Source organism: Panthera leo, chromosome D1, assembly GCF_018350215.1.
Source record: "Panthera leo isolate Ple1 chromosome D1, P.leo_Ple1_pat1.1, whole genome shotgun sequence".
Lineage (NCBI taxonomy): Eukaryota > Metazoa > Chordata > Mammalia > Carnivora > Felidae > Panthera > Panthera leo.
The window spans coordinates 89,324,818-89,468,996 of NC_056688.1; the positions used below are offsets into that span (position 1 = coordinate 89,324,818).

The 144,179-nt window shown below is 44.0% G+C and overlaps 1 protein-coding gene across 2 annotated transcripts; it reads left to right on the forward strand.

Moving 5' to 3' along the window:
- The first annotated feature begins 2,261 nt into the window (after positions 1-2,261).
- On the forward strand, positions 2,262-112,433 carry TRIM44 (tripartite motif containing 44). 2 transcript variants are annotated; one of them, XM_042904150.1, is made up of 5 exons: positions 2,262-3,151; positions 24,949-25,026; positions 47,205-47,444; positions 58,959-58,978; positions 107,803-112,433. In XM_042904150.1, exons 1-5 carry the CDS (start codon positions 2,483-2,485, stop codon positions 107,828-107,830), a joined length of 1,035 nt encoding a protein of 344 aa, XP_042760084.1. In that variant the 5' UTR covers positions 2,262-2,482; the 3' UTR covers positions 107,831-112,433. The 2 variants fall into 2 exon arrangements, with proteins under 2 accessions (XP_042760084.1, XP_042760085.1); XM_042904151.1 differs by lacking the exons at positions 47,205-47,444; positions 58,959-58,978; positions 107,803-112,433 and adding an exon at positions 29,786-30,016.
- The last annotated feature ends 31,746 nt before the right edge of the window (positions 112,434-144,179 follow it).

Sequence of the window (144,179 nt, forward strand, 5' to 3'; positions counted from 1 at the left end):
TTTTCTAAGCAAAAACATTAATATAACAAAGTTTCTATCTCTGGATGCTCCCAAAGATTCCTGGGGAATCAGACCATTCTGATTTCTGTGCTGAGGGGGACAGAAGGTCCATCTCATGGAGTCAACCACACCCCATTACCAGAACTTTATGAAGTCCCTTTTTAACAATTCCATCAACTTCTGCCTCTAAGATCCTCTTATCGCAGAGAGTTCAAAGAAAGATTGTGAAATGTTAGATACTGAACTGCACAGTATGATCTTTTAACTTTCCCTCAGATAAAGTTAAGAACAAACAACAACAATAATAATGACAACAAAAGACACACGTCCCTCTCCACCAAAGACCCTGGACACAGAAATGTTCTCTTAAGACATTAAAAAATTGTTTTCACTGAAAAAAATATTTTCTAGCTGCGATAACATTATGTTTGTATAGGCTGCTGTTTCTTTTAAGCCTGGGGTGGTGGAAATTAGCAAGCAGGAAACACTATGCACTAGGTATACTATTGCTGATATTTGAGTTGACATTTGTTGACTTTTTTTTTTTTTCAGAATGATGCATCAATCCCTGTTTCAAATGCAGGCACAGAAATAATTTCCAAAGAAATGAACTGGAGAAAGTAGAAATGTGTATGGAACTGGAATAAAACAAACCTTCCTTCTGATCCCCCCCTACCCCCACCAAAATTCTAAACAATTACTCTGAGGTTAAAAAAAAAAAAAAGATTTCAAAAACATAAGTCTTGGACAAAAGCTGCACACAAATGAAGCATACATTACATATGTGAAGACATTAAAAATGATTTTAAATGATTTTTACCTCACCCCATGCCCTGGCATTTTGTGAAACTCAAATGGAAATCCCAGCTCAAAATTATAGAAGTGAATCAACAGAAAACAAACACCATTCCATTCCCCTCCATTCTGTTCAACCATACCTCAGCCTCTCCCTGGATTAGATCAAAATGTCCTTTTCCTCTCCTACATACAAAACAAAAGCTCTTAGTCTTGGAGAGACTTAGATATGGGGTAGAGGTTTAAGGGGGGGGGGTGCTTATACTACCAGCATCTAGCCAATAATGCCTAGTGCGTTAAAAATATGGTTAAAACTTCCTTCAAATATGGGCAACTAAATAGAATTTGAGCCAATAATAATAGTTAAAATGTAGTGAATACTTCTACAAGGCAGGCACCTTTACATTTCATCCACAAAGGAGCCCCAGCAGGTAGAGATTACCATTATTTCCACTTTATGTATGTTTTTATAAAGCGAAACACAGAATGATCAATTAACTTCTTCATGATCACAAAGCCAATAAGTTGTAGTACTGAGAATTGGGAGCCCCCCGGCAGTGGATCTTCCAAAACTAGCTTTTAAAATGACACAAAAAGATCTGGTCCAATTCTTGGCACTTCAGAACCGGTTAATAAATAACAGTCCCTTTCATTTCTCTTGAATCCCAATCTGGATCTGGGCGGTCTCCTAACATAAAGCAAAATGACTGCACGTTGGAACTCTCACTGGACAAATCCTCTCTCCTCACTTGCTTCACCTGACATCTCAGCCAAACCCAAGGCAAGAAGCTCTCAGAAAAAAAAAAAAAAAAAAAAAAAGGCATTCAGGTTGCCACCCTAGAGATTCTGAGCCCCAGAGAAGCAGGAATGCAAATAGACTTTACAAATAGACAAAGTATAGTATTGCTGTGGATCGAAAGTGTCTGTTTGCCCAGCCTGACTCTGAAATTCCCTGAGCCTAAAAGAACAAACACAACCCTTCCGGGGGCCCTCATAAAATCCCAAGCGGTCAGGTTCGGTCTGGTAAACAACACTCAGTCCTAGCACCTGGCGGAACACGGGGCGGTGGGGACTGGGACGGGCGGCGACCAACTGGAAGGACAGAGACTGCAGTCAATACCCACTTACACCTGCCTAGCGGCCTTGAAAAGTCAGGTTGACACCTACAGGGAGGGACCCTGGGAGGCGGGGCCCGATTCCCGCCTCGGGAGTGAGCGGGAGACCTCCTCCATCCTCCCCCTCCATCCGGGGCTGCCGAGCTCCCCCCATAGAACGCGGAAAAGGGCCCTTGCCACTTTAAATGACTCAGGAAGTGAAAAGAGACCGCTGACAGGGAAAGGGAAAGCAGAACCGGGGCGGCGGGGCTGGCGGCGCGGCGATCTCGCCCCGGGCTGCGCGAGGCAGGAAGGCGCGCGGCGCGGGGGCCGACGGGGGCGCGGGGCCGCCGCGCCGGAAGTACCCGCGCCGCGGGAGGAAGCGCAGCGGGCGCCGAGCGGCGGAGCCGGCGGGAAGGCCCCTCGCTCCTACGCCTGGCGCGAGCGGGCGGCGGCGGCGCCGCGGCCCCAGGCCTGTCCCGAGACCCGGCGCGGCCAGTTCCTGGGACGGGACCCCTGCGGGGAGGAGGACGGGAGGAGGCCCCGCGGCGAGCTCGGAGGCCCAGCGGCCTGGGCCGCGTCACCGCAGCCACATGGCCTCCGGAGTGGGCGCGGCCTTCGAGGAGCTGCCGCACGACGGCACGTGTGACGAGTGCGAGCCAGACGAGGCCCCCGGGGCCGAGGAAGTGTGCCGAGAGTGCGCCTTCTGCTACTGCCACCGCCACGCCGAGGCGCACAGGCAGAAGTTCCCCAGCCACCACCTGGCCCAGTACGTCCACGGCGCCGCCCCGGCCTGGACCGCGGACGCCCCCGCGCAGGGCGACGCGAAGGAAGATGCCCAGGCCAAGGTGGAGAATGAGAGGGATGTAGAGAGCGAGGTGGGGGAGGAGAGCGAGTCCGAGGAAGACAGTGAATCCGAAGAAGAGAGCGAGACGGAGGAAGAGAGTGAGGATGAGAGCGATGAAGACAGTGAAGACGACAGTGAGGAAGAGATGGAGGATGAGCAAGAGAGCGAAGCAGAGGAAGACAACCAAGAAGGAGAATCTGAGGCCGAGGGAGAAACGGAGGCAGAAAGCGAATTTGACCCAGAAATAGAAATGGAAGCGGAGAGAGTGGCCAAGAGGAAGTGTCCGGACCATGGGCTCGATTTGAGCACCTATTGCCAGGAAGATAAGCAGCTTATCTGTGTCCTGTGTCCGGTCATTGGGACTCACCAGGGCCACCAGCTCTCCACCCTAGATGAAGCCTTCGAGGAACTAAGAGTAAGTATTGGGAGTTGAGAGCATAGGTCTAGAGGTCAGGACACCTGGGTGTCAACGTTTGCTTTCACCGTAACCCTAAAAAGCCAGTCTATGCAACTTGTTGGGAGCAGTGCTTATTCCCCCTTTTTGGTTGAACTCCTTTGAGAATCAGATGAAAGTTCTGGACTCTGACCCAAGGGAGATATATGTACACACAAAGCTTAGTGTACACTTTTCTCTGGAAAATTGCAAGCCACTGGTCCCTGGATCCCAGGTGAAGCATTCCTTGGGAGTTTTGACTCCGTGTAAGCCGGTTCCCACAACATCACCCTGTTGAGCATAGTGCCTTGACTTGGTAAGGCAGTCTCTTTGCCTGCTTGAAAACACGGGGAGCTGTGGTTTGGCCAGATGAGTCCAGGTAGTTCCTCTGTAGTGAGGAGACCGTCGGAGATGGTGGTATCCTATTAAGGTCATACGCACCCTGAGTTTCCTTTAGGTTCTTCATGTGTGATACTTATTTGGAAAGGAAGATGAGAGGTTGGAGGCAAACTTGGAATGCAAGTGGGAGTCCCTGTGTGCTCCGTCTTGATGGGAGGGCAGGGCCTTCTATTTTGGACCTTGCTAGTCCCCTGGACGTGTTTGGAAAGTAGTAGACATTAATCAATATTTGCTGGGCGAATGGATTTGCAAGTGATTTGCCTTTTATTTATATTGTGGTTATTTACAGCCAGTGAGAGAAATCGCTGGAGTTAACTAGGGAGGAAACCGAATGATCAAGTTATTAGTGAACGTTGTCATATTATGATGACTGGTTTCCTTAAGCAACCTTGCAATTGCAGGCAATGGAATAACAAATACTTGGTTAATGAGTATCTCTTCTATTGAGATTTTCCCTTTTTTATTGTAAAATATGCAGTGTGTGAAAACGTGCACAGTCTAACAAGTCATTATGGAGCAAATTCTGATGTGACCTCTATCCAGATTAAGACATAGAATATTAGTAGCAATATTGAAGCCCAGTGTCCTTTCCAATTATAACCAGTTCCCATTCCCAGTAACCATTATCCAACTTCTGAGGTGGTATTTCCTTGCTTATCTATCCATGCATCCATCCATCCATCCATCCATCCATCTGTCCACACATTCTTAAACTTACTTGAACTTGACACAATTGATATCATATCGTTATTGTGCATTCTTTTGAGTTATGCTTCATTTTTTCAACATTGTGTTTCTGAGATTTGTCCCGTGGGTGGCTGTGGTTTGTTCGTTTCCATTGTTGTGTAGAATTCCATTTTATGACTGTGCCACAAGTTACCTGTTCTGTCAGTGATGGAAATTTGACTTAGAAATTCTGGAGTTTCTGCCTATCATAAACAATGTTGGTATGGACATTGTTGTTCAAGTCTCCTGGTGCATATCTGCATATACTTAAATGGAATATAAACCTAGGAGTTAGATTGTCCGGTCACAGACTGTGCATATCTTAAATAATACCAGATGTTGCCAGTTATTTTCTAAAGTGGTTGTACCAATTTACATTGCCAGGAAGAGTATGTGAAAATTCCTGTTGTTCTGTATCTTTAGGACTTACTATTATAGAATTTAAAATTTTTGTCAATTTTGTGGATATGTGATAGTATCTTCTTGTGGTTTAAATTTGTATTCCTCGGGGCGCCTGGGTGGCTCAGTCGGTTAAGCATCCGACTTCGGCTCAGGTCATGATCTCACAGTTCGTGAGTTCGAGCCCCGCGTCGGGCTCTGTGCTGACAGCTCGGAGCCTGGAGCCTGCTTCACATTCTGTGTCTCCCTCTCTCTCTGCCCCTTCCCTGCTCATGCTCTGTCTCTCTCTGTCTCAAAAATAAATAAACATTAAAAAAAAATAATAAAAAAAATAAATTTGTATTCCTCTAGTTACTGAGGACTTTGTGTATCTTTTGTATTTCTCCTTTGGTGAAATACCCTTTCGGTTTTTTTGTTCATATTTCTATTAGGTTGTCTTTTTCTCATTAACTTATAGGCGTATTCATATATTTCTTTGACTTCTTTGTTGTTTATGTGGGTTGCAAATATCTTCTCTGTTTTTTAAATTATGTCTTGGGTAGAAATTCATTTTAATGTAGAATTTATCAATAATTGCTTTTATTGTTAGTGCTTTTGTGTTTTATTTCACTTAGTATTGATTTCTGTGTGGCGGAAGTAAGGACTCTATTTCATTTTTTCTCTATACAGGTAGCCAATTGCTCTAGCAACATTTATTGAAAAGTCTGCCTTTTCTACATGGATTTGCTATACTACCTGCCTATATGTGTGTGAATGTGTTTCTTGGGTCTTCTATTCTGTACCATTGATCTGTTAGTGTATCCCTGTGTGAAAAACATGTTTTCTTAGTTATCATAGCTTTGTAACAAGACTTAATATCTGGTAGAGCAAGTCCTTCCACTTTGTTCTTCTAGATGGGTATCTCAGCCAGTCTTGGCCTTTTATATTTCTTAGAATCAAAAGAAATCCAAAAAAGAATCAAAAGAATCCAAAAAAGCCTGCAGGACATTTTTTGTATTGCATTTAGTGTATAAAGCAATATATGAAGAATTAACATCATTACAAGATAAAGTCTTCTGGTATGTTTATTTTGGTCTAAATTGCTTCATGATAAAGTTTTATAGTTTTTTTTTTTCTGAAAGATCTTGTACCTCGTTGTGAAATTTATTCCTGGACACTTAAAACTTTATAGTATTGTAAAAAAATTAAATTTTTAAAAATGTTTATTTACTTCTGAGAGAGAGAGACAGAGCATGACAGGAGGAGGGGCAGACGCACGCACGCACGCACGCACACATAGAACAAAGCAGGCTCTAGGCTCCCGAGCTGTCAGCACAGAGCCCTACACGGGGCTGGAACTCACAAACTGTGAGATCCTGACCTGAGCCGAATTTGGATGCTTAACCAACTGAGGTGCCCCCAAAACTTGTTTTCTACTTGTATATAGGAGTATGATTAACTTTTATGTATTGATTTTTGTGTTAAAATGTCTGCTAAATTCTCTTAAATATTCTAATAATGTGTAGATTTATTCTACATACATGATCTTATTATTTGCAAAGAGAGAGACTTTTTGTTTCTTTCCAATCCTTATATGTGTTTTTTCTTGCCTATTGCTTCAGATAGGACTTCCAATATAATGTTGAATGTAAGTAATAGTGGATATTGTGGTCTTGTTCTAATTGATGAATAATTTACAACATTCACAAATAAGTGTGGTAATATATTTATATATTATATATATCACAGATATATTTCATCAGATTAAGAAATTTTCCTTTTTTTTTTTAATGTTTATTATTTGAGGAAGAGACAGAGAACAAGCAGGGGAGGGGCAGAGTGAGAGGGAGACACAGAATTGGAAGCAGGCTCCAGGCTCTGAGAGCCCGACGCGGGGCTCGAACCCACAGACTGCGAGATCATGACCTGAGCTGAAGTCGGCCGCCCAACCGACTGAGCTACCCATGTGCCCCAAGAAAGTTCCTTTTTAATCCTAGTTTAAAATTTTTTCTTAATATTGAATGGATACTGAATTTTGAATGGTTTTCTTGCATCTATTGGGATGTTCATGTGATTTTACTTTTTTACTATGTTGATGAGGTGAATTATATGAATTGATTTTTTCAATTAAATTTAAAAAAGTAATATGTTCACATGTCTCAAAAGTCTCTTGTTCACCCTTGTACCGTTCACGTGGTGCCCCCCCCCCCATGACTATTGGTAACCACTTCTATTAGTTTCTTGCTAAGTTTTCAAATGTTCTTGTATTTGTACACAAAAACACAGGGGTGTGCATATATATGGTCTTATTTCCATCCCTTCATGTCATTATTATTATATTTTACAATTAAAGCAACGTTGCATTTGTGGGAGAAACACAACTTGGTCATGATGAAATATCTTTATGTTTTTAAATTTGGCTAATTAATAATTTATCTGGATTTTTTCACATATTTATGGGAGAAATTAGCTTATAAATTTTTTTTTGTACTGTCCTTATGAGATTTTGCTATCAAAGTTATGTTGGCTTCACGAGTTGTCAGCACAGAGCCTGACACAGGGCTCAAATCCATGAACTGTCAGATCATGACCTGAGCTGAAGTCAGACACCTAACCAACTGAGCCACCCAAGATGCCCCCTTTCTATGGTATTTTTGATTATGGATTCAATTTCTTTAATGATAATAGGTCTGTACAAGTTGTCTGTTTTTCCTCAGGTCAGTTTTGAAAAGTTACATTTTACCATAAGTTTGTCCATTTTGTCTCACTTTTTAAATGTATTAATATAAATTTGTGAATCATATGCTCTTATTGTCTTTCTTCATATTGTAACTATTCTCTTTATTCCTTTGAGAACAGTGAATATGTTGGTCATAATCTGTTTTTGATTATTCTAGTATGTGAAGACTTTGTGGATCCAGTATGTGAACACTTTGATGGTGTTTTTCATGTTTATTTCCTTTTGTGCTTTGTTATGCCTGCATAGCTTCTCAATGCCTTTGAAAAATTATTTGTGGCGATTTCCCAAGCCTTGGCACGAAGCTGTATTCTTCGGCATGAAGCTATATTCTTCGAAAGAGGATTTGAATTTGCTTGTGCAAAGGCCTGAGGGTACAATTTATTTAGAACCCCCTTAAGCTAAATTAATTGCTTGAGATTTCCTGGACCAAATTTTTAGGAGGTACCTGCCCACGTTTACAACTTCTTAAAGATTCTACTTTCATCCATTCCCACAGCTCCTCACCCCCTTTTGTTCAGCTCCAAGGCAACACTCCCACAGTCCCCTTTGGAGGGTGAGATAGTGAAAGGTTTACTTCAGTTTGTCTTTACTCTAGGATTTTACTCTTTGGCAGTTGTGAAAGCATCTCAGGTCTGTGTGGATAGGGTCTCTTTTAAATGTCTTACTCTGGGGGAAACCTGGCTGGCTCAGTTGGTAGAGCATCTGACTCTTAATCTCAAGGTCATGAGTTTGAGCCCTACGTTGGTATAGAGATTACTTTAAAAAATAAAAATAAAAAAAAATCTCACTCTGAGCATGTCATCAACTTTGCTTTCTCTTACCTTCTCCTCACTTTGCACCCCCAGTCAAATGTACATCCCATTTTATTTCGGATCAGTGAATGTGCTCAGATCAAGAGCTGCTTCCCAGGGACACCTGGGTAGCTCAGTCAGTTAAGCATCGGACTCCTGGATTTGGCTCAGGTCATGATCTCATGGGTTCAAGCCCTGGGTCGGGCTCTGTGCTGGCAGCACAGAACCTGCTTGGAATTCTCTTTTTCCCCCTCTGTCTGTCTCTCCCCCACTCACACTGTCTCTGTGTCTTTCAAAATAAATAAAACAAAAAACAAGAGCTCCTTCCTGTACTCTTCTTATGTTAACGTTGGAGTATTGCTAACTAAACTATGGACATTATTACAGTTCCACCAGTTTTTCCTTTAATGACTTTTGTACCAGGATCCTGTGGTCACATTACATTTTTTGCTTTTGATGACCTTGATAGTTTTGAGGAGTGCTAGTCCGGTGTTTTGTGCAATGTCTCTTAGTTTGGATTTGTTTGATGTTTTTCACATGGTGAAACTGGAATTAATTGGGTTTTGGAGGATATAAATTATCTCTTTTGCTTTGCTTTTTTACTTAGTATGTCTGGGAAATAATAGATAAATCTGTTTATTTATTTACAGGTACATATACTCTGTTGTATATCATTTGTTAAATTCTTTTTTTAAAATATTTTTTAAATTTATTCTTGAGAGATAGAGAGAGACAGAGCATGAGCAGGGGAGGGGCAGAGAAAGGGGGAGACACAGAATCCGAAGCAGGCTTCAGGCTCTGAGCTGTCAGCACAGAGCCCGACGCGGGGCTTGAACTCACGAACAACGAGATCGCGACCTGAGCTGAAGCTGGACGTTTAACCGACTGAGCCACCCAGGCGCCCCCATTTGTTAAATTCTTAGTTTATAATGTATTTTTCAACTCTAGAATGCTTATTTGTTTATTTTTAAAAGATCTTGTAAAAGATCTTTTGGGGTCTGATTTTATGTCACATTTTCATAATTCTTCTCATGTCTCATGATTTTTCATCTAATACTAGATATTGTGTTTAAAAGAACTGGGGACAGTAGTATTTTCTTTTTTGTCCCTCAGAAGGGGTGTATGCTATTTATTCTACTAGGCAGCTAGGATGAAGGGCTAATTATTTTGATCCAGTAAATATTTGAGCTTGATCAGAGCTTAGTTACAGCTTTAGTTTCAGTTCACTCTGGTTTCAGATGTTTTGAGGCCAATGTACATTTGCTTATTGGAAGAGAGTAAGGCTCTTGGAATATTAAAAGTAGCATAGCATGGGGCACCTGGGTGGCTCAGTTGGTTAAGTGACCGACCAACTTCAGCTCAGGTCACGATCTCTCAGTTCCTGAGTTCCAGCCCCACATCAGGCTTTGTGCTGACAGCTCAGAGCCTGGAGCCTGTTTTGGATTCTATGTTTCCCTCTGTCTCTGCCCCCCCCCCCCCCCCCCCCCCCTCTCAAGAATAAAGATTAAAAAAAACTTTTTTTTTTTTTTTTTTTTTTTTTTTTTTTAAGTAGCACAGCATGGGGCGCCTGGGTGGCTCAGCCGGTTGAGCGTCTGACTTCGGCTCAGGTCATGATCTCACGGTCCGTGAGTTCAAGCCCCGTGTCGGGCTCTGTGCAGACAGCTAGGAGCCTGGAGCCTGCTTGAAATTCTGTGTCTCCCTCGCTTTCTGCCCCTCCCCCACTCATGCTCTGTCTCTGTCTCTCTCTCTCTCTCTCTCTCTTCATCTCCCTCTGTCAAAAATAAACATTAAAAAAATATTATAAAAGTAGCACTGCATGATGATGGTGAGAGAACAGGATCCATGTTCCACTGCATTCATTCATTCAGCGAGTATTTATGGAGTATAGGCCAAGGACAGGTGCTTTCTAAGTATTGGGGATATAGCAGTGAGCAGTGGAAAAAGCCCCTATATCTGTTGCAGCTAAGAAAATAGAGAAAAACAGATAAGCAAATATACATGTAATAAGTGTTGTAAAGAAAAATATAAAACAGTGCAGGATTAGAGAGGGACAGAAATTAGCTTTGCTGCTTGCTTTTTGACATTGGGCAAGCTGTTTGGCTACACTTCTGTATCTCTAAAATGGGTATAAAGTTATGAAATAAAGTAAAATAGGATTTGGGGGCACCTGGATGGCTCAGTCGGTTAAGCGTCTGACTTCAGCTCACATCATGATCTTGCAGTCTGTGAGCTCGAGCCCCGTGTGCTGACAGCTCAGAGCCTGGAGCCTGCTTGGGATTCTGTGTCTCCCTCTCTCTTTGCCCCTCCCCCGCTTACACTCTGTCTCTCTCTCAGAAATAAATAAACATTAAAACATTTTTAAAAATAAAATGATTTTGATGTGAATAAAATGGTTTAGCTTGTGATAAGACACTTTAACAATGCTTAACACATTGTAAGTTCTCAGCAAATGTTAGCTGCTATTTTTATTATTAATATAAGGAATGTAGTGAAATATACGTTCTGAGTTGAGAGGAGTTTGTATAATATATGTTTTGGTAGCTTCATGCCTAGCCAGGCTGTGAGTATCTGGTGTTGGTGGTAGAAGGCCAAATTGTTGCCAAGGGTTGCTGACACTTAGAGGAAAGCAAACTTAAGAATAGACAGAGAACCAAGGTGGTTGTCAAGCAAGAGGGGACTGAGGAGAGGTTATTGGAAGGCTAGGCCAAAAGAACTAAAGTGAAACACTTTGAAGGGACAAGATTAACACCTAGTCCCTGAAGTGATTTTTAAAGTCTTGCCTTTTCTCCTATGCTGTATTTATTTCCATTTGGATCCAGAGGATTCTGTCTTCAAAGAATTTTGTGGGTCCAAATTTGAATTGAACATGTGTTCCAGCTTTATCATAGAAATATAGTTACACAGCCCAAATTATGATCTCTCATCTGGGTCATAACCTCTCGTCCAGATACGCAGGTTTTTCTTACCATAATTTCTGGCCCTGAAAATGGGTCATTGGGTCTGACAAAGGAACTCGATCTGGCTTATGGATTTAGTCACATGAAAATTCTTATATTGTCAAGGGGATTTGCATTCATAGCTGCGTTAATGAATCATTTTTGTTAAAGAAGTGCAATTAGATATACTCAGAATTCTAGACCAGTAGTTTAAAAAATTGAACACAACTTACAGTAGGGGAAGTGTGCTTTATACTGTAACCTTGCTTAGACACACGCACATACACACTCCTTTAACTAATTCAAATGGAACATGTATGGCTTACCAGATATGATGTTTTCTGTTTTTGTTCTGTTCAAAAAAGGTCTGGATTCTCCCGCTAAGTTGATTGTATTGCACATTAATGGGTTATGTCCTGTGACTTGAACAGTACATGTCTAGCTCACTCGAGGATCACTGAGGAAAAGGTAAGTTATAAAATGGCTGAGACAAGTGGTGCAGAGTTCAGCAAGTGCTTATGAGCATCTGTAGAATTCTTAACATGGCTTTATTATGGATAGATCAAAGGATTTGAAGCCACACCCTCTGCCCTCGAGTGTGTCTTTAAGATGGGTATTTGGGGAGAAGAATGTTGGGTTAAGTGACATTGGGAACAACTGCAGAGAAGAGCTGGTGAAGGGGCACTAGTAGTGGAAGGTTAGAAGGATATACGCATATGCTCAGAACAGCTGTGGTTCTGGAAGGCCTGGAGTTGGAGGTAGGTCACTGCTACATCCTATAATGGTCCATGACTCCGGCTCTTCAGTCAGCTCATAAGAAGCAGCTCTGGTAGGGAGGCAGAAGCTTGAAGGTCTGCTGAAATGGACCTGTTTATATTATTTTTAATTCTCTGAAAGATTTGGGATATCTTTTTTTTAAATTTTTAATATTTTATTTATTTATTTATTTATTTATTTATACCTACGTTTATTTATTATTGAGAGACAGAGCATGAGCATGGGAGGGACAGAGAGAGAGGAGGAGACACAGAATCTGAAGCAGGCTTCAGGCTCCAAGCTGTTAGCACACAGCCTGATGCAGGGCTTGAACTCACAAACCCTGAAGTCATGACCTGGGCTGAAGCCAGATGCTTAACTGACTGAGCCACCCAGGTGCCTCTTGATGTTTATTTTTGAGAAAGAAAGAGAGTGCATGCACACGAGCGGGGGGGTGGGGGGAAGAGAGAGGGAGACAGAATCTGAAGCAGGCTCCAGGCTCTGAGCCGTCAGCACAAAGCCTGTCGTGGGGCTTGAACTCACAAATCACGAGATTATGACCTGAGCTGAAGTCAGATGCTTAACCGACTGAGCCACCCAGGCACCCTTGGGCTAACTTCTAATAAAACCATGAAGCATTAGCTGTGTAGTGGTTCAGTGTCTTATTTATTTGTTTAGAATAAGACAAACTAAGATTAAGGTAAAGAGAATGGCTTCCTACCAGTTCCACCCCAGTGGTTCGTTCTGTGAAAAGTTTGTGAGAGGCCTGTAGTTCTGGGATTCCCTATATGAGTCTGTCCTCCAAAATGTACTTTCTGACCCTGTAATAAGTCTTGGAGTTCTGCAGTGAAGAGGACTGACAGGGCCCCAGCTTTCATGGACTTTACTCTCTAGCTGGGGAGAAAGAGAGGTAATTTTGGATGGTAGTATGTAGTATGAAATCTTTGTCAAATCATAGTAGTCAAAGAGTGAGTGGCATGGCAGCAGAGGGTTATATTTTGATGAGGTAGTCATGGAAGGCATCTGTGGGCATATGACATTTGGGCAGAGACCTGAATTTATGAGATCTAGGGAAACTCTTCTGTTGTGTTACCAATTGAGTACTGCTTTTGCAAAGTTCAGTGATTCGTGGCAGATATGATTGCTTTGGTTCATATAAATTTTCATAAAGGGATAGTTGACTCTTGAAGTAAGAAGAATAACATTATTCTAGCAGTTGTAATGTTCTGTTAGCACAGAGAAAATATTACCCTGTGGAGGGAGTATGAGCTGATGGGGATCCCTTTTACAACACTTTATTAGGGGATTCAACATCCCCTAAGGCAGTGCTTCATTAAAGAGAGCCTGGAGGGCTTCTGCGGGGTTAAATGCAGGGAAAAAGCCATCTCAGTGTGTCCTGTTAAAGAAATGGACTTTTTGTGCATGAAAGAATGAAAATTATACCTTGTAATATAAAAATTAAAAAAATTCCGGGAGAAGAGTGGTTAAGGTAGAAGGAATGGTGAATGCAAAGGTTCTAAGGTAGAGGTGAACTTGGGGTATTGGAGGGACAACAAAAGGTCATTATGAAGTAGAGTGGAGTGAAAGAGGAGTAGAAGGTGAGGTCAACAAAGTAAACTGTGTTCCTTACCTCGGTGCCACGTTTCTGAATCATCTGTGGAGGTGATTGTTTAGAAAATACCTGGATTGGCTCTATCCCAGCCAGTGAAATCAAATCAAGATCTCTGGGAATGGTCAGGTATTTTGTAGAATGTCCTTTATTCGGATTTGTCTTGTGTTCGTCTCATGATTAGACTGGAGTTAGTAGTTTTGGGAAGGAAGACCGCAGAATTAAGGGTACACACTATCAAGATGACTTATCACTGTTGGTGTCTGGGAGACAGAATGGATTAATAGCTGGTAGTTATATAATAGGTGCCAGGCACTGTTCTAAGCTCTTTATATATATATTAAATTGATCCTTGTAACAACCCTGGAGGTACATTATTATCTCTATTTTAAAGAAAAGTGAAACTTAGTCATAGAGAGTTCATATAACTTGCTCAGAGTCCTACAATTGGAAAGTGAGCAAGCTTAGCCAGGAGTCTTAACAGCTGACTCTTCACAGAAAAGGTCCAGGCTTCTCCTTTTCTTTCTCCCAAGAATCCAGTGCCCTCTTTTTCTCTTCCCTGACCTTTCAATCAAAATAGAATGGGTTGGGGTGTTTGGGTGGCTCAGTTGGTTGAGTGTCTGACTTGATCTTGGCTCAGATCACGAGCTCATGGTTCGTGGGATCGAGCCCCGCGTCTGCACTTTCAGTGCAGAGCCTGCTTGGGATTCTCCCTCTCTTTCTCTCAAAATAAATAAACTTTACAAACAAAACCAGAAAACAAAATAGAGTGGGTTAATGGGCATTTTATATTTTTAGATTATTGCTTTTCAGGGTAAGGTTGCTGATGCAGTAGTCTTATAATTCTTAAACCCCTCTGAGAATTAAGGACTGTGTGCCTGTGGCACCAGCTTCTCTTAACTACAGCCTGTAGCATGGAAGTCGCCCTGCCTATTCACTGGTGCACCCACTTCTTCTCTTCCCTTGCGTCCGACCCAGGACTGAGAAGCCAGAGGTGGATCTGTGTCAGTGCTCATTGTGTCTTCTGCTTGAAATAACAGTTCAGCCTGAGATGACCAGCTCAGTTTCACATTCCTGTCCCTGTTGGTTATTTTAATATCCAGAGCCAGAGTCTAAACGTATGTGACAGGAAGAAGCACAGATGCTCACGGACCTCTCAGAAGAGGGGAAAGAATATATACAAGGAATAGGTGAAATGAAAGCTTCAGTCCTGATATGTGGGGTAGAGATGAGAATGGGGGAAGAAACAGAACTGTGGCCCTAGGAGACTTAAATCCCTTGTATGTGTGTTTTGTTTTGGGTGTGTGTGTGTGTGTGTGTGTGTGTGTATGTGTGTGTGTATCACTATGATCAGGATCAAGCCAACATGGCATCAAAGAAAAAAAATACCAATATTGATACCCTTTTTAGATGTCACAAAATAAATCAAGAATGAAAAAAACAAAATTCTTCAAATATGCTAAAGCTCTCTCCATAATGTAGGCCAAATAACCATATTCTTATTCAACATTTCATTATGTGCTAAACTTAGTTTAGATGTGTTTAGTTTTTGATCAGGTAGCAGGGTAACCCTTTAACTTCAGTAAAAGATTAAAGAAGACATTCATTTTAATGTGTACAAACTACAGCATATACTTAGCTTATTGTTAAAGACTGGTATTTTTAAGTTAATCTTATTTATCTGAGTAATTTTTGAGTCATTTTGGTGAGCTGTATGATGTATATTGAGAATAAAGACAAGTTTTTGACATTAGGAAGCTTATAGTCTAGTAGGAGAGATAGTCTTCATGTGCTTGTTTGTGTGTAAATGTTAGAGGAGAGGTACAAATAGTATGCTATGGGGGTTCAAAGAAAAGAGAAATTAACCTCATCTGTAAGCATGGAATTAGGAAAGATTTCTTGGCAGAAGTGGTATTCGAGGTGGAAAGGATGGATAGGATTTTACTAGGTAAATACAGACTAGATACTGTTAGGTACCCCTTCTCTATGTTCCCATAGCAACAGCCTATGCATATTTACTGTGGTATTAAATACCGTACTGTATCAGTGTTATATCTTTTCATGTCTAATGTGGGTTATAAACTCTTCTAGGGCCACTCTTCTATGTTATTTATCTTTGTGTTCCCAGTACCTAGCACAGTGCCTGTTGAGTAGTAGATGTACATATAATATTTGGTAAATATGTGATATGAAATATCTAGTCCTAGGGTGTCAATGAAAAACTGAAAGAGACAGTATTGCATGATTTAGTATATCAGTGTTTCCATTAATTCAGCTGCATCTAAAATAATGAAATAATTTGGAAGAATCCCAAATAATAGCAAAATCCAAAATAAAAGATAGATGTTTATTTCTCCCTGTGTCAAAGGGATGTGGATGTAAGCAGTCTAAGGCTAGTATGGAGAAACTGTGAAGTTATTAGGAATCTAGGTTGTTTCTAGCTCTGCTCTGCTACTTTTAGGGTGTAGTCATTGTCATGGACCAAGTTGACTGCTGGTGTTCCAGCCAGCACATCCAGGTTCCAGGATAGCAGGCACAGGAAGGTGAAGAAGGGAACGCCTCTCCATTTTAAGGAAACCCTCTAGAAGTTGTATACATTGCTGCTTATGTTTCACTGGCCAGAATTCAGTCCTGTGGCCTTATCTAGTTGCAGGGGAGATGTTTTCTCTAGGCTGTGTCCAGCTAAAAGCTGGGGTCTGTTACTAAGGGAAAATGGGACAATAAATATGAAGGGCCAAGCAGTCTTGCATCAGTTGGCTTTGCAGTCTGTGCTTTTGAGTACTTATTAGCTGTGTCGTGTTGGATAATTCAGCCTCTCTGAGTCTTGGTTTCCTCGTCTGTAACATGGGCTATTAATTGTTTCTCCTTATTGGGTTATAGTGAAAAATAAACAAAGATCATACATGTAGAGAGGCTAGCATAGTGCCTGGAATATAATAAGCCCTCAGCAATTGGTAGGTCTTATTCTTATTACCATTATAAAGCCATCTAAGGTTCTGTTCTGAGTTCAATTCCAGACCGATTAGTCTGGCAGCAGTAGAAGTTCTGGACACCAAGTTTCTTTGGGTGAAAAGTGTTCAGCCTCCTCTCCTTCTGCTCCTTCTGCCTGCTCTATTCTGGTGGCAAGATAGTCTGGTGAAAACCTTATCTTTGAGAAGAGGCTCCTGTATGTTTCAGTGTCCTGCTGGTGCCTTATGCACTAGCTAACCAAAACACAGCTGGTAGGTCTAATTTTAGGTTCACAAGTCTTGCTGGTTGTCCTCTTTAAATTCTGTTTTACTTTCTGAACTGTGGGAAATTTTTATAGAAGCAGAGGGGAGGCAGAGGCAATACACCCTTTACTTTCTGGTTAGAAAATAGCCTCCATTTTCTCTCCAGTAGGGGAGAGGTAGTGTAGGCACCCCTCTGCTCTCCTCTCTGTTCTTTGGGTCAGCCTGAACCCTGGTAGGGTATAACCTGTGTTGAGTGGTAGACTCTGACTTAACGTGCACGAAGAATGAAAATGCTAATCTTTGGCTGAGGTTATAAAACTAAGGAGGTCTAGAAACTCTTGTCTGCTGTTGAATTTTGAGGCTCTTTCTGGAGATGAGAATATAATAATAATAGTTACTGAGTGGTTTTAGGTCAGGTGCTTTTCATTCATTATTTCAGTTGATCTCGGTATAACTCCCACAATAAGTTATATTATGGTTCTCATTTTACAGATGAAAAAACTGATACTCAAAGAGCTTGAGCTTTGCAGAAGGTCACCTAGCTAATAAGTAGAAGGACTAGCATTTGAATCCAGGTCTGATACCAAAGTACATGTTCTTTCCACCACCTCCTGTTGCCTCTACTCCCACGTTTTAATTATTCCCACTTAGATTTAAACTTGAATGTTGTACCAGCACATTCTGATGTTTACCTTCTGTATGAAAGCATTTAATACTTTCTGAGTATTCTAAAACTGTTCTTTCTCTTCTATCTGAAGTTTTCCTCTTAGATATTTTACACAGTATTTTGATTAATAACAGATCATTTTGTCATTTTTTTTCCATTTATCACTTCTCGAGTCTGGTACTTGGTACTTACTAGTCCCTCAGTATGTTGTTATTCAATTAATAATAACAAACAACAGTAACTAAAACTTATTGAGAACTTAGTATGTGTTAAATTCCTTACTATAAGCTTCCCACGTTATCTTATTTAATTTTTATCACCGTTCTTTGAGGTAGAGTACTTATTGAGATGTTTTTATGTAGTGTTTAAAGTTAGTAGCGTGATGATTTTTTTCTTTGCTCTATTCGTTTAATCAGGTGTGGAGTATTTTTGGACAGCAGGGAATTTAACAGTAAGTAGTTCTAAGTCCCTGCTCTCATGGAGCTCGTATTGTATGAGCAAAACAGACATGAGGAAGTTCAACAGTAAATAGTATTTCAAATAATGATAAATACCGTGAATAAGAAACTAGGAGAAGGAGAGGAGACTGACCAGGATGGGGAATGAGAGGGAAGCTATTTAAGGATCTGAGGAGTTTTTCGAGGGTAGTGACTTGGGTAGAGTTAGAGCCAGTGATGGGAAGATCTGGAGGCATAGTGGTTCATGTGGAGGGAGTAGAATGTGAGGAGGCTCGAGGCCAGAATAAGCTTGCTGGAAGATAAAAAGGATGGCTGGAGAATAAATGAGTAAGGGTAGGGGATGAAGGAACAATAGTAACAGATAAGGTCTGATTACCTCGATGAGGTAGGCCATGATGAGGATTGAGTGCCATAGACTGTTTAAGAAAGGGTGTGAACAACATGGCCTGTGTTCTTACGGTTTCACCACCGTGTCTGTGTGGAGAACGGCCGGTAGGGTATCGAGAACGGGGGCGGTGTTACTGCTTGGCCCGAGGAGTAGTGTGGACCGTGAAGAGTAGTTGGAGGCGGCAGATGTTCTAGAGTTAGGTTTAGAAAGACTTGGTGGTGGGTTCCTTAGACCAAGAAATGATTTTGGATCTGAGCAACTGTATGAAGGTGGTCGCCCAACATAGGAGTGGACTTGGAGCTGGAAAATCAAGTCATGTTGAAGACAGTAAAGAATTTTTATGCATGGCGTGGTGATACAAAAACTCAGCTTCATTTCCTTTTGACAAGGCTTTGCTTTCTGATTTGACTCCTTAGGAGGACTTGTTGTATATTCTGTCTTTAGCCCTCTTCCACTGTTTTTCCCAAAAAACCTCTTTTTGTAAAAATAACAAAGTTGGGTTGATTTTTTTTTTTTTTTTTTTTTTTTTTTTAAAGCATGTTACCAACACAAAGCCAGTGGGATAGGAAAAAAACCAAAACAGCCAGCCAGTGTGCTTTCTGAACTCGGTATCTTCTGATTTTTTTGTAATGCAGAAGTCAATACTTAGGAACCAGTTGAGGATGTTTAAGTGATTAACATTTGCATTTCTACTGACAGATTGTTCTTTTGGTGTCCAGCTGGTTATTGGCATTAGACTAGACTAACTCCCATAAAACTACAGAGATACTTCTTGTCAAGAGACAAAAGTCAAGAGATACTTCTTGAGCTCTGATGCCGCTTTCACCTACCGTATTCCACCTTTGTTTCTGCCCTTACGCTTTTTCAAAGGACATTTACATTAGAATGAGCTACATTATTTTTTTATTTTGGAGGTGACTGGATGGACATGTGTTGATGAGGTGTTCTCAACCCCTGTGAAGAAAGACCTCCCAACTTTTGGTGTTCAAATACGAGGACCCTTAGAGGTAGAGAACTTTTCAGTGTTGCCTCCAGGGACAGCCACTTCAGATGTCTGCAGGACCAGGAAGGTAATGTAAATGAGAGAAGCCAATGAGGGTGACTATGGCAAACTGGAGAGAGCTTGCCTGGTAGAAGGCAGATAGCTGGTCCTTACTCAGCCGGTTGCTGCTGTATGAGAATGGAAGCCCAGTATAAATCAGGTCTTTTAGATTTTCCAAAGAAGCTAGAATTGTGTTTTGTCCTCGACAGAACACGATTCTAGCTTATCTCCTGATTTTTAAATGCTGGCAACTAATTTAAAATTCCCAGTATGCTATGTGGGACAACACTCTAAAAAGTAAAAAAAAAAAAAAAAAAAAAAAAAAAAATTCTGTAGGCTGCAGGCTACAAATTTGTAGATTCTGATTTGGTCCATTTTCTTTATTCACATATTGAGAAACAGAAACCCAAAGATATAAAATGACTTTCCCAGGCTCACACTGTGGTTAGTAGCAGAAGTAGGACTAGAACCTGGGTCTTCTTTCTTTGTGTGCAATTGTCTTTGCACTAGGAAAGTTAAACTTTTTTGGTGCTCTGAGGAAAACTAAGCCCCTTTCCCTAGAAAAGTGCAGTACATTCCAAATTTTGCATACAATTTTAGGGATTTCTAACTCCCTGGAATCGTTACATGAACACCAGGTAAAGAAACCTATTACCTGCTGATTCATATGTTTGCAGTATAAGGGGAACAGTGCCCTAGTATTTATTTAAGCAAACTCATGTAGAGAGGTACTTAAGCTGTAGGCCTATCCTCCCTCCCTCACTCCCACCTTTATGGATACTAAATCTTAAATAGACAATAGGAATACGTTTAGCTAAATGTACGACCCTTCCTACTACTATCTGTAATACCAGCACCTGCAGTCATTTCTTTCAGGTCTTTTACATACATACATAGCACCCATAAAAAGTAATAGTTTTGTTTGTTTTTAAATAAATGATAGGTATACTATGTTTCCTTTTGCAAGGTTTTTAAAAAAAAAAAATCATTATGTCTTGCCTTGAATCCAGGTATGTAGCAGAGTTCCTAGTTTCACCAAAGCCCCTCATCGCTTCGTATTATCAGTTTTTTAAGTTTATTTATTTATTTTGAGAGAGAGCAAGTGCACATGTAGAGAAGAAGCAGAGAGAAGAAAACAGACTCTCAAGCAGGCCCTGCGCCATCAGTGCAAAGCCCAATGTGGGCCTGACTCCTGAACCACGAGATCATGACCTGAGCTGAGCTCAAGAGTCTGACGCTTAACCCACTGAGCCACCCAGGCACCCCCAGAACTTTTTTTCAATGTGATGAATAAAAAATATGTTAATTGCAAGAAGTTTGAGCATCTTTTACATCTTTTCAGATGTTTATTAGCCATTCTACATTTCTGTTATGTTCTTATCCTATGTTTGGATTTCTCTGGGGCATATTTGACTTTTACTTGTTTATAGGAATCCCTTTTGTATTTTCTTAGGTATTCTTGACACCAATCTCTTCTGTTATATATATATCTCAATCTTTTTCATTTGAATCATTCTGATCCTGGTTTTGCTACTGACTAGCTTTGTGATTTGGGGGCATCATTTGGGTATTCATTTGACTTCCACAGAACCATTTTTTCACCATTGTAAAGTGAGAACATAGCACCTCTTAGTTACTGTGTCACTGTGAAATGCCATTGACAAAGTGTATGAGCCGTGTGATTTTTGGGTTCCTCATTTGATTTCCACGAGCCATTTTCTTGGCTGTGAAGTGCGAGTATACTAGTTTTTAAGTCTGTTGTGAAATGCCAATGAAAGAGCATATGAAAGTGCTTTGGAGAGTAAAGAACACCTTCCAGTGTAAGGCATTTTTCCTTTCTTTGGCTTTATTATGACTCACCCTTATGAGCTGACTTTTCTGAAGGATGTTACTCTCCACAGATTGATCAAACTCTAAGAGTCGGGTGTCACAACATAGCAATTGTCTCTTTGTGTTCTACATTCTTTCAGGGAAGGAGAGAGATGTGTAAACAAGATACGCTTACATTGAACTCCTGTGTTCTTGGAAGGTATTGGGTGGGATGGAGGTGGAGGAGAGCAGTATCAGGAGACTCTCACTTTGCCACTCAAAATGCCTGCTGCAGGAGTGACACAGTAGAATCTGGCCATTTATGGAACCAGATATCTACAGGGTTAGAATTAGCCTGGCTATTCTTACTGTTATGGTCCACTTCTCAAATAGAACACAGCTTCATAGGCAGTAGTTCTCTCCCCCCACAGTAGGGAAGTATGAGGGTATAGTTTCCTATCCTGGTTACCTTTTGCAAACAGATGATTAACTAAAACATACTACTCTATGCTTTGGGGACATGCAAATTCAAATGCCACCTCAGACCTAGATAACCCTGTGTTTCTACCCTACGTAGCATGCTGTAGAGGGCCCTTCCTTTCGCCATCCCCTTCGTGACTACTCTCCCAAGTATCCAGGACTCAAGAATTACCTGATGAAATATCTTGAATCTGTTTTTGAGGCCTGTAGAGCCTCTTTCTGAGTCTGTTCCTCCGAAGATGGATCAAGCCGTTAGATTCTACCCCTGAATGTGTATAACTAGATCCCAGATGTGGCCAAGGGTAACTCCTTGAGAGAGATGTTCCCAGAGCTTGGGTGCACTAGTTTTCACATCTGTGCACAAGGCTTTTTCAGGTGCAGGAAGGGGCTGGTGTGTGGGGAAAGAAACGAGGTGAATCTGGGGACAGGGTCTTCCACTTGGACTTTTGCCCCAGCCTTGCAGCTGTTGGGGGCAGGTCTGCCCAGAGGAGCCTCTCCCTTCTAACCATCTGCTTATTTTAATGGGGGGGGGGGAAGCCATTGGGGCATGTTTTCTTCACCACCCGTTTAGAGGCTGAGTATAGCTGGCTCAATATAGACCCCAGTTAATCTCTGAGAATAATTCTCAAAAAGAGTGGGGTGGGGGTGGAATGGGTGAATTTCCTGAAAGGAGAATATCTGTGCATCTTCCTCTGTCTCTCCCCTGGGTAGGCAGTGCTGCTGATGCTTGGTGAAGAGGAGGAAGGATTCTGCTGACACACTGTATTTTTATGAGAGAAGGCTAAGGGTTCCCTTATCTCTCCACACAAGGCACGTCTGCCTGCAAAGGGGCTGTCTGCTTCTTAGGGATTCCTTCGTCGTTCCATTTCTTTTCTGAATGTTTTAAGGCACAGTTTTGGTGCATTCCTTTCTGTTGTCTAGAGCCGGGGGGGAAGTCATAATATATCAGGGCTCTTGCTTAAGAGCTTAAATTGGGCGCTGGCAGCTGGGATGTGGGGGAAGAGAGCTTTCCAGGGACAAGTGACCTGCTTGTTCAGCCAATGAGAAGCAGGTTAGAGAAATGATATCACCAGACAGGCTTTATTGTTTGATCATCTCATAAAAGCAGGATTGTGTCTGGCGACTTAACCCTTTTTTAGGTATTTCGGTCTCACCCAACTCTCTGGTATGTGACCTCTGGATTCCTTTTCCCAACTGTCTGCTGTGAGACCACAGAGATTAAGGATTTAAATTGGTGATGAAATTTGGAGAGTTGTGAACCATCATTTTAAAACTACAAATTATTAAAATTTAGAACCACAGCTAGGATGGGAATGTCAACTACTCTGTGTTTAGAGAGCACATCTAAAGCAGATACCAGTCTAGTCGTATTACACCAGGCTTTTACTGGATAGACTTGGAAGAGAAAGAGAGTTAGAGGGGAAAAAACATTGAGCCTTTAGTCTATTTTAATCTACTTTAAGGGGTCTTACTAAGTATTGCCTGTTTTAGAGGAATTGGAATTGGTTCTGCAAATTTGGAAAATATCACTGATTCTGAGACCAATTTTGAGTAACAGATATTTGTAGTGTTTGTTTATATTGTACCTCTTTATTATCCTTTTCCCCATAAAAATGACCATCATTTTACTTCCTCATGCTTCCTTTTCTTCACTGGTAAAATGTGGGTGATGATCCTACCGTACCCCACAAAGGAGTTGAGATAAAATAAGCTAATTTATGTGATTTTAGAGTGTGCTACACATGTATTATAATTAGGTCATTCATTTTTTTCAGATTGCATATTCATTCATTTGTTCAGTAGACTTTTTCAAACCCTTCTTGATGCTGGGCATAGATGCAGCGATGGATGTAGTTCTTACCCTTAAGGAGTTTAAAACATTATGAGGCAGATAGACAACAATAATAAAAGTGTCTCATGTATCTGTTGCATTTACCATGTTCCAAGTCCTTTTCTAAGCACCTTAACGTATACTAGTTCATTTAATCTTGATATAACCCCATGAAGCAAGTATTGTTATTAGCTTCGTGTTATACAGGTAAAGAAATAGAAGTGTAGAGAGGCTAAGTTGCCTTGGGTCACACAGCCAGTGGTAGAGTTGGGACTTGAGTCCAGGCTGTGTGCCTGTAGAGTCCATTCACTGAGTCTGTGTTGACCAACACAGTACTTACTAGCTATCTATAGTTTTCGAGGACTTGAAATGTGGCTTGTCCAAATTGAATTGGGCTGCATTTGTGAAATACACACTAGATTTCAAAGACTTAGTATGAAAAATATGTATAAAATATCTCATGTTGAAATTACATGTTGCAGTGATAATATTTTGGGTATTCTGAGTTAAATATACTAGAATTAAGTTCACTTTATTTTTGTGGCTACTAGAACTCTTTTTTTTTTTTTTAACATTTATTTATTTTTGAGAGAGAGAGAGAGAGAGACAGCATGAGCAGGGGAGGGGCAGAGAGAGAGAGGGAGACACAGAATCTGAAGCAGGCTCCAGGCTCCAAGCTGTCAGCACAGAGCCTGACACGGGGCTCGAACTCACGAATTGCGAGATCATGACCTAGGCCGAAGTCTGAGCTTAACCAACTGAGCCACCCAGGCGCCCCTGTGGCTACTAGAACTCTTAAAATTACATATGTGGCTTGCATTTATGGCTTACATTACATTTCTCTTGGATTGTGTTACTCTAATCATTCTAATGAAATAACAATAATAACACATTTATTGAGCACTTACTAAGTGCCACATACTGAGCAAATACCTTTACACTGTTCTAGTGAAGTCTCAAAATAATGCTGCTTATTATCCCCATTTATAGAAGGGGAGAAGGTTTTGAGAAAGTAATTTATCTGAGGTTAGTCAACTAGTTAATGACAGACCCCAAATTTGAAACCTTACATGTCTGACTCAAAAGCCTGTACTCAACAGCACACTGTAATACCATTTGAAGTCTCGGGGCATTTTCTTTGTTTTTATTTTTACAAGAATATTTAATACTGTATACTTCTGTAATTGGCATGTAGAAGTTCAAAATAAAAACCACTAAGTCATAAAATGGACATCCCAGATCAAAATCTCTTTTCAGACCCTCAGCCCTCAGTGAGCACTGGCGCAGTTGAACCCTAAGATGAAGCAATGTGTCAGCCTGTACAAATTGCATTTAGTTTTCATTCCAGTAGTTCTCTCAGGTCAGTGGGCAATTTATGTCCCGACCCTCTTTGTCCAATAGAGGAAGAGGGACAGTGCAGCTTTCCTTAGTCGTTTAGTTCTCTTGGCTAATAAGAAGAAAAAATTGCTTTCCATTTCATTGTCCCATGAAATGCTATTTGTGTTTGAAAGAGCAACAAAACACTGTCTAATGACCCCTGACTTTTCTTTCTTCTAGAGCAAAGACTCTGGCGGACTGAAGGCGGCTATGATAGAGTTGGTGGAAAGGTTAAAGTTCAAGAGCTCAGATCCTAAAGTAAGTATTGTTTTGGAATTGATCTGGTATTGGTACTCCAAGTATTTCGTTCTCCTTGAGCTAAGTTCTAGGGATGTTAATGATCATCTATCTGAACGTCGCATCAAGATCTAATTGGGGCGCCTGGGTGGCGCAGTCGGTTAAGCGTCCGACTTCAGCCAGGTCACGATCTCACGGTCCGTGAGTTTGAGCCCCGCGTCAGGCTCTGGGCTGATGGCTCGGAGCCTGGAGCCTGTTTCCGATTCTGTGTCTCCCTCTCTCTCTGCCCCTCCCCCGTTCATGCTCTGTCTCTCTCTGTCCCAAAAATAAAATAAAAAACGTTGAAAAAAAAAAAAAAAAAAGATCTAATTAAGTCTGCCTATCAGAAGCATTGTTCTCATATGCCTAGAGATAAGTCATCTGTTTTTTCCCTTCTCTGTTTTATGACTTAAAACACATAATCATTAATTGTTTTCTCTGAACTGCAGACAAGTGCATTTTTAATCTTCCTTTAACAGGCCTTTGAGACTACTGTCCTTTGTGCCCATTTAATTCAGCCAAAGGCATCCGAGGTACTGATCAGCTTAATGCTGGGGACTGGAACAGGCTCCAGACTTTTCCAGTTGGTGTTCAGCACTCGCGTCTTGTCTCTCTGCCACTTACAGGAACCAGCTGCCACTGCGAATGCTTTTGTCCTCATGACCTCGAGTCTGGTCTGGGAAATGGTTTCAGCTTCCCAGCTTTCTTTGCAAGATGTTAGGAGCTGTAGGATTGATATTCTGGGAGATTCCATACCAGGGTGGGGGTGGACTGGGAACTGAACATGCCGGAGGGATTATGACTAACACAGCCTCCCTTCTCCTACCCGGAGACTTACTGTGGCACTACTTGGTATCGATGCCAGCTGGCTCTCCTGACAATCAGAGCCTCTCACAATTAAATAGGGAAAAGAGCACAATTTTGTTTCACGTTTTGTATCCCCTACCTTTTTTTTTTTATTTTTTTATTTTTTTTATTTAAAGTTCTTCATATGGTGAATAGACTAGCATTTTTTGAGTACCCACTGGGAGCCAGACACTGTGCTGGGAGCCTGACATTCCTTTTTTAAAAATTGTGGTACAATGTACATAATGAAACTTACCCCTTTAACCATTTTTAACTGTATGGTTCAGTCTCATTAAGTACATTCACATTGTTGTCCAACCATCACCACCACCACCGTCCATCTCCAGAACTTCTTCATCATTCCAAACTGAAACTCTCTGCCCATTAAACGCTTCTTATTCCCCCTGAATTAAATTCTTGTGATTTTTGCAACAACCTGGTAGAGTAGCTTATTATTCCCATTTTATTGATAAAGACACTGAGGCTTAGGGAGGTTAGGGCCATTTGCCCTGAATCTAGTATAATTTAAAGCTGCGATTGATACTGACTCCAGTAGCTGTGCTCTTTCTTTTATGTCATGCTGCAGACCAAGCCCTCCTTTCTATCTTCTAATCACATTGTGCCTCGATTTTCTAATTGGAAACACTATCAGGGCAGAGTCACAGACAATGACAGGCTTTTCAAAAGGTGGCTGTGGTCCTGAATCTGCAAAATAATTTTCTCTTCATATAGCATCGACAGTATTGGAACATTGGTAATATCTCTTATCTTCTGGTATAGTTAGGGTTCCAGAGATAGAGAGGATCTTGATAGAAAAATATCGGGGTGGCCTTCATCAATTTTCTTAGCTCAGAGTAGAAAGACCCCTGGTATGAGTAGTTTTCTTTAAGTGAAGATGAGCTAATTAATTATTAAAGATTACTGAAAGCTTTTTTTTTTTTTTTAACTGAGTTTCTCTGGTTTCTGGGGCAACGTCTATCCTGAAGGAGACAACTGTGTTTTCTGTTTCTGCCACACCCACATGCTTGTGGGCAGTGATGGAGCAAGAGGACGTGTACAGATTACATTGAGTGGCTTCTGTGCATGATGATAATACAAGTAAAGTGCTTTGGGGTCCTTTATGGATGCATATAGTGCTTCTAATGGGAAGCTTGCCAGAGGTGAAAAAATTGAGTGGTCCCATGGGAGCAACTCCTGGAAGCCTCAGGATTTTCCCATGATGCATCATAAGCTAAAGGATGTTTGTTAGGACCAGACTTGATCTTGGATATGTGCATACACACTCACCTCTCTTATCTTCTCTTTATCTTGTCCCAGATTATTTCCACCAATCTATTTTATTTTCAAGCCCCATTCCAGTTTCCCGTATACATATGCTATATGGACCCAGAGCTAGCTTGAAGAAGGACCACTGTAATTGCAGAATGAATGTCAGATCACTAAGGGGGGTGTGTGGGAAATGGGACACTATATATATCATTTTTGCAACAAATAAATAGTCGTCTTCCGAGAGAAGTTTTTAGTTTGTTCTGCTTTCCCTCAGAACTCCACCATATCTTTTTTAAGGTGGCCTATTTAAGAGGGACAGAATCTCTCAGGCTTTATGACCTGTCATTTCCTGGCACAGGAGCTTTTCATAGAAGCACTGATTTGAGTCATGGAGCACTGAGCACTATCTCTGCCTCACTTCCTCTAGAATTCCCTAAAGCATCACAAAGCTTCATTAGTCCAGACACTGAAATCTACAGGGGACTGAGTTAATTTTTACCTCTGAGTTTTGTCAGAGAGGAGTGGAAGATGACTAGATTAACCATTTTTTAAAATTATAAAATAATATATGCTTATAGATTAAAAAATACAGATATCCATAAAGGAAAAGTCAAGTGAATCTCCCCCAAGCTAACCACTACTAACAGTTTGGTGTGTAACCTTCTAGACAGTTTTTCCATGTGGAAATATACTTCTAAGATTTTTTTACAAGAAATACACTATACCTGTGGTTTTATTACACAGAATATCTTGGGTATACTTCTGTATCAATAATGTAGACTTAATTATTCTGAATGAGAAGCCTCATTTTGTCCTAAATATTTGTCCGATGCCCCTTTTTCTTTCAGACCAGTGGTTCTTAACCTTTAATGTTTTAAAAATCACCTGGAGGACTTATGAAATACAGAGTGCTGGGCCCACCCCCCATGGTTGCTGATTCAGTGGGTCTGTGGTGATTAGAGACTATGGTGGACCTTAGTGATTTTCCTTCCCTCTTGTTTTGATTTTTTTTCATTCCTTTCAGCAGATGGCCAGAAGAGCCCTTATAAATAAATCTAAGCGATTTCAACTTCAAAAAAAAAAATGAGATACATAAAACTTCAGACTTAGAAAACAAACAAATTGAGCTGAGGGGGCAGAGGAGAGGAGAGGGAGGTACACCGAGGCTGCCTGAGAGGACAGGATTCCTGTAAGGCACCATGTCCAGCAGAGAAACACCAAGGCCCGAAAGAGGGAGAAGAGTTCTGGTCAGGATTTAAGAGGGTGACGGAGGCTCATGCCATGGTACAGGAGTGGGCTGAGTTCTAAAACCAGAGGAACATCAGGGGACACCAAATTTCTAGCCACTAGGGGTGAGCCTGAGGACAGGAATCAGAGCCAGTGGCGGTTGGGAAGTAAGGCACAGAACCCGATTAAGTTGTGTGCATGCATGTTGCTATGGTGAGCCCTGTTTTAAGGGTGCATATCGCTGGGGATCTAGAACTTTGTTTACAATGGAAAGAGAATATTTTTAGTAACAAGCAATCTTTAGTTTGTTTCATTGGAAGTGGTCTTTTAAATTATAAGGCATCCTGATGTGTTTGATACGAACCAGTTTGCAAACAAATTTTTTTTCAGTCCTACTTTTCAGAAACATTTATTGCACAAAGCACGATTTTTATCTGTAGATTTCTTATATTTATGTTAGACTTCAGGGAAATTAAAAGATGTAGTTAATCGTGTGTGTGTGTGTGTGTGTGTGTGTGTGTGTCCGTGTGTCCGTGTGTCCGTGTGTCCGTCCGTGTGTTCTTGTGTCCTTGTGTCCTTGTGTCCGTGTCCATCCACACCTGGATTTTTAACAGCTTGAAAACATTTTGAGTTCTTCACAGCTCTCCTATGAAGTGACTATGCAATAATCTTTCATAGTCTACCCAGAAGAAACTAAAACTCAGAAAACACATTGATTCCTTTCCCTTTCTTCCCCCTGTCCAGCCTCTCAGAAAACATTGAACCAAAAGGATAACATGCTAAACTCAGTCCAACTAACCTCTTATTATGCAGTTAATAACAGCCACTCTATTAGTGGCTTTCTCTATTAGTATTGATTGCTTTTCTTTCCATCTAAGATGCGCTGTTCATTGTTTCCTATGTCTGGTGTGCTTGAAACAAGTAGTTAAAAACACAGTTGTGTCTCAAAAAATCATACTAATCTTTAAGAAGTTATTCTCAAAAAAGTGCCTTAAACTCAAGCCAAATGGCTCACATTCTTTCAGACTGGAGTGGGATTAAACATGGGAGCTAGCCATACTAAGACTGCCTAAAGCATAACAGGGGTTTTTTTTGTTTGTTTTTTTGTATTTTCTTCAGTTTCTAAAGGTGTTCGTACTAAAGTGTGAAACCAAAGAATTGTCTGGCCACGTGAAATTAAATATATCTGAGAATTGTCCTATTTTTAGTTAGCATTTACATAGCATTTTATAATTGCAAGAGAACTTTGCAGTCCATTTTAGTAGCTGATATCATTGAATGGAACAGAGCCCAGTCCTTCACTCTACTGTGCTAATCAGACTCTTGTTAAAATGGTAGGTTTGGCATGTACAAATAGAAATGGATGTAAGCAAAATCTAACTTGAATTCCCGTTGTTAGTGTCTTGTTATTTACCAGGGTCAAGCCAGGTCTCGGTGCTGGTCCTTGCCCTGCCCTAAGACAGAAGCATTCACTGGGACAGTGTTTATTCAGCCAACTGAAGCAGAGAATTGAGATGCCTCAGTTATCAAGATGATTCATTCAAAAGTGATTCTTTGGTTGGAAAGCAATTAGAATTACTGACCTATTTCTGCACTTTTCATAAAAAATAAAGGAAGTTGTAAGTAGTAATCTTGAAGTGTTTTGTTGTGTTTTTTATCTCTGTACCCTCAAGCCCTAGTCGGGTACCTGGCCATAGTAATAGATACACATTATCTATTACAACAACAGTATGAAAAGAAATACTATCCTTTGCCCTGTTCTATGGGTAAGCAATCTGAGACTTAGCGGGGTTAAATAGCTTGCTAGTAAGTGATGGGAGCAGGACTCCACATTGGGGTGCTTCCTGTTCTTACCCCACACACGGTTGTTGAACCCACGGATGAGTAAACGTAGATAGATGTGCTATCGTCCTTAGCAGTATGACTCTTCACTGACTATTTTTCCCTCACATTCTTCTTTTACCTGCCTTTACCGGGTCCTGCAGCCTACAGCCCCAGGGTCCGAGGACTGGAAGATGGCCTTTTCCAACAACAAGTACGGGGAGGTGGCAAAGGAGCCATGACAGCCCGGAGCATTTAGCCCTGACTAAATGAAGAACCCAGGCTGGTGTTTCAGCATTTGCCTGTTATTGATGTAGAACACCAAGTGGGAAAAATGCCTGTGCTTTCTCAGGTCCGATCTAGGCTCTGAGGCCTAGAATCCACTGAGAAACAAACGTGGCCCTTTTCTTCCTCTGTGGACACTTGAGTAGCAGAAAGAGGAGAAGCATGCTCTTTATCCTCCTTCACTGTCCCCCTGCCTTTATCAAAACAAAGCGAGACAGCTTCCCTTTTTCCCTGTCCGCCAGTTATCAAAATAATACATTCTCTCTGTAGAAAAACGTGGAAAACAGACAAGCATCAAAAAGAAAGGAAAAAGCCTTATGCTATTTGCATTGGTTTGTAAGCTTCGAGTGCCTCTTTTTTTGACTGCAGATTCTTGAGCCTCACCCAGAACGTCCAACTGGGTAGTTCTGAGACTGCTCTTGTGATACACAGCCGGCATGATTCTGGTGCACATGGTCACTTCTTCACACTTGAAGACACACCTAGGAGAAAACTGGTTGATGGTGTTGGTCTTTCAAATAGAAAATTAGTATTATTGTCTCTCTCTGTGTAGCTGTTATCCTGTGTGTATCTATGTGTATGTATTGGTGTGAGTGTGTATTTGTGGGTGTGTGTATGCATATATATATACACACGCACACATGCATACATAGTTTGTATCCTGCTTTTTTCATCTAACATCATCCCTTATAAACATTTTTATCATTTGAATCCACTTCAGTCTTTGAACTGGTACTTGGAAAACTAAAATCCTAAAGGCCAGTATGCCATTATTGCCAAAGGGAAGTTTTATCCAGTAAGGCATTTCTGTTTTCTTCCTAATAGCATAAGCAGATTCTGTTAATTTTTTTTTTCAGGCAGGCCAGTCACCGTGTAAGATTATTCAGGTACAGGGGAAACTGAGTTAATGCGAAGTCAGGTACGCAGGTGTGTAGTCAGCCCCAAGCTGAGCTTTTGACAGCATCTGTCTTCCCACTGGTCAGGGTATCTCACGTGATGTGACTAAACGAATAAACGTAGGGCTCAGTGGAAAGTCTGAGGCCATCTCCAGTCCCCCGCTTAACAGCTGAGGAAACTGAGGTGCCAGGACCCCCTGCCGGAGGTCACCCAGGCAGTGATAGCAGAGCCAGAGCTGGCTGGCAGTTTTTAGGACTACAGGGCTCTAGTTTTTCCAGTAGAGAGACGTTTTCAACTTGGCAAGGGTGTAGAAACATTGGAAATGGTACAGTCACTTTGGAAAACAGTCTGGCAGTTCCTCACAGGGGTAAACAGAGTTGCCATAGGACTTAACAAGCCCATTCTTGGATAGATACCCAAGGGGAATGGTAACAGGTGTCCACACCAACACTGCACACCAGTGGTCACAGCAGCATGATCATACCGTCTGGAATGTGGAGACCACCCAGCGGATGACCGTGTAACTATAACCTGGTATGTCCATACAGTGGGATACTGCCGGGCGATACACATAAATGAAGCACCCATTGCAAGCTGCAAAAAGGATAGCCCTCGAAAATGTGATGCTAAGTGAAAGAAGCCAATCCCCAGAGACCAGATAGTGTGTGATCCCGTATATATGACATGTCGAGAACAGGCAGATTTATAGAGGTGGGAAATAGACCCAGTGTTCCCTGGGGCTGAGGGAGATGGAGAAATGGTGTGGGGGTGACTGGTAAGGGCTGGGGGGTTTCTTTTCGGTGTGATGAAAATGTTCAAATTGATTGTGGGATGATTGCACAACTGTGTGAATGTACTAAAGACCACTGAATTGCATCTTTAAATTGGTGAGTTGTATGATTATGTGAGTTCTATCTCAATAAAGCTTCTGAGAGAGGAAGAAAGATTTCTGTCCCAGTCCCTTTTTTCAGCCCTTCACTTAAAAGCATCATCAGGGAATAGTCTGTCTTTCTCCCCAGACAAGGATGAGGGGCAGAAACCTGATGTCAGCCTCTGTCATGGGGAGGCAGTATTCTACAGTTAGTGGAAACTCAGGCTCTGGATGGGACCGCGGCTGGTCAGATTACCTCCAGTGTCGACTGCTTTTCCAGCCCAGGGCAGATCCTGTGCTTAATCTCTTCATTGCTCAGGTTTTTGTTTTGTTCAGCTGCAAAAGATGGGATAATAGTACATACTTCATAGGGTTGTTAGGAAGATTAAGTGAGATAATCCATTTAAAGTGCTTTGTACAATATCCTGTGAAGGAAGGCTACTGCTAGCTTTCTCCTAGTCCTGAGAACCACTGCTGCTTCCAGCGGAAGGCTATGGGTATGTGGGGGCCGTGTCCCAAGCCACAGTTGAGGAGGCCTTCTGATCCCTGTGGAGAAAAGTAAGCCACCTGTTAATACCTAACTAGATTCTATACTTTGATCAATTAACGCTTCCCAGGATTAGTGACACTTTGAAGGGCCACTGCTACCTCTTTTGAGCGATAATGGCATGTGGTTAAGTTGAGTTAAATCTCCCAAGTTGGAGCCCCTTGGTATTTCTGGCTGGCTGGTTGGCTCTAGGCCTCGCGTGGCCTCCTTGCCTGGCGTTAGTTCAGTGTAGCAACGTGGCCCGTTCAAGTTGAGGCACATATCTCTGCCTTGGGAGTTTACAGCCGTGTGTCCATATATTCCCAATAGAAATAAGAAATCAATGCATAGAAGCAGTTAGGTTTATTGTTGTGGAGCAGACTCGGTAGTTAGCAAAACTTCCTGGTGCCAAATTAAAAAAAAATAAATTAAGAGTCACAGAAGAAATTAAGTGTCACATTTAAGAAACACATTAGGAGATATGTCTCGACTTTAAACACCACTGAGATTCTTTTTCTCTTCCTACTTCCCCCTTCTCCTGCAGCTTTACCCTTTGGCCATCCTCTTTCTATTGGAGCACCAGAGCTCCTAATTGAAGTACCGTACAAATCAACTCTGGGCATTTAAAACTACGGTAGGCATGGTTTCTGAGCTGCCTGGTGGGCTAGAGCATTGTTCGAAAGCAAAGGGATTGAGCTTTAAATGGCTTAATAAAATTAATACACTGTGATGTCCTCTTCCCCCTGCTCCAGGTCCTGTCTGCACTGATGGGAGACCTGATAATATACTCTCTGCCAAAGCCTGAAGGACTTATTACGTGACCAGTGTGGAGAGGGGAGTGGGGCTGTCAGGGCTCCCCCAGAGCAGCCACACTTCATGTTGCCAGCGCAGGATTGTATTTGACATTTAATTTAGGAGGCTGGGTGCCTAGATATAAAACTTTATTGTGATAATAGCGATAAAAACCACCCAGACTTTTATGTAATGGCCTCGGCCTCCTTCTTTCTCCCTTCTTCCCCTTTTCCTGTTAGTTCTACCTCTCATTCAGCTAGGAAATAACACTCAGGTCTGCTCAAGTAAAAAAGATGTTTTCTTTGATCTCTTAAGGCTAAAGTTACAGAGTGCGACTCTCAGTCTACCTCAGGTCTGTATGTAGATGCTTGTGTGTATATATAAAATGTAAAATTTGAGAACCACATCTCTCCCCTGACTGCATTTAGCCAAACGGCAAAACCCGTCTGTGGCTGTGTAGAGAAGGTCAGTTAAACCCAGTGATTTAGATGATTACTAACCTTTGTTGAATAGCTTCTGTTTACCTCTGCGGCTGGTGAAATAAATTCTATGATAGATCCTTAATTCCTAACTCAACCTGATTAGCTAGACGGTATAATCCCCATTTTACAGAGGAGGAAACAAAGATTTAACAGGTTTAATGACTTATCCAAGGTTAATGATGCCAATAAATTGCCTTTTTATGATTGCTATGTGGAAATAGTAGTAGTTGTAGGAAGTTACTAACTTTTACTTACAGAAATGGGTTGGGAAGAGTATACCAATAGAGAGTTTGTTCAGACTTCCAGGGAAAAAAAACCTGTCGAGTATGACATGCTTTCTTTACTTCTGTGGCGTAAGGGCACAGACTTTGGAGTCAGATGACCTGAGTCCTTCTGGCACTTGTTACCTGTCCGTCTTGATTTGTCTGAGCCTTTAGCGTCACCCATAAGCTAGGACTAATCATATTACATTTTTATTACTGAGTACCCTGAAAATGGAAACTTTTGAGAAGGAGATAAGAAATAATGGAGGATGGTTAGAAACATGGCCTTGGGGGGGGGGCGGTGCCTGGGTGGCTCAGTCGGTTGGGTGTCCGACTTCAGCTCAGGTCATGATCTTACAGTTTGTGGGTTCGATCCCCGTGTCGGGCTCTGTGCTGACAGCTCAGAGCCTGCAGTCTGCTTCGGATTCTGTGTCTCCCTCTTTCTCTCTGCCCCTCCCCTGCTCATGCTCTGTCTGTCTGTCTCTAAAATAAATAAACATTAAAAAAAAAAAAAAAAAAAAAAGCATGGCCTTGGGGACCGAAAAAGTATTTTCGCAACTGTACTTAGTACCTTAGAACCCTGTGGTTCTTGGGTAAGCAGACTGTTAGCTGCTCCAGGGGTGTAATAGGGCTTCAGTCTGCAGAAGAGAGACAATATGGTAGAGGTAGGTTGTGAGATTGAGGCAGACTGTGCTTAGGAGCTGTGGGGCAGAATGTGACCTACCCTTTCCGCGTGCTGTGTTTTGCCCTGGTGTCACTGAAGTAGACTGTATCTGATCTTATCAAACTAGAAGAGACAAACGTTGCTCCTTGACAGCTGGCCTGTGAAACCAAGGCAAGGAGCCCCTGATTGACATCCTTACTCTTCCTGCCTAGGTTGTATGAGAAGGTCCCTCCTGTGTTCCTTTGGGAAATCTGAATCTGCTCTCCCAAGGGTGTACGTTCTCCTTCTGTAAGAAAACTAACTGGGGGCTCTTTGTCTGTGAGAGCTCAGTGGGTACCGTATAAAAGGCACACAATACACGTTCATGGTTACTGTCATCTGCACCTGCAGAATAGTTCTGCTGATGTTCCCGTGTGCCCGGAGAATACGAAGTTCTTTCTGTGTATTGTGTAGACTTCACAAAAAATATCTGTGAGAAAGATATTATTACCTCCGTTCTACAGACGAAACTTTCACCTTTCTGAGCTTCAGAAACACAGTTATTAGTCAGTACTGAAACCTGTTTCTCTACCACAACAGACTCCGTGAGGTTTGCCGTTTTGACATGTAGCAAAGGAGACCTGTTTTGCCCTTTCTCCGTGCCCTTTCCTCGGTGTTCTTGGTGGTGTGCCATTGTTTGGTTTTGATGGCCAACAAATAACTGTGGTTTTGCAAGGAGAATGCTCAAATAGGGAAGTGGAATAGAGGAGGAGGGCTAAGTCTTATTTTAAAATTGCTTTAATCTTCAGCAGGTAATATAGGCCTACTTAGTATATTCAAGTCTAAAAGGGTTGAAAACAGTATTTCTGTTTAGTTACCCCTGAAACTTTCAGTGTCAGTTCCCACCTCCCACCTCCTACAGGATAATTTCTGAGGCAAGAACTGTCTTTCTAGCTTATGCACAGGTTAAGATGGAAGAAAAGCAAGAGAACAAGGTAAACTGGGAGCTCTGACTCTTACTCCTGTTACAGGTCCTGGGTGTCTCTGGGGGACTCCTTTCACATTTCTGCGGGGGGGGAGGTCACTCACAATTATTTTTCTGCTCACTCAGGAAGAGTTGTGTTCAGAAGTTTGTGATTGCTTTCTTTATTGCCAGCCTGGGGTCAGGCAAGGAGAAAGGCCTCTAAAGAGCAAGCAGTAGACTGAGTGGACTCTCAGTGAGCCTAGCTTCCCGTTGAACTGTTCTCCGGTGCCTCCAGTTCAGCACCACTGGGTTTCAGTGACCCTGGGTTTCACATCAAGTTGTCATGGCAATAGAGTCATAGCAGCTGACAGCATGAACAGGCAGCCCTGGGAGGAGAGGATGCTTGGCGGTGATGCCACAACCATCGTGGCCAGATCTCCGTCTCTCACCGTAAGAGCTGCTCATCAGTCTGCTGTGACCATGTCTCTCTCAGATGACTAGGGGCACACAGTTGCTATCTGCTTCACAGCTGACTGGCAGATTCACTTCAGTTGTTTGTTAGGACCTTTCCAGTACAAAGCCTTTAGGCAGCACGGTCCTGAGCCTCTAATGCTGTGAGCGTATGTGCATGCGTGCGTGTACATGTATGTTCATATTTGCATTTGGGGGAGGGAAAACCATGAAGGAGGAGATTCAGAAGAAGCATACAACAGGTTCATATGCATGAAGCTGTTAAAGAAGAGAGTACTTAGGCTCAGGTACCAAAATTTACAGTCACAGGAAGAAGCACTCTAGCATAAAATGAAGGAAGGCTGGAGTATTCTGACTGGAATACGGGGTTCCTACCTGAATCGAAGGTACACGCCAACAAGGACTGCCTAGGACAAAGCAAAGTCTAAACACCAAGGAGGAGGGAAGGGAGGATCAGCCGGAATTTCTTTGGGGCTTGGGATTCTGGTTAGCAAGTTTGAGGTACGAGTGAGAGTGGGACTGAACTAAAGGGCCTGAGGGGGGTGGTGGCAGTTGGAGCTAAAGTGAAGAGTGTGGGTCTGGAGACCGGGTATAGGTATTTGGTGGAGAGTCGTGGAAGGGAATGCAAAGAAAGGGGTTTTCATAGATACAGGGCAGACTTCTTTAGCCACTGTGGTGGAGGAGAGGCAGATGTGGGATGGCTTCTCACATTTAGTCGGAATGTATTGACCACCGTTTTGTGCAAGAGCCTAAGCAAAGGTGTCATCGTTTCTCCTCTAGATACTAAGTCAAAAGACCTATTCTCTGGTGGAGAAAATAAAACTGAACTCCAGAGTTTAGAGCCTGGCTGATTTCCTAAACCCTGGTGTCATTAAGGGGGAAGGCGAGGAATAGGACAAGGTCTGAAGGGAGAATATGGAAGAATAATATTGTGGTTAAAAGGCAGATGTGTGGTCAAACTATGTGGGTTCAAACTCCAGGTCTGCCACTTACTCTATGTGAGTTTCTCACCCCCTCTGGACCTCAGTTTCTTCATTTGTAAAGTTGATGGAATAATAACTGCCACCACTTGGTATCGTCATTGTGATGACTAGTTGAAGGAAAACACGTGAAATGCTTCCATAGTACTTAATATCTGGCCACTCAGACCAGGCAGCAGGCAAATGTTGAGGAGGAGGAAGAGGCCTCAGTTGAGGCTTAATGGTTTGAGTAACAGAAAAGCACCCAGGTAGAGCCACACATCAAAAGCAATTGCGACACTAGAGGCCTGAAGAGAAAATCGAGGTTTGGGAGCCATCTGTGTGGAGGCAGTAGCTGAATTGCAAAAATGGGATGAAATGACTAAGGAGGAAGGTGTGGAGAGAAGGTGGTTTGACCCCAGAGGGTGTTTGACGATGTCTGGAGGTGGGGCGCGGCGCTACTGTCACCTCCTGCGAAGAGGCCGGGGTGTTGCTACGTATTTCACGAGGCACAGGACATTTCCTCTACACGAAGAGTTCTCAGCTCCGAGTGTCAATAATGCTGAGGTTGAAAAAACCCTGGTTAGAGGAGTTTCTCCATCATAGTCACCTAGAGAGAGAGGGTAGAACTGCAGGGAGGGAGCCGATATACAGAAAGCCCGAGAAGTCCAGGGTCACAGAAACCCTGGAAGGAAATTAAAGACTGAGGGACATCGGTGGTGTCTAAATGCTACAGACAGGTGACTAGCGAGGTTAAATGGAGTTGGTGACTAGTTGACTCTTTAGTGGTGTTCATGAGTGGGTTTTAGGTGCCTTTCTAAATAAGCTTGGTGGTTAAAGGTAGGAGAGAGGGTAATTGCTTGACAGGGCAGCAATTGTCAAGGGAAAAGTTTATTTTATTCTCTTCTTTACTTCTTGTTTTGTGTCCCATTCAGAATTTCTATAGCAGATTCCTAGTCTCCCAAAAGCCCCTCTAGTTTTGGCAACAAATGTGATTAGAGACAAATCCAAATTGGCGAAGCACTGCTCCAGGAATGTTAAATTGATGCAGTTATATCATTTTAGAGATAAAAGGGACACCGTTTGGCTTTTCACTCTTAGTAGCTCAGGAGCCTGGGGCCCTGAGAGATTCATCAGTGATTGCCCCAAGTCACCTGGTTGGTTGGTTCCAGAAGGCAGGACTGGCTCCCTCAGGGCCTCTGCCTTCTCATCCTGAGTGCTCTCCTCTGTGCAACTACTAGAGTTGCTCTCTCGTCGTCTGATACTGGTTCGCGGGGGCTCAGTTTCCTTTTCAGGCGCGTGGTGCTCTGTGGGGTGGCTGTCAGGGCAGTGACCTGGAACAGGGGCGACTGAGGCGAATCTTGGCTCCACAGCTTACCTGCTGCCTGACACTGGGCAGGTGACTTAATCACTGTGGGCTTCAGTTTCCCTTAACATAAAATGAAAACGTTATTACCTACCTGAAAGTTAGACTAGAAACACTTGTAACAGCACCTGGAACACTGACTACACGTGGTAGCTCTTAGTATTTTCATTGTCATTATTCATAAGGCCCTGTCTTTGTCATGGATTAAAGGATCCGAGAATGTCCAGTGATGGAATCAGGCCAAAGTTAGGCATACCTTCTCTTTCCACCCAGCGTGGCTTCTAACTCCATCTCCCGCTTTGTAATAAAAGCAGTATCATGAGGCTTAGTGCTCCTTGGTTATATGAGGTCCTGAAGCAGATGTCCCCCTGATGTATCGTTAGGATGTCCATTTCTCATTGATGAGCCCGATACTTCTCTAAAATATGTGGCTTCACACTTGGTTACTCATCGGATCAGTTAGTTAGATCTTTTTTAGAATTTTTCAAGACGCTGAAACCTACTCATCTGAGGAGCCTCGGGAGGACTGAAGCTCCCATGGAAGAACCTTCAAATGACGGGAGTAGCATGTGCTAAGTGCTTGACTATTGCGGAAGCCACTATTTTAATGGGCTTAAGTTGAAAAGGGCTTAAAAAAAACCCTTTGATTTCTTATAGAAAAGGGAGTCCGATTAGGAAGGAAGGGTCCGTTATTAACTGGGAAGGCAAAGAATGAAAATGTTGATGTGCCTGAGACGTAGAAGAACTTGAATTGGCCTGGCCCTTTGGATGCTCACTTCACCCCCCAGACCTTCTCTAGGCTCCATTTCAGTGGCTATTTAGTTTTGTTCTAATTGTTTAATTTTTTTTTAATAGACTTTTAAAGAGCAGTTTTAGATTCAAAATTGAGCAAAAAAAAAAGAAAAAAATAACCAAGTTCCCATATACCTTCTGCCTCCACACACTTAGCCTCTTCCACTCTCAATGTTTCACACCAGAGCGGTAGATAAATTTGTTACATTTGATGAATCTGTATTGACTTATCATTATCACCCCAAGTCCACAGTATACATTAGGGTTCACTTTTGGTGTTATATATCTGGGGGTTTGAATGAATGTATAGTAATATGTTATCTCCCATTATAGTATCATACAGAGTATTTTCACTGTCCTAAACATTCTCCATGTTCTGCATATTCATCTTTCCTTCTTCCCGGAATTCTGACATCCACTGATCTTTTTGCTGCCTCCATAGCCTTTTCCAGAATGTCATGTAGTTGGAATCATACAATGTGTAACCTTTTTACATTAAATTCTTTAATTCAGTAAGATGCATTTAAGGTTCCTCCATGTGTTTTCATGGCTTGATAGCTCATTTCTTTTTAACGTCGAATGGTATTCCATTGTGTGAATATATCAGTTTATTCATCGGTTCACCTACTTGAAGACATCTTGATTGCTTCCAAGGTTTGGCAGTTATGAAGAAAGCTACTGTAAATACCCCTCTGCAGGTTTTTGTGTGGACACAAATTTTCAGCTCCTTTGGTAAATACCAAGGAGCATCATTGCTGGATCATGTGGTAAAGGTATGTTCAGTTTTTAAGAAACCGCCAAACTCTCTTCTAAAAGTGGCTGCACCATTTGGCATTCTCATCAGCAACGAATGAGAGTTCCTCGTGCCCTACATCCTTGTCTGCATTTGGTGTTGTCAGTGTTCAGATTTTGGCTATTCTAGTAGGTGTGTAATGACACTTCATTGTTTTAACTTGAGTTTCCCTAATGACATGATGTTGAGCATCTTTCCTATGCTTATTTGCCATCTGTATATCTTCTCTGGTGAGGTGTCTGTTCGGGTTGTTGGCTCCTTTTTTAATTGGGTTGTTTGTTTTATTATTGTTGCATTTTAAGACTTCTTTGTATATTTTGATAACAGTGCTTTATCAGATGTGTCTTTTACAAATATTTCTCCCAGGGGGCGCCTGGGTGGCTCAGTCAGTTGGGCGTCTGACTTTGGCTCAGGTCATGATCTTACAGTCTGTGAGTTCAAGCCCCAAGTCAGGCTCTGTGCTGATAGCTCAGAGCCTGGAACCTGCTTCAGATTCTGCCTCCATCTCTGTCTGCCCCTCCCCTGCTCTCACTGTGTCTCTCTCTCTCAAAAAACAAAAAAACAAAAAAAAAAAAAACCCAAATACTTCTCCTAGTCTGTAGCTTATCTTCTCCTCCTTTTAACAGTGTCTTTCACAGAGTTTTTAATGAAATCCAGCTTGTCACATATTTATTTCATGGATAATGCCTTTGGAATTATATTTAAAAAGTCATCACCATGCCCAAGGCCATCTAGATTTTCTCCTGTGTTATCTTTCAGGAGTTCTATAGTTTTGCATTTTACATTTAGGTCTGTGATCCATTTTGAGTTAATTTTGGTGAAAGATGAAAGGCCTGTGGCTAGTTTAATTTTTTTTTTTTTTTTGCACATGGATGTCTAGTTGTTGTAGCACTATTTGTTGAAAAGACTCTTTTTCCATTGTATTGCCTGTGCTGCTTTGTTCAAGGGGTTTCTGTGGGTCTATTTCTAGGCTCTCTTTCGTGTTCTATTGATATATTTGTTTGTTCTTTTACCAGTTCCACACTGTCTTGATTACTGTAGCTTTATAGTAAGTCTTGAAGTCGGGTAGTATCCTCCAACTTTGTTCTTCTCCTTGGATATTATGTTGACTCTTCTGGGTCTTTTGCCTCTCCATATAAACTTTGGAATCATTTTATCAATATCTACAAAATAACTTGCTGGAATTTTTATTGGCATTGCATTGCACCTATGGATCAAGTTGGGAGAACCGACATCTGGCAATATTTATTGTTCCTATCCATGAATATGGATCTATTTAGTTCTCCTTTGATTTCTTTCATTAGAATTTTGTAGTTTTCCTCATACATATTTTATTAGGTTTACACTTAAGTATTTCATTTTGGGTTGCTATTGTAAATGGTATTGTGCTTTTATATTCAAACTTCATTTGTTCATTGCTGGTATATAAGAAAGTGATAGGCTTTTGTATATTAACTCTGTATCCAGCAACCTTGTTTTAATTCCTTATTAGTTCCAGGAGTTTTTTGGTCAGTTCTTTGATATTTTCTACATAGACAGCTATGTTATTTGTGAACAAAGACAGCTTTATTTGTACCTTCCCAATCTGTAAACCTTTTATTTCCTTTTTTGTCTTACTGCATTAGCTAGGACTTCCAATATGGTGTTGAAAAGGAGCTGTAAGAGGACACATCCTTGCTTTGTTCCTGATCTTAGTAGGAAAACTGTAGTTGCTCATTATTAAGTGTGACATTAGCTATAGATTTTTTGTAGGTGTTTTTTATGAAGTTAAGAACGTTTCCCTCTGTTCCTAGTTTGTTGAGAGTTTTTAAAATCATAAGTGGAACTTAGATTTTATCAAATGATTTTTCTGCATCTATTAATATAATCATGTGACTTTTCTCCTCTAGCCTGTTGACATGATAGATTATATGAACTGATTTTCAAATGTTGAAACAGCCTTGCATACCTGAGATAAATCCTGCTTGGTCATGGTGTGTAAGTTTTTTATAACATTGTTGGATTCAATTTGCTAACATCTTATTGAGGATTTTCTTTGAGCTTCATTTCTTTTTAAAAATTACTGTTCAAGAAAAGTGTCACACATTATTATAGGAAATTTGGACTGCAAGTGAAAAAAAAATACTCTTAATCCCATTGCTCTGAGGTAACCACTCTCCAACATTTTGGTGTATTTCTTATTGTCTTTTATAATAGAAATATTAATAACAGAAACAGTAAATATCATTATTACTTCATTGAGTGGATACTTGAAGTAACTAATTGATAAGTGAGGTAGAGATCCCATGGTGCTGTATTTACACAATGGGATAATGAAAGAAAGTAAGGATATACATGACTGCTTTTGTCTAGAGTCTTTTGATGAAGATAAGAAAAATGGTTTAAGGAAGAGATTAAATATTCACCTTAATTACCTTTTCTATACCCTCCTCAGTGCCCCATCGTAATATCCAGTCGATTCAGGCTTCTAACCAGGTTGTCAGGAAAATACTTGACCTCATCAGAATGTGAGTAATGGAATGTAGTTCATAGTTTGTGTCTGCTGTGTTTCTAGGCTGCTGGATAATTTTCCAAGCCTTAGGAATGAGCATTGGTTTTAGTCACAGATAGTGGCTATTCTTCTCATACACAAAAGACACTGAAAAAGGACTTTATCCTCCTCATTGATGAAGCTCTTCCCTCACCTGCCCTCACTGGAGCCTGATAGAGATTTGGACAGTGCTCTCATGCAACAAAATGCCAGAATAAATACTAGAGGCTATATAGAAGCCTGAACTTTGAGATTCCCAACATGAAAGTTTCCATGGACACTGGCATGCAGGGAAGGGCAGTGTGCTGGTGGGAGTGAAGACAGATTGCAGCATCTGAAAAAATTCCATTTCGTGCTTTTTTATTTTTCTATTTTAGAATTGTAGTCATTCAGAAAAGGAAAGGGGGAGTAAAAGTGGACTTCTTCACCTTTGGGGGAGGAATTTAGAGTCTTCACAAACCATTTCATACAGTTCACACTTTTTTAGGTCATTTTTGGAGTAGACCCTTTAAACTTACTTGCAGGAAATTTGTCTAGTAGAACAAGTATTTCTAACTCTTCAATCAGTATAGACTCTGATGCTTTTCTTTTGTGTAGCTTTCTTGCTCCTGACTGTGTTCCATCTTTCTCAGTTCCCGTCAGCAACACTTTTCTGGAACAAATCTTTCTTAAGCTATGATGCTTTCTAGCTAGTGTGCTTTTTCCCTTTTGAAAAAATAATCTGCCTATGATAGAAAAATAAACATTGGTTTCCTACAAGCCAGCTAGCTAGGAGTTGATGGCTTATAACCCATGTCAAGCATACTGAATGGTGTTGTTTTTAAGTACAAGCTCTTAATTCAAGGTTTTATGTGTTTAATTATGTATGTGTAAAGTGCCAGTCTGTATGCCTCTTGGGTCCAGCCTGGCTTGGAAATATTAACTATGAGAGCATATAGATGTACCATGGGATAAAACTTACCTCTTCAGATGTGCATCCTTTATCCCAAGATTCACTTGTGGGGAATAACATCTCAGTGGGGATAATATCAGTGCTGCCTGTTAACCAAGGAAACATCTCAATTAGGAAGAAATAAATTTGAAGGATCTGAAGCAGGCAGAAAGGGATCATTACAGGCGGTAATGTTGTCACACAGAATATACTGGGGTGGACCAAAGGAAGTTGATTTCTAAACTTGACTTTATTACTGCACTTCTGTGTGTGTGTATGTGTGTATGTATTGCCTATAAAATGAAGAGGTTGGACTCCACTCTAATGAGCTCAGATCTTCACTTGTTATAACTATTCACAAATAAGCCATCAAGTTTTTCAAATTACAATGCTGTGTTTAAGTAATTTTGGTAAAATTCTATGTTTAAATAATAACATAGTTTCTCACGCTAATGCAACGATAACAAAGATATATCAACTTGTGTGTAACCCATGGCTTTTAAGTTTCAACAGCTTAGGGGCCAGGTGACCAAAGGAAGCAAAATCCTTTTAGGGTTTCATTTGTGTAGAGGACCCAGGTACCTCAGGGGAGATTATGCTGGAGACCACTACCAGTGCCCTAGGAATTACTTTAAGGGGGAGGAGGAGATTTTTCTTTTAAGCAGAATAGTTCTATTTTGGGTTCTGTTATATTTTAGGGTTCTACATTAAGATTTTGTTCGGGGTAAGAGAAGTTTTGGGCTTTAAAAAAGTTTAACAATTACTAGTAGATCCTATAAAAAAAGGAATCTTTTACATTGCCAATTTCACCGTTCTGTGATACACCCACCCTTCTCTTCTCTGCATATGTGGAGTTTTCTTTTTTACTAACACTGTATGTAATACAGTTAGGAATATAAGACTATCACTCTCACCTTTGGGGAGCTATAGGATAGAGGCTGAAGAAGTTCCAAGAAACCCACTCAGAAATGATGTCAGTAGAGGTGCTGACAGGAGGAGTCTGCTGCTCTTGGAGAACTGTGAAGTTTGTAGCAGAATGGAGTTTTGATGGCAGGGAGGTGTAATAAAACTTGAAAAGGAATTTTGAAAGTTGTTTCACTCCTGCCATTGGTAGGAGTCCTTTCTCCTGACTACTCAACCTGTCACAAGCCAGGTACCCCGGGAGTCCCTTCTTTGGCCTCTGAATTTGAATGGATGCTATGGCCCAGAAATCTGTTCTTTTCATTTTGAAATAGGTTGGAGAATACCTATTTGTTAATTAGTAGGGAAAAGGATAAAGGTTTTATGGAGTAGGTTATTCTGCCTTCAATTCTTATTTGTGGATGGTCTGTATAAGATAAACTGTACAGAATAAATGTTGGAAAACCTATGTAAAGCAATGGGAAGTCGAGAATTTGACTTTTTTTTTTTTTTTAAACCCATGATTTAGTCACCTGCTGCAGTCTAGTCACACCTTTCCTGACTGATAGCAGCTTCTGACTCAAACCACATGTATATGTGAGGGCTAGTAAAATAGGTTGTGAGTCAGTTTTTATTGTGTTCTCATTTTTAGTCACTTGTAACTGTTGAGCGATTTTTTCAGGCACTCAGAAAAGTTCATCTCTTAGCTAAAACTTTCTAGGTTTAGTCTCCAAGAGAAGGTCTTAGATCTTAGAAGATGTAATTTATTTCAAGGTTACAGATTCATTCGTAAAAGATCATCATAAAGTAGAAAAGCCTTGAAATAAACACACTAAAAATAAAAAGATATTATATAAATAAACACAAATCACAGTTCTCAAATCTGATACAGAATTTGCAGGGACATTAATAACATTTAACACTCCCCCTCCCCTTTTCTTTAGCACGGGGAGAGAGTATAATGAATTCCTGAGGGCTCATGTCACTTAGTCACTTGATGTGTGAAAGGATATGGATACTGTCATACAGGCTTTATTTTGTCTTGGTGTTCTTATGGCAGTGTTACAAAAGCTGCTTAAAGTATCAGGCCTCCTTCACTTTTTAAGAGCTAATTAAAAATGGCCCCATCTTTCCTCTTCTTTAGACTTTCTCTTCTTCAGTCTACTTTTTAGGTTTTCCCAGTTTGACTTTTCCTTCCCAGAGACTATTACAGTGAACAGAGCACCACTGGGAACAAGAAGATTGGTGTCCCCTGCATCTTTTACAAGTCCCCTGCAGCTGCATCTGTCTCCTTATCTGTAAAAGAAAGTTGTCACGTAGGTGACAACTACTTTCTCTTTCAGCTCTAAAATTCTCTACTGGCCTTTCTTCTGTCCACTGCTCCACCTTTTCCCTATTCCCTACGTTAGCTATTCACCATGCATAGTGGTTTGAAAGTACTCCTCAGATAAACGTGGTCGTTGGGAAACAACAGTAAGTGTAGTTACTGGTAAGAGACAAGAGTTTAGAAGTTCTTGTTCTGGTAGTTTCTCACTTTGTTTACCTAATGCCCTAGCCACGTATAGCCTGCAGCCATATTTTATTTGGTTGGCTCGGTGGTTGCTGCAAAATAAATCTGTAATATAATTTTACTCATCAGAGGATAAAAATTTTAAGGCTTGACGTGATCTAATATTGGTGAAGGTGTAGAGAATGCTTACTTTCACACATTGTTGCGGGAATGAAATTGGTACATCTTTTTTTGGAGGGCAGTTTAGCTGTATCAGTCAGTATTTTTAGAGTACATATAAATTGATTCGGTGACTCCAAAAGTCTCTTAAAAAAACTCATATGCAAATACTAAGAGATCTATCCAAGGATGTTCATTATTGTGTTGTTTGTAATAGCAAAAGTTTGGAAATATCTTGTATTTCCACTAAGAAGGAAAATATTTAATGGGTATGTTTGACTTTTTATTTATATATGCAAGTATTCATATTGTATACATCCATATCATACAGACATTTAAAATAAAACAAATGAAGTTGATCTGTATGTACTGACATAATTTAAATAGAAAAGACACATAATGTATGTTCACTATGACCCATTTATATAAAAAGAACATAATTGTATATGTACATGTATATAACTGGATAGGAAATGGCTGGAAGGTTACATACCAGTAATTACCCTCCAGAGAGAAAAATGGTATTGAGATGGAGAGAGAGGAGTAAGTTCATTTTTTACAATTTACACTTACCTATTAAATTGTAAAAAGTAATATGTGTTATTGGTATAAAAATGAACAAAAGGAAAAGCAAAACGGGAAGGATACGGAATTACTTCATAAAGATTATAAAAAAGGCAAAAAGATTAGTAAGAAATTCATCGACAATCTCAGGCGAACATTGTTTAGGGGATATTCCTAAAACTTCAGGATCAGATAGGAAATGCTTTTGGCCAGGGCGGTCCAGCACTTACAGTAGCAACTCTGCCGTTCCATTTCTCTGTGTGTCCAACTCATTATTCTTACATGTCTGTGTTCTGCAGGTAACCCGGGACCAGATGAAGGTGTTTATACAGCAGGAGTTTAAGAAAGTTCAGAAAGTGATTGCTGATGAGGAGCAGAAGGCCCTTCATCTAGTGGACATCCAGGAAGCAATGGCTACCGCTCATGTGACTGAGATACTGGCAGACATCCAGTCCCACATGGATAGGTTGATGACTCAGATGGCCCAAGCCAAGGAACAACATGATACCTCTAATGAATCAGCTGAGCCAAAGGCGGAGGTAAAGGAGAATGCCTATAATTATTCGTAGCGGAAGTTGGAGGAAACGGACTGCCCTGTTTGTTAGCTCTGGAAATTCTCCTTTGTGGTCCCTAAACATGAGTGAATTGAAAGCTCAGATAGGGTGTAAGTGTTTAGATCGGTGTATAAACCAATATGGAAGTATTGGCTGCTAGGGCCTACACCCGGCAGCTGGAGCTGGCAAAATATTTGTCTACGATGACTTAAAGGAGCATAGTCGATAGGGCAAATACTAATCACAGTTAAGGAGGGAAGTGAGAAATAAGAGTCACAGAAGAAGGCAGTTGACAGATTCCCAGTTGTGAAATGAACCTCCAAATAAAGTCATCACAGGGATGACAACAAGGTGAATGAGAGTAAGTCAGGATGTAGGGCATAAAGCAGCCCAGAATGAAACGTTTTGGACTGATTTTGTGAGTAGTGGAAAGGAGCCTCAGCTTGGTTTTTATATGGAGCCAACTGCATAAATTGGGGGCATAACTGTTGGATTAAGAGAGGCATGTGGCACTGGATCAAGAAAGGTGTGAATGAGGGGCACCTGGGTGGCTCAGGAGAAGTAGGTTAAGCATCCCTACTTTGGCTCAGGTCATGATCTCGCAGTTCGTGAGTTTGAGCCCCGCGTTGGGCTGTGTGCTGACAGCTCGGAGCCTGGAGCCTGCTGGGATTCCACATCTCTCTCTCTCTCTCTCTCTCTGTCTCTCTCTCTCTCTCTCTCTCTCTCTCTCTCTCTCTGTCTCTCTGTCCCTCCCTGGCTTGTGCTCACTTGCTCTCACTCTCTCAAAAATAAATAATAAAAATTAAGAAAAAAAAAAGGTGTGAATGAAGGACACAAGGTATATGTTGAATCACTACAGATGTTAGTCACTGTATTCATTGTTATTTTGTAACAGGCAGAAAAGGTCTTAGGCATTTTACCAAACAACATATTCTGGCATTTAGAATATAATTGTAAAATAAAATTCAAGACAGCCATTTGAAAAAATATTATGGAATTTATATTTCAGCCACTGTTGAAAATTCTGGTCAAGCTTATGCCAGAAGGGTAGGCCCTTCTAGAAGAAAACCTAGGGCAGTCCTGTGGACTTTCCAGGACTGCTGCTGACTCACTGAGCTTACTGCTTAGCTAGCAGTCTTGCCTTGGCCCGGGACAGCCTCGCCACAGAAGACACCAGCCAACGGAAGAGCCAAGGTATAATCCAGGAGGCAGGTATTGTCTGAGCCTACCTGACAGAAAATGTAAGAGACTATTGGACAGTTATCTGCTTCACTCACCCAAGGTTCTTGATTAATTTTCATCCGTGTGTGAAAAGGATAAAATAGGTCTTGTTCTTTTCATTTTATCCTCCCCAGAATTAAGAAAGTGTGTGCCTAAGTAAGTTTCTAGCTAGGAAGAGAGCAGTTTATATTCATCATTTCACTTAATTCTTATATCAGCATCCATTATCTTTGTTTTACAGATGGGATATTGAGATACAGAGAACTGCAGAGATGCTGAGCCAGTATCATTTAGTTAGTAGAAAATGGAGCCAGGGTTCAGATTTAAGTCCATCTTGTCCCAGTTGCCTGTGTGTTTTCCCTACTGCATGCTGTATGCCAAGTGTCCCATTTGTTTATGTGGGGAAAATGAAGAGAATTAGTGTCCTAGACGGCTTTGCACTCCTAAGATCTTTTATAGTGTCGAGGTGCTCACTTTGTATCTTAAACAAAAAATTCAACCAGAGTTAACTCAAGGGATCAATGACCTAACTCTGTCCCAAATTCTCTGCAAATCGGACCCCCACATTTTTCTGTGTGTTGATTAGGTTGCTTTTTCAAAAGTAAAGATTTAATTTTTAGAGATCTCTCTTTTATTTTCATTTCAAATAATGAATTTAGTCCCTCCCCTGCATTAACTGCCCTCTAAGCATGTCAGCTGCTCAGCTGAGCTGTGCTTGTTAACTCTGATGGAATTACTCCTAGGGATGCAAAACCGACAAGGCCTAAGGACCAGGCTGTGGACAGAATAAGCTGTTAAAGACAAAAAGTAGCATTCAGCTGGCTAGGGCTTTTACAAAGAGCTGTTCTCATCTAATAGCCTCTTGTTCCAGCTAATCTGGTAACTTATTGATCAGAGCAAATCCCCAGTACCTCTCTTTCACTCAACAGAGGAATTCTTTTCTTCCTTTTGCATGTTCTAGATTTTTTTTTTTTAATCATCTGCATTTGGATTTCTTCCCTGAAACATTTTATTAGAAATTTTCGAACATATCGCAGAATTGAAAGGATTTTACAGATTACACCCTATACTTCCACCTAGATTCTACCATTAACATTTTTTAATTAACATTTTAATATACCTGAATCATGATATATACATAGCCATCTTTCCAGCCTTCCAATCTTCAATGCATCTTATTTTTTGATGCATTTAAAATCAAATTGCGGGGCGCCTGGGTGGCTCAGTCGGTTGAGCGTCCGACTTCGGCTCAGGTCACGATCTCACGGTTCGTGAGTTCGAGCCCCGCGTCGGGCTCTGGGCTGATGGCTCAGAGCCCGGAGCCTGCTTCTGATCCTGTGTCTCCCTCTCTCTCTGCCCCTCCCCCATTCATGCTCTGTCTCTCTCTGTCTCAAAAATAAATAAACATTAAAAAAATTTTTTTTAAATCAAATTGCAGCTTCTGATTCTGAACAAGATAGAGTAAACATATTTCACTTTATTCCACTAATCACAGCAAAAATTCCCGAACAAAATATTTAAATCACCTACCAGAAGACTCTTAAAAGCGTGGAGAAAAGATGGTCCTGACTCATGGCAGTGAGTTCTCTGGGATTTTTCTTGCTTCCGTATATCCTGGCCTGGGTGCCCTGCAAACTGGAAATCCTAGTGAGCACAGACAAAAAGAAAATCTCCAAGAAAAGCCTGCTCTCTTTAGTTAGAGGACTAGGAAAAAGGGCACTTCGGCTACAGAGAAAGCTTTTGACCATCTTACATATTCTGAAAACACACACCATGAATAATGCTGCACCCCTTCCCAGCCCCAGATGGCACTGCAGTAGTGGAGCCAGTGGAGTGAAAACCTATTTTTTATCCTCCCCTGATTTTCCCTGGAGCCTCTAGGTGAAAGACTGGCTTCTGTCATCACCCCTGCCTCTCTCAGTAGTCAGTGGTGCCCATCTCCCATGGAGCCTGTGGGTAGAACTCTTACTTAGCCCCCTGCCCTGCAGCATCTGGAAGGAAGTAGTATCCCTCCCCTATGGAGACTGTAGATGGAGTTCTAACTCCTCCCTCCCCACCCCTGCACTGACTAGACAATATACCTCCCTAACGGGGTCAGCACGTAGAACCTCATCTTCCACTCTTACCCGGTAGTAATGAATTGGTGCCCCTGCTTCAGCTAGCACTGTGCTGACTATAGCATGGAGTTTTGTCACGTAGTGGGGCAGACCAGAATAGCACTGCAGAATCTTTTAAACTAAATTGATGTTTGAACCATAGTCCACAGACCTGATCTAGGACATGTGTTCTGATTCTTCTTTTTTTTAAAAACCATAATTTATTTTTATTTTTATTTTTATTTTATTTTATTTATTTTTAAATTCAAGTATAGCTGATGTACAATGTTACATTAATGTAAGAGGACATATGTTTTGAATTTAAATAGGTTGACATCTTGCTAGAATAGAAGATTTAAATAGGAATCAGATTCTGAAATACTCAAATGTTCAGGATACAGTCCAAAATCACTCATTATACCAAGAACCAATAAATCTCAACTCTGAGAAAAGGCCACAACCAAGATGACACAGATTTTAGAATTATCAAAGGATTTTAAAGCCACTATTTAATGAAAATGACTCAGTGAGCAATAACACATGCTCTGGAAACAAATGAAAACTAAAAAATCTCAGCAAAGATATAAAAGATATAAAGAAGGACCAAATGAAAATTTTAGAACTGAAAAATACAGTAACTGACATAAAGCATTCACTGGATTGGCTCAGTAGCAAATTGGAGATAAGAAAGGAAAGAATTGATGAATTTGAAGATATAGATCCAATCTGAACAACCAAGAAAAAAGAAAAGTAACTAAAACTGAGTCTCAAGGACCTGTGGGACAATAAAAAAAGACCTAATATACACGTCACCCACGTCCAGGAGGTGAGCAAAAAGAATGTGGGGCTGAAAAAAAAATTGAAGAAATAATGGCTCAAAACTTTTAAAATTTGGTTGAAAGACATAAACCTAGAGATTTAAGAAGTTGAATGAACCCAGGCAAGATAAATCCAAGAAATTCATACCCAGACACATTAAAATCAAACTAACGAAGGACAAAAAAAATCTTGAAAGCAAAGTAGCTACAGAGAAATGACACATTAGCTATGGGGAACAATAATTTGAATGAATGTGGTGTATATAAGATATTTGTTCTGTATCTATCGAAGTGATTATATGGGTGTTTTAAATTATTTTATTGTAATGGCTGATTATATTGATTAATTTTATAATATTAAATCAACCTTGCATTTCTGAGATAAACTCCCTCTTGGCCATTATGTATTTATTATCTGGGTTCAATTAAAATTTTTATGTTTGTGTTCAATGAGGGATATTCATCTGTAGTTTGATATTTTTATAACATCGTCAGGCTTACCTATTAGGGTTAGCTGGCCTCAGAAAACAAGCTGAGAAGTATCCCCTCCTCATCTTCTGAAAGTTTGTGTGTGATTGATGTTATTTCTCCCTTAAATATTTGGTAGTGTTTACTAACAAGATCATCTACCCTGGAACTTCTTAATGTAAAGGTTTTTGATAACCAATTTAATTTCTTTAATATAGAGCTGTTTTGATTTCATGTTTATTTAAATTTAATTTGTGTTGTATTTAAGTTGTGTTGTGTTTATTTGTGCTGTAATTTTCACAGAATTTGTTGTTTTCATTTAAGTGGTAGTTTTTACTGTAAAGTTGTTCATAGTGTTTTCTTGTTATTTTTTTAACTACAGCATCTAGAATGATAACCTATCTTTCATTATTGATAACTTGTGATTTTTCTTTTTTTTTATTGAACAGTCTAATTGCTATTTTATTAATTTGGTTAGTGTTAAAGAACTTTTTGATTTGCTAATTTTATTCTTTCCTATTTTGTTTATATCTGTTTTTATTTCCTTTTTTTCTGCTTAGTTTGAGTTTACTTATTCTTTTTTCTAGCTTTATGAATCATTGATTTTACTACCTTTTAAAGTCAGTTTTCAGACCTGTACATTTCTCTCTAAGCACTGCTTTAGTTGAATCCTAAACTTTGGCTGTGTTCTATTTTCAGTATCATTCAGTTTGAAATATTTTTCATTTACCATGTGATATCTTTTCTTTACTCACTGATTATTTATAAGTGTCTTGTTTAGTTTCCAAATACTAGGGATTTTCCTACATGTCATACTGTTATTCATTCCTAACTTTTTCCATTGTGATGATCAGAGAACATGTTCTGAATGATTTCAAGTTTTTAAGATTTATTGAGACGTATTTTGTGGCCCAGCATATGGTCTATCTTGGTAAATACATATGTGCACCTGTTTTGTAGTTTGTGGTTGTAGTGTTCTATTAAATATCAATTAGTGTTCAAATAATTTATGTTTTTACTGATTTTTGTGTCCAGTTCTATCAACTGCTGAGAAGGGTTAAATTTCTAAGGATGATTAAGGAATTATTTATTTCTCTTTTTAACTCTATCAATTTCTTTAGATATTTTGGAGGTCTCTTCAAGCAAATACATGCTTATGATTGTTATGTCTTTCTGATGAACTGACCCTTTAATCATTATAAAAAGTCCCTCTTTTTCTCTGACAATACTCTTTGTATTCATGTGTATTTTATCTAACATTAGTAGAGCTGATCCAGTCTTCTACTTACTGTTATACATGGTATGTTTCTATCCATTTGTTTTTGGTCTATCTTTTGTTAAAAGTGTGTTTCTCTTAGGCAGCGTATGGCTGGGTCTTACTTATTCTTTCATCTTCCGGATAATCTCTGCCTTTTAATTGAAGTATGCAGCCCATTAACATTTAATGTTATTACTAACCTGGTTAAATTTAGGTCAGCCATGATTTGTTTTCTGTTTATCCCTTTATTTCTATTCCTCTTGTCTTTTCCTGTCTTCTTTTGGATTTTTGAATTCACTGTTAATTGAATTCCATTTTAATATATTTTTTGGGCTTTTAGCTCTGTTACTTTATTCTTATTTTGTAGTGGTTTCAGTGGGGATTATAACATATATTGTGATATACGTAATGTATGTTATATATATGTATAGATCCTTACATTTTCTGTCTACTTATAATTAATATAGTACCACTTCTTATAAAATGTAGATACCTTGAAACTATATAGGCCAATTCTCTTTTTATGTCCTTTATGTTATAGTTGTCATATGTAAAAAATCTACATTATAAACACTACAAGGCAGTTATAATTTTATATCAAACAGTCACATGCTTCTAAAGAAGTTAAGGAAAACAGGGGTTCCTCGGTGGCGCAATAGGTTGGGTGCCCAGCACTTGATTTCAGCTCAGGTCATGATTCCGGGATTATGGGATCAAGCCCCACGTTGGATTCTGCTCTGAGCCTGGAGCCTGCTTGGGATTCTGTCTCACTCTCCCTTTGCCCCTCTCCCCGACTTACACGTTCTCTCTTTCCCAAAATAAATAAAATTCTTTTTTTAAGTTAAGGACAATAAAATGATAATTTTGTATCTGTATATATCTAGTTTTTAAGCAGGTTTGTGATAATAGTTGTGTAACTGTGAATTTAAAATTATTGAATATACACTTAAAACAGGTAATTTTATGGTATGATAAATTATACCTCAATGAAGCTGTTAAAAACAAAAATTGTAAATATTCTACCTGCTCAAGTGCCATTTGCCTTTGATTTATGAAGATTATTTAAAAACCCGTCCATTAACACAGTGTGCCTGTTTTAAGAAATCTTCAGTAGGATCAATTTGATTAGGCCAAGTAGAATCACAGAGCTTCTGGTTGAGGAAGTCCAGAGATGACAAGGTTTTTTAGTGACATTTCTTTTTAAAAATGCATTTCTAGTAAATCTTTTTGGGTCCTCTTATAGAATATAGGGTACGGGAGGAATTTCAGTACCACTCCCATAGGTCTAATGGGAGGTGCTCTTTCCCCTCTTCAAATAACTAACTAAATAAAGTTGTTTCCTTCTTAATCACTATAGAATATTAAAAACTTATAGACAGAGCAGAAAGTAAATGCACTAAATTGGTAGTTATCATTGGGCATTTTTTTCCTTTTTTCTTCTTTTTTTGGTATATGTTTTTTCCCCCAGCTTTATTGAGATAAATAGACATATATGTAAGTTTCAGTTGTACGAGTGTCATGATTTAATACATACATATATTGCAAAATGGTTGTTACCACAATAAAGTTGGTTAACCTATTCATCCCCTCATGCTCTTTTTTCTTAACATTATATATTAAATTTCCTCATATTATTAGAAATTCTTCATAAGCATAATGTTTGAATCTCAATGATACAAACTTTACTTAATCTTAGGTTACTTCTGACTTCTGACTACCATTTATTACATTACAGGGCATAAGTCATAAGTAATTACTGAGTCAAAAGTATGGGCATTTTTTAGGCTTTTGTACCTATTTGTAAACTGTCCATAGAACAGTTACATCAGTGTAGATTTTCATCATCAGTTTTGACAGTCTCTCGTTTTTTGCCTGAATTTTATCAACTTCTTTGCCAAAGTCAAGTACTTTTCAAGTATTTTTATTTGCATGTTGTGAGTACTTCCATCTCTTGTCTAGTTGGGAGAGAAGAGTACTGAGCAACGTGAGATAATTTTAGAAAAAGTTCCAATGAGCAAATAATTAAAAGTGATACGTGCATACCCTAAACATTTATTTTAAACTTGAAATACATATCTATATATTTCTTTGATTTTCAATCAGGTTCTTTTCTTTAAGAACATGGGTTTGCCACGTGGAGTGGAGCATCATGTTCCTGGCATAAACCACATCCGTACTGCACTGTTTATAAGGCCCAATTTCAGGATGACATTTGAAGCAAACTGAATGTAGAACCCTAGACTTGTATATTTTATTTTTTCTAATATTCTGCATGTGTCTCACCTACACCAGAGTTGACAGCAGTTTTTAAGTAACTCCTCTTCATTCAACTTAGTTTTCATGGAAGCAGCAGTACCCTCCTTCATTCACTTTTTGCTATTTAGTAAGATGTGCTGTCCTAATTACAAGTTCAGCTGACATAAACAGGCTTAGCAACAAACTTGCTTGATGCTTGGTGAACATACATTTCCTCTGGTGGAAGGAGAAACAAGAGGTCGTAGGTACTAGAAAGTAGCTGACCAGCCAAGAACATACAGGATATTTGATGGAGGGATTGGAAAGCACTGCTTAATCTAACAGGTCATTTAAAGAGAAGCTGTTGTTTTGCAGGCTTTCACTTCTAATACTCTCTGACACCAAAATTCACTCGCAATGGGGGTAGAAATTAATCTTAATTCCTACTTACATCTTGCCTTCCCTCCTTCCCATTCTTGAATAATTATTAACACGCATTGTGCTGTGTTAGATGCAACGAATAAAGAGATTAACAACACACAGTTTCTGTTCTCAAGGAGTTAAAATCCAAAGAGGGAGCTACTGTATGGTACTGTCACTGTTGGTTTTCTGCTAGAACCAGCCCAGAAGTATGAGCCATAAAAATGTGGAGGACAGAGTAGGATTACCTCGCTCAATCTGTCAGTGAGGGAAAATTTCCAAGTGAGGCTTGATCTGACAGGATGGATAGGAATTAGGCTTTCATAATAGGAGGGACTAGCATGCACACTCTTACAAGGAAGATTTGCAAACTTCTGGATGTCTGCTGACCTATTCAGAATTGCCCTGTGTGTGTGTGTGTGTTTGTTCTTTCCTTTATTCATTCCTTCAACAGTTGAAACGCTCACCCTAGTCTTTCTCTATGCTTTGTGAGCGTGATTATTGCTTCTGAAAAGCCACATATCTATAAGCAGAAATGAATGAATGTAAAAGCACTGTCTTATGCCCCATCTTCTCTGTCCTTTCCCACTCTCCCTAGAGACGTTATTAATCAATTCAGGGAAAGTGCAATAATGGGCACCATTTGTCGAACACTTGTAATGTACCAGACACTTACTCAGTGTTCTACATGTTTTCTCATTTATTTTAACCCGTATTGCCACCCTGTGAGGTAAGAATTAGGATCCCTATGTGTAGAGCAGGGAACTGAACCTTGGGGAGTTAAGGCAAATTGCCAAAAGCTTCACTGTTGGAATTGACGGACCCGAATTTGAGACCATGTTTCTCTAAGTCAGAAACCCCATCTCTTAACTGCTGCGCCAAGATACAGGGTTGTGAGGAGGACTGACTCTAAATCATGGGAGAGAGTTTGGCTACTCTTTTCCAAAAGATTCTCCTAGACAATTACTTTGAACATCCAAAGATAATTGAAAAATTGTATTGAGGTTTAATTAAGTCATTGATAGTTATGTAACTCATATTCAATTTAAATTCTATGAAGTTTTTTCTTACTAGATTATAGTTCCCATAAGACCTGCTAGTCGATCAAAATGCAAAGAAAGCTTCCAACACCCCTATGCCCTCCTTCCACCGCTCGCCCCACTTGTCTCGTTAGAGTGTGGATGATTAGTGCCCTGACTAAGACTGCAAGTCCTTAGTAGTCTGCTAAAAATGCCCTCCTTCTCCAATCTCCAGTGTATCATCTGAATTAAATCACCTTTCTGGCTACAACTGTCCTTTTAGGCTTGTGCCCTGGCAGTCCCCCTTGACCTCAGTTGCACTCGCAGCCCTCCAGCCCCACACCACCGCCACCTCCCCTGCCTGGAACACACACAAACACGTCCCCGTTCTCTACTTTCATTAAACTCGAAATTCCTTAAAAATACTTTTTTTTTTTTTTTTTTTTTAATCGCTATGCCTTTGCTCTTACTAGTCTGGTGCCCTTCCCACTCACCTTCTGTTGTCAACTTGGGAAAATCCTGCTTATCCTTCAAGGGCCAATATAAATGTCACCTTCTCTGTGAAGCCCTCCCTTCCCCCTTCCCCAGAAGAGGCAGTGTTTGTCACTTCCCTTCTGACTCTTAAAGCAGTCTGTCTATTTTCTTTGGTAGAGCCCTCGACACAGTTCATTTTCTGTCTCTTTTTTGTCTGTTTCCCCTGCTCCTGAATGGGAGCTCCTAGGTTAGATCATCATTTATCTTTCACCCTCAGTGCCCACATGTAGTAGTTTCTTAATGATCATACTGAATCATTACTGATATTGATACTAACCTTTATTAAGTGCATCCTATATCTTAGGCACTGTGCTTGATGTTTATACATAAATATTTCCCTGTTTAATCCTCATACTCCTTGTATACTGTATTATGCCTTGTTTTACAAAGTAGGAAACTGAAGTTAAGTGAGGCAAAATAACTTGACCAGGGTGACACAAGTGGATGGAGTAAAGATTTGAGAGTGTCTGACTCCAGAGTTCATTCCTTTATACCGACAGAAACAGTCAATCTGATACATTCCCTGGGGACTTACCAACAACTAGGAGATAGATTCTCTATTGAGACCAACCCTGAATGGCTAAAGAGAAGCATGTAAAATACCCTGTAACCAAAAGGATGAGTGAGGTCCCTTGGAAAAGGCTTGAGAGTCATTTGAAAAGTTTTGTTTATTCGCAAGAAGAGGCTCAAAGGACTCTGTTCTGATCACTGGTAAAGTTAGGTTCAGAAAATCCAGTACCCGGACAAATAACCCTCACACACTGTTTTTGCAGACAGGGATGAGAAAAAGAGAAAAGCCGGTGTTGGGCTGAAGGATGTTGTGGATCATCAAATGCCAGAGCTACCCTTTTACAAAGGAGAAGACCAAAGGTCCAGATTCATTAATTAACTTGCCCAAGGGCACATAGCTAATAAATAACAGAGCTGGGCCTAGAATCCCCATTTTTTGAGTCCCAGTTCAGTGCCCTTTCTACCATAGTGTGCTCTATATTAGAGTTGCTATGTTCATGTTTGGAGAAAAAATGCTGGACCAAGGCAGAAATGAGTCTTTGAAGGAAACAGCTTGATGCCTTTGGAGCTGGTCAGCTTTTGCCTAAGACCTGCTGCTATTTTTGGGCTCTCAGTTTGCTCAGAACTAAATACTGCCAGCCATACAAATAAAAAGGCAAGGCTATTAGTTAGGCCTCCTAGGTCTGTGCATTCACTTATCTGCTTGCAAGGGCAAATTATCAGTTCATCTCTGCTGGGCAGTTCGAGCATAGGATTATATTAGCCCTTGTCTTAGCCCTTGGACATCTACTGGGTATGTCTCTGTTAAAATAAATGCACAAGCCATGCTTCTGCGTTGCCAGAGGAGAGGGAAAAGAAGGAAAATAAATCTGTCTCTACCAATGCCGATTTCTAATGCTGTTTCTTTCTGTTTCTTTCAGGGTGACGAGGAAGGACCCAGGTAAGATCACATTATTGCTGCTTGTCTGTTCTCAGAAATGAAGTAGAGTGACATTTGTGGCCTTTTAATGCCCCATGAAATATGGACAGCCAAAGAACAGCACAGAAAAGGGCTCCACATCTTAAGCCGGGGCTTTGAAGATCTTATTTTGTAAGGCTCCCATCTCCCTCCCCATCTGCCTGTAACCTTCAGATAAAGGTAGACTTTAAAGTATGTAATGACAGTAACTTCAGAATACCTTGTTAAGAAGAGTAGGCACTATATTTGAATGGTAATTAGGCTCTCAGGTGGACTGCCTAGATAAACTTTTGAATTGTTCTTTCTTGATTGGAATTGGATTGCTTTTTTTTTTTTTTAATGGGCTCTGGATCCAATATTCTTTATTTCTGATCTATAACATCTTTGTGTCTGACTACAGACACCTATACCATGAATCCTATGATATTATGGAACTTCGTTTAGGAAAAAAAAAAATCCTTTCTGCTTCTGTATCATCACATGAGATTAGAAAGCGTGTTTCATGATTGCCTCAGCCTTGCAGTAAATCTGGAATTTGGTTTACTTACCTCTGCTGTCCTGCTGCTCAGATGGTGAGAACGGGCTCTCGGAAATGCTGCAGCTTGGCCATCAACACAATCAGGGGGCTTCTGTGCAAAGTAAAATACAACGTCCAGATGGGTCCCCTGTGTCACATAGGATCAACAAGGACTGTTAAGGCTAGAGATACCAGGAAGTTCATTTAGGCCACTGCTATTCAAGCTTTAGTTTTAGAAGAAGTGCCCTTGTTTTCAAATGAGCTTTTAAGTAGAATCCCAATGTACAAACCTAGGGTTCCTCAGAACTCAGTTTGAAAATCACTTATCTAGTTCAAATTTCTCATTGAAAGAAGCTAAATGACTTGTCCAAGGTACCTTACTGGAATCAGCGTCTGGTCCTTCCTTGGTTTCATTTATAAACAAACAAAGTTTCTTCTTCTTTCTTTTTCTGTCCCCATATCCTGAGCCTCTTCCTCGGTGCCATGTTACCGCACATCTTGTCTCTCCTAATGCTTTGGAACTGTGCTTCTCAGCGTAGATCTAGCTCCTTGTCTACTGTGGCTAAAGCCACAGGCGCCCTGGCTTTAAAACTGCAGAGCCTCAGGAAATTTCTTCAAACTCCTCTTCCCAGTTGTTCTCAGGAACAGACTTCTTCTGTGTTGTGGTTCACTTATTTCCTCCCTCCCTCCTTGCTTCCCTCTTTCCCTCCCTCTCTTTAAAAAAAAAATATTTTTTTTTAATGTTTATTCACTTTTTGAGAGACAGAGTAGGAGCAGGGCAGGGGCAGAGAGAGAGAGAGAGAGGGAGACACAGAATCCTAAGCAGGCTCCAGGCTTTGTGCTGACAGTCGAGAGCCCAACGCGGGGCTTAAACTCACAAACCATGAGATTGTGACCTGAGCTGAAGTCAGATACTTAACCAACTGAGCCACCCAGGCGCCACCCCCCACCTTTCTTTTCTTATGACCTACTATGTGTCAGGCACCATGCTACATACTGGGTATACACTAATAACTAAGACAGACATGGTTCCTATCTTTGTGGGAGAAACAAGCGTATAATCGGGCCCCTACACTGTGGGTGAAGTGCTATGATTAAGGGAAGTTTAGGCTGCTTTAGGAAAGCTCCTAAGTCGGTGTTGGAGGATAAGGGAAGGCTTTCCAGAAAAGGTTATATATGAACAGAGCTTATCTAAAAGATGAGAAGGCAGGCAAAGGAGGAGGAGGGGGTAGAGTTGTTCTAGGGAGAGAGAACAACTTGTGGGAAAGCTCTAGATAAGAGAAGTGTGGAGCAAAGAAAGCTGAATCCAGATCATTTAGGGCCTTAGAGGCCACCTATGGTATTTGAGCACTAGCTTGCCAGCAGTGAGAAAGCATTAAAGAATTGTAAATGGGAATTGACCCCGATAGATTTGCATTTTGGAAGTCCCCCCTGCATGCCTGAACTGGAAGTGGATTAACACCAGAGCCTGGGAGCCTAAATGCACATCTTCTCTAGTTATTGACCGGGTTTTTACCATTTTGCATAGACCTTCGGTTTCAACAGACTCTAAATTGTCTCCTTGGCACTCCATCTCTCCTACTCTCAAGACTAGCTCTAGCTCCTGAAAATCTGGGCCGAGGACAGCCCTGAACTTTCTTCGTCCCCAGAAAGAACGTTCAGACAAGACCAAATAATGAAAACACCTTAACAGAGGTGATGTGGCTTGGAGGAGCCTGATTAGGATGAACACACTCGTCTTGTCTTTATGGGTACATGTCAGAGGCACGTTGAGTAGAAGAATACAGGGACCTTATGAAGAGATTACCTCACTTCCAAGATACTATTTAGTGTAAGATACTGGTTGTAGAGTTTAATTGCAGATACCCTCGTGTCATTTTGACAAGACAGTCGTGAAGCATAGTTTCTTTACGAGCAGCCACGAAGTCAAGCTGTCCCTAAGCGAGGCTGTCATGGATGTTAGCAGGGATTCTTTTGGACCGGGACTCGACAGAACCCTCTTGTGGTACGATGAGCACTTGAAGAACATGTTCTGATTTGGCAGAAAGAGAAAAGAGGAGTCAAATTTTCTTCTTAAACTTTAAATTTATACTCGTTGGTTCCATTCAGTTTGTGTTGAACTACCATTTGGCTCAGTTAATTCCAATTAACACTTCAGGGCGGATTGCCTTTGATCTGAAATTTCTCTCATTTATGATATACACTTCACCATCCCAATAAACCAAACCGAGTTTTGTTCCAAAGGCTCCTGTGTTGCTGACAGTATTAAATGAGAGTTTGATGTGTGAGGGAGACAGAAAGGAAGTGCGGGTCTGCCTGCACAGGGGATGGAAGAGGAATGAATCGGCAGTCTCTGCATCCAGGTCTCTTGGATGGTTATACCTGTGTCTCCTTTGCTGGCATTCTTTCCGTACAGCCGCTTCCCCACTGTCTGCACGGAAGTCCAGCCTCTCTCCACAGTGGCGGGAACAAAGGAGATTTCCTGTCCTGTTGAAACGTCTCTGTCTGTAACAGAGCTGTGTGTGTCCCCTCTCACCTGGGGTCTCCCTGCCTTCTTCCTCCTTTCCCTTCTGACTCCCCAAGCCATTTGACATGACATGTCTCAGTATTGTACTTTTGGTCCTGTCTGTTCCTTGCCCTGAATTTTATTGTGTAGTTGTCCTACCAATCAATAACAGTAATAATCATAGCTGTCACTTACTGAAGGTTTACTACGTATGGTGTTTTTATATATATCCTCATTTAATCCTCATGTAAAGCCTATGATGTGGTTATTATCTCACTTGTAAAATGAGGAAGTTAATGCTCAGAAGGATGAACTTGCCCTAGATCACAGAGCTAGTAAGTGGCAGAGCTAGGATTTGAATCCAGTCTGGCTTCAGGGTTCATACCCTCCACCACCATTTGGACTATCTGCCCTCATCGGCCAGCGCACTGCTTTTCCTCCCCGAAAGCTGTGAGAGCCGGGAGGCTTCACGCCTACTCCTCGGGGGATCACCTTGCTCTTGTTCCTCTGACCTGGGAGGTCTTGACTTGCTTTGACACTGAATTGCTGGGGCCTCTGTTTTCTGCAAGCTGCCTCTCCCCTCCTTAGCCTCTGTCATCCTAAAAGGATATTTCTTCGCTTACCCGCACACAGTGTCCTTTCAGGGTCAGCAGCAAACGGGGCCCTTTCAGACTCCCTGGGGAGCAGGCGGCCAGGCCTTCCTTTGACCCGCTCCCCCCACCCCGCCCCCGCAGAATCGGCCGCATGTTGCCCCTGCATCTGGTGGTCTACTCCTCAAATCCACGTGATGGCTACATAGATGGTGAGGGTCCTTGGAGGGCGTGGAGGAACAAAAGTCCTCATGTGTACAACATGGATATTACCCATCGTGGAGTCATCTTTTAAGAGGGTGTCTTTGAAGCCCAGAGTGATTTTTTTTTTTTCCAAGCAAAAAAAGCAATTTACACTTTTGGCAGCAATTTTCTGTCTTCTCTGTGCTATTACGGGAGATCTTGTGTTCACTCCCTCACAGATCGGCTCCTCAGCGCCTGCTGGAGCCCGCTGAGAAGTGATATATATTCCAGGAGAGGGGGTGGCAATAGATGCTGCTGCCTTAAAGCTGTTTTGTAGTGGGAGGAAGTCAGAGAGGGAAGGACCCCGAAACTCTTGTGCTCGGAGGAAAAAGGAGCAAGATCAATATGAAATCTTGATTTGTTATTGAGATGTTCTGTGATTTTTTTCTTTTTTTCTTTTTTTTTTAACATAGAGGAAAATGGCTTTTTAATAGTAACAACCATATTTGGGACTTCTGTAGAATATTTCATCTTCAGAGCTGGCTCTTATTCAGGCAAAAAGCTCCCGCTGAGATCAGTGTGAATCTGACCCGTGCCGATTCTGTGATCAAACAGGCAGCGAGTTCTGAAGAAGTAGGAGCTCAAGGAGAGTCAGCAGACCTGCCTTCTATTCTTGGTCTGCCTGAGACTGACTGCGTGACCTTGGGCTAGTCATTCAACCTCGTTGCCTCTGTGTAGTCTGTTTTTATTTCTCTGTAAACACTAGCCTTTCTTCCCCCTGCTCTCCACCCAGTTTTTTGGGGTTGTGGTTGTGTGAAGAAATACAGTCTTATATTACATATGGAGTGGAAAGAATCTGCTTCTTAGAGATTCTGTAATTTAGTAGATTCTTAAAAAAATCTTCTGAATTTTGTTTCTTTAAAAATCTTCTTGGGGCTGTATACAAGGTACTCTTCCCCACCCCCAAAATAATAACCGTATGTTCTTAGACATGACATCTCTCCTCCTGACAACTTAGTTTGTAGAGATAAAAGAGAACTAAATCAGCGATACACGTAGGTTTCTTTTGTCCTCTGATTGCAAATTCATGACTTGGTTTTGCACTGTCTTCATTTCAGAAGACCTAGCTCGAAGCCAAAGAAAATGGCTCAGATGCTTGTGACATGGGATGGAGTGATCAGGGCTGCTTATTATACAGAAGTGGGGTCCCAGCATCTAAGCTGGCCTCCTGTACAGAGAATCTCTTAACTGTCACATTTCCCTGTCACAGAACCTGGGTTGACTTTGCTTTCCCCTGCTGATGTGGATCGTTTATCCCCTACTCTCCCAGGTGAGGGATGGAGTTCTGCTGTGCATTATGCTGCCTCTCAGTAATAGAAGCTAACGTAATTGATTTTCAGATATTTACCCATGATAGTCACTTTATCTTATTTTATGCATATTGGTATACAACCAGAGGATGCAGGCACAGCTGGAAAATTCAGCCAGGGTGCCTCTGGTTTACCTCCATCGGCCTCACACTAGAAATGCCGGCCAGGAGCAGCTGCCTGCCTTTTTGGGCTGTGCATATTGCTAGCAACAGCAAGAGCCCCAGTGGGAAGGGGCCCGGGTGTCCCTTTGCATACTGTGGTTTTACTGGGAACATTTACGTATGTTACCTCATTTATTTCTCATATCAGTCCTCATAGGTGGCTAATCCATTATCCAGAGCTGCAGAGAGGTGATACCTACGTGAGGTGACACAGCTGAAAAACGGTAGAACTGGTGTTCAGACTCCAGTAGTCTGACTCGAACATGTGACTCTTAACCACTGCACCGTCACAGTGCTCGGTAAGAAGTATGTTGGATGTAGAGTAGGGTACAGCCAACGCAGAGCAGAGAGTCAGAAAAGATAACATTTGTGCTGGACTTCGAAGAATGGGTATGGGTAGGCTTTTCCAGGTGGGGAGGGTAGAAAGGCCATCCAAGCAGAGGGACCAGCATGTCTCAAGGCTCGGAGGAAAAACGCATGTGCTGTGTGAGGAATGGTGAGCCACTGCATGACCGGACTGTGGCGGGAGGTGGGCCTAACAGATGGGTGGGTTCGCCCTGCAGAGGGTCTTGTGCGCTATGCTGGGATGCCAGAAGGTTGTACTATCGCTTTGTCCTTACTATAGAAGAAGTGGACAGACTTCTAAATCTTGCGGGTCTCTTCCTGTAGTTGTATCTCATGATTTGTTATGGGTAAATTGTTTGCTCTCTTGTGCCTCAGTTTCCCCATCAAAATAACACATCCTGTTATACTTAAAGACAAGTTTGCCGTGAAGCATTGAAAGTGTGTTCTTTTGGGTTTCTTTTTTTAGATGGAAGAACAAGCAGCTGAGCTAAAGTAGCTGAAGAGGGAAATTGTTTGATTTGTGTCTTATAACCCTATTTTGACATCTCCTGCCTTCCTCAAACTGAAAATCGGGTTTGGAAAGTAGTTATCTAGTTCCAAATTAATAGAGAAAAGGAGTACTAAAGCCCCGACATTTTCCAAATAGATTTAGGACTAAAGATATTTTTTAAAACCTTGTCAAAGAATTAAATCGATGTCACATTTGTCCCTGAGTTAGATCCGGTGCTGAAGAGTCTGGCTGGAGCCTACTTCTCTTCTTCCTTGTTTGTCTTCATAGCCATTTTGGACCAGCAATTAAACATAATTCGTTTGAGGAAGTCACAAAACTCCAGTCTGTGTTTTAAGAATAACTAAATTGGATGTCATTGCCTGTGCCCCCCTCCTGGGGCAGCCATTGTAAAATTGTCGTTAGTGGTGTCTTTTTCATTTTAGAAGAAACCTGCCAAGCTCTAGCATCTTCTCACTTGCTCCCAGTGAGAGGCACATAAGAGGTCAATAATTCCATTTTCCCAACAGCTTCCAAGGATCTTTCCTTTTTTTGTAGCTCCGTGTGCCTGAACTGCATTCACCTCTTTACCCAGAAACCCGCAGCATCCATGACAGATGCTGGGAGCAGAAGCTGGTGTGTTTTTGTGATTTGGTTTTTTTTGTTTTCTTTTCTCCTTCAAAGATGATGTGAAGTTAAGAGTTAATAAGCGTAGGTCTCTTTAAACCCAGGGAGGTAGCTTCAGGACAGTAAGAGGTGGCTGAAGGCCAAGATGAAACTTGGGTACCCTAAATGGTGAGGTCTTTGCCAAGGACCAGTGTTCATGTATGTGCCTGTTTGGACCTAGGACCTAACTATGAGCGTGTGTATGTTCATAAAAGAAATACTTCCTTAGCCACAAGCAGGGGTTTCGGGGAAGAAAAGCACCTTCTTATATAAATGTCTCATTCCCCCCACTGCTTCGCACCGCTGCCGATTGTTCCCCGTAGGTTGTGGTGTGGTTGTAAAATGGAAAAGCATTTGTTTCCTTGGTGAGTACACGTCTCCTTCCCCTCTGGCTCCATCAGTTCTATTTAAAGGAAAGTGAGGTGGAGCATGAGGAACACAGCCCAGAGCAGGAGGGGATGTGAGAACTTCGGCGAAGGTGGGAGAGAAGCATCTCTCAGCTGCCCCCTGGCTGCTAGACGCGTCTCGGTGGAGATGCAGTGGGGTGCTGTGTGGTCCCCCACACCTGAACAGGTGCTTCCACCTGAGGACCAGTGAGAGCCGCCCAGGCGGCCGGCTTTGCCTTCCACGCTTGTCCAGGACTCACAGTTCTTCGGCAGCAGGGGCGCTGCCTGCTTATGTGCCGAACGTTAAACAGGAGCCGGATCTGCATAGCGTACTCAGACATTGAACACAGCTCTGTGAGGTAGAGTTATTCCATTCTTTTTGCAGAGGAGGAAACTGATATTCCAAGAAGTTACATGATTAAGCCATGGTCACACCGTCAGAAAGTGAGTCCATCGGGACTGGAACCCAGATCTGTCAGGCTTAGAATTCTGTGCTTTCAACCACTGCGCCATACTGCCTTTCTAAGGTGATGCAGGATTCGTATCTTCCAATGTCTTGGCTGGGAATAAGTGACAAGGCAGCAGGGATTTGGCATTTTTATCAGAAAAACTTTTCATTTTCTTTGTTGAATGGCAACAAGCAGTTTGCCTGAGATGGAAGTTGAAGCGGAGCTTGCCAGGAAACTGCCTGAGGGGGAACGAACCAGAACTTCTCTCCCCAGACAGGTAAACATGAGTTTACTCCCTGGCTTTTGTGGAGCCAGCAACTGCCATCGCCTTTTCTGAAAGAGCCACTGTTCACCCAGTGGCAGGTGCAGGCCAACTGTTGTCATGGCAACGGCAGGAGAGGCGAGCAAGTTTAATTCCAGAACTGATAATTAACTCGGGGGTGGGGAGGGGGGTAAGGAGAGGAATGGGGGGATAATTGTTTCAGGAGGGAAAACTTAGCAATTACCAGCAAGCTGCATAGATGAAAAGGCCAGGCACAGATGCCCCTGGAATTCAGTGCCTATCCCCTCTGGTTAGGAAGTTTTGATAACTCGTCCCCAGCCAACCAAGACACTTTAAGGAACCAGATGAGGAAAGAAGAACATTACATAGGCTGGGAAGAGAAATTCAGGGGGTCAGGTGAATGACTACCCTAAATGACGGCAGCCGTCTAGAAGCAATCCAGAAATGCCATCTGAACTCTGCGGGAAGAATTCGTGCTTGGAGAGAAAGCAGGGCCCATAAAGCACACCTGTTTTGAGTTTGTACTTCTATGTATGGAATGAGGGACAGCGGCTTCATAGAGAGTAAAAGGAAGACTTGTAGAGACAAGGCACTTGTTGAGGTGCTTGATCATTGTGGCTGTTAGTCTGTAAACCCTCAGAGATTGTAACATTGAAAGTAAGCTAAGCATTCCACATGGATTATCCATCTCATTTAATCCTTACAGCCGCCTAGCGTGAAGGTGTTTGTTATTCTCCTAAAAGAATTTGAATATTCAGTACCTTGCCCAAGGTCACAGAGCTAGTAAGTCACTGTGCTGAATCCTATTGTCCTATTGATTTGTATTTATAAAATAAAACCTATATTACTCTATAGGGAAGAATCAGACTTAAGTAGATATGAACACTTTACGGTAAAAAGGAAAATACTTTTTTTTAGTGGAGGTAAGGTGAGCTACAAAATAAAAATTACTGAATGAGAAATATTGGAGAATGTCCTGTCATGCTTCTGAGATCTGTCACACTCCTAGCTCACAGATTAACCCTGTGTCTCCAGTTCTGATCGGGGAATAAGTGTGAGTCATGGTTCCTTCCTAACTTGTTATATATTTTTTAAGATTATTTTGTTGCAGATGTGGAGCTCGAACTCATGACCCCAAGATCAAGAGTCACATGCTCTTCTTTAGGGGTGCCTGGGTGGCTCAGTTGGTTAAGTGTCCGACTTCGGCTCAGGTCACGATCTCACAGTTTGTGGGTTCGAGCCCTGCATCGGGCTCTGTGCTGACAGCTCAGAGCCTGTGGCCTGCTTCGGATTCTGTGTCTCCCTCTCTCTCTGCCTCTCTCCTGCTCATACTCTGTCTCTCTCTCTCAAAAATAAACAAACATAAAAAAATTTTTTAAAAAAGTCGCATGCTCTTCTGACTGAGCCAGCCAGGCACCCCACTGATGTATTTTTTTTGAGAGAGAGAGTGAGAAAGACTGGGCACACACAGGTGGGGGAGGGGCAGAGGCAGAGGGAGAGATTGAGAATCTGAAGCAGGTTCCACACCCAGTGCAGAGCTGACACAGGGCTTGATCTCACAACTTTGAGATCATGACCTGAGCTGAAATCAAAAGTCGGATGCTTAACCAACTGAGCCACCCAGATAGATGCCCACCTAATGATGTATTTTAGTCAAACTTCCTTGGTTTATGTATTTTTCATTGGGAAAAAATGTCATACTGTATAGCAAGACTTTCCTGTATTCTGTGAGTGTGTGTGTGTGGGAGAGAGAGAGAGAGGTGTGTGTGTGTGTGTGTGTGTGTGTGTGTGTGTGTGAGAGAGAGAGAGAGAGAGAGAGAGAGAGATGGGGGTGGGTGCAGAGGGAGAAAGGACCAGGGAGAGAAAAATTTTGCTTTAAAATGATGAGTCTCAGGGGCACCTGGCTGGCTTAGTCAGTAGAGCATGAAACTCTTATCTCAGGGTCATGAGTTTGAGCCCCACATTGGGTGTAGAGATTACTTATGAGACAACAACTAAAGGGATGAGTCTCAGTGGAAAGAGAAACCTAGCATTTATCCAGCAGTATCTTCAGAGCACCTACTTGCTTCCAGGTGTTGTCTTTGGTGCTAGGAGTGTAGTTGCCAACAAAACATTCAAGGTTCATGTCCTCAATGAGGTTATATCCTAGACTCTCAAGTAAGGATTGTGAAATGAAAGTGGTGTATAATTTAAAAACACATTTTAAATAAATCCATTAGCCTCTCTCCTAAAACCAATTATAGGAAGTCAAACTTGTCCAGTCCTTCTGACTGGGAGGAAAATATGCAGAAAATAGAATAAAAGTGAAGTATATGTTGATAATCACCACTTAAAACTATGAGCTTCCCCTCGATTTTCCAGAAGTTTGACAAACTCTCCTAAGTTGATGTTGCCTTTGTAAGTGAAACAATTAATATCAAAATTTGGGAGTTCGACTGACACAATAATTATGCTGGAAAATGTAATTTTGCCTGCATAATAGAGGTGGGATTATTTCAAGGAGATCTCATTAATGTGCTGCTCATCAACAAAGAGCAGTGTAACCTTTCTCTTATTAGATTAGTACAGGGTCATGATGCAAAAGGCTGTGGGAACAATTCTCAGTCTTTTGTTCTAAGAAAATAAATTAAGCACTGTCTAGAAGTCTAGATATGGAAATTGAAATCATTGAAGACAGAAAAACAGTGTGGCCACTCATACTGAAATCAACATAACCTTCTTTCCTTTCTGTGAGTTTTATTCCTTTACCCATTTGTTGAGCAGATTTTACCAAGTGTCTGCTATGACCTAGGCAGTGCTAGATGTTGGAGCTGTCGTAGAAGTCAAAATCAAAACCAGCCCTTGTTTACGTACAGTGGTCGGTCTCTCCTCCGCATTTCAGGGGCGTACATCTGCTCTGTCTGCTCATCTCTCTGCAAGCGTAAAGAATCGGCAGCCTACTAAAAAACTGCATGTCATGTGCAATTGTAAATGGAAATCCCCCAGTGCAAGGCTTCCCAGATATAGTGGACTGAACGCTAATTTGAATTGTTGACTTACTCTTCTAAGGTAGAGTTCCACGTCCAGTAAGTGTGGAACGTGCTACCCGTTTATCTCGGAGCTCCACAAGTACCGTGCATGGTATGATGGAGTTCGAGCAGCCTTGTGATAATGAGACCTGCCTCCTTGTTTAACCCAACGTTCCCAAACTAATTGATTATAAGGCTCTTTTAACTCCTATCACATAAATATCCCCCAGAACAGTGTTCCTCACCTGGAGGAATGCAGCTCAGTCTCCACTAGACGATGAGACCGGATGCTGACAATTGGCCACTCAAAGAGGGCAGGAGACCTAAGGCGATATATTAGGAGTGTACATCTCTCAGGCTGAAATCTCCCCCTCATTGTACTTCATGTCAAATAACTGGGATTTCTGAACTGCTTTCACTGATGTGATTTATTTCTGGTACAATTGGAAATGTAGTTATCAGGGGTACAAATAATTGAAGCTGATATACATTCTTGGGAAAAAGAAACCTAGGAAGGGCCACTGGGATTTTTTTTTTTAATTGACATGAAAAAAGATAAAACCTGGATTTCCATAATTCCGTTAAAAATAAGACATCCATTGGGGCGCCTGGGTGGCTCAGTCGGTTAAGCGGCCGACTTCGGCTCAGGTCATGATCTCGCGGTCTGTGAGTTCGAGCCCCGCGTCGGGCTCTGTGCTGACAGCTCAGAGCCTGGAGCCTGTTTCAGAGTCTGTGTCTCCCTCTCTCTGACCCTCCCCCGTTCATGCTCTGTCTCTCTCTGTCTCAAAAATAAATAAACATTAAAAAAAAAAAAAAAATAAGACATCCATCATAACTAATTTTTTTTTGTTCTTTTCATCTTAATGTATTTCCTTTCACTTTTTAACAACAAAAAAGTTGTGATACCGGTGCATACCAAGCACCCAGCACCTTGCCTAGAACAGAGTAGACCCTTAAATGTTGGTTGAGTGAAGGAATGAATGAATGAGACAATGATAAGGGACATTACTAAACACAGAATAATCCAGAACAAGGTCATTTTTGTTTGTTTGTTTGTTTGTTTGTTTGCTTTAAGTCAGTGTATAAAGTGGGCCCGCCCTTTTATCACATGATGGTGCCTCTTATATCCAGTAGCAGTCATGTGCTTATCATAGTTTAGGAGCAACTAAGAAAATAACATATATAAAAGTGTTTTGCAAACTGTTAAGTGCTTCACCCAGGGAATAGGTGTATTTTGTATTTTACCAATGATTATGGAAGTGCTCAGCATTCTGTCTCAGAAATTTCCCTGATATAACCAAGCACTGATGCCAGATGGATTATACATCAGGATCGCAGCGTTTTGACTTAAAGGCCCAAGAGACGTTGGCAACGGGACTCAGATGTCAAGCCTTCGGGAGAACCTCTGCCCATCCGCTTTCTCCTCAGCCTTCTAAGGGCACCCTCTCTGTCTGTATTGAGAATCAAGTGAGCATATATGTGAATGATAGTATGTGAGATGCAGATAAGAAATGAGAATGATGCTCTGTGCCCTTCAGAAGTATAAAGCGTGAAGCAAGCACAATAGGATTGGATGGTACAAGATGAAGTCTTTGTATAATGGTATCTGTTAAGACATAATTGTGTTTACAACTTGAGGTTCGTATATGAGTCATTTAAATAAACACCAGGATAAATAAATAAACATTTACCAGAAGTAATGAAGGAAACAAGAAGATTGACCTTGATTCACCACCTTTACAACTTACGGGGTATGCACAGACATCTCATTTCCTTATACTGACAAGCCTGAGAGGTGGTTTTGCTGTCCTCACATTACAGATTGAGGGGACTGAGTGAGAGTAAGTGACTTGTCCAGGGTCTCCCAGCTAGAGCTGGTAGTGGAGAGGGTCCGCGCTATTGGAAGGAAGGCCTTCTTGTTCTGTATTCTGTATCTTTGCTCTCACAGCTACTTGGGTTCAAAGGATAATTCTTGTTTTCTCCTCCCTCTCCAACGTGCTTCTGCCCTTGACTTCACCTTCTCAGCTAATGGCATCATCATGTCTCAAGGCAGTAACTTAATAATATTCAATATCTCTCTTTTCTTCACACTCCATATCCAATTAGTCAGCAAATCCTGTCAGATTTGCCCTCAAGTATACATCAGATCCAAGGACTTCTCACTACCAGCCCACCTCCTGTTCCAACCAGATCCTTTCTCTCCAAGAGTCCCCCTGCCTTCCCCTTGTCACCATCCTTATCTGTCCTTCCCCTCTACCTCCAACTGCATCCTTCACATAGAGCCGAGAATGATCTTCTGGGATGTGAAGATCATGCGGTTTTGTCCACTCAGAGTCCTCCAGTGTGAGTTCTGTCGTGTCTGCAATTTGCTCCAGAGTAACTGGGGGAAAGGGAGCTTGTACGGTCCCACAAGACGTGGCTCCCACCTGCCTCTCTGTCCCCACACACCTGCCGCTCACCCCAGGCTCGCTTTAACTACACTGCATTCTTACTCTTCTTCAAACAGGTGTGACGTGTGGCATTCCTTCTGGTTTCAGGGCCTCTGTGTGGTGTTCCCTTCTGCCTGAATGTTCATTCCCAGATCTTCATACATAGCTCACTCTCTCACCTTATGTAGGCCTCTTGAGACCTCCATTCCTTACCCAGCTTTGGGTTTCTGCACATACTTATCACTACGTGAAAATATGTTATGTATGTAACTTATTACTTTCTTTCGTCCTCACTGTACAATAAGGGTCATAAGGGGAAAAGCCTTGCCTTTCTCACCACTGCATTCTCAGTGCCTAGAACGCTCTAGGCACACAGTTAAGGTTTTGAAAAAATGAATAGCTGTGCAAAATCCATGTTCTGAGTTGTGGTGGGAACCCTGGTTTGGAATAGGAAACCCTTAGATTCACTGGAAGGCATTTTCAGTCTATCACCTTGGCAGGCCATTCACCATCAGCTCTTACTGGTGAGTCTGCTTTTGTTATCCACAAAACTTCACAGAATGAGCGTAAGAAGGTCATAGAATCTGGAGTGGGAGGAGTAGGTGGAGATGAAACGAGCAAATGTGTATGCATCCTCTGAAAAGACGTGGAAGAGAAAGCCCTTATGTGACTTTCAGAGCTCTTGAGCTCTGTACCCATAAGGCTTGGCAGAGACTATTCTGGCAACGCTAAAATCGTAAGCCTAGGCCCTCTCATTCATCCTCAAACCCTGCCTAAAGAACACCAAGCCATAGGGTTCCCAAATGACGATGCAAAATAATGGTTATGCATCATAATTTTTTGCTTACAACCCACTGATAACTAAAGTATCTAGGGGCAGTTTTCCTTACACGGGGCTACCTTAACAATGGGAAAATCTTCTCTTGATTATACTCAGTCTTATTTTGTTTCCCTGAACATGCCTGTGTTTAAATAGATGAGTAACACTGTCACTTCTCAGACCAGATCTAACCTTTATGCGGTTTGGAACGGGAAGGCCTCATCCTCTGCAGCTACCAAATCGATTTAAAGGAACTGACCCTCCTGTCGTAACACTGTGTGTCGACACCACAGGGGGCTAGGACTCCTTTTGGAGACCCATACCCTGCTGTTTTTCTGCCCCTGGACACTCAGCCTTAATGTGGTGTCTGGTTCCAGCCTCCTTCTCCTCGTACCTCCTCTAAGGGGCCGTCTTGCTCACCCTCCGACCGATATAGGCACTTGTCATCCTGAACCATTTCTTTCTCACTAGAAGCTGACTGGTAATGCAGTGAAATTTCTAGTTACTGTAAGTTGTGCTGACACTTTTAGCATGAGTCTTGCGGCAATGAAGGGCCTTACCAAATAAATAAAATCTAGTTGTTCACATAAAAGGACAGGGGGATGGTTTGTGGGTGAAGAGGAAGGACCGGACTGTTCTCAGAGCCTAAGCTGCTGCTTCTAGCATCCCAGATTGAGGGGAAGAAGTATAGATGGGGAGGAACCGTTACCTGCTTCTGCAGCAGGCCCTGGAGGCAGCCTGATGGCTGGGGACACACTGTAGTCCCAGGAGGAGTTTCAGGAGAGGAAGCTGCCTCTCGAAAGTGCGGAGCTGAGAATCCTGCCTTCCTCCTTGCGCTTTGGGTTCTTTTGTTCTTCCTGACCTGAATCAGATTACAAATGTTAGATCTAGGTCAATGTAATAGTAGCAGTGTAATAGAATCCACTCACTGAATACTTAGTAAGTGCCTAGTAAGCACTAAGCGCTCTGCCTGTGTGTAAACATTGCCCTGAGCCTTCAGGCTTGGTGTTAGTGGTCATCTTTCGGGTGCATAAAAGAGAGCTAAGTAGTTAGTTAAGAAGTTCTTGTAAAGATGCGCCGGTAAGTAAAGAGCACGGGCAACAGTCAGCCTCCTTACAGGCCTCGTGGAAACACCATTCTGGACCTCGTGCCACCCTCGTGGCCAGTGTCCGGGCCACCTCTTCAGCAGCAGCTTCTCTTGCCGTCCCTCCAGGGCTCGGCTGTTACGGAGACTCCGCCATCTGTCTGCTTTTTACCCTGTACCGCGTCTACCCTTCGAAGCTTCAGGGTCCAAATCAGTTCCTTCTTTTGAATCCTCCTGTGGTCCTCCAGCTTTTATGGTTCATTTCTGGACTTACCACTTTCTCCTCCGTTTGTAATCACGTGTGTGCTGTGTCACACCAACAGCCTGTGAGCTTTGGAATGGCAACGTCTGTACTTTATTTTTCTTTCTCTCAGGAAGTCGTAGCAGGTCTGTTACGCTTTTCGCTAATGCTATACCTGAGCAGGATTTTGCCACGTTCCAGACTGGGAAAGTGACTGACCAGGACTGGTGAGCCCTTGGCCATCCCTTGGATGATGATGATCATGGCCATAATAGCTGACACTGATGGAGGGCTTACCCTCTGTTCTGAGGGTGTTATGTGTCATGATTTCATTTAATTCTTACAACAGCCCCTTAGGGGTAGAGGCTGCTACCGTCCCCATTTTCCAGACGAGGAAAATTAAACATGGAAAGATGGAATAATTTGTCCAAGGTCACGCAGTCAGTGAATGGGAGAGAACTAAGATTTGAACCAGAGCCATCTGGACACCCACCTGTCTCGATTGCCTTCTCAAATCACCACTGTAGGCTTGCGCTGAAATAAATAAACAAAAATTTTCAATATTTAGCAAATAAATATTAAGTAAATGAAATTTCTCCCATGCACATCTACTCGAATGAGGGGTTTTAACCTAATTATTCAAGGCTAGTTCCTTTGCTGTTTTCACTTAAAGCTGCACACTTGCTCTGTCTGCTGTGTTTCAGCTTCTGGGAAGGGCAGCAAGGCGGCAGGGAGAGCTTTGGAGGGAGTAAACTGTGTTCCCAGGACTGTGGCAGAAGAGCCCCTGGAGAGGTTTGGGCAGTGCTCTTTTCTTGTCCTTGGCAAGTAACAGGCGACAGAGGTGCTAGCATGACCGTAGCCGCCCATTCGGCTTCAGACCTATGTGCCTTGTGCATGATGAGATTGGAGAGCAGCAGCCTATCTGAGCCAGCCCCCGTGCAAGCTGCTGTCTGCAAAAGCAGGGGCGATCTCAGATGTATCATCGCAAGATAGTTCCTAAAATAAACAGACTTTTTGTTCTGACTCCTGCTTTTCCAGCTGAGGCCTGGCTGTTTCCTCTTTCTTTTTTTAAAACAATCTTTCTAGAAGGCATTTCTCTTCCTTCCTGCCTTTGGGTAATAGGGCTGACATCTGGGAAGAAGGAAGTGATCGACTCCTTCAAAGGTTATATCTCCACCAGACCCGAAAGTTGTTTAAAATTAAGTTGTGGCCTCTGGGGCTCTGAGTCAAGGTGAGCAGTGCTTGGGCCAGACTTCTGACTCCCACGGGGCCAGAAGCGAGAAAGTGAGCTCTTGCCCTGCATCAACCATCGTCAGTCAAGGAAACAGGTCTTTACTGAGTCTTAACCAGGTGCTTAGGCTTGTGGTAGCATGCGGGTTGCTTACAACCAAGAGGAAATGGGGAGGATAGTCAAGATTGGAATATACGAAGTAATTAGACAACAACAGTGAGATAATACAGACTAAAAACCAAATGTGTGTTTTAGACTCTCACAGTTTTAAGAGTTCTTAGAATCAGCAAGATGTACTCGTTAAACAATTACGACCTTGGGATCAGAGGTTCTGGGTCTGAATTCCTAGCCTTATACACCTAGTGCCCTATATAGCCTAGTCCTCTCATTTAAACTCCCTAGGCTTGGTTTTCTCGTCTGCAAGATGGAGATGCTAATAGTGTCTAAAATATGGTCGCTGCGAGGATTAACGAGATGATATATTTACTCAGTTAACAAAAAAGGGCTGTTGAGTGCCTTCTTTGTGCAAGGCAGCATCTAAGTGTATGGAGTTTGCACATGTCCCTGAAATCCCAGTGGCTACAACACAGGTGTTTATTTCTCTCTCATAGTCTGTGTCCATGGAGGATCAGCTTTCACTCTGCTCCCTTCTTCATTCTAAGGCCAAAACTAAGGAGCAGCTCCCATGTGGGACATGCACGCAAAGGGAAAAGAGCAATGCCAAAACCGTGCACCCCCACCCCTGTAGAGCAGGGGGTCACCGTTGGGGCAATGCACAGAGTGATTTCAGACGGAGAGAAGAGTCCTGATGGCCCAAGCATTGTTGCAGTGATCTAGGTCCTGATGGCCCAAGCATCGTCGCAGGGATCTAGGTGAAAGATCTCGAAGTTCTAGGCCTGGATAAGAACAGGAGCAGTGGGGAGAAAAGGATAGATGGGGCAGCATGGGCTGGGGAGGTGGAGAGGACGTAGCAAATGACCGTATTTGAGGAGTAAAGGAGGAAGAGGGAGCTAAATCGGGAGCCCTGGCTTCCACGCCTAGCCCTGCCACGGCTTCCTCACATAAAGTCAGACAAGTCGTTGAGCTTTGCTGGCTTGCGGTGCTGGAGTGTGAACTTTAATAAAAGGGGAGACCTGAGTCTGATGTGACCCCTGAGGTTCTTCCAGCTCTGTCCCTCTGTGGCTCTAAGACTACAAGGTCTTTGTCTCAGGAGGCCACAGACTGTGGGGACCCAGGCTGTTGGCAGGGAAAGTTGGTTTGGAAAGGAAGACGTTGTGAGAACTCCAGTTTGCATGTGTCTCAGCTCCCTGGGTTCTCTGCCTTCCACTGTGCCTCTCTGCTCATAATCTTCACTTTCTCCTGGGCTTTGTTGTGAATCCAAAACAAGAGATAGGATTTCTTTTTTCATCTCCAGAGTGGGATCTGTGGACACACAGGGCCTGAGGTCGTGGGACTTATGTAGCCGTGTGTACAGTGTTTCTCCAGTATCCTGGCATCTTTATACGCTTCTTCCAGCATATTTCATCTTATGAGAACATCTTCACCATGTCAGCCTGGGGGTCTGTTTGGGGAGAAAACTTACTGCCTCCTCCCCCATATATCCTCACGGCGAGAAACTTCTGCCAACGCTTCCTCTCGAGGGCATGCTTCTGCCTCCCTTAGCTTCTACTGGCCCCTGCCCTTGGGAAGAGGGGTAACTTGTCTGACTGGCAAGAGTCTGGCGGTCATTTGGCTTTTCTTCTGTGTTGTGCAGGGTGAATATGTTAACAGTCACTGCACTGAAAAGACAACATGGCCATATCTTTCTCTCTTCTCTTTTGCTTTCTCGGTTCACCTGGTTCAGGCAGGATGGGGATCCCTCGCTCTTCTGCTCTCCTTTGTGGTAAGCAGATTAGGAAGGAATTGCCTCTCAAGGACGCAGATAGGTCTTTGTTCCAGCTTCCCTATCTGTGGTGACTAGATGAGTGAGTCACTCCTGCCCTGCAATTCAGGTAACTTTGAGATAGTGGCCTGGTGGCAGGAGGCACTTTGTGTAGCCTCAGACACGGGTCCGTCTCAGGCAGCACGGAACTTTATTAATTGGGTCTCCATTAACAAAAGTAGCACCTTGATGGCAACTTAGCTCCTTAAGTCCCTGCTGTCCTTGTTTGAAATGAGAATACAGTGAAGAAGCGGCACCATGACCTTCCACAGAACACTTTCTGGCATCATATCGCGGTTGGTAAGGGCTTTCAGACCCCCTTCCTCAGCTTTTCCAGTGGGCACGTGCAGCTGTTAAGAGAGGGGACTGCTCGGGGCGCCTGGGTGGCGCAGTCGGTTAAGCGTCCGACTTCAGCCAGGTCACGATCTCGCGGTCCGTGAGTTCGAGCCCCGCGTCAGGCTCTGGGCTGATGGCTCGGAGCCTGGAGCCTGTTTCCGATTCTGTGTCTCCCTCTCTCTCTGCCCCTCCCCCGTTCATGCTCTGTCTCTCTCTGTCCCAAAAAAAAAATAAATAAAAAATGTTGAAAAAAAAATTAAAAAAAAAAAAAAAAAAAAAAAAAAAAAAAAGAGAGGGGACTGCTCGTCACCGTGCATCACAGCAAGTAGTGTGTTTATGAAGCTGAGTGGCCATCAGCCAGTGTCTGCTTGACCCGGAAGCTGTGTTTCTAGGAAGCTTAGTCCAGCTCTGTATCTGGCATTTTAACCACTTCGGCCAAAATGCTGAGTTTGCTACTTTTTTCATGTGGTCATTTCAGTTAAATGACTACTTTGATTTTTCAGTATTGACTTTATTGTGCAGTCTAAGTTCACCAAGGATGACAGTTGTACCTAACAACTTTGAGGTTTTTAGCCTCTTTCCTATCCCTAGCACCAGGCAGTGTTTTGAAATATGCCTTTTAACTGGCAGATATTTAAGTCCTGACATGATGTTGGCTATCTCATGATTTAAGCCCTTGGTAAGCATTGTGCTTTATTCCGTGAGAAGAGAGTTTTGCCAACGTTCATCCTTCTGATTCTAAAAAGAGCATGGACATAATAGAAATAAACTTGGCATATTTCGAAGCTATTTTGGGGGCCTTTTCACTTTGGAACTTTCATTCATTCATTCATTCATTCATCCATTCGCACATTCTCTCCCTCTCTGTGCAATGTAAAAGAAGGAGATTAGTTTCCTTTTAACGGTCTCCTCCTCTTTCAGCAGTTCTGTGTTGTAAGCACAGCTTCCTAAGTGAGACTGTTGGTAATGAACAGAACCACCCAAACTAGTTCAGACAGCACAGCCGGCTTCGGCAAGGACATGGGGCATTTCACAGAACCTGATTGAAGGAAGTCTTCCTGTGCCTGGTGGAGACGGGAGTGTCAGCTGGTCGAGACTCTCCGTCTCTGTTCTTCGTCCCTGTCTTCTTCCTGCCTCACCTTCCACCTGACAGAGCAGCCTCCTGTGCTTGCTTCTGTCCCTCCTCTTCCCTTGTAATTCCAGCTCACCCTGGTGCCACTGTGGGCCCAGCTGTATGGCAGTTTTCTGATGCAGGATTCAGTATTGCCTCATCACGGGTCTCGAGAGAAGACCCAGCTAGTTCATGTCTATTAATTATCTGCCCTTGAGTTAGGTGGCCGTACCTCACCCACACAGCTTCAGTAACAAAGGGGGTGGGGGGGAGGGGAGGACGTGTGGTTTGTAGGGCTTCTCCACAGGAGGGGGCAGGGCAGCAGAGTGAGTTGGGGAAGGGAGGCACGATTGAATGAAATTCTGCTATGCTCCCCTAGAGAGACAAACTAGTGCATAATGTAGGATGACAATTTAGCTTTCCCTAACACGGTTTTTGATAATTAGACAACAGAGTGCCCATCGCAGACAAGTTCCATTTCTTATTCACCTGTTTCACAGAATGAAACACTCGACCAACATACGGTTCCTAATGGCACCCCTGTCTCTCATTTGCTGTCACTTCTTGCAAGCCAGGGTATATGATAAAAACTATGAATCTGAAGTCACAGGAGTTACTGCCATCTCTTGCTAGTTTGGTGACTGTGAACTAGTTCCAACTTCTTAGATTCTGTTCCCTTATTCACAGAATGGGGTTGACTTGCTCCTCACCAGCCTCTCTGGGTGCTCTGTGAGGAGCTCATGGTAAACGTGTGTTGGATAATTTTGTGAATAGTAAAACACTATACAGATGAGTTCAGGTATTAATAAATTATGTTAGAGATGGGAACAAAGATACAGTTTTTTGTTTGGCATTTAACATGAGGTGCTATGGAATAGACCGTCTGTCATTTGCTTACCCAGGGAAGGTCGTGGCTTTAGGCAAGATCCCTAAACATCAAGTTTCTGGCTCTCCACCTTTAAGTCTCAGGGCTGTCGTGAACCACTTGGAGTTCGTTGGATGAAAGGTGTAATGAGAGGTAATAGGTGTATGCTTCTTCATCGGTGTGCATATCATCATGGTTCCTGGTCATGATAGAGGGCCTTTTGTTCATTTCGGAGGTGGAATTGTTTTAATCATTACAATGGTATTACATGGACTGTTATCTGGGGTGCTTTTATTATCTGGGTTGCTTTTAATTAGATGGTGATGGTGAGGAAAAAAACGTGGATCACAAATTATTTCCATTTTGCAAACAAGTAAAAGAAACAATGAGTCGTTGGTCACTCAAGTAGTAAGTTAAAGAGCTAGGATTCAGTCCAGTTTCATCTGATTCAAATTCCCACATTTTTCTATGTGTCACTGGCACCAGATCTTAGAGCCCACTTTAATCCAGTGATTTCTAATGGGGGTTCTCAGATCCAAGAGGATCTATGAAGATAGAAATAAAATTGTAATGGGAAATCTTAACATTTAACTATAACAGGATTTTGAGTTATGTTAGCTATTTCCCCTCCTTCTGACCTAATTTGTCAGTTATTGATTATTTAATTAATACAAGAAAACTAATTAAATTTTCAAAAATGCTGTTTGTTAGACAAAGAGTTTCAGATTCTGAAGCTCCTGAAAGGTATATAGGGGTCATTGATGGTTAAAACGATTGTGAAATATAGTCTAATCCAAAGACTGCAAACTGATGGGTCATCAGCCAAATCTACTGTAAGGAAGTGTTTTGTTTGGCTCCTAAAGTATTTTTTATGAATACTTTTATGAATTACTGATGAGCATTTAAAACTTGGACAATTTTACCTCAAAAACCCAAAATTTTTTAAAACATTTTTTTAACATTTTATTTTTGAGAGATAGAGTGTGAGTGGGGGAGGGGCAGAGAGAGAGGGAGGCACCGAATCCGAAGCAGGCTCCAGGCTCTGAGCTGTCAGCACAGAGCCCGACAGAGGGCTCAAACTCACGGACTATGAGATCATGGAGATGATGCCAGACGCTTATTAACCAACAGAGCCACCCAGGCACCCCAAAAGAAAACAGATTTTTAAAGCTTCTTTTGGAAATTCAAAAGTTCTGACAATACTAGATCCATATTTTTCCATGATGTTGACCAGCTGGCTTCTTAGATAGGCAGGTGCTTTCCAATTTACCAGTGTTCACCTGGCCCAATTTATTCATTTGTTTTGTGCCTTGGTCTTTTTTTTTTTTTTTTTTTTTTTTTTAAGTTTATTAGGGAGAGAGAGAGAAAGAGCATGAGCCAGGGAAGGGACAGAGAGAGAGAGGGAGAGAAAGGATCCTAGGCAGGCTCCGCACTGTCAGCACAGAGCCCGACTTGGGGCACGAACTCATGAACCGTGAGATCACGACCTGAGCTGAAATCAAGAGTTGGACACTTATCAACTGAGCCACCCAGGTGCCCCATGTGTCTTGGCCTTCTTATGCTGCTATTTTAAGGTCTTTCATGCCTTAAAGACCTTAGACTTGTCTATTTGGCTCTACTATGTCTTTGAGAACAGGAACCACATTGTCATCTTCAGTTCAGCAAACACCATTGGCATCGTTTGGGGGGTTGGGAATGAAAAGAACAGTAAAATGGAGGTCCTACCCTGAGGAATATCACAGCTCAGCATCGTCTCTTTTTAATTCATTAAAGTACCTATCACCTTGGTATGTACGAAGTGCGGGTTCAAGACCTACTTGCTAGAATATGACCTCAGAAAGACTGAGGTCAGAGCACTGACCTGCCATTTATTGCCCACTTAAGCTATTTAAGTAAACTCTTCGGCTGCAGTTTTCTGGTCTCTTAAATGGGGATAATCTTGGTGCCTGTGGGGTGAAAAGCAGATTGAATGACCTGATGGTCATCAGGGGTTAGGCATGGTGCCTTACATTTAATAACTGCCAGTGTATGGTGACTCTGATTACTAGGGTTAGACATGCAGTTGGCACTCAATTAATGCTTGTTGAATTAACAAGTGAGTGGGTGGAATAAAGTGTAAAGAATTAAATGTGTTTAAACAGGCAAATAGCTGTCAAGGATGATGTCACCAAAAGTGTCTCTGGCAGGCCTGGAAACCACAGATTTTTGATGGCTTTGAATGTTCTGGTTTTAATGAGCCTAGAGAAAGTGCATGTTGTGGCAGAATCAGCACCCAAACTGCTTATAAAACACATTTATAAGCTTACCTCTGTGGAATAATATCAATCCCAGGTTAATACAAGGTGATACAAAGTTGAGAAGAGAGGAATAAATCTCCAGTAATCTTGCAAGGTAGACTTGTGCTTAGTGTTTTGAGAATGTACCCAGGACTTCAGAGTTGGCCTGTAGGCTAAGACTCCCCGAAACAGCAGGTTGACATTATCTCTGTGAACAAGCATCGTGGTTGCTAAGGTGACGGCCCGAATGGGAAGAAGCATTAGGCCACTTTCCCAGGGCTCCTGGACTGCTTGCTTCTCTTTTTCACAGCCTTAAGGGACAGGCAGAGGGGAATGGACTTATTTACTCTGTGTTATTACTGTCTCATATAACTGTTACACTGATCCTGTGAAACAGTTTATTACACAGATGACAAAACTGAAGCTCAGAGAGATTAAGAGACACGTTCCAATTCTCATACATCTTGTAAGCGGCAGGACAGGACTCTGGCTCTTTCCATAACTGCACAGAGCCTCTCAGAGCCAACCTCACCATCTCTAAGGGTTCACTCTGGCCACCCAACCCATTCTCATCCCTGCTCCCAAAAGGACGCTCAAGTAAAGGCCAGCAAAGTAGATTTACTAAGTGAATACACACTGCTCACTTTCTTCTTACTCATTTTCAACGCATGATTATTTAGCAGCTACATTATGCCAGGAATAGCTGCTGTTGCAGAGGATACAGGGTGAACAAGCCAGATAAGAGGAGGTCCCTTCCTTAACTCTAGTGGGAAGAGGCAGACAAAAAACCAAAAACACTAGTAAACCACTAAATAAAATAACTTCAGATGTCAGTATTAGGAAAGGAAAGAAGGGATTTGATTGAAAAGGACTGGGGAGAAGACACTACTGTAGATAAGGTGTTCAAAGAAAAGCTGAGGAGGTCACTTCTGAGCTGAAAGCTGGCTGCACAAAGGAGCCAGTCAAGCACAAATGGGCGTGGGGAGCATTGCAGGCAAAGGGAACAGGAAGTTCAGATTAGAGGCTGGCCTCCGGGGACTGTCACAGGAAGACCACTTCACCTTTTAGACTTTTTTTCTTTTAATGTAATGTGCTTAACAGTGGAGCAATGTTTCTGATTTATAATTTGAATGACAATATTATATTATTTGATATTATTTTTCTAGATATTTCGGCAGTGGGGCTAGTAAACTTACTTTAAAAAGCCTGTGAGCTATACAAGTCAGGGACACAAGCTGGTTTGTAGGAAGAAGACACCTCTGTTTCCTGGCAGAGACCCACATACCTTAGGCTCTGCCTGGGCAGTGGCACACTGCATTCAGGGATGGTAAGGACCCAGATATGGCAGGATCAGGGGGAGGCCTCCAGGAGCCCCGATCACACAGACGGCACTCGGACATCTAGGAAGGGAGCCGCTGGATGATGAGAACACTTATTTTGGTACCAAACAAGGTCATTCCCGGGATGTTTTTGGTTATCCCAATGGGTAAATTCTAAAACAACAAGGAAATTAAAACAAAAAAACAAAAAAAAACCTTTTTTTTTTTTTTTTTTAGGAAAGCGTGGACTAAATACAGAGCATAAAATAATTTAGGAAGTAGAAGGAATGCCATGAACTCAAAAAGGTTCAAGTGGAATAACTTCCGAAACATTAAGAATCACTGCCTTGACCAGTGTGTTCCCAGCCTCTACACCCTGAACGTAGTAATAGGAATTAGAAAGCTATTTGCAGCGTTTCAGGAATATGAATGGCTAATAAGGTTAGACAGGCTATCATTCACTCCGCGCCCTTTTCGGTCACTCTTACATTGGTTCCTTCCGTATTGCAGCAAATCCTTAATGAGTTATCCACTGTGTGCCAGGTAGTATGCGAAGTGCTAGGAAATTTTTTAAATGACTAAAATAAGAATCCTTGCTGTGGAGACATTTTAAGCGTCTGGAGAGCAAAGGGACAAGTAAATGGATCATTACAAAGCACTATAACATGTACTGATAGAGGTGTTTATGGAGTGCTTTGAGAAGTCCACACAGTGGGGCAAATGCTAGCCATAGGGTCTTGGAAAGCTTCCTAGAGGAGGGATCACTAAATCTAAGTTTAAAGGACGTATATAAATTAGCCAGATGGGTCCAAGGGAATGAAATTCTTGGCACTGGGAGGATCATATACTTAGATGCAAGGCTTTTAATTCTCTAGAGTGCTTATGCATTGTGTCAGAATTGTATCGGGCTTTGAGTAAAACTCTGGTATCAGTAGCTTAAGCAAACAGAGGTTTATTTGTCACACGTATTACGTTTGGAGGGAGGTGACTGCTGGCTTTGGTTCAGTAGCTAATGATATCAGTCTGCCACATGTCTCTGAGACTCCCTGGACTTGTTGCCATACGATCAAAACGGGGCTATGGCTTTGGGTATCATATCTGTGTTCAAGCATGAAAAAGGGGTCAGAAAAACGGCCATGTCTGTCTTAATCAGAAAAGTGAACATCCCCCACCCAAAGCAGAAGACTTATTCTTCTGTGTCATGGGCTTAGACCAGGCTACATTTCCCCCGCCTCGCCCTGCAGTGTATGCACATACTTAACCCTTCCACCCTCCAGAGTGGAAACCAGCAAGGGAAGCAAGTTAGCAATGACTAGATCAACCAAACAGTGGTCTGCCAAACACATTTCATTTTACTTTTCCTCATGATAAGCTCAAGAGTAGGAGAAGCAGGTGTTCTTGGCTCCACTTCACAGAAGAAGAAACTGAGATCGTGAAATCACAGAGCTGTACCTTTATTTAGCAATAACAACAACAGCATGAAGGCTGATGTTGATTGTGTGCTTATTACACACCAGATTATGCGAAGCACTTTACATTGTTCTCTCATTTCGTCCTCGCAGCCCCAAGAGGCAGGCTCTCCTTACTTGATAGATGAGCAGTCTGAGGTGTAAGATGTTGACATAACCTGCACAGGGTCACAGAGCTAGCCTGGAGCAGAGCCGGGATTCCAGCCTCAGTTCTCCTAATGCTCTTCTTGCCTCTTCTACCTGGAAACTCTCCGAACTTTCTCCCCATGGATCCAGTAAATGTGCCATCTCACTGACATTGCCCAGAGCCCTTGAAGCCATCCCATGCCCCTGTTAGTCTTGTTACTTTATTTGAGCCACTCCTGTTTCTTCATTATTGCCTTTATGGACAGAGAATCCAGCAACACATTATTTCAAATGTTCTGCCATTATGAATGCATTTCCTTTCATTGTAATAGCACCGACCATAATGAGTACATTTTGTATTCGTGCAGATGTCACTGGTGTTTTCGATGCTCCATTCTAATTTATGTTGGAAAATGAATACTTAAAGTATTGCCCAGGCTCCCATTACTCCAGAGGAAATGAGGGACACCCGGTGTGTATGCATATGTTTTTGCATTCATGCAGCAGATAGAATGTTTTGGTCAGAATGAATTGTGTGCCTGAAATGAGTCTGGCCCTTTCCTGGAAGGACACACTGGAGGTAATTTGCTGTGCCTATCGGCAAACCTGTGCAAGCAGGTTTCTCTATGAATGAGTGTCTGGGCCTACTGAAGGGACACAAATTATAGTCAGATTTTGTTAGAAAGGGTAGAGTGAAAGCTTAGCTGATTGAGGGATCCAGGTCCTGGGGTATCCCGAGAGCTTGCCTTCATGTGCACAGCCTGCGAGGTTGCTGATGTGTTCAGTGCCAACAAATCACCCCATCAGCCAGCCACACACTGTTATAGCCTTTTTGACATTGAGGGTGAGTAATGAGACAGGCCCACTGGGGAGCAGAAGGTGCTTGGTTCGGGGCTAGTTGTGTGAACTGATCCTTACCTTGAGAGACTATCTGTGAGGTGGAGGGATGATGGTAGGCATAGAGTTTGAAATGCCAAATTGTGGTAGAGTGTGGCTTCTTTGTGGAGAGAGGCTGAAGTATTCAGCTGTCCAAGAAATGGTTTTCCCTACGTTTGAAACAATATGTGGGCCATAAGTCTCTAGACATCGGACCTGTCTGTTGGGGATACTTAGGGTGGTATCTTTTCAGATACATCTATGCCAAACATACCCTTTCCAAGGCTTGGTATTGAGGTGGTTACAGGGCACCCTGGAAGATAGCATGTGAGCCCCATTATTAGGAATCTTCATTCAGGGCTTCTAGGAATTCAAAAGAAGCTGACTTGGTGGTTTACAGAAGAGTAGCCTAAATTTCTGTCAAATCCCACATTTTTATATCACACCTATTCCAGTTGCCCTTTAGTAAAAGTTGTGTGCTCAGTTCAGGACTCCTGACTTCATATACGCATGTATATACAGTATGCACATAGATTGGGGGGTCTGGAAATGTTTTTCTTTTAGCAAAAAAGGGAAAGACCCTTTCTAAAATTTGGTGTGGGGGAGAGCAACATTTTTATATCTAAGTGATCTTAAATCTCACTAGCTTCTTATTGCTAAAAAAGAAAATCTATCAGAATCTAGACTGTAGCATTTCAATATTTGTCCTTTTCTGTTTCATAGGCAGTGCTTTCCCCTCCAAGTTTCTGCAGCCTTAATTTTTGCACAATTCACCTGACTCTTCTGTCAATACTTAGAACACAGACTCGAAAGAACTAGTTTTTCCAAATCTTTCTAGAAATATGAACCCAGAGAAGACCAGTGCAGTAATCTTAAAGAAGTTATTGTTCTTTACTTCCTTGATGACAAAAATCTACTAACACTGTCCTCTATGGAAAATTCCATTTTACAGGAAATTCTGTTGGACCAAATACATTATTCAAACACGAATGTACCTTGGGGCGCCCAGGTGGCTCAGTTGGTTGAGCGTCCGACTTTGGCTCAGGTCATGATCTCATAGTTCATGGGTTCAAGCCCCATGTCAGGCTCTGTGCTGACAGCTCAGAGCCTGACGCCTGCTTCGGATTCTGTCTCCCTCTCTCTCCACCCTTCCCCTGCTCACACTCTGCCTCTCTCTCTCTCAAGAATAAACAAACACTTAAAAAAGAAAAAAAGAAAACACCATGAACGTACCAGCTCTGAGTTGAATCTCTGAGTCCCACATTCTCTATTATTACAAACTCAAATGCCCATACTGCTCGCCGCATCCTCTCCAAGAACACAGCAAGAGGCGAACACTTCAGAGCCACAAGGCTGGGCAGTCTGCCCCATTGCTCACCATTTCCTCAGGGGTGGTGACTTGTTTTTTTGTTTTGTTTTTTGTTTTTAGTTTTTATTTATTTTTTGAGAGAGAGAGAGAGAGAGAGAGAGAGAGAGAACAGGGGAGGGGCAGGGAGAGAAGGAGAGAGACAATCCCAAGCAGGCTCCGCGCTGTCAGCGCAGAGCCCGACATGGGGCTCGAACTCACAAACCGGGAGATTGTGACCTGAGCCAAAATCAGGAATCAGAGGCTTCACTGACTGAGTCACCCAGGTGAGGGGCAGTGATTTCACTTCTGCCCCGGGGGCGGGGTTGATCTGAAGGGAGTGCAGGAATGAGGGTGCAGATAGAAGCTGTCTCCTAGAGCAATGGCTTCACGTCTCCTCCTCGGACAGACGGCAGAAGAAGTTGCAGTTTACCACCAGAGCGCTTTGGAATCTGAAGTGTAGGAGACCGAAGCCCAAGAACCTCTGGGTCTCCGCGCCGCTGTGGGGCCAGAGTGAGGAGCGGGGGTGAGGACACAGTATCAGCCTGGTTCTCTTTCAGTTCGCTGCTACCTGCTCGGTTAAGCTGGCGGGCAAGCCCGAGAAGCAGCCTGAACTGCTCTCTGGGGGAGCTGCTGATCTTAAGAGAGTTCCTCTAGCAAATGTGCCTTCAGGGGACCATATAACCAGATGCAGAGCCATTTGCGTTAATTCATCCTACACATGTCTTTTGCCTCCTGAAATGTTCAAGGTTCCTGCCATATGCAGACACAAGCGTCTGGTCTCTAAATAGCTGTGCGCGTAGTCCACTCTAAGATGATTGGACAGCCGGGGGACCGGCCCCACAGAGACTATGGCTCCCTCTTCCCTGGACTTAAGTTGTCTGTACTTCCACTGCCATCCTTTGGTTACAGTTGTCCTTAGCCATGAAACAAATTCAGGGTCTTTACATTTTTCCTCAACAACAAGTGGCACCTACTGAATAAGAACAGGTTGACACCAAATCTTTGTATTTTCTAAAACTGTTCACTGAAATAAAACCATTTATAATAATAGCCATCATTTATATGGACCTTGTGCCAGATACATGTTGAGGGCTTTAATAAGTTATTTTATTTAGTACTCACAACTACTCTACGACGTAGGGGTTCTTGGACCCATTTTACAGGAGGGTATTAAAACGCAGAGAGGAAAGTGACTTTCCCAAGATTCTAGTATCTACTTACTTCAGAACCCAGTCCTTCCCTTTCAGATGGTTATTGCCAACTAGAAGAGTGAAGAAAGATGTCATCAAAGAGATTCTGTTAGCCCACTTAAGATAGATAGGTTTCCTCTTACTTTAATCAGGTGGACAGGAAAGGCCATGGTGCTCTATAGACCCAGAGCTTATTAACCCAGGGGTGACAGGTACCAACAGGTAGGTCAGCACAATGCACACCTGGCGAGGGTCGCTGCCCTGCCCGACATTCTTTTTGGTGGGAAGAACATTGGTTTTGCAGTTGGGCAAATCCGGGCCCCAGAGGTGATCAAGTCACTGGCCTCTCTGAGTCTCAGTTTTCCACATCTGTGAAACAGGGCATCATAATGCCTTCTTCCCAGAGATGTGGTCCAAATGGGATGGGAGAGTGTATGTCGCTGCCAATTGTAATGCGTGCTCCTTGGATAATTTTTTTAAAGTTTATTTATTTATTTTGAGAGAGAGGGAGCTCAAGCATGGGAGGGGCGGGGAGGGGGGTGGGGAGGCGGTAAGAGAGAGAGTCCCAAACAGGCTCCATGCTCCTCATGGAGCCCAACGTGGGGCTGTCTCATGACCGCAAGATCATGACCTGAGCTGATACCAAGAGTCAGACGCTTAGCCAACTGAGCTGCCTAGGTGCCCCTCATTAGAAAAAAATTTTTTTAAATACATGGTTGCTTAAAATGTCATTTTACTGTGTGTTAACAGAAGGTTTCCCAGGCACCCTGAAGCGTTTTGGCCCCGGCAGGAGAATGGTGCGATCCAGTGCTCTGCAGTTTCCCCAGAGGCGGGTTCATTCTTCAGAACCAGTTCTAATTTTTATGGCCTGTTTTTCCCTCCAAGGTGGGAGGTAGGCTGAAGCCTTCCCTCCTGCCCTTTCTATCCTATACCCTCCCTGAAGAATTCTCCCACCTCCCTTTTGTGATTTCCTTAAGTGCTTTTAATGGCCGCTTGACACTAGAAAGAGATTCCCAGCAGGCACTCCATCTGTAATGGCTGCTGATGTGAACTTGCGGCTGACCTCTGGGAGAGCAGTGGGGGGTGAGCAGGGAGTCAGGCTCTGCTCCAGCAAAGCAGGGTGGTGGGTCCCTGAGCAGCCGGCAGGCAGCTGGAGGAATGGCCGCAGACATTTGCTTCACACCTTTGCCACCTCTCTCCTGCACGTCCGGAAGTGTCCTCGGCAGAGGATTATGGTATGGGTAGACTCCCACATTCTTGACACCAGCCACAAACAGAGCAAAAACAAAAACAGTGCACAGAGGGCTGCTGGAAGTACATTTCCGCGGTGGCTCTGGGTCGGCGCTGTGAGGAGCGGTGCGGTGTCCTCAGGGTCATCTGCAGTCGCCAGCGCCAGCCAGCCATTATTCCACCGCCTGCCACCTGGGGGCCCACACTGCCTCCCACTCTTTTTTAGCCTTCTCAGTATGACTGGCTTCGTCAAGGGGAAGGTGATGAGGTGCAAGAAATGGAGGAAAAATGCAAATCCCTTGTGTCTTCATTTCGCAAATAGACACACAGCTGCTAAACAGGGTTGTAAGCGGTTAGTCATAATATGTGCCCTCGAGCAACAGCTCACTGTCTAGAGGAGAAAAAGCCAAGTATCATACGGGGTTAATACCACCCCAAGAGACACGTGTGGTGGCCAGCGACCAGTGCCGGGGAAACAGATGTCACATTAAGTCGTGTGTGACTCTCTTGTACCTGCTGGGCTGTGCCCTAAGCCACACAGCCAGGACTTTATAAAGAGGCCTCTGTGCCCACCACTGTTCACAGCCTCCTTCCTGACCTCTCAGCCCTGCTCACCTTGTCCACTCCCGAGCCTTCCTGGACCTTCTGAAGTTTGGACCTTGTAATGGATTGTCCTGTTCATGGACCTGGCTCACGACTCAAGGCTGTCCCTCTGCCCCTCTTGCCAGCTCCGACCCTTGCCCTGCGTCCGTGGCAGTTGTTCATGCATATTTCCCCACGCAGGCTGCTCCTAGGTCTGCTGGTCTCACCAGCCCCTGGGATTCTACATTTGTACCACCCCCCGCCCCCCTACCGTGAGCAGGGTCACCGCCAAGTCCCAGGCTCTGTGAGCCCGAGAGCTGAATGCTGAATGGCCTGTGCAGGCCAGAAGGGTCGGGACACCCTGCATGGAAGACGTAGCCTGGAAGGCTGGTTCTGATTTGGGCAGGGAAAGGGAGAGGATATTGCTATTCCAGGCTGGAGCAAGAGAGGCCCTTGTTATGACTTGTTAACAGCTGTTAAAGCCGTCAGTGTGAAGGAGGAGTTTAGAACTGGAGCTGCCACAGAGATTTAAGGATTATCTGTGGATTTCAATGCCATTACTGTTCTTTACTGGAGGGCAAGGGAAGAGGGGAGGTTGGAACGAAGGAGAAAATAAAGCCTCTAGTGCAGAGTTATGTCAGATTCATGGAGTTTTACACTCCTCCCCCAGACAGTTTTTGCATTCCTATGGTAGGCCTGATTTGAGAGTCTGGTCTTAACCCCTGGCAGGAGTGCCCTTTATAAAGCCTTGATATGACCGTTCATTCCAGTTAAGATGAGTAAGAGCTAAGTGGGTGATCATCTTTTCTTTAACATGGACCGTGGTTCCCGCGGTGGTTGCTAGGCCCCTACAGATAATCTCACCCCGTTTCCAAAGCCTGGTCTGCCATCCTCTCCACTGGGCAGGAAGAGGCATGTGATTAGCCACCAGAGTCCTCCGGCCCCGCAGGGCTCCAAGGCCTGTCGGACATCAGATGACATCATAAGAGCAACAACAAGAGGCAAAGGATGGGTTAACCTCATTGTGGCAGACATTTTACAACATCTACGCGTGCCCGATAATGACAGCGTATACCTTCAACTTGCACGGTGTTACGTGTCGATTATATCTCGATAAAGCTGGGGCGGGGGGGGGGGGGTGACCAGACTCCAGAGAGCTTGGGGAAGCAGTTTGGGAAAGCACTGTCTTCCAGCTGAGCATAAAGCAAGTGGTTCCATAGGCTCTGCTGAAACTCTATCTACAGAATTGTCATTTTTTTAACCTTTTTTTTTCTTTCTCGTGTATATTTCAGTCAAGGGCCCTAAAAATAGTTTTTAGAGAGGAGTGGCTTTATTGTCTCCCAGCAAATGTTTTTTAATTTAAAAACAGGCCCTGAAAGAATTCTCTCATCTTTTCCCCAAAGTGGTTAGCTGGCATATTTATTTCATTGTCATTCCCTCCCTCCACCCCTCAGTGCCGGGTGGAGTGAAGATCGCAGTGGAATGTTTTAAACAGTGAGTGGGTGAGTGGGCGGGGAAAGCACAAGCTCTCTACACTTCCTGGTAATGTCTCATGCTGGTGTAGAAGAGCCATCAGACATGTGTACTATCCTATACAAAACAGAATTCTGATTGGGACGCAGAAGTGAGAGCCTGAGCTGTCATCTGATCCAGGAAGGAGGAAGGGAACGGAGCAACGTGGAGTGAAAGTCTGCTAGGTCAGGCACTATCTTGCACACCGTTTCCTGAGAAGAGCGGTTACTTAATGAGCATTTACCATGTGCCATATGCTTTTACATTCATAAAGGACCTGGAATCATCGGTCCTATTTTACAAATTAGGAAACTGAGGCCCAGTGGAGTAAGTTTTGCCCAGGGGACCCAGTTAATAAGTGGAACGACTGAATTCAAACCCTGATTTCTCTGTCCTTCCTGCTCCTCTCAGTGTGAAAGCCAGGGTGGAAAAAGTCTGACAGCAGGGAGCCATCTAGATTGCGGACAGATGCCCCTCAACTCTGCAGCTTTGGAGGGTGACTGGGCCTTCCTTGATACTAAGGGGAACATTCCCCTGATGCTTTGGGGCATTTGGATTATCTTGTTCTGGCTGGCCCCAGTGGAGAACAGTTGCTTTTCAGGTATCATGAATAAATGTTCCGACATCTGATTTATGTTGGGCCATAATCAAGATGTTCTGCAGATGGATAGAACAGGTCTGACGAGGTGGGACTGTGTCATTTGAGTGTTACAGCAGAGCTGACTTCAGAAAGAAAACAGGAGGAAGGCAGAAGATGCCTTTAATAATCTTTATCTGCATCCTTCAGCACCCTGCGCTTACACCCTAGTCCTGGCCCTGTAAAAGATGATAATTTCTCTTTCTCTCACAAAACTTAACCAGCTACCTTGTCCCGTCAGCTTCTAAGATGTCAGCTGGCTCACCCAGAAACTCATCTGTGCTCAAGTGGCATGCAGTGGTCCCATGACCTACCTTTGTCTTACAATAGCTACTAAGTTTTTCACTCTAGGGACTCAGCCAAAAGTGTCGTACCTCAGACTAAAGGAACAACGTCGATAAGGTCTTCAGGTTTAGTGGCTTATGGGGAGATCTTTTGAACATGACAGGGGCCGTAGCTGCCTTTTCCATGATGTCGTGTTGGGTACCTGTGACTTTCCCCGGTGCCTAGGGCAGCCCTTTGACTCAGAGCAGTGGGCTTTGTTCAGCCTTGAGAGTGGGTGATGGCATGCAAAGAGCGGAGACCTGCAGCACTCGTTCCTCTTTTCTCTCTTTGGTCTGGCTCTCCGGTGTGGTGTGTCCGTGCGCTTTGGGTCATCTTCCTCTCTCCTGGCCAGACTGGTGCCCTCTCTCATCTGACGGCACTGACATGGAACCTGGGGAGAGCCTCTTGCAGGATTCCCCGAACGTAAATTGGATGGGATGTTCTCCTTGGCTGTCTGTCTGCATCAATGGAGCAGATTCCTACAGTCCAGATCTTGGCTGTACCGTGAGCTTTTGGAACATTGGGGTAGGGATAGCTTTCTTACCTTCTCCACTTCCTGGGGGGCGGGGGGACTCCTAGCAAGAGTGTTTACTGCAAGGGCAGGGATAGGACAGAGTAATAAAGAGGCAGGGAGCCAGGCCTCCGTCTGAAGGGTTCCTTTTTCTAAACCTCTTCTTAGTTATGCTCATTTCAGAGAATATAAGCTGGCCGGAGATGCCTGAGTTGTTAATTAGGCATAAGACACCGCCTTGTAGTTTACTGTTTCCCTATTTCAGAGCCCCCTCACTGTCCCTGGCACAGGCCTTCGACTCCTGGACAAGTGAGTCTGGCTTTGGCAAAGAGGGAGTTGTGGGCTCTGCTTGGGAGCAAGCGTCTGTTCACTCCAGACCCCCAGCATCATACATTGGCAACTGTAGTGTCCATCCAAGGGGAGTCTTGGACTTGCTCTAATGGTGCATAATCACATGTGAGCAGCTTGATGCCTGCCTGGCCCCCATGCAGGCTTTATATTGAGTTACTGCTGGGTGTGTTCTTTCCCCTAAAATTCTGCTTGCCCTGCCTTGGAGAGTGTCACACGGAACCCAGGCTGAATATTCTAAACATAGCCCTGGTTCACGTTGTGGAGTGCTGGCCGTGTGGCAGACGCCATGTGGAGCCCTGACCCCCTTCTCGTCTCCTGCTTTTCCCCACCCACATCCCTCCCATCTTCTTGAGAGATGCTTTGAACATGACCCATGGAGATAAGTGTTAGGAGCTGCTGCTGAGATGCTCTTTCCCTCATGCACCCTCTCACACGTTATCTCCAGCCGCTGGGAACCTCCCACAGCTCCCTGGACATGCCGAGCTGCTCCACATCTTCAGGAGTTTGTTCAGGCTGTTGCCTCCACCTGGGGTGCCCTCCTTCTGGCCCCGTAGGCTTCCTGGAAACTACCAGTCCATCTGTCAGCACTGAGTGGCGGTCTTTTCGGTCTCTGTGAGCAGAATTTACCATCTCTTCCTTGTCTCATAGCGCATAGGCTGCATTCTTTGCCAGTCCGTGAGCTCCAGCCAAACCCCCTGTTTTTCCATCACCGGCAGGCAGTAGGGGCTCAGCCGCCGTGAGATGAAATAGAAGCAGTTGGCTTTGGGATAGGAGTACTATGAAAACTGTTGAAGGCGGTTGAGTGCTCGTTACTTGTCAGTAAGTACATTAAACGCCCTACCTATGACCTCATTTAACACTCCTGGCAACTCTGGGAGGGAGATCCTGGTATTTCCCCTTCTTGAGCTGCCCTCCGGCACCCATGCGCCCGTCATTCTCTGCCCCAGCGTCCTGCTTACCTTCTTCACAGTACTTTCCTCTATCTGAAACGATCTGTTTCCTTGTTTCTCGGTTGTCTCCTTCACCAGACAGGAAGTTCCATGAGAATGGGGACCTTGTCGGCCGTGCTCACTGCTGCAATGCCAGCACTAGTACAGTGCCTAATACACCGTGGGTGCTCGGGGAGCGTTTGTTCGCTGAAAGAGCAAAGGAGTGAATGAAGACGCCCCGTGTCACAGATAAGCAGATTGAGGCTTAGAGAGGTTATCAGATAGCTTTGCCAAAGTCACCCAGCTTAGAAGGGCTTGGATGGGAATCCTGGTTTTATTCCAAAGTGGACAATCCTCACAGATGATACCACCTTCGTTAGGCGTTTTCCAAGGAGACAGATCTTCATGTTCCTAGGAGAAAGTCTGCTTTTCTGTTGGATACAGTTACTGCCTTGAAGGCCATTCTTCCCCATCTTCCACTTTACCTGCTAAATCCTTTCTCCTAGGCCAGTGCAGGTTGTGTGAGGTGCTGTGTGCCAGCCGTCAGATGCCTCCTAAGTGCCAGGCGTGTTGCTAAACACCGGGGATAAAATGGCGAATGAGAAACGGATTCAGCCTCCCAGGAGCTCAAGTGGCAAAGACACATTTATAATACAACCGCATGAGGGCTGTGCTGAATCCCTGAACCCCTGGAGGCTGTGGGGGAGAAGCAGGGATCTGTCAGACCACCTTCATCACTGGCTCCCTGCAGGCAGATAAGGGGGTGTCAGCCCAGCTTAACTCAGATGTTCTCCTCTAGGGGGTAGAGCGGAAATCGGCTGAAACCTTGAAAGGAGCATCCTAATTAAAAGGGTAAGAGGTGGATGCCTCTGACCTCAGGACAGACAGGATTGAAACTGAAACCAGTGTCTGACCCAGAGACATCCTGCCCTAAGTCCCCGGGACGGTGTCTTGGTGGCGGGCCCTTTGGCACGACTGTTGGCTGGAGCCCACAAGAACCAAGGTGAGCATCTGAGGGAAATAGTGAACTTGCAGCCAGGATCCTACAGGGAGGTCACAGGCGGAGAGACTGTCGGGATGCCTTACAGCAGGGAGGAAGGTTTCTGGTCTTTGATGTCCAAACTGGAGTGTCAGTGTCCAAGACCTTGGACAGATCTTCAGCGGTCAGCAGAGCTCACCGCCCGCGCCACTGGGAGCGAGGAACGCAGCCAGGCTGACTTCACGTGCACCCTCCTGTGCCGCTGTCACCCATCACCGAGTCCCCTGCCCAGCCTTGGTCGCAGTTCCAACTCCGCCTACCTGTGGGACTTGGGGATGTCACTTCGTTTCTCTGTTCCTCGTGTTTCTTCGTCTGTAAAATAGACTGCTAGTGCTGTTAGGGCTCTTGCTACAAAAACTGAACGTGAACATGTTGGAGAGGGATTAGTTCAGTGCCCAGCAGATAATAACGATGGCGTCCACTTAGTGAGTCCTTACACGTGTCACTATCTTCATTTCACAGATGTGGAGACGTCGGTTTAAAGAGGCCTCCCACCCACGGTCTCATGCTGATGTGTGTGGACCGGGGCCTTGAGGCCCTGTCTCCGGTTCTTAGCTGTGTGCTTTTCCCACCGTCCCTACCATCACAGTGGCTATCCCTGCTCTCCCACTTCTGGACCCGTGCCTCAGCTGGTGTTTCTACAGAGGGAGGGAGGAGAACCACGAATAAGGCCCCCTTTACTTCCACCTTGGCCTGCTTGACTCTCTCCCTCTGCACACCATTAGGGGAAGGGAGGATAGCTAAAGTTGAGAACCCAGACCTGCCTTGAGCACAGCTCACAGCTGGATTGTGGAGGGCTGGAAGTTGCCAAACATGCAGCTGTTTTATAAGGAGGCCAGATGAGAACATTTCCTCACGCGGAGGAATTGGCCCTTCAGATTTCCTTGCTTGGGGAGGACTGGACTTGAGCTTGCTTCTGCTTTGCCCTCAGTGACACAGCATTCCTTGGACATACCCATCCTTTACCAGTAAGGCTTAGTCATTTGTAAGAGTAACCATGTCTGATACAGCATTCTCAGCCACACCTGGTGCCTCCCCCCACCCCCTTGTGGTTCTGTATGCCCGGTGATTGCAATGACAGAAAAGAGATAGAGCTCGGGCTCACCTGTAGAAATCAGCTGTCTGTGAGATTCCTGGGAAGTTTCTCTGAGACTGGCAAGCTGCCCGCAGTTAACCTGGGAAGGCTTGGAAGGTTTCTAGAACAATAATACCTCAAGGAGTTATTTTGATAATTCACTGGGTCATTCATTCAAAAAATATTTGGTGAGGTTTCCCTGGTGTCAGGCACATTATCCGGTACTGGTGATACAGCAGGGAACAAAATACTTAAGGCCGCTTAGCATCTCAGAGTAGCTTTAGGTAGTGACAGGTGCCATGGAGACAATACAACAGTCTGACGTAATTGTGCAGGGCTGGGGTGGCTGCTCTAGACTGCTTGGTCAGGGGAAGCCTCTGAGAAGGTGACATTGAAGCCAAGACCTGAATGTTAAGGAGCCAGTCACTCCAAGCCATGAAGGGAAGAACTTAGGGAATCAAAGAGCAATGCCAAAGCCTTCCTGCAGGAGCAGGCAAAGCCAGTGTGGCCAGCAGGTGGCTTGAAACGGGTTAGAGAGGGAGGCAGAGGCCAAATAGTGCAGGGATTTGGGAACGATGGGCTTTCTTCTAAGGCTATGGGAGGCCATTAAAGGAGTTTTAAGTGCGGCAGCGCCATAATCTGTTGCACATTGAGAAGTATTACTCTGAATGCAGCTTGAAAACTAAGCAGTAGTGAAGTAAGGGTAGAAGTAGGAGGACCAGTCAGAAGGCAAGGGCAGTAGGTCAAGCAAGAGATGGTGGTGGCCGTGGAGAAGAAGAGGGAACCAGCATGGGATGGATTCTGCAGTGCGAGTCAGCAGAACTTGCTGGTGGACTCGATGGGATAAGGAGAGGGTGCTTCTAATGTTCTGAGCACAACGGTCAGCACATATGATGCACTTAATAGGCTCTAGCTGTTTGCTGCCATCATTGACAAATGGCCAGTTACCGGACACCAAGGGAACAGGCCCGGAATTCAAGGAATCTTGAACCCATTCAAATGATGGCATGACGCCTACAGCACATGTGTGACGTCCATGTTGGCTCTTCTCTTTGTTAATAAATGGCATTCTTAGAGAAAACGGGGCCTGCAAGTTTGACAGTGTATTCAGGAACCAGAAATGTTGATTTCCAGTTCATCTCACCGTCATCAACTCACTGTATGAGCGTCAGCCTCTCTTAGGCTTGATTTCTTCATCTAGAACTATGAAACGTATTGAGCACTTTCTGTGTGCCAGGTACCATGCCATGCCAAGCACTCTGTATATGCTCATCTCTGCTTAATCTTCCCTGCAACTCTTCCAGGAGAGCACTAAATTGTTCTCCATTTCCAGGTAGGAACACTGAGCTCACGATCCCACAGCTAGTAAATGGCAAAGCTGTGACTCAAACCTAGGTGCTTCTTCCCTTAAATCCACATTTATAACCCTCTGTGATATAAGAAGCCACAGTGGGTCTTGAGAATTGGTTTGCTTCCAGTTTTCAACTTCCGGACCTCAATTCAAGGTCACCGTGGGACTCAAAACTACTGAGAACTAATCTGGAATACTTAAAAAAAAAAAAAAAAAAAAGCCCACAATTCATACAGAGATTAGAGATTAGTGTCAAGTATGTATTTATTTATTGATCCTTTCTCCCTCTCCCTTTGGTAACTTGTAAGATACAGCAGCTGAGGCAACAGGAAATTTGAAGTCCAGCGTTTTATGAAATCTTATGTTTAAGATTTCTGTGGAAGGAAGCTGCTTGAGTGAGATTTGGTTTCCATTATTCACTTGCAAGAAAAGATGAGAAAATGGGGTAAGGGGGATTTCCTGAAGGGGCAGGGAGCAGGGAAGGTAAGCCCTTGGGCTATTTTCTGCTTCCAGCCACCCCACCCTCTAGAGTTGCCTGGCTCCTAATAGGGGTTTAGGAAAGGTTCCCTTCCAGTCCCCACCACTGGAGGTCATCAGTTATGTGACATCCAGTTGTGCTGGGGGAAGAAAGGGAGGCTGGGGGAGGCCCACAGAAAGACAGAGAAATGCCCCCATGGCATTTTCCTCTTGAAGTTCAATGGGAAACTGAATAATAACATGGAAGCCATTTCAGAGACGAGATACACACACACACTCATGTACGCTGTGTGCACACACACCCCCATTCTCAGACACTTTGCAACTGTCCAGTGTTGGCAAGAGTGTAGGGAAAGGGGCACTCTCATACCTATATGAGTAATGATTGTAACTCAGCCTCTGATGATTTCTGAAGGACAATGTAACAATCGTATATCAAATGCCTTTAAAAGTACATCTTCTTTGCTTGTTGGAGAAATACCTGATTCTAGGACTGGGGAAGGAAATACACATCATGAGCCTGGAGCATTTTGTAGTGCCAGAAAGTAAAGAAGTGCTCAAAACAAACCCCCAGCAAACCCCTCACTGATGAGGGCATGTCAGGGGCCATAGGAGCTGATGAAAAGAGCTCCCAAAGGCCAGAGCTGAACAATTTGACCAATAATAAACAGAGTAGTATTTATTGGTTTATAATCCAAAGTGTAAAACTAAATATCCATGAGTCCATACTGATAGAAACTATTGAATAAAGAAAGAAGAGACAAATCTCATGTTCAGAAGAATTTACAATAATGTGTGCAGGCACTCTGCCCTGATTGAGGGAGAAAACAACTCCTTACTCCGTAGGTGTGGTTTGCTCATAGTGACTTCCTTCCAGAATGTACAGTATGGGAAGTAGGGAAAGAGTAGCTTTCCTGTGAAAAACCTTAACAAGCACAGCCTGGGCCAAGCAATCAAGGTCAGCATCAGCAGTGCTAAGTCCTATTGCTGGCGACCTGGATATGTGATGAGAATAACAGGCGTCTCTATAGTTCTCAAAGGCCCAAAACCATGGCTTAATCATGACAAAAACATCAGACAAATCCCAGCCAAGGGACAGTCTACAAAATACCTGGCCAGTACTCCTTGAAACTGCCAGTGTTGTCAAAGATAAGAAAGTTGAGACACTGTCACATCCAAGAGGAGACTAAGGAGACATGATGACCAAATGAAATGTGGCACTTGGGTAAAATCTGGAACAGCACGAGAACATCAGAGAAAAATCAAGGAAATCTGAATAAAATACAGACTTCATTTAGTGCTAGTGTGCCAATATTGGTTCATCGTAAAAAACACACTTTACTGATGTAAGATGTTAATAATAGAAAAAACTACATGTTGGAACCCTTGGGACTATCTTTGTAATTTTTCTGTAAATCTAAGGCTGCTATAAAAAATAAAGTTTATTTTAAAAACATGCCCTGTGACCCAGGTGTTTCCCTTCCTTCTCCTTTTGGAAATAATTAAGGATGAACCTGCAGATTCATCCACATAGATATGTGTCACAGAGGTGTGGGATAACAAGTGAGGATTAGAAATAATTTAAATGTCCAGGTACAGTAAATCCATACAATTAAGTCATGGATCACAATCTTATAGACATGTATTTCCTTTCTTTTTTAAGTTTATTTACTTATTTTGAGAGAGAGAGAGAGAGAGAGAGAATCCCATGCAGGCTTTGTGCTGACAGGGCAGAGCCCACACGGGGCTTGACCTTAAGAATGGTGAGATCATGACCTGAGCCGAAACCAAGAGCCAGCCACTTAACTAACTGAGCCACTCAGGCGCCCCTAGATATATATTTTCTTGATAAGAAAAGGTATTTATGATTGCTAGTTGAGTGGAAAAAGCAGATTCTGAAAGAGCCTGTGAAGCATGTATTTTTATATATGCATGAAGGGGTAAAGATAAATACCTTTCAGTGTGTTAAAGGTAATTATCACTGATGCATAATGCTATGGATTTTTCTTTCTTTTCATGGAAGCAGTATTTGTTACAGAAAGTACAGATCAGCAAAAAGTAAAATGTTACTTTCTGAATTTAAAAAAAAAAAAAGAAGGCTGGAAATGATTCCTTTATAAATCCAGCCGCAGCAACAGGAGACTCCATCCTAAGAAGGGAGTTCTGAGAGTAGGTGGGGCATTGGCAGGCTAGTGAGTGTCTCCCTACAGACATGCACCACCTGAACAGACCTGCTGGAACCGCCCCCCCCCCCCCCCCCCCCCCCCCGGCCCCGGCTCCCATAGAAACAGTCCACCACCCACTTAGCCCCTGTGGAGTGCAAGAAGGGTAGCCACCTATAAAAAACAGCACACAGGTTGCAGGGTGCGGGGAGATCAGAGCTGGCATTGTGGTCAGAGGGTGGACCCGAGGCCAGGCTGGAGACCCAAGCCTCTCTCAGAGGCGCCCACACTGGTCTGTAAAGGCAGAGGCAGCTGGAGGGCTGAGATGCAAACCCAGTGTCTGTTGCCTTCTCCTCCTGTAGTAATCCTACCCTTACCTGGCACTGTCTCATCTTAAAAAGAATTTGCGTGTACCTTCCATCGTATTACAACAACCCATGGAAGTAGGTATCATCCCATTTTTCAGGGGAAAAAAATTAAGCCTCAGAAGACTTCATGGCTATCACTTACTGACTGCATAACAGGGTGTTAAAAGATACAGGCCTATGTCACACCTCTTACCCAAGCCCAGTTGCATATCTCAGGGTTCTGGAGTCTGCATAATCTAGATCCACCATTTACCAACTGGGTTTACCCTGAGGAAGTTATGTACCTTTGCTTGGCCTCCATTTTCTCATCTGTAGAATGAAGATCATAATACCCATCCAAAAGCTACTATTAGGGTTTAGTGAGATTGTGTGTATAAATTGCTTAGCACAGTGCATGGACCATTAAGTTGGTGCTCTGTGAATAATGGTTATTATTGAAGAGACGGTTCATGGGATAAAGTAGAATGTGATCTGGGGAGAAGGATCCTTTTCCCCGTCTTTCCTGTGATTTGAGAAGGAAGATACAGCAAGGCTGGAGCCACCTGAGACTTTTTTAAGAGCCATGATGAACTGACGAGTCAGAGGGCTTTTGCTCCCACCAGGCTTTAGTTCTTGGCTCTCTGTAGTGGGTCCTAATCAAGCAGTGCTATTCAACAACCTGCTGTTTGGACCCCGCCAGAGAAAGAGGTGAAGGAACCTGGAACATTTAGGCCAGCCTTCAGATTGAGCTGGAGAGGGACGTACACAGGAAGCAAGAGAGAAAACAGTAAATGAGAGCCAGTTAATTAGCTCAGCGAGCCTGTGTGTCAGAAAGGAGCTTGGCTTTTGTCCGGTTTGGAATTTTCCTAAATTTCACTTAGAACGCAATGCATCCTGATTGCCCAGAGTCCCCCAGCAAAGCCAGGACTAAAACTTTGAAGTCCTCTCGTGTTTTTCTCAGTTAACCCGGGATAAACTGAGGACATTTCACTTCCTGTTATATTCATACCTCACTTAGTTCCATAGGCAGCGGCTAAAAATCGAAGTTCTAATTCTTTACAGCACGGTGACCCCTGCTCACTGGCAGGCTAGGGCAGGTGACAAGGGGCACAGATGTGGCTGTCCTGCTCCGTCTGGTGGAGGAGTGTTCCTGGATCTGGGCGTGCGGTCCACCCCCAAAGCCAGACCGGCCACACGCTTACTGGAACTGGGCAGCCACAGTCTCAGGTGGCTAATGGAGGCTGCCGGTGAGCTCTGTGACGATGCCTGTGTGGCTTCACTCTCGGAGGCTACTAAATCTATCTTCTCAAATCTAACCTTCCTCCCTTGTTGATACCTCTTAATTTCTCTATCCTCTCGAGTTGAATAATCCTTTTATGGCAATAATGAATTAATAAATAGCCAAGGACTCAGCAGATAGGAGCGATGCCAAATCAAATTAAGTTGTATTATATTCTCAGGAAAAGAAGCTATTAAACTCACGAGGTCAGAGTGCCGCACACCTCATTTATTAACGTCCTCTCATAAGCTGCCATCTCCGGGGACACGAGTGGAGAGGCTGAGCTCCTATCCGCGTGGACTGCCTGAAGAATCGCCACTCTTGTCAGCAGGTGTTCAGGGGCTGCGTGTGCCGGGGGCTGTGTTGTACCCCTGGCAGATCCCTCGATTTCACGCAATCCCTCCTCCACAGTGTGCCTGGCTGACCGAGGGGGCACGGCCTTCTGCCGGCTGGGGCTCCCTAGTCCCATCCCAGCCCCAACCCGCCGCGACCCTGGCTCCCCGGCCAGGGGTGTGTCAGATGGCATGCCACTCTCCCAGTCCGGATTTAGGGGCTCTCGGTTCCTTAGCGAAACTGTGTCTCCTACCTGCTAAAATTATTTAGAAAAAATTAGGTGCCAGGGCGCCTGGTTGGCTCAGTCGGTGAAGCGTCCGACCCTTGATTTTGGCTCAGGTCATGCCCCCAGGGCGGTGAGCTCAAGCCCCGTGTTGGGCTCCTCGCTGAGTGTGGAGTCTGCTGAGGATTCACTCGCTCTCTCTGCCCCTCCCCCACTCATTCTTTTTCTCTTTCTCTCTCTGCCCCCTCCCCCACTCGTGCTGTCTCGCTCTCTCTCTCTCTGAAAAAAGAAAACTTACGTGCCTCCTTGTCCAGTTTAAAGTTAACTCCTGAAATTTCATATCAAGTATAGATAGTTCAAAGGGTGTAATATCTGTCATGTGACATGGGATGAGCCTTGCCCATGTTTTTGGCAAAACTCTGGCACTGCCTATGAAGTTGACGGGCAAGATTTGCTACCTAATCTAACTGGCAGAGGTCTTTGTGGTCAAACCGTCCAGCCAGATCAGTCTTGCTTTCTGTCAGATCCAAGTTGGATACCTTTTTCAATCAAATAGCAGTACATACATCGTGACAAGCATCTGACTTCTGAATGTGAACCCTTAGGTCTGTGGACAGACAGACAGGAGCACACAACCTGGCCAAGAGTTTGTCGCCTGGGCAAAATGAAGGATTGTGTCCTTGATTGTGTCTTGCCTTGCTCTCCTAGGACTCTCTTAGAGGCAAGGAATTTGAAAATCGTCCCCTGGTAAGAGTCAGGAGGGTGAGAGGCGTGCATTTATTTTCTGAAGGGCAGGACGGTGATTGTGCAGGCAGGAGTGGCCTACAGTGGGGACTAAGAGATCACGGGCACGTTCTTCGACAAGTGAGGTTTGTTGGGTTTAAAAAAATTTTTTTTAATGTTTTTATTTATTTTTGAGACAGAGAGAGACAGAGCATGAGCAGGGGAGGGGCAGAGAGAGAGGGAGACACAGAATCCAAAGCAGGCTCCAGGCTCTGAGCTGTCAGCACAGAGCCCGACGCGGGGCTCAAACCCACGAACCGCGAGATCGTGACCTGAGCTGAAGTCGGACACTCAACCGACTGAGCCACCCAGGTGCCCCGACAAGTGAGTTTTAAGAAAGAGTACACATGGAAGTTAAGGATCTAGACCTGGAGTTCCTTAAAAATCACACATGCCCTCATACCCCCTGGAGAATCATTATGTACCACAAGGATATGTGTGCCCCAGTTTAAAACCCCTGCTTTTAGCTACAACAGCATTCTCCAACTGCGTCAGTCTGTGACTGCAGCCAGTGAACTAAGCTTCACTCGGTATTTGTCTTCACTCCTGTTTGGCAGAGGCCTGTCAGCTGGAAGGGTCAGAACCACAGAACTCAGCCTTTCTTTCTATTCAGTACCTGTATTTCGTCAGGTCTGAAGCTGTCATTAAAATAAAAACAAAACTCCTCAAACAAGCAAAGAAAGGCACTGTCGCTCTCCAGAAACGTAAGGGCATTTGCAGATAGGGACACATTTGCTCCGGAGTGTAGCGTTTCAGATGCCAGGACCAGGAACATTGAAGGAGTTAGGAGGAGGCGGGAGGTATTGATTCAGGGACAGAAGGAAGGTAGGTTGAAGAAGGGAGCCCACATTTTTAATCACTTATATTACATGAAATACATAGAACTTTCACAATAAACCTGTAAGATTAGATAGAAATACCATGAGGAAAACAGACTTGGAGAGGTTGAGTAACTCACCCAAGCCCACAGCTCATTAGTGCCAGAGCAGAGATTTGAACCTAGTTCAGTCTTGGTGACTTCAAAGTCCTGTAATGCTGCCTCTCCCATTGGTCAATACCTACAATAGAGTGGGCTGTCTTTCCTTTTTTTTTTTTTTAATTAAGTATTTTATTTATTTTATTTAACTATTCTGGAGTAGTTCACGTGAACGGGCTGTCTTTCTAACACCCTTAGTTCATTCTCAAAACAACAACAATGACATCAGTAACAACGCGGACAGTAGGAGGAATCTCCGTAACATGCGAGTACCAATCCAATTATAAATCTAAATCTAAATGTGATCAGCAGATGTTTCAAGAGGAAGATGTTAAGTGGCTGAGGTAGAAGGCTGTGTTACTTCCCTAGGAGAGAGTAAAGACTTTCATAGACTGTTTGAGATAAAGTCTTATGAACACATACCAGCTTATATACAAAGTGAAGAAGCGTTCAGGAGATGCTATCTCATACTAATTGGATTGTGTAACTTTCCAGAAGAGACCACACACAAAGTGAGCAAAGTTCTGTGTCGCCGATTCACTTCAGATCCTTTTTCTTCTTCATTATTGTGAAAAAGAGCTTGTTTGTTAATGGTGAAAATAAATATACTGTATTTGAAGATACAAAAATTCTCTCTCTCTCTCCCTTCCCCACATTTCTCTCCTTCCCCTCTCCCTCCTCTCCCCCCGCCCCTCATCTGCAAGGCTGTAAAGTCTATGAGGACAGCTACTGTGTCCATCATTCATTGTTGTGCCTAGCATCATGCCTAACACATAGTAGACAGTCAATAAGTATTTAGCAAATGAAAGAATCAGTGATATGCCAGAATCTAAGATCTCATGCTTCTAAACTAGGAGATGAACTGTATCTTTCAGACTCCAGAATAGATCTCTTTTAGGGTCATGAGAAAAGATTCTGTCAGTCAGGGCTTCTGATCCTTTCCCCAAGCCAACCCTGCAAGTCTTAGAATAAAGAACCTAGCAACTAGAAAAGCACTCAATTTATTTTTAATTTTATTATACTCAGTTTGGGAGGAAGGGTTGTTGACCTTTTTGTGAATATGATGAAAATTACGGCCTTTCTGAAACAAAGGAACACACAGACAAAATTTGATGTACAATTTAAGTAGGTTCATGAACCCTTTAAACTATGCATCTCAAGTTAAGAATGCTAAAGAGTGAAATGCAGCTTAAGGAAAGGGCACAGTCACCCTGCTAGACCTCTCATATTTGAAGGAAAGTTGACAAGAGAACAATAAGAGCTTGCTTTGGATATAGTACCAAAGGGGAGACTATGGCGCCGGTTCCAGCCGTGCCTCGTTTCTGGTGAGACACTTTCGTAAAAGACCCTTTGTTCCCTTTGGGACAGATGCCACCAAACACTACTCCTGAATGACAGTCCACTGTCCAGCCCTTCCTAGCGTGCACCCTTCATCCTGTGATTGGACCACAGGCAGGAAAAGGGGAGAAATAAGGCAGAGTTTTGGATAGTGCAGGTTGCTGAGTTTTTGGCTCCTAGAGTACACTTACATTAATTTCAGGCTCTGTGTCTCGAAATGTTTTTGCTCTTAGCGGAAGCACTACAAGTCTGTTGCCTGGGATATTTTCCTCTCTCCCAAATGGATGCAAGAAAGCACAGATTTTATATGGACGTAGATAATCTGTCACGAGATAAAACATTTCTAGGTCATAGCTGGGAGTGGATGCACCCCAGACCTTCCCTTTTCTCCAGCTCCTATCTCTACCAGAGGAAGATTTTTTTCTGCCCTTGTAAGCACCCCCCACCCCCCACTTCACTACTTCAGATTTCATCCAGCCCATACTAATCATTAAGTTTTAAGGACACAGACCTCACTGGTGACTGAGGATTTTCCACCTCTCAGCTTCACTTTCTTCATCTGCAAAGTGGGGATAACGCCATCCGTCCCTATGTTCTGGGATCATCATGAGCAGCGCTTAGCTCAGGGTCCCTGGCACACAGTAGGCACATGATCAAGTTGACTCGTCTGATTTTAAGGACAGTGGCCTCTAGAAGCAGAGGAGGAGAAACCAGGCAAGTTTGCTCCTTATGCCCTTTGTAGTGGGCTCACTTCTGTCCCTGCCCTTTTCTTACCCAGTCCCTATATCAACAGTGTTCCCTTCTGGGACCGAGCCAGGGAGGCTCTAACCTCAGGCGCCCGAGGTCCTAGCCATGCCTCTGGGACTCACAGCTCACTTTTTTGGTGCCTGAAATATCACTGACATTTAGGACCACCTGGTCAGGGCAGTAATAAGTATTCCTTTCAGCTCCCTCCTTTCCTCCCTTCCTGTTGTTTTTACTTCTCACTCCCTTTTTGACAACAACTATTTCTTGAGCACTTCTCTGTGCCTAGCACAATACCAACGCTAGATACTGCTAATAAAATATTAGATTGTGCTAATAAAAGAAACAGTGTGGCTACTCTTGTAGGCTCCAGTCAGAGGTAGAGTGGAGAGTAAATAGCAGACAATTCATAGGATGTGATAAGGGCAATTAAAGAAATAAAATGTGGGGATGACCAGGGGATCCGACTTCGATAGAGGGAGTACCTTCCCTGAAGAGGTGACATTTGAGCCCTGTGACTGTCCTGGGGCGCGACTTGACACGTTGGCTTGATGCCAAATGAGACGTGCTGTTGGCCAGTGCAGAGACAGAGCTTCTCTTTGTTTTTCTCTCCTAACAATAGAGGATTTAAGGCTTAGGGGAAGTCAAACTGCTGATTTTTACTAGCTTTTTGTCAAGTAAGCTTAAAAAATATTACGACCTTCACCTGCGCCTTTATAGCTATTCACTTACTGTGTACAGGCATTGTGTACTTTACATATATTATCTTATTTATTTAATTCTCCAATAACCCAGTAAAGCAGGGTTTATCATCAAAGTTATCCCTGTAGTCAAAGAAATCAGAACTTAGAGAAGCTAACTAACTTGCCCATGGCCAACGGCCCATCGGTGGTAGCTGAGGACTGGGGTCCAGGTGGGTCTGAGAACAGGGCCTGTGCCCCCAGCCAGTAGACTAGGCTACCCCCCTTCTTGTGAGGTCGTAACTCACCTGGTTCTCCTTTCCTCTGCAGCGGTGCCAGTGAAGACGAGGACACATGAAGGCTTGCTGTCCCCAGTGGAAACTCCTCCCTCTCCCTGTGTGTATGTGACGGCGTGTATGTAACGGCTTCTGATTTCTGTGAAAGCTGCCCAGCAACAAACGTCCTTCCACCGGATCCATCCCTAGGTCCACAGCAGGCACACATCTGTCCAAGGGATGACCAACTTTATTGTCACTGACTGTGCTTGTCATTCTCTTGTCATGGTAGGTCAAGGAAAAGTGCCCCTGTGATCAACCAGGAGCAGTTAATTAAGAAGCGTCCTTCAGGTAGTCCCTCAATGGCTGCTTTGAACTTACTCAGGAAAGCCAGCCCTTGGAATATCGTATACCCAGACAGCATCGCTTCATCTGGAAGGATCTGGAATAATCTTGAAGGGCAGTCAGAACTTTTTCCCTACCTGCGAATAAAACCCCACTTTATTTATACTGAAGCATGAAATAATGGGGGAGGGGCAAAGCAGGGCTCTGTAGATAGTTTCTGAAAGTCCCATTATACAGTTGTGAAAATGTGGTTCCATGAAGTGAGATGGGTGGCCTGAAGATGGGGTTGGAGAAAGAGTTAAAAGTTTGAAATACAGAGATATTTTTAGTATATGAGGTTATCCAGCACTTCAGATCCATAATTCAGTGCTGTGGAAATGAAAAAAATGATTGAAGAGGTGGAAAGGAAATGACTTTAAAAAAAAAAAAAAAGGACCAAAGAGATCTGATTAAAAGTTGAAATCAGTATTTCTGAACTCAAATTGCCTGAGTTTCCAAAATAGTCACTAAAGGATCTGATGGAGCCTGAGTTATTTGGGTGAATTCTGCCAGTTTTCTGGGTCTTGTCACAACATGAAGTCTGCAATGTATATTGCAAAGTGGGAATTTTTCAGTGTAGGTTTTTGGTGCCCTCGCCCCAACCCCCGTGGCCTCATTTGGCTTAAATGCAGTGTAGGGAGAGTTCTTATCGCTCTGGTGTGCTGAGTCAAGCCCCGTCTCCCAGCAGGTGCACCCACCTTTCACTCCAGCTGGAACCCCTCTTCCCATGGCATCCCACCCACCGGCCTTCGGACCCTCTCCTGCAGCCAGGCTCTCCCCTCTCGAGTACCATGAGCAGAGGCACACCGTGGTTGCCCTTCCAGCCCTTCCCCACTCCCGAGTCACATTTCCTTACCATCAGGTTTTCTATCCCCAAGTAAGCCATGATTTCTAGGGAGTGCAAACCCGCAAGCTAAAGAACCTGCATTTTTTCAGACATCAGTTTATGGTTTGGAGTTAGGGGATGCCCTTACTTTTAGATAAAACAGTTAATTATGAAATAGAATGTTCGTACACGCAGTTAAGGTAAAATGGGACACTTCCCAGGGAATTCTTATTTGCGAGTGGGATGTATGTGTTCCCTGTCCTCTGCCTTTAGCGGTATTTTGGTGTCCACTCCCGAGAAGTACAATCGGAACCGTATCCACGCAGCTGACTCAGGGCCTCGACTTCTAGTTGCCTCCGCAGCAGAGCTGAAGGCATCTGCCCTGGAGAAATCCCTCTCCTCCTGCCTGCCTGTGACCTGTGTACCTATCACAGAGCTTTAGGGCCAGCTGGTTTGTGTGTGTGTGTGTGGGGGGGGGGGGGGTGGTTTTGAGGCCGAAGCAATACTTACTGTAGGAAGCCTATTTATGTCATTGTCCAATCCTGTGTTTGCTATGAAACTATTTCTTTGAGGCCAGGAAGCTACTGGGCATATCTGCTTCTGGGTTAGGATTACCCTGACTCACTACATATGTTAGGATGTTGGGACCAGGAGTCCTTTGGGCAGTTAAAAAAAAATAATATATATATATATTTTTTTTTTTCTCTCAAACTGGTGGTCAACAAATGGCTAAGACAGTTTTGGTGCTTTCCCTACCTGCCTGCAAAGACTGGAGAATTTGGCATACCACTAATGACAACCCCCAGCCTCACCCAACAGAACTCCCCAAAAAGGACCAGGGGCCACTCTTACAAGAGTTTAAAAACCAACAGATTAAGAACACTTGAGGATTTGGATGCTTGTGTTTGTCTTTCCCCAATAATTATTGTTGAATCTCCCAAGTAGTAGCCTTATCTTAGCAATGGACAGACCATTGGCTCCGCCATACCTGATTATATGTTATTACTTAAAGTCAGTTTCTGGGGAACTCGAGCATGTATGCAGTAGATACGAACAGAAGTATAAAAATACATGCCAGCCTATCTCCGTATGTTATCATATCTCTGTAATCCTCAAGGAAAGCACTTTTGCTTTTACTTAGGATTTCAGATTTGCTCGATGGGCTCCTGCTGTCTTCAGCACCTGATAAAACTTTAACCAGGGAAGCATTAAACATGGTGCAACAGCTTCTGCCCAGGCTCCTGAGTTCCTGCCAGCAGCATTTATCAATGTAAGAACGAGGATGCTTCCTGCAGTGGCACCAGCCCCCCCCTGGAGCCAGAGCACGCTGCTCAGACTCAAGCCCCAGCAGGATGAGGCCTTACTGCCAGGTCAGTAACAGAGTGCTCGAAAGTGTGTGCTGACCGACTGCAGGCTGTGGGGGGAGGGGTGGGTGTTGCAGAAATCCCCGGGGAGAAGTCACCGAGGGAGGCAGGTCACGAGTGTGTCCAGAACGAATTGGGTCCCCACAGCGATCCCTGGCTGCTTTCCAAATTTTGGTTCTCTGGAGGCTGAGAGTGGGTTTGTCCTTTGATTTGATATCATTGAATCCAGGCCGATTCTAAGAAGTCCTTAGAGTCTCAGCTGTGGGGGGGAAGTGACCTATATTGAGGACCAGCTGTGAGCCAGGCCCTGCCCTAGGCCCCAGTTTCTCAGCTGATAAAACGGATGTGGAGTGGAAGACCCCGTTGCCCTGAGTTACACAGTTAGAAGTATTAGAGCCAGATTTTGAGCCCAGCTCTCCCTCACTTTGTGGTGGTCGGTGGCACATCGACGATACAGAGGGAGGAGGAGGCCTCAGACCCCCCCACTGCAATCCGACCATCCCACTTTATGGATTCTTTTCCAAAATTACATTTCACGGCTATCCTTTGGGCTCAGAAATGGCATCGAGGTAGCCTCATTCTGCCACTGTAGCAGATACGTGAAGTCCACATTGCTAACTTGAGCCTGCCCCCAGGAGTTGGGGGAGACTTTCCTTTTTGGCGCCATCCCCCAGAAATGAGAGTTTTTCTAGGCCTTCAAGAGTATAGAAGTTCTTAGAAATGGTCCAAGTGAAGAGGGTTCTGCTAAGTTTATTTGAAAATGTCTGCTGCTGCACTGCCTCAGAGAAGGCAGTCTTCCTATTTTAGCCCAGCCTGTCCTGTGCTCTTTGACGATGTGTTAACTCAAAGTTCGGTGAATCTAGACTTTCCTGCTGATACCTGCTATGGACATGTGTACACACACACACACACACACACACACACACACACACACACACACTGAGTACATATGTTTATGTAAATGACAAGGGTACATGCATAGACCCTCACACACACATAGTGGGGGAACTCAGGGGAGACCGGGGCAGCCCCCTCCTGATCTTGTGTACCACAGCACCACCGCGGAGGCTTCTGCCAGCCCCGATCACAAGTGTCACCACATAGTCGGAGCTCAGGAGCTTGCTTACAAGGTGCTCACGAGAAGAACAGCTCCTTGGCAGAGGTTGTCGGCTCCTAAAGCACAGGGCCAAGGTGGGCTCCAGCCCTGCTCCGAGATGTCTAACGATATGGGAAACGATAACCCAGCCATTTTGAGGACCCAGGAGTCTGCCCACTCCAGTCCAGACTGAGGGCACAGCTACAGAGTTTGTGACTTGTGCTGGTGGCAGGGTATAGGAAGTCCTCCCCTCCCCCCACCCAGAAAGTGTTCTCTTGCCAACATCTGAAGTTTCATACGCACATAATGGCTGTTTAGTACATGCTTCGTAATCAGAAAATTGGTTGCATGTTTGCTGTGTGCCTAGCCCATCTGGACTTTCGTTGAAAACACAAATCTCTTTAGGGATGACACAGCCCAGACTTAAGAGAGAGAGAAGAGACTTGAGATCTCATTAATATGGCCTACACCCAGCAGTGCTCTGAAGCCCCCACCCAGCCCATTCCCAGACTCAGGCCCAGGGGGCCTGCCTGGTGGAAGAGTAGCATTTGGAACTGAAAACACACCAGAAGCAGCACAAGGAGTGCCGGGGCAGGAAAATGAAAACAAATTGAGACACTTGTGGGTATAAAGGTGCAAAACATGCCACAGAGCCCATGCTGGGGTTGATAGGACCTTGAGGGGACAGTGGACTTATATTAACAGGAATCAAACCTGACCAGTCTTTGTACAGTGACAGGCCATACTGCATGGGTGGGGACAAGCAACGAATCCGTTGTCCTCTGCCTGTTTTCCTGTGCACAGTCACATTCCCTCCTTACCTTCTCCTTCCACCCTTCACGTTAAACAAGGGAACACTCGCTCTTCCAAGGGAATTACACATTTGAGTTAATGTTTCAGTATATCATTTTCATACTGTAAATTATTTTGTAAGAGAGATTTACCGCTATCCCAGGATGTTTGGACTCAGCGCCCCTGTGCATTTGGAAATCAATAAACTATTACTGGAAATACCATTCGTCTCTGAGAGTTGTGCACAAAGGAGCCTGCTAGGTGTAAATATTCATGATGATCTCCATCCTTAACTGTGGGGATGTTGGAGGCGGTGATGTGTGGTTTAGATACGGACGCTCATTTACTCCTGACTTCTCCAGAGTGGTTTTGGAGATCTCTGGGAAGGGGCAAGCGGATACACTTAAAGTCGTTATTTACAGATATGTTTTCTCCTCAAAGTAAAACAATCCAGGCCTAGGTTAAATTTTCTGAGCAGAGTTAGATTATAACCCAAAGAATGCTTGATCCTGAATGATGTTTTCAAGTAATATTAAAGCTTTACAATTTGGATTAACCAGGGGGCACATCAGATTTTAATTTTTATATTTTCTAGAAATAAAAAATCTTTGTAGAGAAAATTACAGGTAGGCCAGCAAAAACATCTTTGTGGAACCTTGGAGCTATACATGTGAGAGAGATATATATATATGTATATATATTTATATATATGTATATATATTTAAGTAGGCTTCACGCCCAGCATGAAGCCCAACACAGGCTTGAACTCATGACCCTGAGATCAAGGCCTGAACTGAGATCAAGAGTCGGACGCTTAACTGACTGAGCCATCTGGGTGCCCCCCAACTTCCACCTGTGGGGCTGCAGTGAAACCAAAAGTCATATGCACGGAGGCAAAATGTGAGAACCCAGGAGAGTAGACACTTTGTGAACCAAAAGCGCAAGTCCTGCCTAAAGGCATTACAATTCACTGTATAAAAGCCCCTCCTAAAACCCACCACCAGGCGTGTCTGGAGGAGCTGCGATTTATGAACCCTACTCTGAATTTCCTTTGAACAAATTTGTCTCCATCAGACCTCGTTAGTTAGCTGGGGGACTGTGTGAACTTCGGAGAAATTGTCCAAGATAGGGAGGTGAGTCGGTCACTCAAGGTCGCCCGGCGAGCCACACCGACAGAGCCAGGACAGCAGACTCTCTGTCTCCTGTAAGCGTCTCCTCCTTCCCCTCTCCGGTTGCTGAGGCCATTTCTGCCTGGTGAGACGGGGTTGCCAAGCCCCGTAGCACTCAAGAGTCTCATGTTTTAACAAACCACAACGTGTCTGGAGGTTTCCTTCCCTACTGCCTGGTGCCAGTATCTCAACACCACATCCCGTTGCCCCAGCCCTTTCTCATTTTATTGTCTTTCCCTCGGAAAGCTACAACTCTACTTCGTTTCATTGATCTTTGCTTGGTCCAACTTCCAGGTGGCCCCATTTCCTTTACACTCATAAAAGGGTGAGATTGCAGCTTGTCTGGGACATCTCCTGGCCCGGGAGAAAGCCAGGCTGCCAATCTTGGAAGAAAATATCACAGAAAAAACAAAAAACCGAAAAGACCACTTAAAGTCAGTAACTGGCTGTGCCGAGTATCCGTACTTGGTAAAAACTGCAATCTCCAGTTTTAAATCCTTGTGTTAATAATACTAGCTACCATTTAATGAGCTCTTTCTCCGGGCCAGGCACTGGCCTCGTTGCTTTACACATTATCTTATTTAATTCTCAGAGCACTGACATTATCATCTCCTATTTTCTTGCACAAGAATCAGATTTAGAGACTTAGATGCTCTGCCCAAGGTCACATCCTAATAAACGAGAAGCCAGGATTTAAATCTAGCTCTAAAAGGGTTCACAACCCCTTGTCTTAATCTTTCGCTCTCAGTGGCACAGAGTCTGCCTTGTGTTGGTGAATAACACCCCGACCACCACACATACAGTAAGGCCGTGGGGCAGCAGACTTGGACCTTTTTTTTTTAGGTCCTGCTCTGTACAGTCTACAGATGCACAGGGTACATAAGGGAAGGAGGGCTAACGATGGCAGTGGAAACCTCTTTTAACCTGAAACTGCGCTTTGGGAGGGAGGGAGCTATTAGATTTTCTTAGTCTCCTTTATTCCAAGGCCATAAATCGTGAAATCATCAGAAGAGGCAAAGCCGTGCCTTCTTCTATCATAGTCTTAGAATCCCAAAAGTCAGCCAGCTGTGACACTGAGTCTGTAATTTAATTAAACATCTTGAAGATGTCTCCAACAGATTGATGTCGGGCCACCTTCATGTTCTTGGAGAGGACTGCAAAAAGAGCTTGTCTATTTTACAGTCCATTTACTGAGTGTCGCCATCGTGGCCACAGCACACAGCAGGCCATTTGCCTTACAAAAATGGCCCACAAACTTCACACCAGTTTGGGGACTCAGTGGCTACTCATTTACCTACAGCTCAGCCATCTGTCGGTTTCACTTATCCTCATTTCTGGAAGATGAAATCCAAACAAGTGCTCTGACCATGAGTAATTGAGACAGAACTGGAAAAATCTGGAACCTCTGCTGGACCCACTCACAAGTGACTGAGCATGAGGAAGTGACAAGCTAGGCCTCTGACCGGTTGAAATAAATGCTACAAAGCAAATACGTAAGAGAAAGGCCATACATCCACCCATCAAGCCTCTTCTCAGAAACTATTCCTACATCACACGTAGTTCTAAATGTTTGACATCTGGTTTTCAAGCCTACCACAGATTAAATAGAAGGGTGAGAAACGACTCCTAGAGGAAACTTAGGTCAAGAAGGAAAAAGCAATAGAAAACACAAAAACATGTAAGTCTACGGAAGAACTCAAACTGCGCTATTTAGTGCTCAGAACAGCTCCACACACATCTCAATTCCTGAAGGGGATTGCTGTATTATAGGACAATATAATCATATTCAAAACGATGACCCTGAGCATCACACCTAGAGAAATGAAATCGTGCCCAGAAAGAAGGCAAGAATTTGCATATCAAACATGTTAGAGGTGTTCATATCATAAATGGTACAAAACAAAATAAAACAAACACCTTTAGGGGTTTTAGCAATAAACCTCTGAGCATTTAGCTAAACAAAACATCCCCCCCTACCTGAGGTTTTATTGTTCCTTGAGCCTCTAGTGTTTAGAGAGTTTTTGCCGTAACTTTGCAAGTGACTTTCATGCTACAGCGCTTTGCATATAATGGCATGAACAATGGAAGTGCCAGGCTTCCAATGTGATGAATAAAACTAATAACCAGAATACAGGTCAAATTCTGTTACAACAAATACTGCTACTATAAAAATCACTTAAGCATCCCTGTTATCTCTAAGGCCCTGTCAATTGCCCATTTATTTCAAGCAATAGTCATTACAATCAAATTGGAGTATAATAAAAAGAAACTGGACCCTCACCACAAGTTGGATGTAACACGATTTAACCTGTAGTAACACATTCTCCCTTGTATTTCTCCAGTTCTTCGCTGCAAGAAGAATAAACCTTACGTAGACATGGTACCAGCCTGGGAAGCTGGTGTTGGGTAGTTGTTGCTAAGAGAAGAAAACTCAGAAGAAAGGACACACGGAGTTGTGTGGCAAGCCCTCTCTAGGGAATTTGGTCTCCAGGGCCACTTTTGACCTTAATCCTCCTTGGAGCCATCAACCACAGAGTTGCTTGCTTCTAATAGTGGTGTAATGCATATATTAAGCCCTGGAATGAAGACATGATTCATTTCCCATGGATCACTGAGCACTTTGTGGCAACCTAGCCCCGTTCTGATGACCCTAAGATAAAGAAATCCAGAAGCGTGCGACTTGAACCATCTTTTCTCCCATGATGCACTGCTGTCAACACCACATAATTGTAAAAGCCCATGCCATGCTGATTATATATAGAAATGATCTAAGTCAACTGCATTCCATTTGGTATACAGGCAAGGATTTTTCCATGCCTATCCATCTGTTGCTGGTGGCAATGATGAGTTTTGTCATTTGCTCCTTTTTTTTTCTTCCTTCCTTCCTTCTTCCTTTCTTTCTTCCATCCTTCCTCCTTCCTTTCTTTCTTCCTTCCTTCCTTCCTTCCTTCCTTCCTTCCTTCCTTCCCTCCTTCCTTCATTCATTTGTTCCTTCTTTCTTTTTTTCCTTCCTTCCTAACTTCTTCCTTCCTTCCTTCTTCATTCATTCGTTCATTCCTTCCTTCCTTTTTTCCTTCCTTCCTAACTTCTTCCTTCCTTCCTTCTTCTTCTCCTTCCTTCCTTCCTTCCTTCCTTCCTTCCTTCCTTCCTCCTTCCTTTCTTCTATCCTTCCTTTCTTCCTCCTTCCTTCCTTCTTCCTTCTTTCCTCTTTCTCTTCCTTTTACTTAAATATTTATGACTACATTGCAGCCAACATTTTGCAACACCCTCAGCACAGAAGGGATTAAATCATAATTCACATCTGAATAGTACAATCAGCAATAGGAAGAGCAGCAGGGAGGAAAATTGTTCACCTTTTCTCGATGTTATAATGCCTGGCTTGGACCCCAGATTCATGTTATACTCTGAAGAAGTTCATAAATTCTGGGCACTGCTCAGCTTGGGGAGGCAGGCAGTATCCCTTCACACCTCAGGGTGAGATGAGTGGTCTGTTGAAGCTCTGCCATCCCAGAATGTGTTTGCCTCTGCTTGTTTTCTCCCCCCAAGCCAGAGTGTAGTTAAACATTTACACGTCCCAGGCCGGGAGACCGGGTTCAGGAGAGCTTGAATATTTTGCTTGGCTCTTGACGACATTGAGGCCGAGTGTGGTTCTCCAGCTTCAAGATGTCAGTTTGCTGCCTCACCATTTTTATTAGAATAGAGATTGCAGGTGTTGGTTAGGAAATAATTTTTCTGTGTTTGGTTTCTCTCCACGCATTTGGCCTTCCAGGACCTTTTGGACCAGGCTGGATGGCTGTATCCTGGTACCAAATTCGGCCTATTCCAAATGGAAAGAACCATGATAGAGGAGCAAGACTGTTCTTGGGCTCTGCGGTGGTGGTGGTGGTGGTGATATCAGTGGAGTGGTTATAGGTGGAGGTGATGATAAAGAAACCACTAGTGAGAATAAAGATGGGTATTTTCTCAGCTCTTAAACCAATTTCCCACTTGCTAACAGGTGGGTTCTGATCTATTTTCCCCAGAAAACACTGGCCTATCTGATCAAACAAGGGCATTCTTTCTGAGATCAGACCTTATGGGCACTTATGACCAAACTATACTTGCCTATTAATTTACTCAAAACTGGGTTGCCTGCTAAGCCCCCTTCCCCACCTCTGGCATAAAAACAAGACATGTGGAGGAAGAATTAGATCACCTGGAGTCCAGTGTTGCCTATGGCTTAGTGGTGCAAAGAAGCCAGGATTTCTAGAAGTATCTGTCTTTTGCCATTTCTGAGATGGTGAGAAAATCTATCCGGAGTGTTTATGCCCCTCTTGATAGCCAAGCCATAAGCTTCCTTTTATACTGTGCTATGAGCTTAGTCACTGCCCCCAGAAAAGACAATTTCACGATGACTTACTTCCTCATAATCATTGGAACAGTCTCAGGAGGACACGCACACTGCTGCATTCCTTAAGGCCTGGCACATTGTCAAGTGGCAAACTTGCGCAGCAAATAAGAGACCTGGCCTGGTTCACAAGGCTGTCAGAAGTGATCCAGAGTTCAGGCTTCCCCTGGCCTTTTATCCTCTCACCCTCTTTCCTCTGTGCCTCCGCCTCCTTTCCTTCCGGTCTCTCCATCTGGAAACCATGAGCCTTGTGGACTCCAGACACAAATTCTCAGATTTCAGATGTTTGGGAAATTTCTCTGCTTGGGTCATTCTTCAAGAGTAAGAGAATTCAATAAGGGTGGAAAAACAGCTGAGACCCTTCCACAGAAAACAAATAAGGGACAGCCATCCCCTCTGCTAACTCAGCGCCAAACCCCCAGCAATAATCTAACTTCAGAAAAAGTATTGAGATCCTCCCCCCCCACACACACACACCAGAAGAGAACAGAATAGAAAAACAAAATCTCCGCTCATAAAAACATACTTTTCTCCCTTGTGAGGCATAAACACAACTGGCATCAGATAATACAACGTAATTGATTTTGTGTGTCTTACTGGGGAAGGGAAGGGTCTCTGGAGAGTAGACCCACCAGTGGTGGAATGAAGGGAAAGGTAAGGTTTAGCCTAAATTGTTAGGGAGAAGCTGTTAACATTACGAACCACTTGACTCCAGTGTTGAATCTCCAGGACAAAGAGCAAATGTGTGGTCTTCGGAAAATGAAACGAGGGTGCTCCTGATCCTGGGTTTAGAAACAGACAAACTTGGCTCTGGTACTGGCTCTGTCCTAAACTCTGAGGGATTAAAGGGGAAGCTGGATCTACAGGGCTTAGGACAGTACCTGTACTTAGGAAGCGGTAGCTTGTGATGACTGCTTATCGTGATGACCGTCATGCATCCGAATGGAGTCTTCTTGGGGCCGTGGAAGATGGAGCTTGCCCTTACGTTGCCCCACACTGGCTCCTCTGCTCAGCCTCCAACTCTTCCCCGAGGCCACCGCATAGCCCTCTCTGCCACACCCATCCAGTTACACTTTCGTATCCGTATCTCAAATTACATGCACTTATTTGTTCATACAGTAACTTTTTGAAGGTTGTATTGTTTGTTCACTGCTGTATTAGCAATGCTGACAAAATTGCCCGCCGCAAAGTAGATGTTCGAAAAATACTCGCAGACTCTGGGACTAACGTCTTGATAGCATTCATATCCAGTTACTCCAGATATTACATCTTGATGCAGAAAACTGGGCGACACCCTTAGCGACATCTTTGCCAGCAGGAGTGCCCAAAGCATGTAGTGCCACCAAAAGGCACCTGCTTTTCCCAGGAGGAGGGGGACGAGAGCTGGGAAACCTAGCTGCTGTCCCTGCTGTGCAGCGTTTGGCCGGTCAGCTTCCCAATCTAAACACTCCTAAAATAGGGGTAGAGTCTCTTAGATTGGATCTCTCTACCTCTTCCGGCTCTAACACCGTAAGATCTTAGCAAAGAGAGAGGGGACAGTAGGAATGGAAACATCCTGCCTCTAAGAAACCCCAACTCTTCCTCCCCTCCATGAGTGTGCATATGTATGTGTATGTGCGTGTGTGCACGTGCATATGGGTGATGTGTATGTATGCGTGTCCACGGGTGACTGTGTGTGTGCACACATGCGCACACACTGGGGCTATACCAGGAGAACCGGACTCCAACGTAGACTTTATGGAGGGCAGCAATTCCCCAAGTGCTTTGGACCGAATATTCGCATACCCCCCAAATTATACATTGCAGTTCTAACCCCCCAGTGTGATGGTATTAGGAGGGAGTGTTGGTGAAATAATTAGGTCATTAATGTGGAGCCCTCATGAATGGGATCCATGCCCTTAGAAAGGAGGCCCCAGGGAGCTTGCTCCCTTGCCTCTTCCTCCACGTGAGGACACGCTGAGAAATGGGTAAGCTGTCGCCTGGAGGAGGCCCTCACCAGCCCCTGACTGTGATCTCAGACTTCCGGTCTCCAGGACTGGGAGGAATCAACTTCTGCTGATCAACGATCCGTTTTATGGTGTTTTGTTCTAGCAGCCTGAGCAGACTGAGACACGAAGAGCGCATGAGCCATGAAAAAATGCACTGTAGTCAGGTAACTTGGGAAGTGAAAGAGGAGGCCACACAAAGTCCCTGTGGGACTCCTCAGACCTTCTAATATGTTCGTGAACATCACGGAGCCTCGAAGGGAACTGGGTATGGTGTCCCGGCATTCCACGTAACAGTTATAGAAACAGATGTAGAGAGGAGTCCCAATGACCTCATTTAACTGGTGAGAAAATGGGCTGAAAGGGGATGAATGATTGGCCTGAGGTCATTGGGGAACCTGAGTTCTTATCCAGATTTGGCCATGATCTCCCAGAAGAGAAAGTCTGGTCAGTGACCCAGGAGCCCACATTAGAACATTCTGGGAAACACCCCACGCTTCCATCTTTGGTCCCAAAGGGAAGTGAGCTTTCCACAGGCTGGCGTTTCTAGCCTCGGGGCTCGCACAGACATTGGTGTTTAGCACAAGGAAATCTTTCTCGTCAGGGCGGCACCATCTGGAATATGAGGTGCAGCTCTAACAGGCTGTGGTTCTGTCTCTCTCTCTCTCTCTCTCTCTCTCTCTCTCTCTGGTTCTCTTCCTCCATCCCCCACCCCCACCCCCATTCTCTTCTCCAGGCTGCATCCTGGGGTTACTGTTGTGGCAAGCAAAGGCAGCACTGGCCTGCTTGACTAAGACCTGTAGCCCCACGATACACCAGGCGCAGGGGAAGGTGCTCAGTAAACCTCGTGCATTGGCAGGACCCTTCCATCCCAGCTGACTGGTTACCTCCATTCTCAGGACTAGGAAACTGATGTGTAAGTTCATTGAAAATGGAAGTCTGTGGGGCGCCTGGGCAGCTCCGTTAGTTAAGCTTCCAGCTCTCCATTTCAGCTCAGGTCATGGTCTCACGGTTCGTGAGTTCAAGTCCCCGCATCGGGCTCCGGGCTGACATTGTGGAGCCTGCTTGGGATTCTCTCTCCACCCCCGCCCCCGCCCCTCCCCTACTTGCACATGTTCTCTGTCTCTCAAAATAAATAGATAAACTTCAAAGAAATGGGGGTTTGTGTCTGGTCTCTTACAGTGGACCATGGACCATTTTCAAATGCCTTCTCTGGCACTTCGACATCAGTGTGGTGGTGGTCAGACAGGGCTGGGAAGTACCAGCGAGAGTGTGTGTAATACCAGAGGGAAATGTGGTTATATAAAAAAAGACCTGGCACCCCTCCCAACTGCTGTTCTTTAAACATGAGGTCAACATTTTATTTCGAGGATAGGATGGTCCGCACCTTTCTCTGGGTGTGGTGTGTAGGCGCGGGGACGGGGGGGGGGGGGGCATTGGAGGCCATGCCCCCAAGTGCATAACACACTCCGAAAAAAAAGCCCCGACCCCCTTTTTAGACAAGACCATTTAGCGACCATCTGTTGTCATTCCAGCATCCCCGTTTACAGGGTCTCACCCCTCCCCCTCACTTCCAAATGGCTTTTCAAAGTATTTCTTCCAACTCCACGTAGTTGTCTCCCTGAAAGGAGTTTGTATAAGTGCAATGTTCCATCTCACTACAACTTTAGTGAGGTTTTTGCACCCCCTCAACAGAGCGGTCACGTGTCATGCGGGGTGTGCATGTGCGTGTGTGTGTGTGTGTGTGTGTATCATCAGGCTGGTGATGCAGTCATGACCCTGTTCCTTGTACAGAAAGTGTGCGTGACACCCTCTGTGCACTTGCGGGCCGTCTTGTACAGAGTTCATGCCCTTCCGAGGAAAGAAGAGACACAGGGTTGTATTTTCTTAGGAGATTAGTAGATCCACTGCAATGTAACGAGAGCATTTAGCAATGGTAAGAAATAAATACCCCCCACTTGCCAGAACAGCTGTCTCCCCTCCGCCTCCTCCTTCTCACCCCTTTCCTTAGTGCACTCTGACCCTTTCTCTCCCAGGAACAAAGGCACGGCATCCACAGGAGCTCGTGGACACAGCATGTCTCAAAGAAGCCATCACCCCCGTGGTCCCCGGTTCTCCTCACGACAGTTCACGCTAATCGAGGGATTCCGTTTCTAGGAATGCACAACGCTATGGCCTTGAACTGGATCTACCCCCATCCCATTTCGTGTACTCTTAGCCTGACACAGCAGAACACTGAGACAGCCGGTTAATTTAATTGAGAGGAAAACCACTTCAACCAGCTGTTTTGGCAGAGGTTAAATAGAACCAGTACAACGTTGACTGCATTATGCATCTAAAAGAGAGGTTTTGTGGGCATAGCTGGAGTAAAATCCTCTCGTGACCTTGAGTTTAACGTCCTTGTATCAACACCAAACTCAAAGATTTGTCAATGAAGACTCAAGATGACAACACTTCCAACAATCAGCTTCCCACTGGCTTCTTCTCATGGATAAGTTCATTACGCCTTTCACTCAAGCTTTCTCTTCCTGAAATGGAGGTAGGAGTGAAAAATGGATCAGGAAGCCTGGGCCTATCATGTCTTAAGTCACTTTAAATGCGTAACTTACCCGCCCTGTGTCTCCATTTCTCCATCTCTAAAATGGGGATAATAATAGAACCTGACACACTGATGAGAACGATCAAATAAGATAATGCGTGAAAAGTGCTTAATACAGTGCCTGGCAAATAGCCCTCAAATAAAATAGTTACAATCAATATTAGCATTACTATAACACATTGATGAAGTATGAAAAAAGATTTTCAAAAGGAAATTTGGTGGTATCCAATCCCATTTCTAGATCTCTCTAACAAAGAAATATGACACATATACAAAGCTTTTTGCATACAGTGTTCATGTAACATTGTTTCTAATGGCAGAAATGTGATGACTTAAGTATTCATCAACAGGAGGATAGCTGAGTATTTTAGAGTCTGCCTGTGTAGAGGAGCACCGTACAGAAAATTGAGGGTGGGTTTCTTACTGCCTGCTCAGTGCAGCCAACAGTGCCTTTGAAAATCACCAAGTTCTCCCTGTTTAGATTGGCAATCACAGCTTTCCTTCCTGTAATCACAGAACATTCTCGAGGATGCTAATGAGATGATGATTTTGTTTTACTGGGAAGAATGGATTTGCATCACTCAAGCCAAACTGAACAGGCACAAACCCTGAAGAGGAAGGGTTGGCTGAAAAACACCCTTAATCCTATTGCAAGACCATTTTGTCTCTGTGACCTTCAAGTCATGGGGACGTTAGGACCCAATGAGGTAAGGCCCTGACTTTGGATCATTGGAAACCCTCCTCAGAGCTTTCTAGCCTGAGCAAAAGAAGAAGAGTTCATCTGCTCAACCATGTTAAAGCGGAGAAAGTAGACTGACTCTCCCCGTCCCTCATGGCTCCCCACTCCCAACTGTTGGTTCTGCTCCCTGGGGTTTACCTGTTCACTGCAGCCAAAACCACTAGGTTGGGAGTTGAGCTGGCACATCAGCCACTTTGCCACTCTCCAACCTCTGCTCCTCCAAAATGGACTCCCCATTCCTGCTCTGATTTCTACCAGCCAGGAACACTGATCAAGCTCCTCTTCCTCGGAGCACCTGGGTGGCTTAGTTAAGTGTCCGTCCAACTCTTGATTTTGGCTCAGGTCATGATCTCGTGGCTCATGAGATCAAGTCACATGTCAGGCTCGGTGCTGGCAGTGCTGAGCCTGCTTGGGATTCTCTTTCTCCCTCTCTCTGCCCCTCCCCCGCTCATGCTTGCCCTCTCTCAAAATAAATTAACATTAAAAAAAAAGTCCTCTCCCTCAAAACAAGAGCTGTGCTCTCTTCATCAGGGGTTCTTGTCTTGTTTGGGTTTCTTCTGTGCCTCCCTGGGCTGCTGTGTGCTTCCTTTACCCTGGACTCCATTTTCCTTGCAGAGGCAGGTGCCATTTCACTTCAGTTTCATGAGAGAGCAGGAAAGAGCTCAGACCACAGAAGGAAACGCATTGTAATTCTAGGCGCTCCTTATACCAGCATATCCCACCTCCTAGTATAGTGGTCCCATCACATATATTATTGAGCACTGTATTTTGACCTTCACTCTTCAGAGGCCTTCCTCCTTGCTTTTGAGAGGCAGAATGAAAAAGCTGGGGAGAAAGCTTTTTCCCTGTGAGAAGTGAGAGCATGCCATCAACAATGAGTTTGAAAGCACAGTGAAGAAAAAGTGTCACATTCTATGTGCTGTTAGCAACCAAGGGGGAGCTGCTCTAAACTGCCCTGAAGGGAGATTATGATCCCTGGTTGCCCCTCAAGAGCTGTTGTTCTCCATTCGAGGTCGACCTTTCTTCTTGCTCCCATTTTGGCACACATTTTGATGAATAGTGACACCTAGATATAAATTAGGCCACACTGAATCCTTGGCTTCTCCCCTCTCTTGCCCCTGTAGCTAATTTCCCCATTAACAGGAACCAGACTGCGTTTGCCCATGCAGTACCATATTAGGCCAGCAGGGGTCTGACATTAGTTGCTTTTAACCCACAATGACTGACTCCCTCCCCGGTGATGGCTCTGTGAATGAACTTGAAGTGAGAAGCAAAGGGCCATGGTTTGAGATAGCAGAACTCTTAAGTATAAATAGTGCATCCATTTCTGTAGTAAGACTATAAACAGTTCATCCCACAGGGCCCTGACGTTTCCTTATCCAAAATGAAGTGCCCAATTTAATCCGGTTTTCATGTTTACCCAGAAAATACATTCATAAAGGTAGCTACCTTAATCAAGGAGATTGGGCCATCCAGGTTTCTGTCCCAAACAACCCACCAGTTGCTGTTCAGTCCCTAGAGATGCTGTGAGGGCCAAAGTTGTTGTTAATCAAAAAGTATCAGGATGCCTGGATGGCTCAGTTGGTTGAGTATCCGACCCTTGATTTTGGCTCACGTCATGATCCTAGGCTTGTGGGACTGAGCCCTGTGTCGTTGGGCTCCACATGAAGTCTGCTTAAGATTCTTCCCCTCTCTCCCTCTGCTCCTCTCCCCCGCTTGCACTCTGTCTCTCTCTTAAAAAAAAAAAACAACACACAAAAACAAGACAAAAAAAACAAAAAACAAAACCCAGTATCTAAAAAAAGCAAATCAAATGTCTCCAATTTGTAGACACTGTTGTAAAGAAAAACATGAATTTAGTATTTCTGGATCACTTTTTAGTTTGGTATTTCAAACAATGAGTCTTTATGATTTCCTTGAATATATTTTTATTGTGGATGATTATTAGTTATGATGATTATTAGTTACGATAATTATTAAATACCTAAGGAATGTATTGGGCTTTCCAGTTTTCAAAGCCCTTTCACACATTACCTCATCTGTTCTTTATTACAAGAAAGAAATTATTAGCCTCATTTTATAGCCAATGAAATTGAGGCTCAGAAAGGGGAAGAGTTGCCTGAGATCACACAGCTAATTACAGCAGAGCCGGCAATTTTTCATGCCAACGCAGCGAAGTCCATGTATATTAAAGGACATTTACATGTGCAAACATTTATATAATGCAACCCTATTATGAATTGTACTTTTTTCAGCAATTAACCTAATTTTACTTATTAGTATCTATTTATATCTTGTTGCTGTGCTGGAAAGTAATAATACTGTAATTTCCTTACATTATGGAGTGCGTGCTTTTTATTAAGCTGCATGTTCTCTCCCTTCACATAGCCTATTTCTATGTTCTGCTCTTTGATGAGATGGCAGGAAGTGGCAAGACTCCGATCCTGCAGGATTCACAAATCCTCCCTATCTTCAACAGGCCACCTCATGCAGACCTAGAAGAACAAACTGTATGCAACCAGTAGGGCTGGTCCTTGTCTCCTGGGAACCGGGACCCGTTGAGGACAAGCACAGAGAGGCTAGCTTGCCCACCCTGGCGCAAGCTACGCGCCATGCGGTGCTGGAGCTGAGACCTGTCCCACCACGTTCGCAGTCACTGGGGGCACCAACCACAGGACACCTCCGGATGGTAGAAACAAGTAGCAGGAAGGGCTGTAAACCGTCCCTGCTGGAAGCCCGGGTGCTTGTGAAGAATAAATGAAAAGGGATAGGTTAGTACGCCCTGGAGAAGAATGGAGGGAAAAAGACTTTATGGATTTCAAAGAACTTTATGGACAACATTATGATTTTGATACCAACCACTCTGAGCTGCTCGGTTCTCTCAGAATGTCGCTTCTTTTTCACCCTTCCCTTTTATTTCCAAGTTTAGTGACCCAGACAACATCAAGGAAAGGGATCTTGAGCCCTGTGATCTGCGTGGCCTCCTCTGCCACCTGTGCCCGCATTCTGCAAACTGTCACCAAACGGGGCACTTGGGGTCCCGCACCCCACGGCAGCTACGCGGCTGCTCCCGGAAGTGCAGCGGGCACCGCCCCTTCCGGGACTGGAAGCGCCCTCGCCTCCCGGCTCACTGCCCAGCCCGATTGGCCTTAAGGGAAGCCCCACCCCCTCTGTCAGTGAGTGACTCAGAATGAGCACGTGACCTGCAGGGGCTTCTGGGAGATTTCCTCACGCATACAAGAAAGCCGCTGTCTTCTTTTCTTGCCGGGAGCAATGCCTGAGTGTGATCCTTTCTCCTGAGAGGGAAGCAGACGTAGGGCGTGCAAAGTAGAAGGCCAGGTGACTTGGGACTCGCTATGACTTGTCCACAGAGCGCTCTAGCGGACGTAAAGCTCTAACCTTCACAGCAGCCCTGCAAAGAAAGTCTCTGGTTCAGGCCATTCTGCAAATGAGGAAACCGGGGCTAAGGGAGGTACAGAGAGGTGACTTAAAATCAGTTAAGGAGTTAGAGTTCGACCAGTTAGAGTGAAATCAGAGTTCAACCCAGCCCAGAGCTATCTGCCCCCAACACCTGGTCACCCTTCATCACCCTGTCGATCACTTGCCCAGAGGGTGGGGGGAGTTAGAGCAGACCCTTCTGCACTAGTCTAACCAGGGAACTCACACACCCCAGGTATACCTCCTTCCCTCCACCCCACCCTTCTTCCTGAAACTCCCTCTGCTCAGAATGCCCCTGGCCGTCCTCTCCCGCCAAGGAAATTCTTTCCATTCTCCAAAGGCCACCTCTAGGTTGAATTCCCGTTCTGCCTGCGAAGCATGCTACATCTCCTCCAGCCCGTGCAGCGCGCTCCCCCAGCTGAACTTCTGACCGCTTCATCTGTGCCCTAGGTTTGGCAATTCCCCGAGTTTGTGTCATTCTTTGGGTGTTGATTTATCAACATTTAACTCTTACGGTTGACCATCAGGTTCTCCTGAGGCCTATTTCCAGCTTATATATGCATCTCCATATCTTCAGGAATGAGGTCTGACGTCAGGGGGGTGTTCCTTCCCGCAGGGACCTGCATTTTCTGTGTCTTTGTTCCCCTCAGTGCTCTGTGAGCCAAAGAGGCTCTTCCCCTGTCCCAAGTGTAATTAGTTTCCACCCTCTAGATCTTTGTTCAGGCCATTGCCCCTGACTGGAATACTGTCCCTTTCTTCGTTTCTACCCTGGAGTATAATAATGTCTCCTTCGATGACCTGGGGACTGGATGAGGGAAAGATCCTAGTCAATGTCATCTTTCTATCCTCACAGCACCTAGCACAGAGCCTGACACATAGGAGACGTTCACTCAATGTTGAATTGACTTCTGCTCAGATTTGTGATTGGAGCTTCACATATTAACAGGACCTAGAGGAAAACTTTTCTTTGGACTGGGTCTCCCAAGGAGGTAGTATTTTACAGTCAAGGTGGTATCATACTTTTCAAAGCTATGACTTATCAGTCTCTCTCATGTATTTTAAATAACACTTTAATTTTGGCTCTTGACCGTAGGCAGTGTTACAAAGCCTAACTTTTTTACAGTCTGTAACACTGATAAATTAAACCCAGGGTGTGCACATGTGTGGTAACACCCCCACCCCCAACACACACACCCGAAAAGGCTCAGACAAGGCTCGAGAAGTAGGGGTGCAGGATGGGGGGGTAATAAAATCCATAGATACCTTCAAGACCGTGTTGCACTTAACAACTTTGACCTTTTCTGACCAGATGTTGGTAACAAGGAAATATGAGACACCGAAATTTGGCTCACTCTCCCTGCCTTAACACCAGCAGCCAATAGCAGAAAGTCGAGAATATACTCAAAAGGCACAGAAAGATTGAACAGAGCTCTCACCCACCTACTTTCCTCTCCTGCCAGCTTTGAGTTATAACAATAATAGGAAATGAGGGGCACCTGGATGGCTCAGTTGGTTGGGTGCCCGACTTCAGCTCAGGTCGTGATCTCACGGTTTGTGGGTTCGAGCCCCACATTAGGCTCTGTGCTGACAGCTCAGAGCCTGAAGCCTGCTTCAGATTCTGTGTCTCCTTCTCTCTCTGCTCCTCCCCCACTTGTGCTCTGTCTCTCTCTCTCTCTCTCAAAAATAAATAAATGTAAAAAACATAAAAAAAAATAATAGGAAATGACTCTATGTTTTAAGAAATCCTCCTGGAGAGACAGTATTGCCTAATGGTTGAAACCACGGGCACTGGGGGCAAAAAGACCTAAGGTCAAGTGCGAAGTCTACCACTTTCAACAGAGGGTTATCTATCCTTCTGCCACAAGGGTAGAGCCCTCATGAATGGCTTAGTGCTCATAAAGAGATCTCTCATAATTCTCCATGACTTAGGGCCATCTCTTCGCTTGGATGCCACAGTCTGAATCTTTGTGTCCCCCAGAATTCAAATGTTGAAATCGTAACCCCCAAAAGGGATGGTTTTAGTAAGTGGGACCTCTGGGAAGGGATTCGGTCATGAAGGTGGAGACTTTGTGAAGGCGGGATTGGCACCCTCATAAAGGAGATCCCACGTCTCTCTCTCCCTAGCCCGTTCTGTCATATGAGGATATGGTGAGAGATCTACAACCAGAAGAGGGCCCTCATCCAACTAAGCAGGCATCCTGATCTTGGACTTCCAGCCTTCAGATCTGTGAGCAATGAATTTCAACTGTTTATAAGCTTCATGGCCTATGGAATTTTTTTTTTTTAACAGCAGAGCAAAGGACTAAGGTGAGCTTTGAGCACATTTCTGAGCCCTTCAAAGCTCTGACTTCCTCATCTATGAAAACCTACCTCACCAGCGTTTGGTCTAAAGTTATAAATGGAAAGATGTTCTACGAACAGGAGCTCATAGGATCTGCACACGCTCTGGCCCTCTCTCTACTGGAATCTCATTTTGCAAACAGGGTGGGTAGAGAGCTACTTTCTCTACTGTCTCCTGCCACATTCAGAAAAATAACACAGAGAGCTGGTCCCTATGATTAAGGCTCTTTCTCTTTCTTCCTCCGGGGGTTCACTGCCTGCCACACTGCACATACCCCTGGTGGCTGTCTCTGTCCTTACTCAAGGCACTGCAGAGGAGTGGGTTAGCATGTGGGCTTCAGAGACAGATTGTAAAGGTTTGAATTCTGGCTCCATCTGGCCCGTCCAAACTTTTCTGTTTGCCCTAAACTGTCCCAGTTTTAGCATTGAAAGTCCCATATCCCAGGAAACCTCTCAGTCCCAGGCAAAGCAGGACATTTGATCATCCATACTCCACTACTTAGTAGGCTGTGGTCCTAGCTAACATTCTCTCTCCATACTTTGGGGATTTGAACAATTGTATACTCATCCTTGGCGTTGGAAGGAAAGGAGCGAGTGTCCCACAGACTCACTCAATGTTCACGGTCTAACCCCCTAAGTCCACCAAAGGGCCCACCCCCAGGAGGCCTAGGCCCCATCTCAGGCAGAGATGCCCTCAAGAAGCTTTGAAGTGCCTGATCTCAAGTTCATCTCTCCCCTTCTGGTGAGAGGGAGCTTTAACACGACCACACTGGGGCAGACACTGTGCTGACACCCCCACCTGTGTGTCCGAATCCACCTTTAAATCTATACTCTCCCCAAGTGAGAATGAACCCAAGGACAGGGGAGACCATTGGGGTTGAAGGAAATGAGAAGTCTTTCTGGGATATCGGGTGGAGGCTGGAGGTGAGGGGAAGGTGAACAGAAATGGGCCGGCTGCTTCTCTTTAATGAGAGCGGAGCGGTTGTCTTCCTCCGGGGTGCATCAACACACTAATGAACCTGGAAATCAATCCTTGTTGCTGTGCAGGGGGTTGGACCAGGTCAGCCAGCAGCCCAGGCTTTACGACTCAACACCCCACAGGGAAGCTTCCGGTCCCCCTTCCAGGCTGACATTAAAATAAGAGGAGTGGGGGCGCCTGGGTGGCGCAGTCGGTTAAGCGTCCGACTTCAGCCAGGTCACGATCTCGCGGTCCGTGAGTTCGAGCCCCGCGTCAGGCTCTTGGGCTGATGGCTTGGAGCCTGGAGCCTGTTTCCGGTTCTGTGTCTCCCTCTCTCTCTGCCCCTCCCCCGTTCGTGCTCTGTCTCTCTCTATCCCAAAAATAAAATAAAAAAACGTTAATATTAAAAAAAAAAAAAAAAAAAAAAAAAAATAAGAGGAGTGGCCACCACATGGCTGGCTGTGCCAAGTTACATCTCCCAGGGTGGCCTTCTGCTTTTATGGCTCAGCACTTTACATTTTGCTGGGTGTTTAGAATTTTGCAACAACTCTTCAAGGTAGGCAGTATCAGTATCCCCGTTTTCCAGATGAAAAAAAAAAATCTAGGCCTAGAAAGTCAAAGGGATTTCTACCGTGTCTCGTAACTACCGTACAAGCAGGGATTAAGAGCAGTGGTCTTCAAACGTTTCTATCTCACAGCCCTATCAGGAAAATGTTCTGAGCAATAGCTCCAAGACACATGCATAAAATTCATTTATAAAATACAGTCGTGACCGTTGTGTTAATATATTAAATATACAGTAAAACATGAAAATAAACATTAAGAGCACATGGGATCAGGGGGCGCCTGGGTGGCTCAGTCGGTTGAGCATTCAGTTCTTGGTTTCAGCCCAGGTCATGATTCCAGGTCATGGGATCAAGCCCTGTGTCAGGCTCTGCGCTGAGCATGGAATCTGCTTAAGATTCTCTTTCTCTCTGTCGATCTCTCTCTCTTTCTCTCTCTCCCCCGCTACTCCTCGCCCCTGCTCTCACTCTCTCTCTCTCTCCCTCTCAAAATAAAAATTAAAAAATTAAAATAAATAAATTAACTTGAAAAATAGAAAACTTTAAAAAGAAAAAAAAAAGCATGAATGAGATCAGACACATTAACAGAAGGTCAAATGTTTGCTTCTGTCACCCCAGTAGATCATCTTGTATCAGTGATGTGGGCACAACCCAAACACCTACTGCAGCCAAGCTGGCAATGTAAATAAGTGGAGTGGCCTGGGTGTAAGAGAATCTATGGGAAAGCAGATGAGGAATGGCAACGGATTTGCAGCCTCAGTGTTGGACAGTAGGGAGTGGTGAGGACTAGGGCAAAATGAGAGCAAATCTCCCATTTAAAGGAGGTAGCTGTCACTCAGCGTTAGTTGATTGTTGCCGTATGAGAATATGGGCCCAGGGTTTCCAATCTTCCCATTTTTCCATAGAAGTCAAAAATTCGGGTTTTTATGTGAGATGGCACACAATTTTAAGCTGTTGGCCACTGATTTCTTTTTTTTTTTTTTTTTTTTTTACAAAATTTCAGGGTCCAAATGGGTCAAAATCAGCTTGCAGTCCTCTGAAGGGCAACCATGAGAGTAAAGGTAGGATCTTGGCCTTTGTATCCAGTCTTGATTTTGAATCCTAGCTCTACCTTGCACAAGTCATTTAACCTCTCCATGCTTCTGTTTTGGAGCCAGGCAAATGGAAATAATAATACCTTCCTTTGAGGGTTATGATGTGTGTGAAGCATTTAGGACAGTGCCTGGCACATAACAGAGGCTCAATAAATAATACCCGTTGTCAGTGGGGGCCCACCTAGTACTCAGCCCTGCTGACTGCAGACCTAATTTTCTTTCCACTCTTAAAAAGGCTTAAACAGAACACCCCCAGCCAACTTCCAATCTACGTTTTGCAGAATTCATTCTCCTGCCCAGAAAGGCAGTGCTTTCTACCCAGGTCTCCTCACTCCCGAGAAGAATCCAGAAGCAAAAGGAATGAGCAGGCTGTCTCTCAAGTAGGCTGCAGTAGGAGGTGGCGAGGAGCTGGGAACGAGCACTGGAATGGGAGTCAGATGGTCTGAGCACTAGTCCTGGCTTGGCCGTGCCCAAGCCATGTGAACTTGGACAAAGGACTGAACTACTCCAGGCCTCTGTTCTACTATGTAGAAGTGGACACTAATGTCCACCTGCCCCCAACGCAACCCTCCCCCAACCCTTCCCCTCCCTGCTTTGTGCCCCCCTGGGGTTTGACCGCAGTAGGCTCCCCCCTTCTCTGGTTCCCAGGAGGGTTTGGCAGATGAAATGCACCAGCAGGTGAGCAGTGGGGGGGAAGGAAGCAGAGGCAGAGTGCTCATTCTCTCTGTGCACAGTGGCCGGGGGGCGGGGCTCCCCTGTGTGAGGCCACGGCGCCTGCCAGGACATCTGCTGTAGCTCCAGCTCCTGCTCTGGCTCTCATCTTGTGGGGGATCCACTGCCTCCCCTTCCCCTGTGCCCCCCAGGGACGGCAGGGCTCCCCAGCACTGCTGGCCCAAGGGGGACTCCGGCACCCGTTGTTGGTTTCCCTTAAGCCTGTCACGCCTGTGTGAGTGGAGCCTCCTCAAGCCCCACCCTCACCCTGACGGCGCCGTCTTTCTTGCCGAGACCCCGACCATTACACATACACAGCACGTGTGTTTTTACCTTGGAGCTATGGATGCGGAAGGCACTCAGTGTTGCTGGAATTAATTTGAAATCATAAGCTTTTCTGCTTCAGCCTCAGGCTGCCAGAAAATCCAATTATCCAGATCCCTCATTCCCCGAGTGCCCCGTCCATTGAAATCCATACACACTGATGGGCGATTTGTTCATTCACAAATGTTTGCCATGCAACTCTGATGGGCCAGGCCCTGGACCAGGTTCTGAAGATCCGGGTGAGAACGAGCAAGCAGTGTCCTTGTCTTTTTTAGAATTTATATTGGGGCGCCTGGGTGGCTCAGTCGGTTAAGCGTCTGACTTCAGCTCAGGTCACGATCTCACGGTCCGTGAGTTTGAGCCCCGCGTCGGGCTCTGGGCTGATGGCTCAGAGCCTGGAGCCTGCTTCCGGTTCTGTGTCTCCCTCTCTCTCTGCCCCTCCCCCGTTCATGCTCTGTCTCTGTCTCAAAAATAAATAAATGTTAAAAAAAAAATTAAAAAAAAAAGAATTTATAGTCCCATGAAATTATATGGAAAATGTTACCAGAGGGACAACCTCTGACTGGCCAGAGTTCCCTGTGGGTCTGAGGACCCAAGGGTGCTCCCATGGGACTCTATGAATGTGTAATTAGTTTGCAGCCAGCAGCATGATTTACTGACCCAACTCCTGTTCAGAACTTGTAGCTACCTTCTACTTGGGTAGCTATGGAGAACAGCTCTGGTTAAAAAGACAAGCATAGGGTGGCACAGTTGGTTAAGTTTCGGATTCTTTTTTTTTTTAATGGTTATTTATTTTTGAGAGATACAGACAGAGCATGAGTGGGGGAGGGACAGAGAGAGAGAGACACAGAATCTGAAACAGGCTCCAGGCTCTGAGCTGTCAGCACAGAGCCTGACGCGGGGCTTGAACTTGGGAACGGCGAGATCGTGACCTGGGCCAGATTCGGACGCTTAACCGACTGAGCCACCCAGGTGCCCCATGCAGCCGACTCTTGATCTCAGCCCAGGTCATGAGCTCACAGTTTGTGAGTTCGAGCTCTGCATCAGGCTCTGTGTTAATGGTACAGGGCCTGCTTGGGATGCTGTCTCTGCTTCTCTCTGCCCTTCCCCTGCTTGTGCACTTGCTCTCTCTCTCTCTCAAAATAATAAATTAATTTAAAAAAATTTTAATAAAAAATAAAAAGACAAGGATAAATCATCAGGATGGGGCTCACAGGGAAGTCTTTGATTTTCTTACAAATAGAAACAGACTCTGTGGGTATGAACCTTTGCTCTCTTTCTGCCCCTTTCCTTTTACCTACCTAGAACAAAGGCGCGATATTTGGAGGCACAGTGACTGCCTTGGGACTGAGATGACAAGCCAGCCCTCTAAGGGTGTCAGAGCAGGGAGACAGCAGGTATCACTGAGTCCTGGACTGCTTAGCTCCAGATTTGCATAATACCACTCCTATATGTTCAAGCCACGGGTAGGCAGGTAGTATTACATACATTCAAGGGAATCCCTATCTGGAGGAAATTCTCAAGATTGTCTGATCCAACTCCTTCCCTTATATATGGAAACTGAGACACAGTGAGGGAAGGATCTTGCCCCAAATCCCACAACTGGACCAGAACTCGTGTCTCCCAGCCAGTCCCAGTGCATCCTTACAAGCTCCTACAACCTGTGCGAAGATTTGTGAGCTTTATGTGTGTGTTTCCACTGTTTGCCTAGTTCACAGGTCCTTTGGAAACAGATCTCATGTCTTTGGTCCTTCTTGGCCCCTTTAGAAAAATAACTGACATGCATATTCATGAGCAATAATACATGCTTCTTGTATAAACCACTGAGTTGTTGGGGGGGGGGGGTTGTTACACAGCAAGAGCTAACCAATACATACTATTTACTATAGGACAAATCTATGCTGAGAGCTTTACATAAATACACCAATTCATACAACAGGCCCACGTGGTGGATATTGTCGTCTTCATTGCATGGATGAAGAAACTGACATTTAGAATGTTTCAATAACTTGCCCTTAGTCACACAGTAAGAAGTGGATCCAGGATTTAAATCCAAGCATTCTGACCCTAGAACTATCCTAGGATCTCCTTTCCTTCAGTAGCCTCTGCCTTTTGTTCCTTGTAAGATCAGTTTGGCTGTAAAATCTTAGGACTTTTTTTTTTTTAAGATCTTGTCGCAGTACCCGGAACCTCTTGGGGGGACAAGGGATTGGATGTTTTTGGCCAGTGCCTCAGTGGACATCCTGAACAAGCCTGACTTGGCCAGCATGTCCATTTCCTCTTTCCCACAAATCCCGTTAGCTCTTCCTGCAAGGTTTGTCTGGATTCGGGACTTCTCATCACCTCTTTTCCTACTGGTACAGTCCAGCCCACAGCCCCATTTTACCTGGGTCACTGCAGCAGCCTCTTAGCTGGCCTCCTTGCTTCCACTCTTCCCCACCATGGCCCTTTTTTCATAGCAGCTGGAGTGATCATTTGAAAATTAAAGCCAGATGATGGCAGTCTGTGCTTCGATACCCTTTGTGTTTGTTTTAAGAGCTGCCATAACAGAATACCACAGACTGCCTGGCACACACAATAGATTTCTTTCCTCACAGTCGTGGAGGCTGGAAGTCCACGATTGGGGTGTTGGCAGTTTGGGTTTCTTCTTAAGCCTCTCTCCTCGACTTGTGGTCCTCACGTGGTCTTTTCTCTATCCCCATGCATCTTGGTATCTCTCTCTGTGTCCAAATTTCCTCTTTGTATAAGGACATCAGTCATCCTAGGTTAGGGCTCACTGTAATGGCCTCATGGCAGTTTCATCGTCTTCAAAATCCATCTCCAGATACAGTCATATTATGAGATACGGGCAGTTAGGGCTTCAAGGTATTAATTGGAGGCGGGAGGATATAAGTCATCCCGCTTATAACACCTTTTCACAATTTCCCAAACTTGGCATAGAATCCCAGGTCGATACTACATCCTCTAAGGGTCCGTGCGATCTGGGCCACGTCTCCAACTTTATGTCCCTCTGCTCTTCCCTGTGCTCAGTACACTCCGGTCACACTGGCCTCCTAGCTCCTCATCGCCACAACACATGCCCCTGACTTCAGGCCTTTGCACTTTCTACTTGTTTGCCTGGAACATTCCTTCATCCCCAGATATCTACAAAGGCTTACTCTGCCTTTGTTCTCGGTTACTTTGCCCAGATATTACCTCCATGACAGTCTAGCTTCTTACTTTGCTTTTTTTTTTTTCCTTTGGAACATTTATTACTGCCTGCCATTATCTTATGTTTATTGTTCAACTGTCTGTCTCCCCCAGCAGAATCTCAACTCCAAGAGGCAAAGGCTTCATTTGTTTTGTTCCCAGAAAAATCCCCAGGGCCTAGCTACAGCAATGCTACTCACAATATTGCACCAATAAATGTTTGAAGGAAAATGAAATGAAAGAAATGAATAAATGAAAGAAATGAAATAGCATGAAATTAATTGAATAAAAAGAAATTAAAAATGAAAGCCCTATGCAAGTAAGAAAGAAAATCCTTTTTTAGGTCACCATGACCTTTGTTCTTAATTCCAATCTTTGACCTAAGAGTTAACCGCTTATCTTCCAGAAGCTCAATAAGCATCCTAGAACATTTAGCAGAAAGTCTCTCCCAGGTTGTCAGCAACTGATCCCAAATGCAGGAACCTAGAAACTTGCAAAGATTTTCTCCCTACTCTCTTCTTTATCACCTGCAACCAATCAGCCTACGACTTTGACAGTAAAGTGCAGATGGCCCCTGGCTGACCATGATTCAACACAAGATTTTTTTCTTTTTCTTTTTAATATAACTTATTGTCAAATTGGCTTACATACAATACCCAGTGCTCATCCCAACAAGTGCCCTCCTCCATGCCCATCACCCATTTTCCCTCTCTCCAACCCCCCCCCCCAACCACTCTCAGTTTGTTCTCTGTATTTAATAGTCTCTTGTGGTTTGCCTCCCTCCCTCCCTCTCTGTTTGTAACTATTTTTTTCCCCTTCCCTTCCCTCATGGTCTGTTAAGTTTCTCAAGATCCACATATGAGTGAAAACATATGATATCTGTCCTTCTCGGACTGACTTATTTCACTCAGCATAATACTTCCAGCTCCATCCACATTGCTGCAAATGGCCAGATTTCATTCTTTCTCATTGCCAAGTAGTATTCCATTGTACATATAAACCACATCTTCTTTATCCATTCAGCAGTTGATGGACATTTAGGCTCTTTCCATAATTTGGCTATTGTTGAAAGTGCTGCTATAAACATTGGGGAACAAGTGCCCCTATGCATCAGCGCTCCTGTATCCCAACACAAGATTTTTCAAACTGATGATGGTGTGAAAGTGATATGCACTTGGTAGAAACTGTACTTTGAATTTCCATCTTTTCCCTGGCTAGTAGTAAGTGTATGGTCCTCTCTGGGGCCGATGGGCAGGGCAGCCACCACTCCCGGTCAGCCCCGCGATGGCGAGGGTCAGCAATGCTATGCTGACAACCAACTGTGGGCTAATGTAAGTGTTCTGAGCACATTTAAGGTGGGCTGGGCTAAGCTAGGATGTTTGGTAGATAAGGTGAATTATGTGCATTGTTGACTTATGATATTTTCAACTCACAATGGGTGTATTGGGACTAACCCCATTGTTAAGTCAAGCAAGATCTATAATTGAGAAGCTGATATGCAAATGGATCCTTTTCAAAAAAAATATTTAAAAAAAAAATTTTTTTTTTAACGTTTATTTATTTTTGAGACAGAGAGAGACAGAGCATGAACTGGGGAGGGTCACAGAGAGAGGGAGACACAGAATCCGAAACAGGCTCCAGGCTCTGAGCTGTCAGCCCAGAGCCCGACGCGGGGCTCGAACCCACCAACCGCGAGATCGTGACCTTAGCCGAAGTCGGACGCCCAACCGACCAAGCCACCCAGGTGCCCCCCAAAAAAATATTTTTAATGTTTATTTATTTTTGAGAGAGAGAGAGCAGGGAGGGGCAGAGAGAGAGAGGGAGACAGAGAATCCTAAGCAGGCTCCAGGCTCTGGGCCGTCAGCACAGAATCTGACACGGGGCTCAAACTCACAAACTTCAAGATCATGACCCGAGCGGAAGTTGGATGCTTAACCGAGCCACCCAGGCGCCCCTGCAAATGGATCCTTTTATTGTGGGTAAAGACATTCAGATCATTTGAAGACAGAAAAATGGGGGAGATAATGTATAGAAAAACCCTGTACTCTTTAAAAGGAGGGCCCAGTGTAGTTCACTGCAATTCTGACTCGACCCATTTCTCTAGCTCTGATGGCAGCTTCTGGAATTGCAGGCAAGGACGAGGAACTGGGAAGTAAAGAGAACCAACTGTTGTTTTTTTAAGCTTTTAATTTTCATTTCAGTGCAGTTAACGTACAGTGTTATACCAATTTCAGGTGTCCAATATAATGATTCAACAATTCTATATATTGCACAGTGTTCATCATGATAAGTGCATTCTTAATTCCCTTCACCTATTTCACCCATTCCCCCCTCCCCCCCCCCCACCTTCCCTCTGGTATAAAGAAATAAAACAAAGGAACAAAGGAAAAAGGAGAGAGAGAGAGATGAACCAACTTTTTTTTTTTATTCAATGACTACTTTAGTGGATTCAAGATATAGCTGCCTCCCCTTTGGGAAATCAAACCCTCATCTCCAGCAGAACAGTATCTAGAGGCACCTTCTTTCTTCTGGCCCTGTAGATGCACTTGATGGAGAGCATCCCTTTGAAACCTCACAACAAACATCCAGGAAAGATGTCTCTTCTCTTGTTGACAAGGACACTAAGGTCCACAGATAGGAAGTATTCACCGAAGTAAAAGGGGGCAGGATTTGAACCTAGGTCAGGTTGATTCTAAACCCTGTGATCTTCCCAATAGTGACCAAAGAGGATAAACCTTGCACGTTCAACCCATTTCACCCCACATTGAATTTCCCAAGTCTCTGGACTTTGAACTTTCCTGCCAGTTAGAGTCTCATTAATCCAACCATCTTCATTGATTGTCTCCTAGGTGCCAGGAGCTGTGCTTTGCCCAGTGGCTTCCAGCGAATGATGAGTGAACAATGATCATGATATAATTTAAGTGGAGAGAAAGCAACTCCTACGGGGTGTCAGAGCTCTTTCTCAAATTGAGTTACTTTTTCGCTATTGAATAAATTGTAATTTGAAAAGCTGGTAAAGTGCCTTCTTTTGGTGAGCCAAGCCAATCAATATGTGCCATTTAAAATTCTCCTTTCTGTGTCTCTCCTTTTCAGACGGACTGGAGAAAATGGAAGCATTTGAGACCTGAGATGACTGGGCTGAATTTCTTAATGGAGTGATTTTTTTTTTTTTTTTTTTTTGGAAGTGATTTGTGTCTGAAGAATAGGCTGTCCAGGGCAAGCTAAGTGGACGGCTTTCCTGGAGAGAGGGGGAGACAGGACTTGCTCGTGCCTGCTTGGGGGGGGAGGGGGCACAGCCCCTGCAAGAATCTGCTTGGAGACCCATCCCATACAGCCATCATAGGTATTGATCAACCACAAAAGCAGATTTCTAGAATAGTAGGTACATATATAGGACATACATATCCACATGCGAAACTTGGACTCTCTCTCTGGCTCCAAAATCTTAAAGGGTGTTATTTCTAACCTGGTGGGAATATGAGTGACTTTTTTTTCCCCTTCCTGCTCCTCTGGAATGCCACATTTTCCCTCGGTAGACTTGTGTCACTTACAGTCAGTAGGTGTCATTCACTCTGTCTCCACATTCCCTCCACCCTCCCTGTCCCCTGTCGTTCCCTTCTCAAGGTGACAACGTAAAATAAAAACAAAAATAAAAAAGTCTCTCTCCCGCATCTCCTTTCCCCCTAACAGGGGTGAGAAAGCCTCTCTCTGCGGCCCATCCCCTTCCTTCCCGCACTTCGGCCCCCTTCACAGCCTCCCTAAGAATGCTGGGGGGTCCGGAGCATGAAAGGAATGTCCCCTATCTTCACCCTGTGCCTGCCAGTCAGATTCCCCTAAGATGTTTCCCTTGGGAAGGAACTGCCCGCAGGCCCAAGGAGGACACAATGGCAGGAACCCGATGGCACCTGATAGCAAGGCCCAAATTCCTGTTCCTGAACTCCAGAGGAACAGGGGGCCTGAGTCAGGCAGCCAGGACCAGGGACCCAGAGGCTGACCTTTGAAGCACAGAGATTCGGGGACTCGCCAGTTTCTTCATTTGTCAAATGGAGAGAATCATGCCTTCCTTCTTCCCCACAGGTGCGTCATGAGGCTCATGTGACATAAGGGCCGCGGAGGTGTTCCAAAAGGTCGCAAGTGCTACAGGGTGATTCACCGTCCCCATTTCTCTCCGGTCTGTCTTCCCCCGCGCCTGCCCTAACTTGGGCCTTCACCGTCTGGCCCCGTGACTGCGCTCTGGTCTCCAGTCTTCACACCGTCCACGCCTCAGTCCCAGCTGTGCCCTAACATCCTTCTAAAACCCACCCCGGCTGAGTGCATCCCGCTACGACACCTCCCGCCAGGGAAGCCGGTCAGGAGGATGGGCTGCCTTCCCGAAATCACAAAACAGCAAAAGGGAGATTATGCAGCTGGGCCTCATTTAGACACGCGCCTTGGGGCAGAGCGTTTTCTCCAGCCGCTGGCAGAAGAGAAGGACGTACGGGCAGCGAGGAGGCAGAACCTCGGCCCACAGCCACAGGAACCGCATGCAGCCAGCAACCTGACGGAGCTTGGACGCTGATTTGTCCCCAGAGCCTCCGGAGGAGAGCCCTGCCTGGCCCAAACCGTGAGTTGGGCCTTGCGAGACCCTGAACAGAAACCCCAGTTGACCCTACTTGAATCTCCGACCCACGGCGCTGTATAAATGGGTATCATTTCAATCTGCTAAATGTTTAGTAATTCGGTATGCAAGGTCTTGGGTGAGGCTGCTTTAACAAAATACCACAGCATGGGTGGCTTAAACAACAGGAATTTTTTTCCCATGGTTTTGGAAGGTGGGAAGTCCAAGATCAGGGTGCCAGCATGGTCACGTCCTGGTGATGACCCCCCCCCCCCCCCCCCCCCGGTTTGCAGATGGCCACCTTCTTGCTGTGACCTCACGTGGTGGAGAGAGATCGTCTCTCTGGCATCTCTTTTGATGGGGCGCTGGTCCCATTCGTGAGGGCTCCCAAAGGCCTCATCACCAAATGCCATCACACGCGGGACTGGGTTTCAACCTATGACCTGTGGATAGATACAAACATTCAGTCTGTTACGTGCAGCAATAGAAAATTAATACATTTGCTCTTTCAAGGCCTTAAGGGTTCTTCTCCAATCTCCATGTCACACATGAGCTCTGAGTGATTGTGGGGTTTGAATCTGGACCCAATCAACTTGCTGCCGAGTTACGTGGCACTCAGTTCCTCCATTTCCTCGTCTGTGTACTTAGGATAATTACAGAACTTCCTCATGAGGATTTTGGGAAGATTAAGTGAGTTAACCCAGCAGAGTACTTACTACAATATCCAACAAAAAGGAAATGCTGCATACGTTATTTTTTTCCTTTGTACTGTGATTACATTCTTTGCAGACATTCCCTTTAAGTCAAATGGGTTTATTTATTAACCTGGGGAAAATACACTTTTCTTGGCTTTCACCATATCTCCTTCTCTTACTCTACCCCTCAATACCCATCCTTCCAGGTCTTTCTCTGATTCCTCCCTCCTCCATGAAGCCTACCCTGACCGTTCCAGCTCATGGTAGTCTGTCCTCTATACTAACTTCTAGAGTACCAGAGGCTGGTGCAAATCCTTAGACTCTTACCTAATCACTTTAAATGATTTTTTTACTATAATAGAAAAATATCTGTCTTTTGGAGATAAGAGGGGAAATCTACAAAAGTTCAAGGCAGGAAATAAGTCACCTGCTGCCATGGTTAATAATATTTCCTTCCTGTCTTCCTGTTTTTGTTGATTGTGTATATATAAACACATATGTATATAGTTTCCTTTGTGAGAATAAATCTCTGCCCCAGCCCACCCAGGGCATCCATCTGCCAGAGGAGAGATTAGGATTTGTTCACAGAAGGAATTCAGAGAGGAAAAATACAACATGGCATTCAACTTTAATCATGCAAAATAGGATCATGCTGGAAACCAGGGCATTTAAGAGCTGTTTTAGCCAAGGTTCCTGCATTAGTCTCATATGGCTGATATAACAAATTACCACACATTTAGTGGCTTAAAACAACACAGATTTATTCTCTGACAGTTCCAGATGTCAGAAGTGTGAAATGAGTCTTATGGGGCACAAAGTGTTGTTAGGGCCCCTTCTGGAGACTCCAGGGGAGGCCGATCCTTTCCTCTTCTAGCTTCTAGACTAGCCTGCATTCCTTGGCTCATGGCTACATCTCTCTAATCTCTGCTTCCAACCTGACATCACCTTCTCCTGACTTTGACCCTCCTGTCTCCCTGTCTTAGGGATCCCTGTGATCACATTGGGCTCACCTGGATAATCCAGGATAATTTCCCCATCTTAACACATTTAACTTAAGCGTATTTGCAAATCCATTTTACTATGAAAGGTAACACAGTCATAGGTTCCGGGGATTAGAACATAGACCTCTTTTGGGGCCAGTATTCTGTTTACCACTTTACCCTAGAGAATGGAGCCTGCAGCAGGGATTAGGTGCTGCCAGTCTTATTGTGCTGTATAAGCCTAGAGCAGTAAGAGTGAGGAAAAAGGGGAGGAAAGGAGCAGATTGCAAAGCAATGCAAGGCGGTGATTACTGAGCCGACCGTGTCTCAGGATGAGCTGAGAAAAGCAGGTTGTCAACAAGAGAATTGTTCAGCCACGTGGAAGTCTCCAGGCACGTTATATGGAGAAACTGTCTCTGGGAGCAGTCCGTTCAGAAGAGGGATGAGGCAGAATGTATCTGCCAGTTTCTTCCCTTCTCTTATTTCCCATCGATCAAAGTCTGCCCCATGTGGCATTAATCTCAGCACATTTCTGAGTGGCATCATTTGGGTCCCTTTGAGAATTATTTGGAAAGCCAGATCCTATACCCTTTGCTGTGATGCTGTATCTGAGTCTGGAAGTGATGGGAGGAACCAGAGACACTGGTTATGCGTTTTATCACTCTCAGGAGGAACTTACAGAGAGGCATGATGACCAAGAGAGGGCAATCAGCTTGGGGCCCAAGTTGCAGGTGAAGCCAGCAGAATCTGATAAAGCAGGTGAAGTCAGGAGGGTCTGAGGAAGTACCGAAGGCGTATCCAGCACATTCCAGCCCTGAAATCCCCTCAGGTCCGTCATCCATTCCCGTTACATACTCTTCCATAATATATGAGGCGTGGAGTTGTTTTCTGAGAACCAGATGCCCTCATTCCTCCCTGAGAGGGCAGGTAAAAATGTAGTCACAGAATGCCTTCATGGTCAAGCCTAAATTTCCAGTAAAACCAGAAAGCGAGATTAAGAGAACAAGTGACATTCTCCACTGTGCTTGTCCCAAGGCCATAGTGACACCCCTCACCTCCACCCGCTCTCACACTCCGCCCACGCCTCTCCTCGCCTACACTTCTGGAGCTTGGTATGCCACATCTGGTTAAATGGGAGAAGATGATTGGAGATCAGAATTTATGATCTTCTCTCCAGGGAGCCTTCCCTGGTGTGGCAGCTCCAATCTGGAAATTGGCTCTGTGATGTGTCAGAAAATAAGTTAGGACATCCCTTGCGTGTCACTGTGTAGGGTGAGGCGGCAAGAGGTACGGGGCCTTCGCATCAGGTGCTACCTTTTCAGATCAATTGTTAACAACAGTTTCAATCATGCTTCCCTGTTGCTTAACGGCACAGGACCCAAACAACTCTGCAACCACGAATTATCAGCGGGTACGCAGGGGCCCCTGTGAGGAGCCACGGGTGTTTCGGGGGGAGCCTAAGGCTGGGCAGCTGAGAGGGGAGCAGTTATTAAAATAAAATTAATTTAGCCATAGGTACCATTTACTGAGCACCTGTGTGCCAGGAGCCATACGAGGCCTTCCTCCCAAATAATTGATAGGAAAAACCGCATCGAAGTAACCACAGGATCTAAGAGAAAAATTGCCTGCACTCCAGTCACCTAATTAAATCAATATTTTTATTTTTGCCCCCACACATATATAGTGCTTCTTATTCATTACCACATCATAGACACCACTTAGGATATTAATTTCCACAATTTCGCTTTAATTTTGATCATAAATAATATTTCTACTTTGTGAAAATCACGGTTTATCTCTTTCTCCTGACTTTCTCCCCCCGCCCCTGACATTGTAACCAGGATTAACGGCCTGAAAATATCTCCTACATCTTTCTCCGTGTTCTTTTAGAATAGCCATAGTGAGGGGCGCCTGGGTGGCTCAGTCGGTTAAGTGTCCAACTTTGGCTCAGGCCATGATCTCACAGTTCGTGAGTTCAAGCTCCACGTTGGGCTCTGTGCTGACAGCTCAGAACGTGCTTCGGATTCTGTGTCTCCCTCTTCTCTCTGCCCCTCCCCCCAGCTCAAACATAAATAAACATTAAAAAAATAGTAAAGTGAAATAGCCATAGTGATAAGAACAGCAAAGATCCACTGAATGCTTATTACCAGGGAGGTACTGTTTTTACCGCGTTTTGCTGTGCACCTGCTGCAGCTCCTATGA

Bases quoted from the DNA above. Each gene is read 5' to 3' on its own strand.
- TRIM44 (XM_042904150.1), top strand. From the start codon at position 2,483: ATGGCCTCCGGAGTGGGCGCGGCCTTCGAGGAGCTGCCGCACGACGGC. The intron at 3,152-24,948 runs GTAAGTATTGGG...TCTTTCTTCTAG, and splicing joins AAGCCTTCGAGGAACTAAGA to AGCAAAGACTCTGGCGGACT. The intron at 58,979-107,802 runs GTAAGATCACAT...TTTCCTCTGCAG, and splicing joins GGTGACGAGGAAGGACCCAG to CGGTGCCAGTGAAGACGAGG.